We start from the raw sequence: 144,179 nt of genomic DNA on the forward strand, positions 1-144,179 counted from the left end.
TGTAGCCAGAGACAAAGATGCCTGAACATGCCTTCAGTTGGCAATCTGGGACACTTCCTCTAGCAGAAGACTCCAGCTTCTTGCCAGTTTTGGAAGAATTCCAGGAATTACAGAGTTGTTGGTTATCCTTAAACCATCACAGGTTGAGACTTCCCTTTTCAGGTTGAAGTTTTACCTTTTATGTGGGGTGAGACCTCCCTTTTATGGTTGAAGGTTTCCCTCTTTAAAACAATAGGATCACTTCCTCTAGCAGAAAACTTCAGTTTCTTGCCAGTTTTGGAAGAGTTCCGGGAACTGCACTAAGCGTTCCAGTGTTGGTGGTCATCCTTAAACCACCGCCCTTTTTTTTTACCAACATTTCATAGAGCACATTCAGCCTAGTGCTGCCATGCATTTTTTGCACATTTTGTATTACAACTCTCTTCTTGGACTGATACATAACCCTTCGGATTAAGGGGGGGAATGTTGGACACCTAATCCTAAAGGGTTAGTGTGGAAGCCGAAAAGACTAAGCAGTCCAAGAGACCTTGGGATCTGAATCCCAAGAGTCACGTATTGTACTATAAATATGTATCTTATGTTAATAAAAAATGTACTCAATGATTTATCCTTCACATTTGTTTTGTTGTCCATGTGAGTTTAACAGAGTTATTTCTCCATTTAGCATGAGAGGAGAAAGCAATGGGGTTGCCTTTAAATGCAGGCATTTCCTGTTCTTCCATCCTCGTCTCTTCTTGAATGCATCTCACCATTAATTCCTCAAATCCTAGAATTACATTATTGTTGAGAAGAGTGGTTCTAAATACATACCATTCGAATGGAGCCCTCCAAGAGTTGTGATAGTCAGTTCCCTGTTAGGAATGACTTCCCCAATCAATAGGAGATCATTCTTGATCTCAGTGATCCTTAAGAAGTAGGACTGCATATCGTCATCTTTGCCCTTCTTAATTTCCTTCAGCTTATTTTTTAGGAACAAAACTTGATTTGCATCACTAACTTTGAACAAGCTTACCAGTCTATCGTAGATTTCCTTGGAGGTGTTCTGCTCGGAAACGTAAGCCACCAGGGACTTGTCGATAGAGTATGGAATGATCTTATTTGCTTTGACTTCACCCTTAGTCCACTTGTTCCTTGTAGCAACCGGTGCATTTGATGGAGGCTCAGTAATTTTGCCTCTCACATAGTCCAACACTTCTTGCTCTTCCAATGTCAGATCGAGAGACATCTTCCATCCGTGATAGTCAAACTTCTCACGGAGCTTGTTTTCGGCGGGGAAGTGTGATGAGGAACCCATAAAATTTTAAGAATTTTTTCCAACAGTCTTCAGTGATTGCTCTTGCTCTTGCTCTTGCTTGGGCTTTGTCTTCACCTCAGCTCTAATGCCATGTTAAGTTATGGTATGTTCTATGCTTAGTGCAATTTACTTCAATTTCTTCTTATTAGCCCAATGTCAATTTCACTGTTTAGCAATCACATTCACATAAAGTAAAACGCTTATAGAACATAAATAAATCAATAGAAGACAAGTCAAGACAAGAGACACCAGATGTGGCAACTAGCTAGGGACAAACCCTAATGTGGGGAAACCCTTTGATCAGTTCTTTTATAATCTTCAATAATTCAGCAGAGAGAGAGAGATAGTACAATTTCATAGCTCTGTAATTTTATGACAGCAGTAATAGAGCCCTAACTAACAACTTCAAAGCTGGTAAAACAGCCCATAAATGACCTCAAATCAGCGTTGGTCACCTCAGCCTCCAACAGCAATGGTGGTCAATCCAAAACAGTCCAAGAGAGATGGTCAAACAGTGGTCAACACATATGCAGCCCTGCAGTCAACCCTAACCAGTCAATGCTGGTCAAATCCTTGGTCAAATCAGGTCAACATTTTGCTGTCCAGATCTGCAGCTTGCTTGACAGAGGCTTGTCACACTAGACCAAAGTCAAACTGACCTCCTCACTGGTCAATGCAGTCAAACCCAGCCCGCTGCTCCTTGGTCAACCTCAGTCAACGCTGCTGAAACAGTCCTGCGTTCTTTCTGCGTCCTCCTTCTTGTGTCCTCCTTCTTCCCACCTGAGAGAGATGTTGCTCCTTGTGTGTACCCAATCAACAGATGTGAGATGAGATGAGCTGAGTGAATACTGCCACAAGGTGTCTTCTACTTATATGAATCGTTGAGGATGTGTGCCACACATTTTGTTGCTGGCCGACCTTGACAAATTGTCAAGTAAATACAAATAAATTCATATCTCCATAAATACATGTCGGAATCGTATGATCGTTAGATCAATCCTACACCTCTCGATGAGAGGAATCCAAGAAAAATATCAGCTGCCATAAATAAGATGACCCACATGGAGTTTGGCCCTAGTTGCCAATTTTAACAAATTCAAAAATAAAAGAGAACAAATAAACCATTTCTCATTTCTCACACAGGGTCTACTTTTCAAGCATATTGTTTTCTATTTTTATTTTCCAAGCATTCTCACTGTCAGAAAAAAAAACAAATGTAAACAGTAAGAACAGAACAGTGCTGACTTCTGGTATTTGTGTGACTTCACAATTACCAAGACATTGTGAATATCTCAAGCTTTGGAGTAAAACAGATTTGATGATATTGTTAAAGTGAATTTGTCAGACAAGGCTACCTATGCTGTATTCCCGCAGATAAAGGATGATAAGTTGTGTTTCAACTTTCAATATCTTCCGTTAGTCAATGATATTTCAGTCTACTGATCGGTATTTTATGGTGATTCTAGAGTAAATGCTACATATTATCTTCATTATTTACACCAGTGGGAATTTTAAATAGTAGTGTCCAGATTAAATTTTTTATCATCTCCATAATACATGCAGCTCAGTCACGGTCTCAGGATGTATCATTCCAGAATTATCCTGCCTTCCCTGTAGTATGGGTTCACTCAATTGGGTGGGCAAGGAACATGTCAATTTGCCAAGACAAAAATATCTCAGCTGAGGTGGTTATATCTGTGATCGAGTCTCAGGTGAATGTGCAAAAAGAGATTCCCAAAACAGAAACCAATAACTCCTTCCATGCCTCCACTGAAGGAAGATATGGCCTAGGGCTACTTTGATAGAGCTAGCCAGTGTGATCCTCCATTATGTGGCTTGGCTGCTATTCTCTATATAAACAGTCATCTCATTAAACATATTCGCTATTGTCCAGCAAGTGGTTCAAACACAAAGGAAAAACTTTCCGCACTCTGGGCACTGCTATATGTGGCTAGCTATTTTAAGGTGCCAAAACTTCAGATTTTTGGTGACTCCTAGATAGCCATAGACTGGATAACCAATAGGATTGTGATAACAGGTCCCCATCTATATCACATCCTAGGAGAAATTGAAATTGAGGCTAACAAGCTGGAGCAGTTCAAAGCAAAAGACATTGGGAATTGAACACTACTGCAGATCGCCTCTCCAAACATTACAGGTCTGACTGGGAGCTCTTAAGATCATCATATTTCTTGATGATCAAGCACTGGAAGGTATAGTCATAGAGTTTCAGGCATAAAGTAGAATTATCGGATGCATAGCTCAGATGATGGACAGATGTTACTTTTGACCAATAAAGATAGATAAATGTAAAGAGAAACTAAAGGGTTGTGGATATTGATTACCTGAAACATGTGTCTTTTTTGGACAGAAGTTTTAAGATCGGACCTTTAAGGTCTTCACGATGTGTATTTTCACTCAGGAAATATAAAAAAAAATTGTGCTGAAAAAAAAATATTCAGCTCAATCAAGAATTTTACAAATCTCTGTTGCTTATAGAAAATTTATAACAGAACTTACACAGCGAGACTTTGGCTTGCTTCAACATCATAACCAGGCCTTCTAATTAGAACTCTTCAATGAAGAATCATTCAACAAGAAAGAGGAAATTTTGACCTTAATCCTAGCAGCATTCCATTCAAATTGCATAATAAGCATATCTTAAATAATATTTCAAGAAATACAAGTAATTTCCAGTCAAAGTTAATGAAATATTTACAACAAAATGATATCAGAATAACATAGCAAGACAATTATACAAATAATTTAAACAGTAGATACCACATGACCTGGGCTTTTTATTATGACAAAAAATTTAACTTGACGTTAATCCAAGGAATATTCCATTCAAGTTACATGGATAACATATCCTACATGACATATAAAACATACAAACAATTGATGCCTCTGAATCCTAAAGGCCTAAATAGATATTGACAATTGATGCCACTATGAATCCTAAAGGCCTTAATAGATATTGATATAGATGGACCTCAAAATAATGGTCATATTTAATAGTTAACGAAACACAATACCAACAGCCTAGTACCCGCCAGTGAAAATATGCTCCCAAACGTGACTGTAACACAGTTTTAGCCAAGAAACCAAACTTAAAACTACTCGGACAACACACACGTAGACATCAAAAAAATCAATAACACCTTCAGGAAAATTCAGTTACTTTAGTCTCAACAATGTGCCAATCTCAGTCCCAGTCATCATACTGATCCTGTCCAACAAGGATCAATTGCTACATGGTAATTCACCTCCTTTGTCTCTTTGTCTTTCCCTGCCAATTAAGATAATACACATTGTTAATAAATATCTTCATGAAAGGAATTGACCTTTAAAATATGTTAAGTTAATAGGGAACATTTGTAACACACATCTGCTTGCTTATATGAACAGTATAGTACAGCGGTTTAATAATGTCTTTTCAACACACTGTTGATGCCAAATTTTATGTCGCATGACGTTGTGCTTTCTGACTTTGGTACTTTAGCACTGTTTTCAAAATGCATCTGATGTCTATGCTAGGTCAAGGATGTCTAAAAGTTGCTCAAGATTGACTAAATTTATAATCAATTTTAATTTCTTCCAGATGAAAAAGTTCCGCCGAAATAATCCTAGGCTCATCCACTCTGAATTCCCACTAAGATGGCATTTCAAGAAGGATAAATGCCTCCCTACCACCTTACTGCAAGTTACAAGGCTATGCAAGGTCATTGTTAAATAATTAAGTTTCCAAGTAGTGTTATCATGGTAACACTCAATATTGAGTAAAGATTTTCTAGGAGTCCTATTGCTAAATACAATTTTCTTAGAAGTCCTAATGCTAGGAGGGTCATAACACCCATATTAAATATAGATTAGTTATATAAAAAGTTAGATTACTTGTTTCAAAATGTATAAAAAATGCGTTGTTATGTATCCAGTGACCCCATTATCAGCAGTGGTATCGGAGCTATAATGAAACCATAGCTATATTCAAGAAGGCTGAGGAAAGAGTCATTTTTGTTAAACACACATGGATAGCAAGACAATAGGAAGATAAATCAGTGACTGCGATTTTTATTAACAATAGATGTACATTTATAGTACAATAGGTGACTCTTGGGATTCAGATCCCAAGGTCTCTTGGACTGCTTTGTCCATTCAACTTCCACGCTAACCCTTTAGGATTAGGTGTCCAACATTCCCCCCCTTAATCCGAAGGGTTATGTATGAGTCCAAGAAGAGAGCTGTAATACAAAATGTGCAAAAAATGCATGGCAGCACTAGGCTGAATGTGCTCTATGAAATGTTGGTAAAAAAGGGCGGTGGTTTAAGGATGACCACCAACACTGGAACGCTTAGTGCAGTTCCTGGAACTCTTCCAAAACTGGCAAGAAATTGAAGTTTTCTGCTAGAGGAAGTGATCCTATTGTTTTAAAGAGGGAAACCTTCAACCATAAAAGGGAGGTCTCACCCCGCATAAAAGGTAAAACTTCAACCTAAAAAGGGAAGTCTCAACCTGTGATGGTTTAAGGATAACCAACAACTCTGGAATGCTTAATGCAATTCCTGGAACTCTTCCAAAACTGGCAAGAAGCTGGTGCCTTCTGCTAGAGGAAGTGTTCTCAATCTGTGATCACGGGCATCTTTGTCTCTGGCTGCAACTCTGAAACTGGTGTGGCAGGTTGTGGCTCAGGCTCGCTTGATGTGACTTTGAAGCTTGTAGATGACCATCATTTCCCCCCCTGTCAGATACAAGGTGAGAAGATGGAGAAAACTCAACTGCAAGACTGTTCAGTACTCTGGAACAAGTTCTGACATGTGTTTGGAATATCTTCTTGGCTGTTGATGCCCATTGCCAAGAAGCGATCCATCCAAGATGAATCTTTGTTCTTGCAGGACGTTTGTTTTTGAAGCATCTGTTTGAAGAATGGCTGGTTTTATGACAGTGCTTACATGGATGAAGATCAAAACAATGATCTTTCAGATGGCCAACTCGATCACAGTGTTGGCATTTCACGATCTGTTGTTTTTGTTGTTGTTGTTGCTGTGGAAGAGGGGCAGAATCTGGAACAGCTGAAGCTGAACTGTCATGAGGAACAGGTGAACTGTCATGGATGAAACCAGCACTTTGAAACTGAATGGGCTTGGCATAGTCTGGAATATGAAAGGACAAGTCCTTGTCATATCCAAGACCGGTTCTGTGCTTGTTGTGGACAAGCTGTTCCCAAGGTCTGATGATGGGCTTGGGAAGTGCAGATTGAACCTCTGCATCTGCATGTAACTTTGCTGCTTTATCTGACTGAACTGTAACATTATTGACTTGCTGTTTATGGGAGTCTGCTTCATTGTTCTGAACAGAAACAGGTTCAGAATGATGACTCCACTGGTGTAATTCTTCCTGCTGTAGCTTTGTTTCAAGCTGCAAAAACTCAATATTCTCATGTGCAGTTTGCAGAGAGGTTTGGATGTCAAAGAGAGTTTCTTTGTTAACTTTGACCATCTCATCAACAGTGGAATGAATTAGGATATTCAATAACTTTAATGCATCTTCAAGTCTGGCCATTTTTCTTCAATGTCACTTAAAAACACAACTGAGGCAACAGCAACAGAAAAATAATATTGTACTCTTACTACAAGATATTGTAAGGGCTTATCAAGTGGCAACAATGTCGCGAAAATGGTTGATGGAGCAGGACCTGAGTAAGCTGGATGTTACCAAGTTAAGCTACAATAAACATTTCTCGTCAAGCTACAATAAACACTGGTACAATCGTTTCAAGAATGAACTGGAGCATAACATCACCAATGCAAAAAAAAATATATAAATGTGAAGATGAGCGCTGTCCTCAACTTCAAACTTCAGAGCATCTAGCTGCTATGGAAATCATGCAAAATCTCTACAAGAAACTTCAAAAAATGTCTTCAAAAATGCTTCAAATTCACTTCACAATGCTGACGAATCACTTCACTTAGAGGTTGTTTCAAATTGTTCCATGGACAACACCAAATCTGCTTCCTCAAAAATTTCAACCAATATCGATCAATTCAAGCACAGAACTACCAAATATATTGCCGGTCGATATATATATATATATATGCAGTGTTCAATCCTTCAAAACGTTCAAGCGCTGAGCGGAGAGGGCATCCAATTGTCTTCTGTGTATCTTTACCTGTCACATCTGTGAAATACGTAGAGGCTTCGGAGAACAGGGCCCGTAAGCAGCCTTATATATAAATGTCTGCAAATAATACGACTTTCTCTCTTTGATTTCTTCACAACGGCAAAGGGAGCATCGCATCAGTCTTTGCAGGGTGCGTTCTTCCTTTGGCAGCCGAACTTTGTCTCTACAAGGTGCGTTCTTCCTTTGGCAGCCGAACTTTTAATCAGACTCTTTTTCCTTACACGCAGAGAACTTGGTTACACGATGAGATGGATACAACATATAAGTATATTCACTCTCATAGCATCGACACTGAGACTGAGACTTTGAATTCGACAAAGATATTTACACTGCAATAGCCATTGCCGCCGTTTCAGTAATTTTAATGATCGGTATTACCAGCACAGTTTTGAAACCCCACATGGCTTGCCACACTGTTATCCATAATATCAGATTATCATTGCTTCTGCAATGTCGTTAGCGTGCTCTTTTCAAACCTGTAGACGTCATGGCATGCAAATTCATATTGTTACGCGCTTATTTCATCATCTTAAGCAACACTACCCACAAAAATTGAGAACAAAGCCGATGAATCGAACACGACACAGAGGCATTAATGTGGATTCCAACGCTGCAGTCTATGCTTCTGTGTTAGAAATTTATACAAATATCGAAGCAGTGGGGCAAGTTCATGCCCGTATGATCACAGATGGATTTGAAAAAGATACATTTTTAGGTTCCAAACTTGTTGACGTGTACTCCACGCGAAGAACTGTCGAGAATGCGCGCCAAGTGTTTGATAGAATACCCCAACGTATGCTGATGTCCTCTGGACAACGAATTCTGAAAACTTTTGGTCGTTATATGTAATCTCTCCACTTGTCGAGAGTGACAAATCGGAAGTAAAGATTCATATATGTTGGTTTATGGAGGGAGGACACTCGACAACATAACACACAATATAGTGAAAATCGAAATCACTTAGAAGATTCGAGAAGAACCCAAAACACAACATGGGGAAATTCGAAATGACTTGGAGATTCGCCCGGATCTGCAGCTTCCGTCTCTAGGCCTGGTCCTGAGCGTCCTAGAACACAGGTAAACACTTTATTTTCAGAGGCAAGCCCAGTAATTGTTTGACGAGAGTATTCTGATGAATGAGGACCGGCTCAGGATATTATCCCATTCTCTCCCCAAGCCGAGCTTGAATTTTTTTGCTACCGATATTTACCTTTGACGAAGGTGAAATGGAACCAGCGTGTAGGGGAATCAGCTTTTTTTACAAGTGCAAGATTTAGCCCCGTCAATTCAATGACCTCAGAAAGGGGTCTCTGAATGATGGCAATACTGAAATCGCATCTTCTGAACCCCAAGGTAAAAGTAGAGCTGCGTTTTTCTGATCTGCCACAGCCACTGTATCGGACGAGGTCTTCAGCATATACCAATTAAAATTGGGAGCGGATATATTCACCATATACGCACCATACACAGTCAACATATACCACCAATATATTCACCATATACGCAACACAGTCAACATATCAATCTATAAAAAAATGCAGTCTTCAAATCCACGGTCACAGGCTCACAGCACTACGCAGTCACCATTTCAATCTATAAAAAACGCAGTCTACAGCACGTGTATATACCATTCAAAACTGCGCACTGAATGAACCATATCAGTCTTCAATAAAAAAAACGCAGAGAACTTAAGGCCTCTTTAAAAACTGAGGGAAACCACGAGATGTTTTCAAGATGTGAGTGTTCCGGCTTCTATACAAACAGGTTATGATATTTACCTTCGCCTCAATAGTTCTTACAATAAAACGATACCGTGCTCAAAGACCGTGCTCAGAGACCGTGCTCAAAAGACTGTGCTCTTCATATCAGAAATCAAAAGAATCAGAAGACCGGGGCGGTGAATGCAGCGGCAGGGTCTGCTTATGCTGAATTCGGTAATACAAAGGTCATTGTATCAGTATTTGGTCCACAGTGCTCGCGGATTGTCTACACTTAAGTAATACATGCAAGCAAGATGAGGCCGATTTTGATCACACTCCCACTGATTTTCTGGTGCGAAGGATCACACGCCCACCGATTGGTATGGACACAACGGAGAGCGCCTTGGGACCTATCTAGGACACAACGGTGCTGTCTGGTGCTGTGATGTCTCAAGGGACTCTGCGTGATTGCAGCAGATACTCGAATGTCCACTGGCTACAGCATTCAACTCTTCATGAATAACGCAGAAGGGAATGAAAGCGAGTGCAGGCCGTAGGGCAATCAGTGATAGAAACGCTCAGGTGTTCAATATCAACAAAAAAAACGCTCACATTCAGCAGCCCATTCCACGCTCACCGCACATAGGCGCTCAGGTATGTCAGAGGCAGCGCAGAGAGGGGCAGCGAATTGCCTGAATAAAACGCATGACAGAGGCAGCCTATTCAGGTCAGAGAGCGCAGAGGCAGAGAGGACAGAGGGCACAGTCTACAGCAGAGCAGCGCTCAAGACAGAGGGCGATAGACTCAGCCGTGGCAGCGCTATGTCAGGCATATGCGCAGAGAATATTGTGGACAGATGAGTTTATGCAGACAAAGGGCCAGGACTGCCATGCATATAACAGGCCACAAAAACACAAGTGGCTCCGATACCATGTTAAACACACATGGATAGCAAGACAATAGGAAGATAAATCAGTGACTGCGATTTTTATTAACAATAGATGTACATTTATAGTACAATAGGTGACTCTTGGGATTCAGATCCCAAGGTCTCTTGGACTGCTTTGTCCATTCAACTTCCACGCTAACCCTTTAGGATTAGGTGTCCAACAATTTTCCAAGGTGATCCTGTCAGGCAAAAGTTCAAAGAAAGTCCAAGATGCAAGTTACTAGAGATAATAACGTTTTAAAACCTTAGCCTTTTAAATTTATAAAGCTATTACTGGAAGCATTTTCTAATATTGGGGCAAGGGCTTTGCGAGCACATTGAAAAGAAACCAAATATCAGAATTGATATATATATATATATATATATATATATATATATATATATATATATATATATAAGTCAAAGTAAGATGATGCCTAATGAGAGGAAAATCCACTGCAAAAAACTGAAAGGAGGAAGATTAGACTTCAAAAAATTTGCAGACTAGAATGAAGAAGAGCTTGTGATGAGACACAGACCACCTGCACTTTGGATGCACAAAAAAGGCTCAGAAAAACTAAAGTAGAGCATGTGCACAAAAGATGCAGACCATTTGCATTCAAACCTTAAACATAAAACACTCACCCACATACCCATGCAGAAGGTGCTGATTTCATGCAAACCCAGAACATAGAGCAAATGGTTTTTGCATGAAAATCAGACACTTACATTGGACTTAAACTCAAAATAACAGGTGTTCACAGAGAGAACAGATTTTTGAAGTGAAGCATTGCCAGAAATACTTGAAGAGAAATATGGCATGCAAAAGAAGAGCAAGAGCTTACCAGAAATATTTACAAACATACCCAACCTTCAAATTGTATCAGCCACATAGAGAATGAAGCGATGACTGAAATTTTCACCATTTCTCAGTTCCCTACAACATCAATCTATTTTCAAACACACATAGACAAAGGAACCTTTTCCAAAAGTTTAATAGGAATTTTGCTGATCTGTAAATTGTTGTCATGCATATTCCTCTAGAATATTTCATCACACCAGATTTTACAATAGTATGCAAAGTGCTTTACATGTTATCCATGTATATACATGGATAACTCTAGGAGCTCTAGGAGAAAACTTTTCTCCTACATTTTGTTGTTGCCTCAAATCTAGCAGGTCTTGTAGATGGGTACCCTACAAGGCAAGCACTAGACTAAGTGACAATAATGAGGTGTGGTCATTGTCATCACAGCCACTACCCCCTGCTGTTTATGGACTTTCACCAATGGGAGGCTTTCTGTTAGATAGATCACCTACGAGATACTCTAGGTTCAAGGTTCAATGTCACACTAGAGGCTTATAGAGGATGACTCTTCTTAAGTAAAAGGCTTGATCAAGGAAAGGGGGGCAACTCACATCCTCTAATAAGGCCAAATTAAGGCACAATTGACTTAGGGCTTGACGTATAGCAAGCCAAATGAGATAACCTAGAGTCAATAAGCCAAGAAAAGGTTTCCACCAATGAATATTAGTAAACAAATGGTGCACAAAACTTTCAAAAAGTCCTCAAGTTGAATCTTTACACAAATGGGGGCTTTCCTAAGGCAAATCTACCTAGGGCAAGAGGATTAGGGCTTAAAATGGAGAGATTAGCCACTAAGGAAGGTTGATTTTGAGGCAACCAAGTCTTCCCTCAATGTTGAATCCTTCTACAAGCTTAAATTCTCCTTCTAGGTCACACCAAGCCCTAGCTTGGCCGCTTGTCCTTGAGAGGGCCAAAATTAGGAAAGAGAGTGAAATTTAGATTTGGGGTGAAATTGTGTGTGATCACCAAATAAACAAGGCCAATGCCTGTGAAAATTCCTCAACCAGAATCCCTACTGTAGCAACTGATGATATTACTCCTATTTGTTAAATTCCTTTAAACAAATTACTTGCAAATTCCTATGACAAATATCGTAATACATACACTGCAGCCTTCACTTAGTTAAATTATATGCGAAAACAAGAGAATGAGCAAGAAAGAAAATGCAACACAAATGACACTGTTATTTTTGGACAAATGTCCCTGAAAAAACCCAATGCGGGAGAATTGGTGCAACAGATTTGAGGGTTTATTATTAGTAAGCAGTAGAAAATTTTGAATACATCTCTGAATACCTCAAGGGTTATTCAATTGCATAGAGAGAAATATTGGCAGAATGATTTGTGAGATTACCTCACACAATCATTGAGAAAAATCCTGGCTGATCCAGACACTGGATGAAGTGCCTCTAGCAGGCCCTACGCTGCCTCTACGCGGTCCTCACGCAATCCCTGTATCAACCTCTCTAGGCACTGCATCACCCAGCCAGCTGATCGATTTGCTGCCCGTAGTCATTGCTCTCAACCTCCCAGTCTCACACCCCGACTCCTAGCTTCTGAAACTAACTCTACCCAGCAAAATCTCAGACTCTCTCTCACCCTCTGCGCTACCTCTGTGTGGCCCTGCGTCAGCCTCTGTGTGAGAGATGTTGGATCACTCTCTGCGTCTCTCTGTTGATGATTCTCTGGCTGAGAAAATCTCTCTCTCTCTGGATGCTATCCCTGACCCTCAACTGTAAAAAATATCCTCGATCAGAACTTCCTCCTAAGAACTTCTCACTTCAGAAATTCGTTCTCTCTATCTTTCAGTGTGTTTTCCAAATGACCCTCAAGCTTCCTTAAATAATCTTCTTGTTGACATTCAACGACCCAGATTAAAAGTTAATCAATGGCTAAGATCATTTTAAGCTTGATCATTGTCTTCTTCTAGAAGTTACACCCACAATTAGATTAATACCCATTAATATTTTTAATTTCCTAAGTTTAGAATTAGGGGCCCATTATAAAATATTTATGATTTTAATAAAATTGTTTCTAGGTGGAATTTCCCAAAACGCTTTCTGAGTTCTTTGGAATACATGTGCCCAAGCCTCCCTGCAAAATTTGAGGCCTAGAGCACATCCAATGCTACCCCAAATCAACAATGCCTAGTCCTTGGGAAGACGGAATTATCTTTGTGAGTGATCAATGTCACTTGGGAGAGATATTACAAAGGTTCACCAAGGGGATTGTCATTCACAATTTCAAACATGAGTAATGCATACAATGATGATATATATATTCTATACAATAGATCTTTAATAATAAAAGCACAATAAAAAACCCTAGTTTATCAATTCATTCCATACATTAGTGTTATAGACATTTTTGTGCCTTACAGCATAGAGCATGAAATGTCAATAATCTGAGGGATCCAAAGTCCCTAAACATGTTGTTCTTACCCTTAGAGGAACAAGGTCAGCAAACCACAACACTACAAATCAGTTCTCCACTGAAAAACACTCAAAAACAGGTCAGTTTTGGATCATTGCAGCTGCTCCACTAGGCATCTGCGCTGCATAGCAGGTACAACAAAGGCTACCTGCGTTGCATAGCAAGTAGAACAAAGGCTACCTGCGTTGAGCGTACTTGGACATGTGGAGGAATCTTTTCTCAATGTGCCAGTGCCCAGGAAGCTTCTAAAATGACACTTGGATCAGAAGATTCGCCTAATGATGAGTTAAGAGGTTCTAAAACTCCAAGTGGAAGGCAGAAACTCTGAGTGAAGGACTAAAGAACAACTGGAGTTGAAGAGGACAACAAGTCACACATCAAGCTGACTTATCTTCACTCCAAAACTCTATATAAGGATCTCATCCCATGGGATCTGGAGGCCGGAATTTTGTGCAGAGAATTGCTGTTGGTTTACAGTTGAGAGTATTGGGTGATTGCTTGAGGGAGGTGAAGAAGAGATTTCTCTCCGTCGGGAAGGTGATGCTGGATTGGACCTCTCATGGTTGTATCACCGCCTGAACCTTACTTCCATATATTAATAAAGCATTTGAGGTTCTTCTATTCGCATGTGTTTCAATGGTGTATTGTCTTACTTGCGTCTTTGATTTATGCTAATCCTTGAATCAGTTATGCATGCATGCTTCTTGTAGTTTCCTTTCTTTGTCTTGTTTGCAGGATCTCGTGTAGCTGGGCCCGTGAAAAGACTTGGAGCTGGGAGCAAGCGGCAATCAAAGGAGATTGGATTGACCATTTGCGCAAGACATCGGTAAGTGGATCTCTTCCTTTTATCTCTTGCATGTCATAAAGAAGAAACTTTAGATAGCTTTGCTTTCAGCTGTTGCTAAGGAACTGTCACCCTTAGAGTGGGTTAGGGTCATTCCGAGTTGGATACTTTCCCCCACAACAATTAGACATAAAATTAAAGATTTATCAAGTACAAGGTTCACTTACAAGACAAAATGCATGACGTTATGTGAAAAATAATCTATAAATATTAGTTAACTAGGGTTGTATTTAAGCCAGGGCCTCTCTCCCTATAAATCATTCATTCATTCATTATTAATCAAATATTTACAATTGCTAATAATTGTTGAGTTTATGTGCTTCATGTGGTATTAGAGCTAGTTCGATCTTCGGAGCGCTTCTTGGCTGCCCAATGTTGTTCCATTGTTTCCGTTCTTCATCCACCCATTCACCATGCCTTCCGCCCAATGTTCGCTTCTTCCGCCTTTGTCCGCTGCCCCTGTAGAGCCTCTAACTTGCACCTAATCATCCATTATTACCTACAGCTTTTCCTCACTTATCTCTCTCTTTTGCCTTATTTTCCTTATAAACCTACCCAGATCATTACATTTGATGTCTTTAAGCATGATTTGTGAACTTTGCTAATGTTTGACTGTTCGATTAGAATTTTGGAACATATACAGCAATTCCGCAGCTATTCAGAGATTCCGCAGCCTTTTTGTTGTTTGATATACTCCACGTGTCTTCTCAAGGAACGGGCCACATGGGCATGTTGGGGTGGACGTACACATGGATCGTATGCTATTGGTTGAGCCAAACCAGTCACGTATGCCCTTGGTCAACGCAGGTGTTCTCTCGGTCAAACGGTCAAGTTCTAAACGGTGGCACAGGAGCCGTGAGCAGCTGGGACACGGAACTATAGCTGGCACTTCCTCCACGCCACGAAGACAGCTAAAGACAGGATCCAAACATAGATTTACCTCCCATGATGACCGTTTCCTCCAAAAGTGCACGAAGTTGCCTGCGTGTTGCTGCACAAGTTAATTAGTTAAGACTGCGTGTTACTGCGTAGTTAATAAGTTAGGCTATAGTTGCTTAGTTCACGCAGAGGGTAGTTTGCCTCTGTGCTTATAAATAAAGCGTGTGCCAACGCTTATAGATTAGCTTTTTGAATATTGTAATTGCTGTGCTGATTTTGTTATCAAAACTCTGTTTTAGAAGGCTGTTTCTACAACACTTTTTCACTGTATTTTGACATGCTGGTTTTATAAAAAGAAGACTGTTTCTGTTCACCTTTTGTAGCTGATCTTTTAGTTGGTTGCGTGGATGGAGGGCCCCCATCTATGACAGCCCGTGTACATAGTGTTTGATTCCATTTTCTTGCCGTCAGCAATTTTTATTTCTTTCATCATGTATAATAGTGTACCATTTGATTTCATGTCATTTCATTTCCAGCTTTTATTTTACACTGATCAGTATTGTTTTCTGCAGGTTTTTAGCCCAGGATTGTGTGTTTTGTGTATTTGCTTTATATCTGATGGTATTTTCAGTTGTCATATTCATAGTTGCTGCCTTTACTTTGATTTTCTAGCTTAACTTCTAGCTTAGTTCCTCAAGCTGTATGCTAACACATTGATGTTCTCTTTATCATAAGTTGTTCATCTTTAAGAGATCAGAATACTAATAAATTACAGCTTGCTTTGAGTAGCTTTTGGCTTATATCACTAACTCTTTCTTCACTTGTTACACATAACAATGTATGTTGGAAGCAGAATGCTGAAGAAAGGCACAGTGGTGTTATAATTTGTCATTTAGAGCTTTATCACTTTTTAGACTTATCTCTAACTACTTCCTAATCGTGTTTTACATAGTACTATATGTTAGAAGCAGAGAGTTAGGAAGAGATGAACATTATCATTGGTTTTTAAAGTGATTTTCTTATCCTTTTATTTGCAGCAGCATGAGTAGTGAATAGTGCCATTAGAAAGTGGTTCTTTGCTTTCAGTTCATTTCAAGTTATTTATTTCTTTCAATCTCTTTCTTTGCAAGTTTAGAAGGTAGTTAGAAACCACCAGTCGCACACACTCACTCATCTAGAATTCACCTTACACACACTATCACTCATCTGTTTATAAAACTCCATTCCATCTTAGGAAGATAAATTAACCACAAACAACACCCCAAACGACAAAAAGATCTAAGAGGTTGCTTAAGTACATATAGTACACCTTCACTTCATCAGCTTACGAGCTCCTGGTTGACAATTTATGATAGCAATTTAGACAACACTAAATTGACTAAACATTTTGGCGCCGTTGCCGGGGAAGTGAAATTAAGTAGCCATATTCTTAGAGAAAAAAAAAACATAAAATTTCAAGGAAAGAAGTTGATAACCTATCAAAGCATGCTCTCCTCTTGCACTTCAAAGTGATCTGGAGGATCAGAAAGGAGAAAGTTATTGATTTAGTAGTTTCTTGAGTATGCTCTCTTCTTGCACCTAGAGTGACCTGGAAGATCAGAAAAAGAACTATTAACTTGACTTGAAGAAAAATAATAAAAAAAAATGACATGCATAGAGCTAGAGATTCTAGGGGAAGGTTTTTAGCTAGAGCTCGAAGTTCAATTTTTACAAGTCCATCTGCTTCAAGGGATAGACAAGAGACACCTCCCTTATCTCCAACCGACACTCCTAGTCCTAGAATTCCTGGAATTCAAGAGCCAAGAGTTGACTCTCCCACACCTTCTATTGAATTTGAACCAGGAAGAGACTCTTCTCTTTCTCCTACAGAAAGACCAATTGTAATTGAGGAAGTAGAATCACCTGAAGAAGAAGGAGAAATCTCTTCTCATTCACCCTTTGTAGAGGAACCAGAAGATTTTGAAATCCCTAGGAGAACCATCATGGCAGAGGAAGAAGGAGGTGGTAGAGGTAGAGGTAGAGGAGGAGGAGGAAATAACAATAATAACGGAGGAGGTAGAGGTCCCCTTGGAGGAGGAAATAGAGATGGGGATAATTCATTTGGGTTTCCCATTGTTAATGAGGATTCCCGAGCCACTATGAAAAATATATCACCATCTGTCCTCCCAAACTTCCATGGGTTAAGAACTGAGGACCCTGAAACATTTTTATTTGAATTTGAAGTTGTGTGTCGAACTTATGACTATCTGGATGATACTCAGAAACTCAAATTGTTCCCCTCAACATTAAAAGATCAAGCTTTGAAATGGTTCATGGGGTTACTCACTCAATCCATTAGGTCTTGGGATGAAATGAAACAAACCTTTTTGGATAGGTATCAGGACTATTGTATGCCTACTAATCACAAGGACGAGGTATTTAAAATGATACAAAGAGAAGATGAGAGCTTGGAAGATTTACTTGAAAGATTTCAATATAACTTGAAAAGAGCAAAAATGAGTAGCTTGGATGAAGAGACCTTAAAAGCCCTCTTATTAAAAGCCATTAGGGATGAATGGATAGATATCTTAAACATGATGGGGAAAGGGGATATTTCTCAACTTTCACTCAATGATATAGCAAAACTCTGTATCCATCTCTCAAGGGGCAAATCGAAAACTCAAAAAGGGCCTAGAGATCCTTCTCTCCTTAGAGCAAATAAATCTGCAACAGGATCAGTAAGTAGGGCTGAAATCGGCAATATGCTTGATGAATTCAAAACTGACATCTTAGGGAGTCTTAGTGAACAACTAGATACCCTTAAGATTCACAATAAACAAAAAGCAGAAGCTGAGGCTTTGGCCATCTTTTGCCCGAAATGTAGAAAGAAACATGCTTTAAGGGAATGTCCCTTGGATGCACACGTTGTAGAAACATGCGTAGTTTGCTCAGAAACTCATGAGACCAAGGATTGTCCTTCAATTCCTGGCCTCAAAGCAGTCTTTCAAGAGGATCCAAACACACTTGAATCTCTCTGTTTTGTTGCAAGGAGACCTTGGCAAGGGCAACAAAATCAAGGGTTTAACAACTCTATGAATTTTCAACCCCAACCAAATTGGAATCCTTGGCAACAACCTTGGCCTCAACCTCAAAATGCTTTTCAAGCATGGATACAAAGCATGCAAAATCCTTATGGGAGACTTGCTCAATTTTATCAATATCCTCCATCATTTCAGAATCAGCAAGCTCCACAACTTCCAAATCAAGGTCAACAACTATCATTGCCATACCCTCAACAACAACAACCTCCTCCACAAAATCAAAATTCTCAACTCTCGCTTCAATCCCAGCAGAAGTCAAATCAACTTCCCTCTCAGCCATTACCAAATCCAAATAATAGGAACCCTCAAAATGCTTACATGATGGAAGGTCAACCATTCCCTACCTATATGGTTGTTCCTCTCAATGAAGTACAACTCAGATCAGGTAGGATCCTAGATCAACCTTCTACAAGTGTTCAACAACCAAGCATTTCTGAGGAAGAATCTCTCAAAGTCAATAAGGGTTCTGAAGTATCACTTCAAGACCAAAATATCCAAAAAGAAAAAGAAAAAGAATCAACCTCTACAACTCCCATAGTTGAGCAACCTACATCTTTAGCTACACCTCCTTTTCCTGAAAGATTACAAATTGACAAAGGAGTGGAAAAGCAAATTTGGTTGCCTGACTATAGTTTTCTAGATGAATTGAAGAATGTCTGTATCAAGATCCCCTTGTTACAAGCCATTAAGGAAATTCCCATTCTAGCAAAGACAATGAAGGAGTTGAGTTTGAAGAAAACAGTAAAAAGAACCAGAGATACCAAAAGGATACATCTAGTTGGAAAAATTGCAGACATTATGATGGGTAAGATTACCATGCAAAAGTATGTGGATCCTGGTAGTCCTATTGTCAAAACTCATATTAATGGGGTTGAAATCCCAAATACTTTGATTGACTTAGGAGCCGCTATCAACATCATGAGTAGACAGACCATGGATCAGTTAAAGCTTCCTAACCTTCTCTTTACACCTACTTTACTGCAACTTGCAGATCGATCAATCATTAAACCTGATGGTGTATTGGAAGACATTCCAGTCTCCCTAGACTCTTGGGAATATCCAGTTGATTTTATGATTCTAACTCCCAAGAACAATCTAGGAGGACATCCTCTTATCTTAGGAAGACCTTGGCTAGCAACAGCTGATGCTTTCATCAGTTGTAGGTCTGGGGACATGTATATATCAGATGGTAATTCCACCAAGAAATTCAACTTGTATCCCCCAGCAAGAGCAATTACAGAAATAGGAGAAGATGAGTGGGTCGCTGATGAGGATACTATTCAACCTGTTCTAACCATCTCTGAGATTAGTGAAGACAGTCAAATTCTAAATACATTAGAAAATTTTGAAATACCTTTAGAATATGACTCTACACAGTTTCAGTTAGAAGCAGACATTGAATATCTCTCCTCTAGACAGATGTCTCTCTTCTCAATGGAAGAGTTTGGTAGTTCTACAGTTGAAATCCTTCCAGGAAAAACATTGAACATTAACAGAAACTTGGAAAGACCACAACAAGAAGAATTAACCAAACTTTTGCAAAAACATTCCACTGCATTTGCATGGGAATACACTGACATGAAAGGAATCGATCCTAAGACTTGTATTCATCACATCTATATTGAAGAAAACAGCAGACCTATTAGGCAACCACAAAGAAGGATGAATCCAAACCTTAGGGAAATCGTGAAAGAAGAACTCCAGAAATTGCTCAAGGTAAACTTCATTTACCCCATTTCAGATAGCCAATGGGTTTCTCCCTTGGTTATAGTTCCCAAAAAGAATGGTAAATGGAGAGTTTGCATTGATTATCGAGAATTAAACAAGGCAACCTTAAAGGATCATTTCCCTCTACCTTTTATTGATCAAGTACTAGACACTTTAGCAGGTAAAAAGTATTTCTCATTCGTGGATGGTTTTAGTGGGTATAATCAGATTCAGGTAGCACCTGAAGATCAAGACAAAACCACATTTACTTGTCCTTGGGGAACTTTTGCCTACCGAGTACTCCCTTTTGGATTATGCAATGCACCTGCTACTTTTCAAAGGGCTGTATTAGGAATCTTTTCAGATCTAATTCATGATTGTGTAGAGGTCTACATGGACGATTTCACAGTTTATGGTAATACATTTGAAGAAGCTTTGGAAAATTTGGAAAAAGTACTGATAAGATGTAAGGAAACAAATCTTTCTTTAAGTCATGAAAAGTGTTTTATGATGTTTACTGAAGGGATTGTTTTAGGACATCATATTTCAAGAGATGGGATTAAGGTTGATAGATCCAAAGTTGAAGTCATCTCTAAGTTACCTATTCGAAATTGCCAGAAAGATGTTAGAAGTTTTCTTGGGTTCACTGGATATTACAGAAGATTTATTGAAAACTTCACTAAGATAGCATCTCCTCTTTTCAAATTGCTTACCAAAGACTGTGAGTTCAAATGGGATCCTGAGTGTCAATATGCTTTTGAAGCTTTAAAAACTAGAATATCTGAAGCACCCATCTTAAGGGGGCCAAACTGGAAACTCCCTTTCCACATTTCTACTGATGCTTCAGATATAGCTCTAGGAGCTGTTTTGGGACAAAAAGACTTGATCCCTTATGCCATTTATTACACCAGTAAAACTTTGACTCCCACTGAGTTAAATTATACTGTTACAGAAAAAGAGTTCTTAGCTGTGGTACATGCGATTAATAAATTTAGACACTACATAACCGGCTATGAAACCTTTGTCCATACTGATCACTCTGCCATAAGATATTTAATGAACAAACCTGTTACTAATGGCAGAGTTACAAGATGGCTTTTACTTTTACAAGAATTCAACATTACTGTGTTAGATAGACCTGGAAAACAAAACACAGTAGCTGATTTCTTGTCTAGAATCCAAAACACTAATGAAGATTCTCCAGTAGAAGATAAGTTTCCAGATGAATACTTGTTTGCAGTAACTACCAAGACTCCTTGGTATGCAGATATGGCTAATTATCTAGTTACAGGGAAGCTACCTCTACACTTATTTCCTAATGAGAAAAGGAAAATCATTCAGGAGAGTTCACATTATTCTTGGATTTCTAATGAATTGTTCAAAACAGGGCCAGATTGTATAATCAGAAGGTGCGTTCGGGAAGATGAAATGCCTGACATCCTTAAGGCATGTCATGATGAACCATGCGGCGGGCACTTTGCTGACAAGAGGACATCCTATAAAATCCTTTCTCTAGGATATTATTGGCCTTCTCTCTTTAAAGATGCAAAGCAGTATGTTAAAAGGTGTGACAGCTGCCAAAGAGTTGGGAGACCAACTCCTTCAAATGAAATGCCACTACAGCCTCAGGTATGCATCGAACCCTTTGAGAAATGGGCTCTAGATTTCGTTGGACCAATTAATCCACCATCAAAGCAAAAGAAGTATACACTGGTTTGTACTGATTATGTTACTAAGTGGGTAGAAGCGAAAGCATTGCCTTCTGCCACTGAAAATTCAGTTGTTCAATTTCTTTTTGAGGATATTTTCACTCGTTTTGGTGTCCCAAGGGAAATTGTGACAGATCAGGGCAGCCAATTTACATCTAAATTGATGGAGAAGCTGATGGAGGAATATAAGATCAAACACAGAACATCTACTCCATACCATCCGCAATCAAATGGCCAAGTGGAATCTACCAATAAAGTTCTTGAAGGCATTATCACCAAGACTGTTCATCTTCATAGAAGAGATTGAGCGGAAAGGCTTCCTGAAGCCTTATGGGCCTATAGAACTACATGGAAGAACACAACAAGACATTCTCCCTATGAACTTGTTTATGGGAAGGAAGTCCTGCTCCCCATTGAGTTCCAAATCAAGACCTTCAAGATGGCAGTCCAATTGGGAATGAGCCTCTCAGAAGCCCAAAAACACAGAATGGACCAGCTAAATGAGCTAGATGAAATAAGACAAGATGCAATTCTAAGAACCGACCTAGTTCAGCACCAAAGATCTAAATGGCATGATCGTCATATCAAAGAAAGAAAGTTTCAGAAAGGAGATTGGGCTCTATTGTTTGATTCAAAGTTCAAAGACTTCAAAGGAAAGTTTCAAACTCATTGGCTTGGGCCATATGAGATTGATGAAGTCTTTAGCAATGGAGCAGTTCGAGTGAAAACTATTGATGAATTTCATACTCCTCTTATTGTGAATGGCCATCGCTTGAAGATTTACCAAAAGCCACTCTCAAAAGAGGAGTTTGTCAAGTTGTTTAAAGAAGATTCTGCAATCAGGTTGGTGGAGAAGGATTCTTCTCCTCCATCAGCGTAATCTTTGGTATTTGAAAAAAAATAAAATAAAAAATAAAAAAAAAATAATAATAAATGTATAGGCCTGAAAACCAGTCTCTGATTGGCAGCCCTATGCAGGAAATCTGAGGTGAAAATCAGGGTCACCTGACACCTCATATTTCTAAAAAAATCTCTTTTTCCTCCTTATTCCATCTCATTTCATCATTACATCCACTTCATTCACCATCTCATTCATCCAATTACTCTCACTTCACCTCATTTTTTTCCATCCATCCATTCATTACATTCCATTCCACCAATAAAGTCATTTTTCAGATTTACTTCACATAGCTAAAGTTGTTTTGTGCAGCCAGAGGGTATCACTGCAGTTTCCGCCAGTGTTGTTAAAATCGCGATAAAATCGCGATTTTATCGAAAAAGCGCGATTTTTTCATTTACCCGATTCAAATCGCGATTTTTATGCATAAAAATCGCCACTTTTTTTTATAACGATTTTTATCGAAAAAATCGCGAGTTTTTGAAAATATCTTTCAAGGAAAAAATCGCAGGCCGTCGGGGCAGCGGGCTTTTTATATGCAAAATCGATTTTTTTTATGTCATTTTGCTGTTTGCGCGCGGAGGAGGAGGAGAAGAGGTGAGGGAGAGGAGCTGAAGGGTTTCCGTCGGATTTGGGAGCGAATCGAAGCGTTTTTAAGAGGAATCCAAGCCTAGATCACCAATTTGTCCATAAAAGAGGTATGTAGATTAATTTTTTTTGGTTTTGCTTCTATAAAAACTTTGGTTTTCATTGTTTTTAAAGAATTTTTTGAAATTTTTCATTGATTTGGGATGGGTAATTTGTTATGACTATGAGAACCAATTTGTTATTTTTATTTTCTCATTTTTTTTTAAACATTGTTTATTTTTTTTGAATTTTCATTGTTTTTTGGCATTTGGTTGGGTAACTTGGGTTTAGAAATTGGGATTTTGGAAATAATTAGCTTGTAATTTTGCAAATGCTAAATTGTAATTTGTATTATCATTTATGTAATCCTAAATTCCTATTTCCTAATCCTTATTTTTCCATAGGTTTGCAAATTCAAAATTCAAAAACAAACATGCCAAGGAAATTGGATCCTTTCTGGGAATATGGTGACCCTAAAACTCCGAATGATAGACAAAACTTGTATTGCAAGTTGTGTGGAAAGGAAATATTCGGGGGGGTGTACAGGTTGAAGTTCCACCTTGCACAAATCCCTGGACGTGATGTGGGGCCCTGTCTAAAGACAAATGCTGAAATTATCCAAAAAGCCATGAGAGCATTGGGAGAATTAGAGCACACTAGAGACGCCAAAGAAGAACTCAAAAGGCAACTAAAAAGGTCAGCTGAAGGAAGTGGGCCAAGTGGCACAGGTTCTACTGCAGCGTCAGTCAATCCGGTAGCTGCATCATCATATTTTGTTCCTCGAACCACACCTGGTTCACAACCAACTATTGGTTCAATGCTAAAAAGAACTGAAAAAGAAAAAGCTGACAAGTTGATGACAAAATTTCTCCTCTGGAGTGATATTCCTTTCAGCATTATAAGGAATAATCCATTTTTCCAACCTACTGTTGATGCTATTGCCAGTGTTGGCCCGGGGTACAAACTCCCTTCTCTTCATGATTTCAGAGGCCGGCTTCTTCAAGATGAAAAGCGTGACTGCACCCAAAGATTGGAGGATTTTAGGGCATCATGGGCACAAACAGGATGCACTGTTATGTCAGATGGTTGGACTGACCAAAAGGGGAGAACCCTTATAAACTTCTTGGTTAGTTGTCCCAAGGGGACTATGTTTATCAAATCTGTTGATGCAACTCATCAAATCAAAGATGCAAGAACTTTATGTGATTTGCTGGATGTGTTTATTTTGGAGGTGGGTGCAGAAAATGTTGTCCAAGTCATAACGGACAATGCTGCAAATTATGTTGCTGCTGGTAGAATGCTTATGGACAGGCATCCTGCTTTATTTTGGACACCTTGTGCTGCCCATTGTATTGATTTGATGTTAGAGGACATTGGGAAAATTCCCTTTGTCAAAGAGGTTGTTGACTCATCAAAAAGCATCACAAAATTTATTTACAATCACACATCTGTGCTTAGCTTGATGAGAAGATTCACCAACAACAAAGAGTTGGTGCGCCCCGCCATTACACGGTTTGCGACGAGTTTCATATCTCTTCAATCCCTCGTGAATTCTATGTGGGATTTGAAGAGAATGTTTCTTTCAGAGGAGTGGCGTGCTTCGTCAATGAGCCGCAAACCAGAAGCAGAGGCCGTCTGCAGACTAGTTTCATACCAGGAAGACTTCTGGGCGGGAGTGCAGGAGGTGTGCGCTGTTACAGAACCTTTGGTAAAGGTTCTTCGGTTGGTTGATGGTGAGAAGCCCGCAATGGGCTATTTGTATGAAGCCATGGACAGGGCCAAAGAAGCCATTCGGTCCTACTATGATGACAAGGGAGATGATGGGTTCCAGAGACAACTCCTTCTATGGAAGGTCATTGATGAGCGATGGAACAACACACTCCATCGTCCAATTCATGCTGCGGGGCTTTTCCTGAACCCTGCATTTTCTTATGCATGTGGGTTTAATTTTGATGTTGAGGTCGTGGAAGGATTATTAACCTGTGTCCAGAAGATGGTGAGATCTTCAGAAGAACGTATGGAGATCTCTAGACAAATTGAGCAATATAAGTTGTCAGGTGGCACATTTGGCTTTGAGATGGCTGTCATTGATAGGACGGTTAAAATGCCAGGTATTTTTTAGTTTGTACTTTGTAACTTTGTTTCAAATTTCATTGTTTCTTCAAATTCCATTTTTTTCTTATGTTTATTTAAAATTTTATTTGTAATTTTGTTGTAGACGCATGGTGGAAGATGTATGGTGGCAGAGTACCCCTTTTGCAAAATCTTGCCGTACGCATCCTCAGCCAAACATGCAGCTCCTCGGGATGTGAGCGCAATTGGAGTGTATTTGAAAAAATACACAACAAGAAGCGCAATAGGTTAACACTTAAACATTTAAAATATTGCAAATTTCCAAATAAATTTTTGAATTCATTAAAGTTTTAAACAATATTTTTTTTATAATATTAATTATTAATTATTAATTTATTATTTCATGAACTTTGTACAGGTTGGAGTCCCATAAACTTAATGACATGGTCTATGTCTACTACAATCTTCGATTGTGGGTGAAACAACTAGAGAAGACACCTGATACGGAAGCCATCTCATTGGATGGGATTGACACCACTGCTGAATGGAGGGTTGAGACCGAGAGGCCTCTCATGGATCCCACTGAGGATTGGTTAGTGCAGGATGAGGGGGAGGAGGAGGGGGAGGAGGAGGAGGAGGAGCAGGAGCAGGAGGAGGAGGAGTTGGAGGAGCAGGAGGAGGAGGTGACACCGCCTACCCGGGCTACCACTACCAGAGGACGTGGTCTCCGTCCACCTCGGCCTCCTGTAGCTGCTACTACTAGTTCTTCAGCTTCTAGAGCACGTCAGACTCCACTGCCATTTCCACCACCACAGGCACCAGCTTCTACATCTAGAGGGAAAGAGAAAGTTGTGCCATTTTCTCGCAAGAGGGGCAGAGGAAATCAATAGGATTAGACTTTCATTTTATTGTATATGACATTATGACATGATGAGATACATTATCATATTTTTTGTTGATATTTTGAGGCTGAGTTGGACTTGGGACTCAGGACTTACTATTCAGGACATGATTCAATGTTATGTGTGATTTTAGCGCTAGAAATGATATTAAACATCTTATATATTAGTTTTTTTATCATATTTATGTGTCAATGTATTTATTTTATGTTGTAGATGGTTTAGATATTAAAAAAATTGAAAAAAAATGAATATTTTTGTGCCAAACGATTTTTTCCCGCTTTTTTCCGATTTTTTCCCGATTTTAACGATTTTTTCCGCTTTTTTCCCGGCGCCGATTAAATCCCGATCGCGATGTGTGCAACACTGGTTTCCGCAGCTGAGGAGCAATTCCGCAACCATTCAGCAATTCCGCAGCTCTCTGCACCTGCATAAAAGAAACACAGTCTGTTTAAGAAGAAATTGCAGTTCAGAAGTCATCAACAATAATTGGAAAAGAGTCATGCAGCAGTAATAAAACAATGAAGGGTTAATGGCAAATGATCAAAAGCAATCCAAGCGCGGATATGAGGTATGATCTAAATTCTAAACCTACGGTTATAACATTTAGCATAGTTTTCGGATTGTGTTTTTAGCCATTTAATGTAATGATTACCAGTCCTTCCCATCATGCGACCAAAAATCCACGTATCCCTCAAACTTACCGGTCCCTGTTCATCACGATTTTGAAACTCAATCACGGCTGCTCTTCCATTAAAGTTTTTGTACCTGAGTGACGTAGACTATTGTACTACGGCTCTCTGCGTCATAATTCCGCAGCCAAGTGTATACTCATGACCGATGCCTAAGGACCTAACCGTTTCTACCCATCATTCATAACCCTCCTACGCTTGTATAACCTCATTCACGCTGGTTCATTTCCGCATTTCCATTATTCCGCTGTATCCACTACGCTGCCACCGTAACCATACTCTGTTTCACTCTTTCCTCTCTGCTAAACTTTGATTACTGTTGAGAGTGTATTACGGCTGTTACATTAGAGCCGTAAATCTACTGTGTTAAGACCACTGTTGAAGCCGTGTAACCCTTTCTCCAAAAGTTTTAAAACGAAGCCATAGAACTAATGGGTAAACTCTTAAGGGCAGAGCCAGAGGGCTCCAAATTTCTGGAAGGATATCCTCAAGTTAAAGACGCTTTGCAGAAAGCAAATTGGCTCCAGTGCATCCAAAAATTCAAGGGCTACCACAGAGAGGTTACGAAGGCTTTTGCACGTTCTTTCAGAGACAAAGACAATCAAGTGGAGATAGGGGATCTGAAGTTTACAGTCACTGAAAGCAGTCTAGCACAGGCCACCTCACTACCACAAACTGGAGAAAGATGGTTCAAAAACCGATCAGTACAAGACCAGCAATGGAAGCAAATTCTAAAGAATCCAGGTATGGACACCAGCATTTTTACAAAAGGGATTCCTGTTAGTTTTGTCAAAGAAGAATGGACAGCTTTACTTCTACTAGTACAAAAATTCTTTACCTGTGAGGGAAGGTTTGGAATTCTATATGTTTACCATGCCAAAGTCATGATGTATTTCTTAGGAGATGACATTAACCTTCCATATTTTCTACTCTCAAGCCTTAGAAAAATGTGCTCAATAGTCCAAAGGAACCCAAGAAACATTGAGCCACATCTGTATCATCATGGTCTTGTTAAAATGCTAGTTGAAGAACAGTTGAAAGCAAAAGGAGATACATGGGAGAGATTTCTTATAAGAAATCATTTCCAAGAGATAGGGGAAGCCTCTGGTGGTTCACCTCAAGTGCCTAAAAAGAGTAGAAGGAAAAGAGGAGAGGAAATTACCCCAGAAATTGTTGCCCAAGTAGAAACTACTGTCCCTAAAACTGCTGTCCTTGAAACTGTCCAAGAACAGATTGAAGAAGAAATTGATGCACATCATTCTGAACAAGAAATTGACCCTGGGCTTACTGAAGTTATTGACCAAACAGCCCAAGGAATCATTACAGAAACCCTTTCAGAACTTGTCCAAGAAGCTGCTCAAAAGAGAAAGGAGAATAGGAAGAGACAAAAGAAAGATAAAGGCAAAGCTATAGCTCAAGAAATCTACCTTACTCCTGAAAATTCCAGTGAAGAGGACACTCAGCCATTAGCACATAGATTGGCCCAACTCCATGAGGCTGCCCTTTCCAAGAAGATGCAAAAACAAAAGCAAAAACCACAAAAGGAAAAACAGAGCATCACCACCGTGAGAAGGAGCAGAAGGCTACAAGACAAAGTGGGGACCACAAAGGGTAAGGAGTCACTCATTATTGACTTGAGCACACCTGAAAAGGTTGCTACAAGACTTGACTTTGAGAAAAGCCCTCCACATGTTGAGTATGTTGAGACTAGTCCTCCACGTGAGGAAAGTCCTTTTGAGCATGAACCTGAATATGAACATGGATCCGAATTTGAGCATGAGCCTAGTCCAAAGAAGTCACCAGAGATTGACCCAGATCAGCAAAAAGTTTATAATTACCTGGAGACGTTAGAACAAGCTGCTGCTGGTCCAAGCATTGTTCTACCTTTGGAGCAGCAAGTTCATTCACTCAAACAGGAAATTTTTGAGCTTGAAGTTTTAAATCGCCATATCATACAAGAGAATGAAAAATTGAAGGAGCAAACTAAAGTGGATAAGATGGTTCACGATAATACCATGCTTCATCTGGGCCTGTGGCAAAGGAAAAACAAAAAGCTAAAGAAGAAATGCAGAAAGCTAAATAGAGCCTTGGTCAATCTAAAGTTCAGATGCTTGGTGAGGAAACCAAGAGTCAATGTGGCCACACAGAGGAAGAAGAGAAGACTAGATGTCTTAGCAGAGGCATCTCAGCAGGTGGATTAGACAGTGTTTTTGATTGCATGAGGACATGCAATACCCTCGTAGTGGGGGTATGTAGAGCCTCTAACTTGCACCTAATCATCCATTATTACCTACAGCTTTTCCTCACTTATCTCTCTCTTTTGCCTTATTTTCCTTATAAACCTACCCAGATCATTACATTTGATGTCTTTAAGCATGATTTGTGAACTTTGCTAATGTTTGACTGTTCGATTAGAATTTTGGAACATATACAGCAATTCCGCAGCTATTCAGAGATTCCGCAGCCTTTTTGTTGTTTGATATACTCCACGTGTCTTCTCAAGGAACGGGCCACATGGGCATGTTGGGGTGGACGTACACATGGATCGTATGCTATTGGTTGAGCCAAACCAGTCACGTATGCCCTTGGTCAACGCAGGTGTTCTCTCGGTCAAACGATCAAGTTCTAAACGGTGGCACAGGAGCCGTGAGCAACTGGGACACGGAACTATAGCTGGCACTTCCTCCACGCCACGAAGACAGCTAAAGACAGGATCCAAACATAGATTTACCTCCCATGATGACCGTTTCCTCCAAAAGTGCACGAAGTTGCCTGCGTGTTGCTGCATAAGTTAATTAGTTAAGACTGCGTGTTGCTGCGTAGTTAATAAGTTAGGCTGTAGTTGCTTAGTTCACGCAGAGGGTAGTTTGCCTCTGTGCTTATAAATAAAGCGTGTGCCAACGCTTATAGATTAGCTTTTTGAATATTGTAATTGCTGCGCTGATTTTGTTATCAAAACTCTGTTTTAGAACGCTGTTTCTACAGCACTTTTTCACTGTATTTTGACATGCTGGTTTTATAAAAAGAAGACTGTTTCTGTTCACCTTTTCGTAGCTGATCTTTTAGCTGGTTGCATGGATGGAGGGCCCCCATCTATGACAGCCCATGTACATAGTGTTTGATTCCATTTTCTTGCCTTCAGCAATTTTTATTTCTTTCATCATGTATAATAGTGTACCATTTGATTTCATGTCATTTCATTTCCAGCTTTTATTTTAAACTAATCAGTATTGTTTTCTGCAGGTTTTTAGCCCAGGATTGTGTGTTTTGTGTATTTTCTTTATATCTGATGGTATTTTCAGTTGTCATATTCATAGTTGCTGCCTTTACTTTGATTTTCTAGCTTAACTTCTAGCTTAGTTCCTCAAGTTGTATGCTAACACATTGATGTTCTCTTTATCATAAGTTGTTCATCTTTAAGAGATCAGAATACTAATAAATTACAGCTTGCTTTGAGTAACTTTTGGCTTATATCACTAACTCTTTCTTCACTTGTTACACATAACAATGTATGTTGGAAGCAGAATGCTGAAAAAAGGCACAGTGGTGTTATAATTTGTCATTTAGAGCTTTATCACTTTTTAGACTTATCTCTAACTACTTCCTAATCGTGTTTTACATAGTACTATATGTTAGAAGTAGAGAGTTAGGAAGAGATGAACATTATCATTGGTTTTTAAAGTGATTTTCTTATCATTTTATTTGCAGCAGCATGAGTAGTGACTAGTGCCATTAGAAAGTGGTTCTTTGCTTTCAGTTCATTTCAAGTTATTTATTTCTTTCAATCTCTTTCTTTGCAAGTTTAGAAGGTAGTTAGAAACCACCAGTCGCACACACTCACTCATCTAGAATTCACCTTACACACACTATCACTCATCTGTTTATAAAACTCCATTCCATCTTAGGAAGATAAATTAACCACAAACAACACCCCAAACGACAAAAAGATCTAAGAGGTTGCTTAAGTACATATAGTACACCTTCACTTCATCAGCTTACGAGCTCCTGGTTGACAATTTATGATAGCAATTTAGACAACACTAAATTGACTAAACAGCCCCTGTCACCATTCTGATGATGCGTTGTTTTTTCGTTGTTCCTTTGTTCCGTTGTTAACATCGCTCATTCACCCATTCTCCACCCACTGATTTGTCTCCCTCCCCGCCGCCATTCTTCCTGATAGCCTGCTAGCCAATGCGTGTTTGCTCTGCGACTATTTCTGACTTCCTGATAATCCAGTTTGCTATCCGCTCCGCCCTGTTGCTAAATTCACATTTTTGTCTTGCAACGTTATATATATATATATATATATATATATATATATATATATATATATATATATATATATATATATATATCTAGTTATAATAATTATATATTTGATATATAATTAATATATATTTAAAAAAATTATTGTTATTTAAATAAATAAATAAGTATTTAAAGAAAAAATTAGGGTCAAGTAAAAAAAAAAGTTAAGTTGGATAAATATACACCACCGCATACCCGTTCAATGTCGTCATCTATGACAATCGCAAACTTTAGTAAAAAGTTGATAGATCTGGAGGCTAAGGTGACCTTACATGGCGAAAAAATTGAAGCGCCCCAAGACACAACAAAGAGAATAGAGAGTCAGCTCGAGCAGAACAAGAATAAATTTAAAAAAATCAGACAGACCTTTCAGTTAAGGTGGATCAAGCGATGGTGATGTTGACTTGTATTTGTAACAATATGGAGATTACGCTTGATCAAATATCCCAGAATAATGAGGCCACTCAACATCTCAATTCTCCATATTCGTCAAACTCGTCAGACTCACATGAGAAGCCCGAGTCTCCAAAGACATCTTCCACACCTAATCAAGAAAATAGTAACATGAATTTTCAAAATAGGCAGCTCTGGAATCCATACACCAATATGTCGTTTTCAAATCAATACCCCTTCTTCGCTCTGCCAATAGCGACATATCAACAAAGAGCAAAACTTGAGCTATCCAAATTTGACGGTAACAAAAAATGCAGCATTGCTTGGTTCAATAAAGCAGAAGAATATTTCGAGATTTACAGTATTGACAATGATGACGAAAAGATCAGGCATGCTTCCATGAAAATGGAAGGCGAAGCATATAATTGGTATATGTGGTGGAAAAAGATGACACTTGCTATCAGTTGGAGGAAATTCAAAAATACATTCTTTAAAAGGTTCCAAGGTATCAAGGAAGAAGAGTTCTTCTCAGCACTCACCAGGTTGCAACAAAAAGGAGATGTGGACGAATCAATGTTGCAGGAAGCGTCCCCTCCCCCCCCCCGGTTCTAAGGCTCGAAGCGCGTCCCGTACAGATTCGTACAGGAAGCATCCCCAGAAGCACGACTCCAAAATTCGGAAGCGCGGTTCCGCCTGTTTTGGACGCTTCCTGGAAATTTCTGAAGCTTTCCTCCGAAGCACGCTACGTACGGCGCTTCGGCCGTTAAGCATCGTACGAAGTGTGTCACTTCAGAGGGCAAAGCATACGCTTCCCATATGGTTCCGTACGATTCGGGAAAATGCCGCACGAAGGGAAGAAATACGATTTTTTTTTTTTTAATTTTCGCTGACTTGGCATAAAGCAGGGGGGTCCACCTTGGTTTAGGGTGACGTTAGGGTGAGGAATGATGGGAATAAATCCCCCATTCATTCCTCATTTTCTCACTTTGAGTTTATGAGAGTTGGAGAAGAGAAGAGAGGAAAGGAGAGGAAAAGAGAGTAAAGCTTGGAGGAGTGAAGGAGGAGGAGCTAGGAAAAGGAGGAGAAGCTTGGAGCAAAAGCTTGGGGGACTTCATCTACAAGAGCTAAAGAGGTAAGTTCAAACCCCAAACTCCCTTATTTTTTTGACATTTTTTTTATTTTTCTCCTCCCTCTCCTACTCTTTCCCATTGTTTCTACTTGCTCCTTTACTTGCAGGTTGTCCACCACCTATATCCATATTCCAAGATGGTGTTCTTTTGGCTTCTATGTATCATTCCACTCTTGGTTTTAATGACGGCAAGGGGGAATAGGAATAGAAGGGAAGAAGCACAAGAGGACACTGGTCCCAATATGAGTGACCCAATGTATGATGAGGAAGGGTTTGAAGAGGAAGGGGATGAACCTGAAGAGGAAACTGAAACACTAGAGGGGAAATCTGCATTAACACCCTTGTGGAACTATGTGACCAAACTTGATGGGGGAAAGGGTGGTGGAACTTACAAACTTGTGTGCCCTCATGGTTGTCATGGAGAAAAACCATATTGTGGTTCATATACCTTGTGAGGAGGCATCTTTGTGGGGTGCTGGATAGTGATGATAAAAAAGGTCCTGTGGGAATACAAATTTGCCCAAACATTTCATCTGAACAAAGAAGAAAATACATCCAAATAGAGGAGGTTGCACAACAAAAAAACAAGAAACAATAAACTCATTCTGAATCAAGTGCAACCTCTAAATTTGGTAGCTCATCTCCTCATGGTACTTCTGCAAGCTCTGGAGGTAAAAGAACAATAAGGGATTTCCTTAATGTTGTTGGGAGGGATGATGTGGATGGAAAGATAGTCCGTTTTCTTTGTGCTTACGGTGTACCATTCAATGTGTTTCGCTCTCCCTATTGGCATGAAATGGTAAAGGCCATCAATGAAGCCCCAAAAGGATACAAGGCCCCCAACTATGAGAAAGCTAGAACAGTGTTATTAGAAAGAGAAAAAGCTAAGGTTCAAAGAGCTTTGACATGTTTTACAAATGAGTGGGTAGATTCTGGGGTATCCATTGTATCAGATGGGTGGACAAATATTAGAAACCAACATTTGATAAATGTTCTTGGTGTTTCTTCCAGTGGTGCAGTATTATTACATGTCATGACTCCTCCTCCATCAGTGCATCTACACAAAACATTGCAGATCTCCTATTGCAATCAATCAAAGGTGTTGGTCCAAATAATGTGGTTCAAGTGATCACAGATAATGCAGCAAATTGTAAGGCAACAGGAAAAATTATTGAACGTACTCATCCACACATCTTTTGGTCTGGGTGCCTGGTTCACACATTGAACCTTTTGATGCTTGATAATGTGAAGCACAAAGAATGTGGATGGATTACTGAGCTTCACAGGAAAGGGAAGCAACTCATTAAATTCATCACAAGGCATACAAGGGTAAACTACTTCTATGGCACTTACTCCAAGTTGTAGTTGCTTAAACTTGCAAAGACAAGATTTGCCAGTTATTACCTCACCTTTAAGCGGCTAGTGAAGGTGAGACAAGCTTTAACTAATCTGGTGTGTGCTAAATCATGGGATGAAATTAACACTGACAGAGATGGTGCTAATGCAATCAAGGACACTGTTCTTGACATTTACTTTTGGTCACAGGTTAAATATGTTTTGCAATTCACCAAACCAGTTTATTACATGATCAAGTTTGGAGATTCAAATCGACCAGTAATTGGGGAGGTATATGAGCAAATGGATAGCATGTTGAGGCAGATTAAAAAAAAAATTGAGCCTAGAGATATCAACTTGTACAATTATATTCGTGCAAAGGTGGAAAACTGATGGGAAATGCTAAATGTTCCATTGCATGCATTAGCATATGTTTTAACACCTAAATACTATCATCCATCATGGCTTTCAACACCAGCGCCTGGGGGGGAAGCAAGAGAAAACCACACCAAGATCAAGAGGTTCACAAAAAATATATGGTTGCATTGAGTAAATTAATCCCTGATGAGGAGGAGGCTGCATTGGTACGGAGACAGTTGAGCAACTATACGCTTAACACTGGTCCATTTGGGATCATGCATGCAATTAGAGATCGAGAGACTTTTTCTTCTCTTGAGTGGTGGAACATGCATGGAGGAGCTACTCCACTTCTACAGACTTTGGCATTGTGGGTGCTATCACAGGTGGTAAACACTTCTTTTGCAGAGAGGTGTTGGAGCTATTATTCTTTCATCCACAGTGTTAAAAGGAACAGGTTCTGGTTTAGACCGGGCAGAGAGCTTGGTTTATGTTCATTACAACTTGCTATTGTTGTCCCATTACTGTGAAGATGCAAATCCTAATAAAGACTTGTTGATTTGGGACAAGAATCCAGAGGAGCCCAATTTGGAGGACGGAGTGTTGCGATTAGAGCAATTAGAGGATGCTCTTATCCAGGTATGTCCATTGTGGTATGAATTTTCCTTATAAAGCATTTCTCTAATTCATGTTTTTAATTTTTTTGTTAACTAGTGTTTTTTTTTTGCATGAATTTTTTGAGCGATTCCAGGATGATGATGATCGTGTTGATATGCCACCCCCACCCCCATCTGGTCCCTTGGTTCCTAGGTTCCATGGTTCAACACCAACAGCAGGGGGTTCTTCTTCATCAGTTACAGTGCCACTGCCACAACTTCCACAGGCACCATCTTCTTCATTGCCACCACGTGGAGGCCCGCCGCCACGTTCTCTTCGTGGTGGAAGGAGGAGAGATTAGTAGATATATTCACAATTTACTACTTTTGTCATAGATTACTCATTAGACTTGTAGGCTTGTGAATTTGAATTTTGAACCTTTTTTGTCTTGGCGGTGACCAAGTGACATATTTTGTAAACATTATTATTTGAATTTTGGACATGACAAATGTTGACAGTTGCTCACTTGCTAGATAAATCATAATATGCTCTATGTTTTATGTTTTATAATATGCTTAAATGTTTTATGTTTTATAATATGCTTAAAAATTTGATGTATGTTTGTAATCGCTAGAATAGAAATGGTTGATGTACATACTAGTAACTACAATGGAATCATGGATGCCATACCTATCTTGATTTATGCAAAAATATGCATGTTTTCATGTCTTCTACAACTAATTTGGTATTTGGGATGTTTGTTTTGAGTATAAATGCAAAAAAATATAAAATATATATATATATATATATAGCAGACGCTTCGCTTCCTAGATTTTTGGAAAATGACGCTTTCACGTCCCCGCTTCCAAAAAACGTCCCCGCTTCGTGCAACATTGGGACGAATACACTCGAGAATGGGAAACTTTGGCCACACGAGTACCTGGATTATCAGAAACTCGTATGATTCAGTCATACATCACGGGACTTAAACCCTATATCCAGGTTGAGCTTGAGCTTCATGACATCACTTCTATAGAGGTAGCCAAACAAAAGGCAAAAGCTGCTGAAAAGAAACACGAAAAAATGCAGTGGCCGAAGGTTGAAAGAGTATATTCAAGACGAAGATTTTCCCAAGCCGCGAACACGGATAACACAAAATATGTTCCACCACATCTTTGTGAAGGAGAAAAAACTAACGTGGAAATGCAAAGAATGAAAGAGGGCAAGTGCAAACATTGTGGCGAAAAATGGGACCCTAAACAAAGGTGTGCTAAAGGAAAAGAGACCACGAACCTGTATAAATGTGAAGCAACTAATGATTCAGACAATGATGAATCAAACGTAGAAGAAATCGAAGATTCCCTAGAATTCTCTCCAAAACTAGATGATGAGAGCATTCTGCAAGTATCATTATTGGCTATATCATAGCCCCAAACATTAAAATTAAAAGGGCATATAAAAAAGAATAATGTAATGGTTCAGATCGATACCGATAGCACCCATAAGTTTTTGGACTCAACCATGGGGAAGAGACTCAACATTTTCACATTTCCCATGCCCAACATGAAGGTTATGGTCGTTGGCGGTAAGAAAATTGAAAAGGTATGGAAATGCCACAAAGTCAAATTGTAGATTCAAGATTTTAATTTAGAATCCCCGTTCTACACTGTACCATTATGTGGAGTGGATGTGGTCTTAGGTATCCAATGGCTACAAACCCTCGGTACTTACTCTACCAACCATCAAAGACAATTTATAAAATTTAAATGGGAAGGGCAGAAGTACAACTTATATGGGTTCCAGCCACCTGAGAACCAAATTGTATCATCATCCCAGATGATGAAAATGAATTGAAAGGGAGTGCCAACTTATGTAGTACAGTGTCATCAATTAGAAATGTTAACTTTGAATCTGGTCAACGAAGAAGCACCAGAAGTCCAAGAGCTAATTCAAAAGCATGAAAAAGTATTCCAAGACCTTCCGATGAAGATGCCTCCTAAAAGAGAAATCGAGCATACAATAGAAGTCAAAGCAGGATCAAATCCCATCAACATCAAACCATATCGATATCCACATCATCAAAAAACTGAAATTGAGAGATTAGTCCAAGATCTTTTAAAGTGTGGCATCATCACAAAAAGTAAAAGTCCGATGTTGCTCCAGTTGTATTAGTTCGAAAGAAAGATGGATCGTTCAGATTATGCGTCAATTATTGAGGACTAAACAAAATAACAATTAAAAACAAGTTTCCAATTCCTTTTATCGATGAAATGTTGGATGAACTACATGGCGCTAAATACTTCTCAAAATTGGACTTAAGGTCAGGGTATTACCAAATCATAATAAGGTTGGAAGACGTAGCAAAAACTGTATTCCGAACACATGAAGGTCATTACGAGTTTAAAGTAATGCCCTTCGGTTTAACCAATGCAACGACAACATTCCAAGCTACTATGAACGAGCTATTCCATCCATATAAGGAAGTTTGTGTTAGTGTTTTTTTACGACATTCTAATTTACAGTAAAACATGAAAGGAGCACCTACAACATTTGGAACAAGTTCTTACTGTATTAGAAAAACATCAATTCTATGCCAAAAAGTCCAAATGCACTTTTGGGAAGGAAGAAGTAGAATATCTTGGACATAACAATATCCAAAGGACTAAAAGTAGGTCCTAATAAGATCAAGAAAATAAGGGAATGGCCAAAACCAGTTAATATCTCTAAGCTAAGAGGATTCTTAGGATTGATCAGGTATTATCAAAGAATTATTAAAAACTATGCCCATATAACCACGCCCTTATCGAACCTTCTAAAGAAGAACCCATTTCGATGGAATGATGAAGCAAAAAAGTGTTTTGAAGACTTGAAGGAAGTTATGTCTAATGCCCCTGTATTGGCAACTCCATACTTCTCAAAACCATTTGTAATTGAATGTGATGCTATGGGTTTTGGCATAGGGTCGGTACTAATGCAAGATGGTCACCCAATTGCGTTTGAAAGCAGAAAGCTCAATAAGCACGAACGTCTCAAGTCTACATACAACAAGGAAATGCTTGCTATTATGCACGCATTAGCCAAATGGAGACAATATCTCTTGGGAAGTAAGTTCTTAATATGAACAGATCATAATAGTCTTCAACATCTCCTCCAGCAAAAAACACTATCTACAGAACAACAAAAATGGATAGAAAAAATCGCTACCTTCGACATGGATATATTACATAAGAAAGGGAAAGATAATGTAGTAGTTGATGCCTTGTCAAGGAAAGATGAAGAACCATCATTACTTGCAGTTTCAGTTGTTGTTCCCGAATGGCTTAATGAGATTTGAAGTGAATATGCAAAAGATCTGGAAACAAGTGCTATAATCAATAACTTGCCTCAGAATTCAAAATTTGAATGGAAGAACGATATTCTATGGTACAAGGGAAGAATTTATCTGAATTCAAATTCCAAATTTAAAGACAAGATTCTCAAAGAGTCGCATGATTCACTGTTAGCCGAACATGTAGGATTCTTTAAAACCTATTATAATGCATGCTAGTCATTTTTTTGAAAGGGAATGAGTGATGATATTCAAAAACATGTAGTGGAATGCGCTAAATGCCAAAGGAATAAAAATGAAAATATTATGACACCCAGACTACTTCATCCCTTAAACATCCCGAATAAAAAATGGGAGGAAATATCAATGGACCTTATTGAAGGTTTACCCGTGTCTGATGGTAAGGATAAATTCTTGTAGTCGATAGACTCATCAAGCATGCTCACTTTATTGCAATGAGGAAATCAGACTCTGCAAAACAAATCGCTAATATATTTTGCAAAAAATGTTTACAAATTACATGGATTTCCCAAGGTCATTGTGAGCAATACAGATGCCAAATTTAAGGGCAATATTTGGAAGGAATTATGCAAACATATAGGAACCTACCTCAACATGAGTTCATCTTACCATCCTCAGACGAATGGCCAAACAGGGGTTGTCAATAAATGTTTAGAAGCCTAAATATATGGTTACGCCACAGACAAACAAAATAAGTGGGTTTAGTGGTTACATCTTGCTGAACGGTGGTACAATTCCACTTACCACACGTCAACAAAAATGACTCCATTTCAAGCTGTGTACAGTTACGAACCTTCGAAATGGAAGGACTTTGCAATCATCGAGACGAAGCTTCCAGTCGTTAAAACCCAGTTAGAAGAAACCCAGAAAGTCATCTAAACTCTAAAACAAAATCTAAATAATGCAAGGAATCGTATGAAGTAGCAAGATGACCGAAATAGAACCGAGAGAGAATTTGAAGTTGGAGATTGGGTATTTGTTAAACTCCAGCCTTACAAGCAGTTGTCCTTAAAACAAAGGGGGAAAAACAAATTGGCACCAACGTTTTATGGACCTTACCATATCAACAAAAAGATCGGCCAAGTAGCATACAATTTAAGCCTTCCCGATAAAAGTCGTGTTCACAACGTTTTCCATGTATCCTGCCTTAAAAGGGCACTTGGTGAACATCAATCAATGCAGACAACACTTCTGACTTTAGATGACGAAGGAAGGATTATTCTAGAACCAGAAGGTATCATCTCCATCAGGGAAAAGAAGTTGCGATCCCAAGTAATCAAGGAATACCTGATCAAGTGGAAGGACTTACCAGAGGAAGAAGCTTCTTGGGAGACTGAAGTGTTTCGTCAACAACATCCGTTGTTACATATGCTTTGAGGACAAAGCATCTTTCAGGAAGAAGGCAATGTTATATAAAAAATAATCCATAACTATTAGTTAATTAGGCAAAAGGGCATGATATTTTATTCACCAAGGGGCATGTAGGGTTGTATTTAAGCCAGGGCCTCTCTCATTGTAAATCATTCATTCATTCATTATTAATAAAATATATACAATTGCTGATAATTGTTGAGTTTATGTGCTTCACATCAACAATCCTTTATTGATCCAAGATAACTTCTCCAATGCCAAGAAATAGCCCCAATAGACAAAAATGTTCCATAGAATCACATCTCTCCAAGGAATAAGAAGGTTGAAATCTGTAAGAGGTCGAATTCCAGAATCCAAACACAAGTGATGATGATTGAAAAGAATGATCCTCTCCTCTATTTATATAAGTGCTAATTAGCCTAAAGGCCCCTAAAAAACAAGTTTGATCACAACACAACCTTGGGTTAAAAGCCAACCCACTAGCTTAATTATAAAATGCCCTAATCAGCCTATGCATGTGAGCCACTAGCTCTCTATGGTTGACGTCATGCAAGAAATGAGCTCCAAATGGCATGCCCAACTGAAATGAGGTGTCCAAGATGGTGTAGAAATATGTAAACATCAGGATTTAAGGGTTGGACCTCATATTAACCTCATTTCCTCTTGCAGGGTCCCAAGATCTAGCTGGGGCACCACAAAGGGGTCTCCATGGGTCTGCAACTACTCAAGGTAGCCTCCTTTGTTCCGACATTAAGGGCTTCTCAGGTGCAACTAGCCCTCCCTAGTCTCTAAAGGTGAGAAAATCCTTATCTAGGCCCTAAATAAGATGCCATCCATCAATTGGTGTCTAGGACAGCTTGGGAGCATGTTGGGTCTAGGTATGTCATCCTAAGGAATCATCAAATCAAGTACAAAGTGATCCAACATTTTGGGAGCATGAGGTGTCGTGGAACATGTGTCATCTGTTGTTGTTGCTAGGAAGCCCAAGAGCCTCAATGCTTCACTTTTTTGTTCCATTATACTTCTCTAAGGGCATGGGCAGCTGTGGAGAGGGTGCCCAAGACCTAGGCTATTGAACCACCTAGCAATCACAACAAAGATTCTAGTGAAAGCAACAAGCCATTAGAGAAAGAGCATTATTGCATCTAAGTGAACCAAATTTGGATGCCATGGGCTATTTAATACTTCAAATAATGATCCCCTTCCAAAATTGAGACCTTGATCTCGCAATGGTGTTTTCTCCCTAGATAGGAGTGGCTAAAGGTCAATCCTATTGGTTGTTTCCTTGGTCCACCCTTCAATTGATAGGTTTCAGTGAATAATAATGATGACAACGAAGGGGATAAGACTTCATGGCCAAGTGCCATGGTCAAAGGGACCAACTAATGGGGGTGTCCATGTCCTGAGTGTATAGATGTGAGGGAGCATTCGTGGATGCATGAATTACCAACTCAGCCTTTGTTTTTCCACCCCTCTTGTGCACCTTTTACTTCTTGATTTTTCTTTGCAATATTGCTCATAGCTCAATGGTTAGAGCTTACTTTGAATGATATAGCAATTGTATTACACCTTAATTGATGAGTCATATTATCACTCATCAAGGTTGGGACATGCAAGGGTCCCTCCTTTTGATGTAATGGAGCAACATGTGCTCAAGAACCGAGTAATGGCCATATTGAGTGACGTAAAGCTCATGCTATGTTTTTACCCACATGCTAACCTATATGTCCCTGACAATCTTATGCATTTTTATTTTTCTTTCTTTAATTTTGTTGTGGCCATAATATGCTTTTTCTATTTCTTTTAGTTGCATCAACCTACTAGGGCAAAGTTTTAGGTCCTACCCAAGTATGTGGACATATGGGTGCCAACTCCCAATGAACTCATGACAGGTTGAACCTGAAGAATGGAGGTGAGATAGGGGATTATAATGTAAGATGGAAAGCGTTAAGTATGGTATATGGGAAGATGGAAGTACACTATCTCAATAAGGGCTTCCTATGTAGTGTCCCCCCTATACCCATTGGACCATATAAGGGAGGCCCCACTGGACTAGAATTAACCCCCAATTTAAGGTGAGATAACAAAATCATGATCAAAGCTCATCATTATTCTAGATCACCCCATAATACATATCAAATTCCCAAAAGCAAACAAGTTATAAGTACCCTATTACAAAATGACCAAAGTACCTTTTGAGTGGAGGCCCACCTTTGTCTTCGTGCTCATGCCAAATGGGTGAGAAGCAAATGGTTAATGCATGTGGAAGAGATATAATGGCATATCATCAACTAGTGGTGGTTGTCAGGGGATGCTGGCTATGTGGTTGACTGGCTCGCTATCAAGAATAGGGAATTTTTTTCTCTTATAGGGTTACCCATTTTAGTGGGTAACACATTCGACAGCCAATAGCCCTTGTCAACCACCATTAGTCGATGATATACTATGTTCCTCCGCCACTTGCAATAGCCATGTGCTTCTCACCCATGTGGCATTAGCAATTGGATAAAGATGGGCTACTATTCAAAAGGTACTTTGATCATTTTTCAATCGGGTGCTTGTACTTGTTTGTTCTTGGGCATTTAGTATGGAATATATGGATTATGGAGTAATATGGAAGATTGATAGACCTTAACCATATTCTTGTTTTCTCACCTCAATTAAGGGGTTAATATTTGACTCTAGTCTAGTGGGACCTCACTTAAAGATCTTGGGTTATAGGAGGGGCACTAGCTAGAGAGCCTTTATTGAGATAACGTAGTTCCATTTTCCCCATATCATAATTAACACTTTCCATCTTACATTATATGCCCTAAATCTCACCACCATTCTTCGGGTACAACATGGCATTGGTTCTTGGGGATTCGACACACATATGTCCACATACCTTGAGCAAGGCTAGGAAACTTTTCCCTGGGAGGTTGATGTAGCTAAAAGAAACACAAAAAACATATCATGACCACAATGAAATAAAAGAAATAAAAATCAAAATGCAAAAGATGGTCAGGGATATAAAGGTTAGCACGTGGGCAAAAAGCCTAGCATGAGCTCTACCTCACTCATATGGCCATCACCTAGTTCTTGAGCACATATTGCACCATTACATCAAAAGAAAGAACCCTTGCATATCCCAACCCTGATGAGCAATAAACCAAATCATGTTAAAGGGGTGATAAAACTACTATATAATACGAAGCAAACTCTAACCCTTGAGCTATAAGTAGTGATACAAGGAATATCCATGAAGAAGTGAAAAGTGCACAAGAGAGGTAAAAATAAACCAAGGTTGAGTTGGTAACTCATGCACCCATGAATGCTTTCTCCTCACATTTATACACTCAGGATGTGGACACACCCATCAGTTTGTCCCTTTGACCGCGGCACTCGACCATGGAGTATTCTCCCTTCCATTACTACATTATTATTCACTACACCTATCAATTGAAGGTTGTACCAGAGAGCTATTACTTCCCCTAAGGGGCTAAAAGCACCTAATAGGGTTGGCCTTTAGCCACCCCTACCTATGGAGAATACACCTTTGCAAGATCAAGGTCTTGATTTTGGAAAGGGATCTTTGTTTGAAGTTTTAAATTTCCCTTAACATTCAAGTTTGGTTCATTAGATGCATTATTGATCTTGGTCCTAGAGGACTAGTTGCTTGCACTAGAGTCCATGTTGTTCTTGTCAGGTGGTTCAACAGCCCAGGCCTTGGGAACCCACTCCATAGGTACCCAGATACTTCAGAGGAGCACATTGGCCCAAACAAAAATCATAGGTTTATGGGAAATTGGCCAAAGCTACTTGAAAACCCTTGATTACACCCTCGACTTCAATCTTTTTGAATCCATAGAGAGATTATTATGATAAGGCCTTGAAATCACCAAGTTCAATTGATCCAAGACCTTCTTAGTCATGACATTAGTTGAGGCTCTGAAATCCAACATATAATTGTGAAGTAGGCGATCGTTAATTTCTAAAGCCAGGAAGAAAGGTTGATGATCTTCATTTGTCATGTAGCAATTTAAATCCTTTAACTTAATTTCTTCATCTTTATGGTGCACATCAGTCTTATCTTGTTGAGATATGCCTAAGGCCTTCATAAATGCAACTCTCTAATACAGAATCTTTAGGAGCTCCAAGGCTAAGATAGATATTTTAGCATTGTTTATCCATGAAACCCAATCAATCTTTAGCCCTAATTGACAAGTCTTAGACGCAGTTTGTTGCTTGTCCTAATTCTGATCTTTACCTTTCTTTTGATAAGTGTACCCTTTACTTCTAGCAAGATCCTTCTAGCGGCGGCACATGAACTTTCATCATGGAATCCTTCACAAGGTCTCTCGAAAGGCACATGATGATCAACAACATTGGTGGATTCAAGCGAATTTGGTGGTCTCTACTCATTTGGGGTATTTCTCCTTGGCCATGCACTGTTATTACCTTTGTAATTATTATTATTCCTAGGCTGCATATTTTGAGGTTGATTTCTTTCCATTTTGACTAGCCTAACCTGCATGGCTTTCATTTCTCTAGCACGCTCAATTCTCATTTCCTTATCATTTGAGTTAACTCTTTAATTGGATCATGATCTTACTTCTTTAACCTTTTTTCCCTTAGCTTTATTCGGACCTCTTTCAAAACCAGGAATTTCAGACTTTCCTGATGCTTTCTTATCCTTTTCCAATTCTTCAGCTAAGGCTTGAGTAACAACTAGATTATTTGGCTTAGAACGTCTCAACTCATAAGAAGTATCAAGAAAAAATGCATCAAGACATTGTTCTAACAAAGATTATCAGTTGGCTTGTAGTCTTGATGCATTTCCCTCACAATGCCATTGAACCTTTTATTGAATTCCTCAATCGTCTCATTTTCATTCTTCTTAATGGTGTTGATAGCTTTAAGCAAATATCTTCCTTCCCTCTTATCCCCATACCTATCTTTAAATTCATTGATGATATCTTGCAAGGAGTCAAAAGAATCATTAGGCTTGTCCAAGTACCAATGCATTGCATCTTTTTCTAGAGAAAGAACAAAGAGCCTCATCTTAACATCTTCATGATTATGTGCAACTCTATTACAATGTTTGGCCAAGAAGGTTGTAAATACTATAAGATGGGCTTCAACCCGTGATTGCATTATTCCCTTGAAACATAGGTATCTTGTCCAAACCAGAATTTGGAAGTTCATGACACTGACCCTGACTGTTGGCAAAGTTGCAAGGAGCAAACAGATCCATGATGTCTTGCTTTATGGTGTCAAGAAAAAGCAAGTGGATATCAGGGAGGTCTTCCTGTCTGAGAAATATTAAATGCTAACTAGAATGTAATTTGTTTAACCGAGCTCTAAGAGCCTTTTCAGGATCATAAGTGGGGTTAGCCAAGCTACCGAGACTTCTTCTAGTATAAGCTCTTGTAAATGGATGAATAAGTGGAGTCGCCACTCAAACAAGAAACTAACCCGAATGTCCAGGAACTAAATGTGTAGAAAAAAACTAGAAAATGTGCAAAAAGAAAAGATAGGAAGGTGCCAAAAAATGTTGGCGATGGTGGATGTTGATTTGGGGTAGCATCAGATGTGATCTAGCCAGGAAATTTGGTGGAAAGGTTGGGGCACATGAGATCTCCAATACCCAGAAAGGGTTTGGGCAGATTCTAAAGAGTTCAGAAGATATTAAAATAATTAATATTTTTAATGGAGTCCCTAAGTCAAAACTTAGGGAAAATAAAATATTAATGTGTATTAATATGAAACTATGTTAGAATGGTCCAAAAGACATGGATCAAGCCAGATCTAATCTTAGCCGTTGATTAGAGACTTAATCTCAGCCATTGATATGTCAACAGGAAAACTATAAGAGGAGGCTTGAGGGTCACTTGGAGAACACACCAGAGTGATCAGTCATTCTATTCTCTAGAGCGGGGTTTGCTAAGAGATAGAATTAGTGATCGGGAGTTGCAGCTAAGGGGCATTGAGTACAGAGAGACAGGGAGGCAGAGATAGGGCCGAGAGAGCAACGCAGTAGCTGGGAAGAGTGATGCAGAGCCAGCCAGGGATCACGCAGAGGCAGCCAGGAGTTGTGCAGAGCCTCAGAGAGGCGAGCGTTGCTGACGCAGAGGGCCAGAGGGCTGATGCAGGGCCTCCTAAGGCTGACGCAGACCCATCTGGGGTGATGCAGGGCCAGCACTGGGCAGAGAGGGGCTGATGCAGTCCAAAGAGAGGCTAATGCTGGGGTTTTTGGGGCAAATTAGTGTTGAGGAGCTGTTGGAAGGATTATCCGGGGTTTCAGCCAGGAGATTTGTCAGAAACTGAGAGGTATTACTACCAAGGAAATTCTCTGTTGGGTAGGCCAGTTTCAACACCGAGATTGTACTCTGATATTGCTTAATAAGAAAACCCTCAGTTAGCTACACCGGTTTTCCCACATCGGGTTTTTCCGGGGACATTGGCCCAAAAATAATGGTGTCATATGGTGTGATTGTTTCTGTTTCCTTTAGTTGTTGATCTGTAATATATTGAGCATGCACTAGTGTTTATCTTCAGTATCTACATTGTAAATAACTTGTTATGCGAAATAACAAGTAGGTAGGAATAAATCAGAGAAAGTGCATGGAGGGTTTCTAACTAAGTAGACTTAGAAACTTCAACAGTGGACAAGGTGATGAACGAATGAGAAGATTGAAAAGAAATATGTCATGAGAGCAAAGGATAGAAAAAACTCTATCCCCGACAGCGGTGCCAGAAAATGTTGTGTTGCTTGATGGGTTAAAGAAACGATGAAGAGAAGAATAAATGTTGTGAAAATCGGGAACATAAAAATCTATCCTCAACAACGGCACCAAAAAATGTTGTCGCTCAAATTGTACATGTGAATGCAACAACACTACGTGCAAGGACTGTCACTTTGATCCCACCCTCTTCGTTTAAGTTGTCTCCCTATAGCAAGCTAAGTGGGGTAGTCCCTATGGATGAAACGATAAGTTCGGGATATACAATTGAATGGCCTAGCAACTTGGTTAAAATAATTGGCAAGTTTAATTATTTAGCACAACTTGATTAAATTTATTGAAGCTATCAATCAAATACCAGTGCCTTAGGAGTCAATTTACTTGCACAATGAAGATTAAATTCCAAGTTACAGGATGAACAATTGCTGCTAGGATGAAGACTATCCTATATGAGATGCAACACCTAGAACTAAGTGGAATGCAAACTCTTGGTTAATTTTAAATTAAATGCCTATTCTAAGTAAGTCCTTTCTCTCAACCTTTTTGAAACTAGTCTCAAGTGTAGGTTGTGGAGAGAAACCCAGGGGAAGAAGGTTATGGCCTTATTAACAACAACACCCACCCTCGAGTTCTAGCCACCTGAGTGCATCCAGTGTTGCACGAACTATGGCCCTGACGACTGCAAGGTCACTATGTTAACCACAAGTGAGGGTCTAAACTTCACACGCTGGTTAAGAAAGGTGGTCCTATCTTCTTTCATCCACACTTATGCTTGGAGGTAAATTTATTAATGCACAATGTTGTCACCCTGATTGTCCAAGCAATGTAACAATGCTCAGGGCAAGGGTTTTCACTTTGATCCCTGCCCACTCCATTCTAGTTGTCTCCCGAGTCCCAACAACATACTATGGGGGGGTAGTCCCTATGAAATGAGGTGAACAGAAACAAGTTGGAAACCAACTTGTTTGGGAGACACTGATGAGAGGCCTAGCCAATTGGTTAACTTCAAGCAAGATTATTAATTAGATTAAATTTTAAAGTATGAGACCAGTGCCTTAATGGAGTCACCAATTCTTGCTTATAGTAAATTGGAACCAAATGACCGAATGGACACCCGTTGCTTGAGATGATTGACTAACTTGAATGATATGCAAACCTATGACCTATGTGTGATGCAGAGATCTTGGTTATTTTTAGTTAAATGCCTAATCTAGATGTAACCTTCCTTTAACTATTTTGAAGCTAGGCTCCAAGGTAGGTTGTTGGAAGGAGACCAACAAGAAGCAAGCTAGGGCATAATTAACGATACCTTATGTTGTGCTCCTATCACCTGACACCTCCAGCGCTGCAGAGACTGTGGCTCTAACGACTGCAAGGTCAACATGTTAACCACCGAAGAGTTGTCAAGGCCCCTCAAGCTAAGTGAGAAGGGTTGCCTTATATCTGTATCAACCTAGCTTATGATAGGAGGTAAATTATTAATGCAATCTAAATCTAATATGCTTATGCAAGAGATTACGGGTGAGATTATCTTGAGTTAAAATTGCTTAAGTTACTTAAGTACTTATGTGAAATTTATCTAGAGTACTTAACAATGTTGTGATACAATCTTAAACAAGATGAGTGCTAAGAGATACAAGTGTATATTTCAAGTAAACAACTTATCCACCAATGACTATTAACACAAAATATTATGTCAATCAACAAGATCAATGTCAAATTATGAGTGCAGAGATGAGATAAGCTAATTTCAGATCTATGACAATTTATATCAGCAGTAAAAATTCAGAAAATTCAGACTTTATCAATGTTATAACAATAGTGAGGAAACCACTTCAAATCATGAAATTTGTCTTACACATAAAACATAAAAATTCTTAATGACCAGCAAATATAAATTAACTTGTTTAGCCCACTTTGTGATGATGTATTCAGTGATATTTCAGATCTGATTGTTTAGTTTACAGCAGTAAACAACCACAGATCAACAAGCTAAAGATGCCAAAAATAGATGGTCAATATGCCCAAAAATAGTAAAAATGCACTAGAACTCAAAAATTTCAATTTTTAGAGTTTTTAGGAAGTGTAATTCAACAAATTTCAGAACTGATATGTTTATTACAACAGTGAAACAGTGACAGATCAACAAGCTAGAAATGCTAGAGATAATGCCCAAAATGCTTTAAAATAGTAAAAATTTGCGAGAAACTAAAAATTCAAATTTTTTTATTCTTATTAAGTATATGTTTCAAAAATATTTCAGACCTGAATTTTACAGTTATGCAGTAAATTCCAGCAAGCTAAAAAGTTAGATCTACGTCAAATTAGAGATGCCAAAGTGGCCAAAACTTTTGAAATTTTAGATTTTACAATTCTAATTGATTTTGACCATTTAAAATGTGATTTTAGGGGTTAAAGATTATTGATTTGATTGTTGTAGTAACACTAAAGCAAAACAAGGGTTTAGAGGTCAAACCCTAGGCCCAAGGCCTTGAAGATCCCGTGGTTGAAATTTGTTGAAATTTTGGGATCATGTTGCCACTTGAAAAATATGAATTTTGAGACCTTAAGCTTGCAAAACCGCCAAGTATTTAGCCTTAAAACTTCATATTAGGGTTTCAGGTCAATTTAGGGCAAAAGAGGCCAAGAAAATGGAGAACAAGGCTAAGGGAGACAAATTTGCGGGGATAAAAGGGCTAGGATGATAGATCGGGACCCAAGGATGAAGGATAAGACTTCAAAGAGACAACATTATGCCTAATGATGCTAGCGTTGGGGATGAAGAGGGTTTAGAGACCTAGGGCCTAAAGGCCAAGAAAGGGGATCTACAAGCCGTTAGAGGGTTTCGACCAAGACAGTGTTGCGAGGGAGCGCCCCCCCTGCCCCCCCGATCCCTCTCCCAATCCACGCTCCGGGCAAGAGCGACTTGGGAGCGGGTCGAGAGCGCACTCCCTAACCAAAATTTTTGCTCCCTGGTTTTTGCCAAGTCGAAGTAGGGAGCGTCAAAACCCGTCGCTCTGGGAGCGATTTTTCCAACCCGAGAGCGATCGCTCCCGTCCGGCGGAGTGCGATGCCTGCGCGGGAGGGAGAGGCGACGACGTGGAAAAAAAGGGAGGGAGGGAGGGAGGGAAGGGAGGGGAGGGGGGTAATATAAATAAACCCTCTCCCTCATTATTCATTTCATTCTACATTTCTAAGAGTGAGAGCGAGCAAGAGAGAGTTTGGAGCAAGGAAAGGCATCCAAGGGGAGATTGAAAAGCTTGCAAGGGGAGATTGGAGGCCAAAGAGGTAGGATCTACACTTTGTTCTAGCAAATTTTTTTTATGTTCATTCCTAAATAAATAAATAATTTTTTTTCTCTATTTCCCATTCCATTTTTTTGCATATTCAAAACTTCAAATTTCAAACATCATGGTTATATTTCTTGGCATTTTCTTCTTCTTGGTTCCTTTTTTGGTTATTATGGTGTTGGAGAGTAGAAAAAGGAAGGTTGAAAATGAAGAAGGGGATGAAGAAGTGGGTTATAGTGGATTTGATGAAAACCCTAGAGAGGAGTACCTTGGTGAGGAGGAGCTGGAGGAGAGTGAACATGAGTCAGCTAAAAAAACTAAACAAGACCAAACCCCATTGTGGAAATATGTTAATAACTTAATAGGCCTGAAGCAAGGAAAGGGGGTGGAACCACTAAATTTCATTGCCCCCATTGCAACAATAATTACACAGGTTCATACACCCATGCTAGAAAGCACCTCTGTGGGAAAAGGCCATGGGATGGAGATAAACAAATAGGAATCAAAACTTGTATAGGTGTGTCAGTAGCCGATAGAGCCAAATACATAAGGGAAGAGGAGGAAGCCCAATACAAATCTAAAAAATCAAAGTGTTTCTTTGAACCAAGCTCACAATCACATGCACAAAGAACTCCTTTAGCATCCTCCCATGGCAGTGGATATGGAGGCACAGGGTCACCAAACATCTCTTTAAGGCGTAGAACCATATCAGATTTCCTTGATGAAGGGTGTAGGATTGATGTGGATTCAAAAGTTTATAGGTTTCTCTATGCATGTGGGATACCATTCAATGTTCTTCGCTCACCTTATTGGCATGAAATGGTTTCTGCCATAAATGATGCCCCTAAAGGATACAAGAGCCCTGGGTATGACAAGGCTAGAACCGTTGGACTTATCATGAAAAAGCAAAAATATCACATCCTTTGAGTAGAATGACAAGTTCTTTGACTGACCATGGGGTGTCCATTGTATCTGATGGATGGACAAATGTAAAAGGTAAGCCATTGATAAGTGTTCTTGTTGTGTTTGTTAGTGGTGCCATCTTTCTTTCAGCATATGATTACTTGACAAGTTCAAGACCGACATCAACATTGCAAAACCATTACTTGAAACAATTGACTGTATTGGGCCATACAATGTCATCCAAGTCATCACTGATAATGGTCCTAATTGTAAGGCAACATGAGCAATTATTGAGGATAGATAATCCAACATATTTTGGCCTGGGTGTTTGGTTCACACAATGAACCTTTTGAAGCATGATATTATTAAGAACAAAAACCAACAATACAAATGGATTGGTGATTTGTACAAGAGAGGCAAAGAAATGATAAAATTTATTACAAATAATAGCAACACCCATGGCCTTTTCCACAATCACTCAAGATTGGAGTTGTTGAAGATTGCGAAGACTAGATTTGGTAGCTATTACCTCACCTTCATGCGCCTTTTGAAGGTAAGAGAGTCATTGGCTAGCATGGTATCAAGTCCACACTGACAGGTATTAAAGGAAAGGGCTCAGCTGACAGGCAAGGTTTTGAATAGGTGGAGGAGACCGCTCTTGATGGTATGTTTTGGGCACGTGTGAGGCAAGTATTGGAATTCACCAAGCCCATTTATCACATGATTCAATTTGCAAATACAGATAAACCAGTGATTTGGGAACTGTATGAGCAGAGATGGATACCATGTTGGGGCAAATAAAAGATATTGATAAGAAAGATGATCCCAGCTTGTATACACTGATTCATAATCGTGTGTCTACACGGTGGGATAAACTTAATGTTCTACTACATGCCTTGGCATATATCCTTACGCCAAAATACTACTCTGCATCTTGGTTGGGCCAACCTGCACTAGGGGGTGGGGTTAGGGTCAAACCCCATATAGATGAAGAGGTATCTACAAGATATTTGTAAGCATTAGACAAGTTGATACTTGATAAGGAGGAATTTGCTAGTCTGCATCTTGAATTAGGCAGATACTTCAGTTGCACTGGTTTGTTTGGTTCCTTCCATGCAATGGAAGATAGAGACAGATTTGATGCTCTCACATGGTGGGAAGCATATGGCAGCCAAGGACTTTTGCCAAAATTGGCAAAAAAAGTTCTCTCACAAGTTTTAAATACTTCTTTTGTAGAGAGGTGTTGGAGCACCTACAGCTTCATACACAATGGGAGAAGAAACCGACTCAATGAAAGTCGGGCAGAAAGCTTGGTTTATGTGCACTACAACTTGAGGTTGTTGAGTCGTTACTGTGATCGTGTTTATGAAGATCCAACATATAAAATTTGGGACAACCACCCAGACGATGATAATTTGGAGGATGGCACTATACATCTTGAAGAATTGGAAGCAAAACTTATGAGAGAGGAAGATGAAGAAACAACCATGCCACCTCCACCATCCAATAGCAGTGCTCGAGTTGCAAGTCTTGTTCCTTTGATATCGCTGCCTCCATGAACATCCTCACGTGGAGGGCATGTGCCTTCTGGTTCTGGTCGTGGGTCTGTGCGGGAGGAGACTCCTAGAAGACCACCATGACCTGCTCAAAAATTAGACATTATTCATGGTGGCAAGACAAAGATGTATAGGATAGATTTACTTGTCTTTTCTAGTTTCTAATAGTTTTTATAATTGTTGACTCTTTCATATTTATTATGATATTTTTGTAAACAATATATGACAATTTAAGTTTGAAGTTTGAAGTTGGCAATTATAACTCATTGGTAATGAATTAACATTTTATTTCATTTTATAACATTTCATTTCATGTTAGCTATTATTTGTTGTAATGGTTAAACTTAGCTTACAAGTACAACTTTGGTGATCAATGATGATAAATGTTATATATTGAATTTTCAATTTTGAAAGCTTGAAGTTGAAACATTAAGATTGATGAATCATGATTCATGAGACTCAATATGTTGTATGTTACTAACTTGTGGGTGTGGTTGATGAAGATTATAACTTCTAGATGATTGTTATTATATGGTTCAATGATCAATCTATGTTTTTTTACGTTTTTTATATCTAATTCATCATTCTACATGTTTTTGTTGACATATATGTATGAAAATATAAAATATATATATATATATATATATAAAAACGCTCCAGGATTCGCTCCCAAACCGGGAGCTTCTGAAAATGTCGCTCCCGCTCCCAAGTAACACTGGACCAAGGGAAGGAGAGAAAGGAAGGAGAGGAGAGGGAGAGGAGGTTGGACAGAAGGCTCAGGAGGGGGCGAAGTGTCGAGGAGGCCACACGGAGGAGGATGGAGGGCTGAGGAGGCCACACGGAGGAAGGCAAAAGGCCGAAGAGGGAGACCCAAGGGCTCTAGGGCCTGCGACAAGGGAAACGAGGGGAGGTCGTAGCCTCTAACGCCCATGGCTAAGACGCTGGAGGCCAGAGAGGAGACACTAGGGGTTTGGAGGAGAAAACCAAGGCTTAGAGCCCTGAAAACCTTGAAACCCTTGCTCAATTTTTTTTTATGCTTCAGCTCCTTGATTTTTTTGAAAATTTTTCCATGGAAACCCTGCAAAAATTCCAAGAGACTGGATCTTACCCTCAAGGTCCTAGATTTAGCTCTTCTTCCACTTGACTCCTTGATCTAACCTACAAAAATAGAATTTACAACACCCAAAGCCCAAATATATACAAAATGAATCTAATAACCCCAACCCAAGTTAGAAAAATAATTTACAATCAATATTACAATAATATTTTACAAAATATACATGGATTTTAATATAGATTTTGAGAAAATAATTTTTTACGATATTTTTTCCTTGAAAGAATGGCTAAAACACTTCAGAAAATTTATGCTCACTAAAACCCTAGCGAAAATTCAATCCACCATATAAAAACCAAAGATCCAAGCAAAGTAACCATTTCCCACAATCTTTGAACTTGGAAACCAAGGATTGAGTACCTACAAACACTATGTATTATCTCAAAATAATAATATAAAGCACCACATAGGAAGCCTCTAGTCAATACATACCACAGATCAACGAACAAGAACACCTTGAGTTGCACCCTAAAGTCTTTTATTATAGTGGAAAAAATAGTTCCCAACGAGGCAATAGTTTACAAAATGCTTCAGCAACAATTCTAGCCAGAGATCAAGATGACTAGAGACTCAACTGACTCTCTAATTTATAGATGAATCCTCCAAATGGAAAAATAACAGCTAGTTTCTTTGATCCTTGTCAAAATAATCTTGGTCGTTGATAAACACTTCAAGATCTTTGAATCTTGGCCCTTGATTTTATTTTTTTCTAAGTTTAGCAGGACTACATCTTTAACATGTCTAATATTCACCCCCATCGGGGTGGGGAATTGAACCGGTGACTTCACATCAAGAAGTGCTTTAACAGAGCACATGATCACCGTCGATCCAAGACCCGTAAACCTCGGCCCTTGATTTTTTATTTTTGGGGAATTTTCGAATTTATCAGTTAATTATATTTTGTTCAAAGTTAATTACTTTGAGCTAATTTCCTCAAAAAGTTGACTTTGACTTAACCACCAAGGTCCAAGGGTCCAAATTTTCTTGAAATATATAATATTCCCTTAGTGGAGGACCCTTAAAAATTGACTCTTTTAAGACCCCCAATTTTTTCCATTTGGAGAATTTATGTTCCTAAGACAACTTAATTCAACTCTAATTAATTAATTTTCTAGCTTAGGATTTAATCTTATTTTGCCAAAAAAATTAATTAATTTACACATGGGGGGATTTAATTATTTTTCTAACCCTTTAATACATAATATTTTCGTTTACAAGACTCAAAGAGGGAATACATATTTGGCTTAGACCCTCAAGGCACATAACCCATCTGCGACACAATATGATCTATTAAACCAAGTGATTTGTAATAAAATAGTTTAACCAATTAGCTTAAATTATTCCCAAACCACTTTTACATCAAACTCGACTAAAAACACTAGGACTCACCTAATAATTCGACAATAAATTTCACCCTAGCTTTGGGGTTTAAGCTGGAGAGAAAAAACTCCTCTGATTAGCCGTGTCGAAAAACACAGGTAATCAACGATGTTAAAAAACCTCCTTGGATGGAATTTGTCATCAAATTATAGACTTACCTAGGTTGTTACATAGACTCGGGGTTTTACTAAGATCATTTACAATATATAACTTTCAAAATGGGATGACCATGACACACAGACTATTGATATGTGATCCGATCCCTGTCGAAAAAGTTGGTACTTTCGCTTCCCTGGAACTTTGACAATTTGAGTGCAACACACAACTAATCCTAGGATGAAGTGCAAGTTATGAGTGATGCCTTATTAGATGATTTCTAAGTACTTTAAATTGAATTTCAACGCCTATGATATTCAATACAAGAGCACAAATAAGTACTTAAAGAGAGCAATTATAGAAACAATCTCAATTAAGACAATGTGCCAATGAAACAAGATCTCTAGAGTGACCAAATATAAATCACTTGATTAGAAATCTCAGCATAACAAGTGCTCAAATTAATTCTTTAACAATTTGATATGCAAATTGGAAACCAAAGGATTAGCAACACCAATGGGATAAGATGATTTCGAAACACAATTAGCAATCGCCAATATCAAGATAGGATTACTCAATTTTGATCACAATGTTATTCAAAGAAGATGATATCACAAGATTATTACAAGATCACAACATTGTTAAACAATATGATGCTCTTATCCAATTAGCAACCAATTCTTCATGTCACTTATCAATTAGAAGCAGTAGGTTGCAAAAAGTATTCTAATTACTTTACAAGAGCATTAGCAAACAAGTGATATCAATAGCATTAGCTTTCACAATGAACCAATACAATGCCAATGTCAAGTTAATTAGAGCACAATCTTCTTTGAGATGAGATTACTAACAGTGACTTATTCAAGTGAAATGCTCTATGCAATGATGCAAGATGAACAATGATCTTTTATGTTTATTAATCAGTCCAATATAAAACACCAAAACTATAAGTGAAGCCCCCTTATCATTTGCAAATGAGGACAAAATGAAAGATAGGAACACCTTAAGCTATGAAAATGAATTCTTATGACCTTTTAGCGCTTTTTAAGGTATTTCCTTACTGCTGTAGCATGTATATCAAACTCAGAACATGTATATCAGACTCAAAAGATCATATATCAGTCCTCCAAAACACTGTTCACACCTAATCTTCAACGGTTGGGTAAACAGGAACGTGAACAGTCATCCGGAAGATGAACTGATCCGTCCATTTTATGTATATAAACAATAGTTATCTAATGAAATAATCAGTCAGTTTTCTTCTGCCCATTTTGGAGTTACCCTGGCCTGACATGGTATCAGAGCGCAGGTCCCAGATTCCTTGTAACTCCCTTATCTCTGTCCTGAGCGCTCCTCTGTCCTGAGCGCTGCTCTGTCATGAGCGCTGCCTCTGTCCTGCGTGTCATTAATTCTCTGAGCATCGGTTAACAGTCATTGATTGTCCTGCGTTTCATCCGTTTCGCTGCCTCTCCACCGCTGCCTCTCATTGATTGTCCTGCGCATCTGCTGGGTAAACGTTTCCAAGCATCCCGCTACCATAGTATCTAAATACATCGACTGTGTGAAATTCCGTCTTTTCCAGTCTCCTGTGGATTATGTGCAGAACCTGTTAGGATCACGGAATTCTGGTTAGGAGCATGGCCTGATCATGTGTTCGTTCATGGCCGCATGCCTTTTTCTCTGTAATTCCGAAATAGCTCTTCGTTTTTCTGCCTCCTGGTCTTAGTTTTCTCTTTCTGTTTCAAGAGAAAGTTATCTAATGTGCTTTTCATGAATTGTATGCGGTCCTCGACTCTGCACTGCAAATATATTCTCCTTTTGCAGCAAAGGCGAACATATAAAAACTCTCAAAGTTTAATATTTGTTTCAGTTAGGTTTTCCGCACTAATCCTGATAAAACCTGAATACCATTTGGGGCGACATGGTAATATTGATGCACAAAGGCGTTTTCAACCGCTGAGTCAGGAGGGACAGCGACAACTGCTGCAGGGTTCACTTGCTGGGTCGTCATGTTTCTGAGCCGATCTGTTGAAGCAACTTTTGGACGCATTTAGTCAATACATTATCTTCAGTTTGGAGATCTTTGAAACCATCTTTTTGCATGCACTCTTGGCGTTGTTGGAGCCGACTTGTCGCGGAAACTTGATACCATCTTTGGAGCGGTATTAAGAGAGCACGTTGGAGCAGTTTTTGAATCATTGTTTGGTATTGTTTTAGTGCCTAATGTAACGAATCTATGGCTATTTTTTTATAAGCTTCAGTGGTGGTAGTTGCCTGATTTGATGCGATCCCCAGCCAGAGACTCAAGAGACTCAATGTGCTGTAACAGTGAAGACTGTGAAGATTAAAACGCGCAGTATCATTCAAAAGTTTTATATATTGCGCTGCTTTCATAATAGTTTTGCATTGATATATATTGAAGTAATATATCCCTTATGCGTTTTGCATTGATATATATATTGAAGTGATATTTCAATTGCATATATATTGATATATTAATAGAATGAAGTGATATATTGAAGTGATCCATTGCGCATTTTTCAAAACATAGTAATATTGCAGTGATATAAGAAATGTTGATGCTTCTATCAAACGTTAAAAGAAAATAAAGTGCATAAGGCTGTGGCATAAGGATTTTTTCAACAGAAGTTTTTTTTATCAACAGAAGTTTTTTTTAGCAGAGACATTCTTTTACAGAATGCATTCAATCATTTCTATGGTAGGAATAGTTCTCACTGGCAAGGAGAACTATCCTGAATGGTCCCGGATGGTAAAACACACCCTCATCTACAATGAGTTGTGGAAGGGAGTGTGTGTCGGAGAAGAAGACAAAGACCCTGTGCAGCCTACATCAGATAAAGAACTTGTCATTTGGGAAAACAAGAACAGCAAAGCCTATGCATTGATCGCAGCATCTGTAAATGAAGAAGTAAGTCGTCATATTTCATCCTATTCCACTGCCTTCGAAGCTTTACAAAAGCTGAAAGAACTCTATGATTCACATTCTGCACTTGAAGTTGTTCAGCTCATGATTAAACTCTTCACTCTTGAACTGAAAAATAATGATCCTCTTGCTCTTGCATCTGAAATAAAGTCTATAATGCATGATATTAAATCCACTAAGGTTGAGCTGGATATCTCTCTTATTGCCTTTCTCAAAGCACTCTATCCTACCTACTCCAATTATCTTGAGTCACTACAAGCAAATGGAAATCTTAAAGATATAACCTTTGACTCTCTTGTGAAAAAGTTTGCTGAAAGAGAGAAAGCCTTTGGAAAGAAGACAGTCCCTGAATCTTCTGAAGAGACTGTTTGCCTTGCTCATAAAGAAAAGCATCCTGCTCAAGATCCTACAAGAGGAAGAGGTGGACGAAGAGGAAGAGGAAGATACTTCAGAGGCAGGGGGGGCAGACATTCTCAAGGAGAAAAGGCAGATCTGCATTGCATTCGCTGCAAACGAAATGGATCACATGATGCTTCTACATGCAAGCTACCATGGGACAAAATTGAGCAGAGAAGAAACCAGCAGAAAGGTAAAACTGATGACACAGACAAAAGTAAAGCACCTGAATCCGCTCACTATATTGAGGCACAATGTAACATTGGAGTAAATGAAGATTTGTTTAATGCTTCACTTGCTTCTTCGAAAAATGATTGGTTGCTTGATTCAGGAGCAACCTGTCATATGACTCATAGGAAAGATTTTTTTGAAGATTTCACTGACAATGTTGATGGAGCAGTATACTTTGCAGATCAGTCAAAAATCAAGCCATCAGGGCTTGGCACAATCAGGCTTAAACTGCCTGGTCTTCCAGACTTTCTTCTGGATCATGTTCTATATCTCCCACAGCTCAAGAGAAACTTGATGTCCCTGGTCCACATCCGCCAGCAAGGTCACTCCATTCATATGTTTGATGGAAAGCTTGAGGTAAGAAAGGCATCTGACCACTCACTTGTCATGAGGGGTATAGAAGAAGAAAGACTTCTTAAACTGCAAGGAACCTCTGCTCATGCACAACATTTCTCATATATTTCTCATCATGAAGAAGGTACACTTCCGTCAAGTTTATTATGGCATGCTAGATTTGGACATTTAAACTATGATAGTCTCCGCTTGTTGAAGAAAAATGGTGTTGCTGGTTTGCCTACAATTCCTAGAAAACATAAGCAATGTGATGCTTGCATTCTAGGAAAGCATAGCAAACAGTCTTTTCATGATTCACATTCAAGAGCACATAGGAAGCTTGAACTCATTCATTCAGATTTATGTGGTCCAACGCCTGTTCCTTCTGCAAATGGAAATAAATATATCATGACATTTATTGATGATTACACCAGAATGTGTTGGGTTTATTTATTGAAGAACAAATCTGATGCTTTTCAAACATTCAAGAATTTTCATAAGTGGATTGAAAATGATGCACAATCTCATATTGGGTCTATTCGCACTGATAATGGAAAAGAATATACATCAAATGAATTTGAAAACTATCTTCGCCAACATGGGATCAAACATCAAACAACTGTACCTTATAATCCCCAACAGAATGGTGTAGCAGAAAGAATAAATAGAACAATTTTGAATATGGTACGATCCATGCTTTTCTTCAAAAATGTAAAGATAATGTTTTGGGCTGATGCTGTTCTATGTGCTGCATATATAAAGAATAGATGTCCATCTAGTACTATAAGAAACAAGACTCCTTATGAATTGTGGTATGGACATGTTCCTTCGGTAAAACATCTCAGGATTTTTGGTTCCACCTGTTATGCTTTAATACCAAAGGTACATAGAAACAAACTTGGTGCTAGAAGTCGTAAGTGTATCTTCTTGGGGTATTCAAACACCTCTAAAGCATACCGTCTCTATGATGAAGTAAATAAAAAGTTTGTTGTATCTAGAGATGTCATTTTTCTTGAATCATCCAAATCTGACAATGTTATTGAGCGGCAACTTGATCGCTTGGATAGATTCACAAAAACGAAATCATTTCAAGAGTTTGAAAATCAGATTCCACATCTTGAAGGGGGGATTCCTATACTAGATCAACATGTGGAATCTTCTTCTGATGAACAATCTCCCTTGCATGAAACTCCAACACTGGATGATCCTTTAAGTGATGTAATTGATAGAATTGGGAGACTCAATCTTGATTCAGTCCCAACTCAATCAACAGAGCAGCCTGGACCATCTCAGAAAGGTCCCCCAAAGTGGCTGACAAAGACACTTGAAAGTGTTCATCCTGATGAAATTGGAAAAACAAGAACCAGAAATACAAACCGACAAGATGGAGGTGATAACTCTAATTCACCTGTTGATATGGATGTTACTTATGATTGTGAATTGAACTTGTCTACAGATTTTGAACCAACTTCCTTCAAAGAAGCTGCTTCTCATGATGAATGGAAAGAAGCGATGCAGAAGGAGTATGATGCCCTCATAAAGAATGGCACTTGGAAGCTGGTTGATCCTCCATTTGGAATCAAACCAATTGGCTGCAAGTGGGTCTACAAGAACAAGTACAAAGCTGATGGCTCACTTGACAAGCACAAAGCTAGGCTTGTGGCAAAAGGTTTTGCACAGAAGGAAGGGGTCGATTATGAGGAAACTTTTGCCCCCACAGCAAAATGGACCACCATCCGGACACTCTTTGCACTAGCTGCTCAGAACGGTTGGAAAGTCCATCAAATGGATGTAAAAACTGCATTCTCGAATGGAGATCTAAAAGAGAATGTTTTTATGTCCCAGCCTAAAGGATTTGCTGTGAAAGGACATGAACACAAAGTATGCAAACTTGTGAAGTCCTTGTATGGCCTCAAACAAGCACCATGAGCCTGGTATGAAAAACTAACTGAGCATCTTCTGAAACTCAACTTCAAACATTTTGATCTTGATGATGCAACTTTATTTGTCAAGAAAGTTGGCAAAACAGTTGTATATCTTGTGGTATATGTAGATGATCTTTTAATGACAGGGAACAATGAAAGCTATATTGCATCCATAAAGAAAGAATTAGGAAAAAGTTTTGAAATGACTGATTTGGGCTATGTTCATTACTATCTTGGCATTGAAGTAACCCAACATCCAAAATCCATATTTCTTTCTCAAAAGAAATACATTGGAGATTTGTTAAACAGATTTGGCATGACAGAGTGCAATCCTCTTTCTACTCCAATGGAACAAAACTTGAAGCTCACATCTATTGAAGGAAAGGAATTTGAAGATGCAACAAAGTATAGACAGCTTGTAGGAAGTCTCATGTACCTCACTACTACCAGACCAGACATTTCATTTGCTGTTGGAATCCTCTCCAGGTTTATGCAAAAGCCTTGTGAGGGACATTGGTCTGCCGCAAAAAGAGTTCTAAGGTACTTGAAGGGAACTCAAGACCTTGGAATCAAGTATACACAGGTGGACGACTTCAGCTTGATTGGATTCTCTGATTCAGACTTCGATGGAGACAAAGAAACTGGGGTATCTACTTCAGGATATGCTATGAGTCTTGGATCAGGAGCTATCTCCTGGAGATCACGCAAACAATCAGTTCCAGCAGATTCCACAACAGAAGCAGAATACGTGGCAGCAGCTAAAGCAACGAAAGAAATTGTGTGGCTCAGGAAAATTCTTGAAGATTTGCAGGTAAAACAAGTACAATCAACTCCACTCATGATTGATAACACCTCTGCAATAAAGTTGGCCAAGAACCCAAAGTTCCATGATCGTACTAAGCACATCAATACTAAATATCATCTGATCCGACATCATGTTGAGGCCAAAACAATCCATCTCCGTCATTGTTCCACAAATGAGCAAATTGCAGACATCTTCACCAAAGCGCTTGGAAGAGAAAAGCTTGAAAGATTCAGAACGATGCTTGGACTCACCAACATCCCTTCAGATTAAGGGGGGGAATGTTCACACCTAATCTTCAACGGTTGGGTAAACAGGAACGTGAACAGTCATCCGGAAGATGAACTGATCTGTCCATTTTATGTATATAAACAATAGTTATCTAATGAAATAATCAGTCAGTTTTCTTCTGCCCATTTTGGAGTTACCCTGGCCTGACAAACACTATAGCAATCAATAATACAAGAGCACAAATATTGATTTATCAATTGAGATTAAATGTGCAATGATTATAGGTTTATGTGAGGGTGATTTAGGGCTTCTTTAGGATGTTTAGATCAGATTTATGCTACTGTAAGTTGTTGATTTCTGGTAGCATCGGATGTGCTCTAAGCCTCAAAATTTGTAGGGAGGCTAGGACACATGTATTAAAGAATACCCAGAAATCGTTTTGGGAAATTCCCCCTGGAGATAGTTTTATTAAAATAATTAATTAATGGATGCCTACGTATAAACTTAAGAAATTAAAATAATTAAAGGCTATTAATAAAACTGGGTGTGAATCTTCTAGAAGAAAACGAGATCAAATCAATATGATATGAGCCATTGATTAGAATTTAATTTTGGCCGTTGATTACTCAACGAGAAGATTATAAGGACTTTGATGGGCATTTGGAGAGATCATCGAAGAGATTCTTGTAGTGAGGGGCAGGGATAGCTTTTCAGAGGAAGTTTTTTTGATCCGGTGAGTGCAAGGCAGAGAAGGCAAAGAGTAGTCCAGAGAGGCAATGCAATGCCACGCAAAGGCAGCATAGAGCTTCAGAGGGAGTTCGTGTTTCCGTTGGGGAACAGTCGATATCTAGTGCCAAAGTCGGGGTGTGAGACCGGGAGGAAGAGGGCCGAAGTTTGTAGCTAGTTGGAGATCAAGAGGAGGTGCAACGCAATCCCAGCAGCAATGACACAGTAACTGCATAGGTGTGACGCAGTGCTGTGCAGAGACAGCGTAGAGGCTCATCTCCAATTCAAATCAGTGTCTGATTTTCTAGTGACATGGTAGGATCATCTCACTATCTTTTGTATAGTTGGATCTCTGTATAGGATTTCCAATTTGGGCATCCGAAGAATTGTATTCAGAAACTACTACATAATAATACAAACCCTCAGCTGTTGCACCGGTTTTCCCGCATTGGGTTTTTCTGGGGACATTTGTCCAAAAACAACGGTGTCACTTGTGTGTGTGTTATTTCTTCTTGCTCAGTTCTTGTTTCTGCATACAATTTATTTAGTGAAGGCTGCAATCTTATTTACTTCGATATTTATAGTGTAACACAATAAATAACTTGCATGAATTAACAAGTAGGAGAAGTAATATCAGTTGTTGCAGTAGCGGATTTGGGTCTCCAAATTTTCACATGAGTATGATTCTTCAGATCTGATTGAAAAACAGTGAGGAGAAAAAGAGTACACGAGCCAAACTCTTAGGCCTATAGGCCTAGTTTGAGGACTAGTTGACTTTCCGATGGATTAGAACTTCTTCAAACACCTACAACACAATTTTTTAGCTTGAAATATGATAGATCAACCCTCTTATGACAATGGTTAGGGCTTCTAGGGCTGGTTGATGGATTGTTGAGCTACTTTAGGCCTTGAAACCCTTGTCAAAGAGGCTAGCAAGTCTGCAAAACAAATAGTTAGCAAGGAAAACCCAATATTTATGGCTCAAAATGATAGAAATCAATTACAAACAATTGCCAAACTTACCCAAGGCCTGCAACCACAAAGATTAGTGTCAATATCAAGTGCCAAACTCATAGAATAGCCCAAAAATGATAGAGATGAAGGGATGAAGGCCCAAAGAGGCTAGCGGCTAAGGTGAGAAGGCCTAATAGGCTTGCAGCAGGGCTATAAGCCCTTCTAGGCCTGTGGCTGCCTGAGGCAAGCCTCTAAGAGGCTGCGACAAGGAAAGAGGAGGCATCTAAGGCCTACCACAAGCCTAATTAGGGCTGCAACTTGATGGGAGAAGGCCCTTAGACCTACATTCAAGGCCCAAAGGGTTGCCGCTAGGGGAAAGAGTCCATGGAGGGCCTGCGGCTAGGCGCCAAGGGTTGCCTCTGGGGAAAAGCCCCCCAACTAGGGTTGTGACTAGCCTCCAAGAGGCTAAAAACCCTCACGACACCCAAAAATGACTTTGTCCCCCTGCAAACACCAATTTTACCTTAAAAAATCACTACAAAAGGCCAAAACTGGGTAGCAGCTTCCCTCTTCAGCTGGACGTTGAGTTGTTGGGAGCTGGAAAGGCTAGACCTTACCGTCTAGGGCCTAGATCAACCTTCTGCTCTTGGATGAATAGCTCAAAAATTAATTTTTGCTTCAAACTCTTAAGCTATCACCTGCACAAATGAAAAAATAGAGAGCCCAAATACCCAATATATACAAAAATTAAAACCCAAAACCCCAAAAGCTATACAAAATTTAAAATGGGTTAGAATTAAAATACAAGGGTTAGATTCAAAATTATTTACAAATATTTACACTATTTACAAAATAAAATTTGCCCTTGTTAACATGTAAATTTCATTATAGCACAAGAGAGATTAAATTTTTGAGAGATTTTAAAATAAATGATGTATGTAAATGGATCAACAACCAAAACCCTCCCGCAAAGTACCCTACAAAATTAAAATTCAGAATCCAAACACGGTTGATTCTTCTCCACAATCTGTGAACTTGGAGACCAAGGACTAGCGTACCTGTAGATCTCTATTTAAACTTAAAAGATGAATTGTTAGATCATGAGAGATCTAGATCTACGGGTGTAGATTAAAGTTAAACCCAACACCTAAAGCAAGATACCTGTTCCAATAGATGTTTCGTCTTGCAGCAAATGTAATAACAATTTATGAAACGCATATAACATAGAGTATGAAAAATCACTAGCACAAACCACAAATCCGCCGATAGAAGAACAACATGAATTGAAACCCCAAAGTCTTTCGATTATGACAAATACAATTCCAGTAGAGCAAGGCTTAGTACATGTGTTACAAATTACATCATCCAAAGATTATAAGGTCATATGAGGAGCTTCATAGCTTCCTTATATAGAAAATGAGAGAAGTAAACCCCTCCAAGTGGAAATAACGGTTAGTTGGCTTGATCCTCGTCAAAATAATCCCATATGTTGATCTTTCTTTGAAAATAACTTGATCTCCACCGTTGACTTTTTATTTTTGAGGAAAAAATCGAATTTCTCTTAAAACCCCTTTTTTATTAATCCAAAAAATAATATTTTGGACTAATATCTTCAAAACTAACCACCAAAGTCCAAGGGGTCAAATTTTCTTAAAAAATCCATTTTTCCCTTGGTGGAGGACCTCCAAAAATTAATTCTTTTTTGACCCACGAACTTTTGATTATTTTCCATTTAAGAGAGAATTTATTTTCTCTCAAATTATTTCTTGACCCAAATTTAATTAATTTTCTTGCTAATTATTTTATTTTTTATTTTTGCCAGAAAAATTAATTAAATGATTAGAGGGGATTAATTATTTTTTCCACCCTCAAATATTTTAGCCATGGTGTCTAACTATGAGTAACCATGCACTAAAATATTTTTACATCAAGATATTACAAATTAATTCAACCCTTAGAAGGGGAAATACACATTTAGACATAGACCCTCAAGACACTACCCAATTCTGCGACACAATATGATCTAGTATGAAAAATACATAGACTCAATAAACACTAGGACTCACCTAAGACCTTGTCAACGAATTCCACCCTAGCTTTGGGGTATATCTGGGAGAAAAACTTTGTCGATTATGCGTGTTTACAAACACACATAATTCGAGGAGGTTAAAAAACTCCCTAGGATGAAATCCTTTGACAAAAATCATAGGCTTACCTAGGTGTTGTTACATGGCTTCATAGTCATACTAGAATCATTTACAATAATTTTGCAGAACTTGGGTTTACAATGACAAAATTTAAGTTGAATGATGACTTTGATCTCTGAAAAAATTTGTCCACTGCTTTGTACTATGCTTCTTGGACTATTGTCAAAGTGCGGCCAACAGTTCCATAATAGAGAAAAATAGATGAGAGTGGATAAAGAGAGGGTTTAGGTTCTGTAGCATCCCACGAGCCACAAGTCTCACTCCTTTGTATTTGCATGATTTCCGTTAAAAGAAAGAGAGACCAGAGCAACCTCACCTTCTAGCTCAATTTTCTCCTAAAAGGGTTTCCCATGTAATATCTTGTGTTATTGTGGTTTTGTGACATAGTTTTTTATTTTTTCTCTATTTTTCACATTTATATATTACACGCATAAACATAAACAATAATTTAATAAAGCTAGAAAGTCTAAGGAAAATTAATCCTCATACCATAGATTTTTGGATTTCAGTAAATTTGAATCACATATATTGTGATGAATAGTCCAATGGAATATCCATGGCAATTTACGAATCATAATAGCATAAGAGCGAGTTTCTTTGCATATATTGTGAGTTGTTGGGGATCCAGATCAGTTTTAGGTAGAAAGTCACAAAACCCCAGCCATGGTCGATGAATATGTTAATAACCCCCAAGATCTGACAAAGGAGAGATTCGAAAGGCTAAAAGAGCAAATCGTAGATATTAGCTGTAATATGAATCTCCTCATGGCAACTCTAACAAATAAGCTTGGACTTAATGAAAATGGAGGTTCCAACTTCGAAGTCATATCAGAAAGAAAATTGGGGGATTGAAAAGAACTAGAGAAGGAATCTAAGAAAGAATCCAAAAAATAATGACCTAGTTTGAGTTTCATGAACCATGTACAGTCCCTATTTAAGATGGAAGTGAAGGTCAACATCAAGCTTTATCAAGGTGAGGTTGATGCTTTGAAATTAAATCACTAGTTGTTGTTGGAAAATTTAGAGACTTGTAGATTATAACTTATTTTCCTTATCTTCATAATTACTTGTGATGTTAGTTGGCCTTTTATTACTACTTCAATTATGTTCATCAAGCAATTACCAAAAACAATGAAGATCACAAAGAGACAAAATACACAAGATATAGGCTCCAAGCCAAGGGAAACCCCAAAAAAACACTTCTATTCTTATATAGAATCTACTTACAAAGAGACTTCCAAGACCCAAAGAACAAAGCCAACAAATCCTCCAAGCGCCACACTAACCCCCAGCAAGATCTTCTTTAAGGCAACTTCCAGAACATCAATGTTGCTACTCTGATGTTGCAATTTCGACCCCCTGCAACTGCTTCACAAAATTTCAACCTCTTGCAAGAGAAATTTGGCTCCTTTGCAACTGGCAGCTTCACAAACCCTAGAAACGAGACAAGAGAAGACTATCTTGGACAAACTTCGACTTCTGCTCCTTTTCTTTGTCCACCCAGCTACTCTCCTTCACCTTCGCTATTGCAGATCGAACTTGCTTGAGTGAGTAACCAAATGAGTCAAACTTCTCTCCTTTATATAGCCTCTCTTGAGTGTCGAATTACCCTCCTTTAGGCCAACTTGATCTTGCTCTTGGGCTGACTTGGTCTTGGGCTAATATATGGCTTTTTGTTGATAAGATAAATATTTTTCTTTATTACAAAGAGTCCAAATGGGACTATGACACATGACAAAATTTATTCTTTATCCTAGAAAGACCTAGAATACCTAAAAGCACGAAGAAAATGCTTTTGACTCAATAATAATAATAATAATAATATCCATTCTTAAGGTCACAACCAAGCCAGACACCAAATTGGTGTATGAGACCCCCTTGTTTGTGGGACAAGGGACCCACCTCCGCGCAGCGATTTGACTGCTAAGTCTACGAAGGCATACATACTCTACCCCCCTCTGGTTTTGAACCTGTGGCCTCTCAGGAGGAAACACATGCTCTTAACCATTAGGCCCACTCAAGTTGTATGAGTATGAAACCCATACTCCAAAAATAAATATAACTTATTTTTCTTTCTTTATAAAGAATATGCAATGTCATGATTACAATTAGGTCATTACGAAGACCGACCTAGTTACAATTTCCAACAATTGTAATAGTTAGAGGTTTATATTTAGTGTTCATCACATACAGGAGGAACAACAAATGTTGTTTGTCCATTTAAAACTGCACTAACCTAGTGGGAAAGCCATATGAAAACTCTAAGGTTGGAATGGAATCCTTTAGTGACTAAGTCCCAGTTCTACCCTTGTGGGTATGTCGAAGACTAGTGGATACAATGGCATTACTTTAGGCAGATACAGGGGCAAAGTGTATAGGAGTACACCACATCGTTTAGGAAGATGCCAATAATGTTTGGTATCTCTCCCAAGAACCGAACAATGTCACCTGGTTCGGGTTCGAGTTAGAATTCGATAATGATTAAATTCGGTTCAAATTCGAATATATATATATATAGTTTATAATACAAATGAAGTTGCCTCTTAAACTTTTATATATCTAATCATAAGACAATTTAATATATAACTTAGTATAATTTTAATGTATGATTTTTTAATATATATAAAACAATATATATTGTATATTATTTATAAAGCTATTTCAACAAAATCAAATTAAAAAGTGATCAATTTAATTAAATTAAATTTATAATTTATTATAATATTAACATATTACTTTTCTTTAATATATATATATATATATATATATATATATATATATATATGCAACAACAAATTATAAATCTATCTTAATGTGATTCAAATTAAAAAGAATAAATTGTATTGCCTAATCTGCGAAAGCGTCATTCCTTCAAAGTTGGATAGTCATATTTTCCATCTTAAGTGGGATAAAAGTCTTGTAATTGATTCTATTTTCCAAGTCCTATAGCTAATTGTATTTTTTTATGGTTGGAATATGTAGATATATATACTTCCCATCTTGTGTATTTAAATTTGTACTGCATATAAGGTGTACTATGCTAGCCCCTCCTGCTTGTAGCATGATTCCACAATCAATAAACTTAGTTTTATAGAATCCAAGTAAATGTAAAACAATCGTTCGTGATTCGAATTGGATCGTCATATTGTTTGTCATCCATCTTGATGCATTCAGAGTGGAAAATGTGAAGGAATCAACTCACGTGACCGTTTTTACTGGTGGGACCCAGTTTGGCAAAACAGGGTCTGAAACCTTTCGACGTGTTTTGACTCTTGAGGTATCAAACGACTTTTTTGGAGGTAAAACTTCGCCGCTTTAGAGCTGCACCTTTTCATGCTATTCTACACATAGAGATCTTTCCAACGTCGCAAGAAGTGCGTCAATCGGAGTCCAGATGCAAAAGTTATGCCACTCAAAAGTTGACCTTCCTATTTCCACACCTATAGTTCAGGGGGATGTCGCATTAACCCCCATTATTCATGGAAAAGGGGCTAGCCACGTGTTTTTGATGTAAAAGACTCTAGAAGAGTCTATATTATAACTCTATCTAAGAGTTGATGTAGTCAAACTTAACCACTAATAGACTATCAGGCTGTGTTATAACCGGACCACTAAGAGGAAGAAGAATTCCATTCTTTCGAGAGAATTTTGTTCCATAGTTGAGCAAAGATAGTCGGGAGAGATAGGAGGTAGAGCAAACAGATAGGATCTGTGCACTATAGCAGCCCCCGAGCTACAGGCATTACTTCTTTGTACCTGCAACCTTATTTTCCAGACAGAGAATGAGAGCAAAGTGGCCTCACCTTCCAGCTAGATTTTGTCTCGAAAGGGTTTCCCAAAGCATATCTTGTGTCTTATGTATGTGTGTGAGATTATTTTGTCATTCTCTAATTTTCTGCACAATTTCCATTTACATGCATGCACTAATTACAGTTAATTTTACAGATCTAGAAGTTTAATAAAATTGTAATAGTGTAAAAATTCAGAATTTTAATATATTATTATCAGATTTGTTGTGACGAACTATCCAGTGGAAAATCCACAGCAATTTATGGATCAGTTCAACAACATATGATTTTCACGTAAAGAGCGCCAGGAGTCAGAAACAAGGGGAAGGCCGCCTATGAGTGCAACTTCGTCGATGGTCTCTAAGCACACAATTTACATACAATTGTTGGCTTTTGGAAACACGATAGCCCTCATACTGGAATTATGTGTCTATTTTCATTAGAATGTACAATGATAAAATTTAAACAATCATATCGACTGCCATAGAAACCCTTCAACCGCATGTCTGAGAGCCTAAACCGATTTAATAGAGTAAATTAAATTCGAACTTCAAAACTAAAATATTGTGGATTCTATAACATAAGGTAAACGAAAAGGCAAATATGAGTCAAGCATTATTTAACCCTACCTGAATCTGACCTGAATTTCAAAATATTTTTGAGGTTCGCCGAATTTCGAACCTTAAAGTTCAAGCTCAGCGAACCCTGTGTCACTGGAACCCAAAAGTACTCCTCAAGTATTTGGGGGACTGCACAATCATCTGTAGAAGTAAATGATGTTGTTTAAACCTAGAATGATAGATTGGGCTTGCGTACAAGCACAATACCTGGAAAGCATAGGCTAGAAGAAAGTAAAATCAAGTGGCAAAGCAAAAGGAAAATTAAAGAAGCTTCCAAAGAAGGGAAGAAAAAATGGAAAGGGGAGAAGGAAAAGATAACAACTACATCACACCAATGCAAAGATCCCAAAAACCATAGTGTCGAGTCACTAATTTGGCTTCTTTCTCACCATCCAAAACAACCATTTTCTGTCATTTCATCTCACTCATTTCTCTATCTATTGCTAGTCTTAGTGCATTTCTTTGTAGATATACCATGACTCGATTACAAATGTTAACGTAGCTAATTGCCATTATTATCCTTTATTTTTAACGAATTAGAAAGTATTATGCTTGATTTTACTAATAACGGTTTTTGCTAGTTTTGTTTCCATAACTCCTATGTAGTCCTGTAGCCGACCTCCGAGTTGGCATATATACACAACTCCAAGTCAAATTTCGAAACATCTTTTTTGTTCCTAGAGTTGATGACATGGTTTCATGTTATCTAGATTGTACCTACGTTAACTATACAAGGCTCCAACTCATTGATTAAAAATTCAGAAAACTTGTGCCAAGCAGAATTAAGTGACTAAATTTGGGTGTGATTCACGAGGAAATGAAGAAGAATATAAAATTTATTTAATTAAGGCTTCTCTGATCCATATCAAGTTTTTGAGACATGTTTTCGGTGATAATCACATCAAAATTAATTTGTCGACACGTTTCAAACCAACAAGTGTGGTTCATCATCAGGACAAGCTTTACGTGACATGGGTTTTGTTCAGAACATCCCCAATTAGGTGACCTACGAGTGGTTTCCCCAAAAAATATGTGGATTGGGAGATACACACAGTTCTTTCAAGGGTATCTTTCTGGTTGCAGTCGTTGTCATTCTGCGTTCCAAACAAAGCAATCAGCCAGCAAGGAGCCAACTCCAGCCTATTCTCAAATGATTGTATGTTAAATAAGTCATATGTAATAATATCTTTGGTTTTCCTTCAACAAAATCAACCAAGAATGCATAAAGACAATATCATACAATCTTCCCATGATTTGGCAGTCCAAACTTGGAAGAATTGGTTCCAATTCAAGCCCCTCTCTTTTGTATAAATGTATGTGCAGAGAGCAGGTTGGGGGAGTTCTCTGGTTGTAATGGTTGTAGTGAGGATACTTATAGATCTATAGTAGAGCAGATTGTAGAGAGAAGGCTGCCAAATCTTTGTAGTTCAAAGTCTGATCATTGGGAAAATGTTGACGACAAATATGTAACCCTGAAATCATTGTTAGATTAATGCAAATGTTTATTTCTGGTGTTGAGATCATTGGTGGTGTAAATCGACTTTGATTCTGTAGCCTCAAGACAGACTTTCCAAAAATACTTGGCTTCTTCAAGTCTCTTTAATGGCTGCTCTTTCACCTAGGCTTTGATACCATGTTGATTTTTCATGGAGAAATCTAATAATTACTTTCTATGATTTCTTAATCAAGTTGTTTAAGTCACATGTATCATTAACCAATTATACATAGAAAATCTCAAAAGTAATGCAATAATGATAGTAGGATCATAAAGAGACAGCCAAGCACAAAAGAGACACTAATTTTTCACCTGTGAAACCCTACCTTGGGAAAAAAACCCAACAATCTTTGCTAGGAGAAAATTCTTCAATTCAAATAAAGTTACAGTCTGAGTTTTATAAGTTAGCCTAAGAACTCCTAGGGCTAGATCATCCCTTTTCTCATGAACAATAGTCTCTCAAGATCTCATCCCTGCCCTTATATCAACCAGAGATTACAAGGTCTCCTTCTAGGGCTTTGGCCCTCCCAAAAAAGCTCCTGTACAGACCTGTGGCCTTTAGTCCTTTTACTGCTGGCAGACTTGAGGTCTTTGGGTGAGGGCTTCGGTCCTCTTTCTCAATACAGAACAGACCCCGAACTTCAGTGGCTTATTATCTCCTTCCGTGGCCTAAATAGGGGACCATCCAGCCCTCTTCTAGGGCTTGGATCTCTCTTACAGAGACTGTAATATGAACAGAACTTCAGCCTCCTTGAAAACACAAGACAGATAAGTTTAGCCTCTTTCCTTCCTCCAATACACAGGTAAGTAATTCGGCCTCTTCTTCTAGATGAGAAAACACACAACAGACTATTTCTTGATGCTACTTGACATTCCTTGTTGCTCTGCGGCTTATTCCTTCTTCACAAGACGATCCAAATTGTTGCCAAATGGAGGAGGTCAACTATCCTTTTTATAGTGATCTGAGGTGCCCCAAGTGGTGTGTCTTTATGACTGGGCCGACCTGATCATTTGGGGCTGACTTGAGTATTTTGGAGGCAAATTAAATTCAAAATTTAAATATTAAATTTCTTCGTTTTAATTCCTTATGAGGGCCGACTAAGGTAGCTGGGAATACTGACTGCAGGTACCCAAACAATCAACAGTCTAAACGTACTAGGAAAGCTAAGTTATACATAGATGTGAAAACCATATAGGATGTTATTTTTGACACTTTTAAGTGTGAAGCTAATCCAAAATGTTTAAAGATTGTGATATTGTATCCATTTGTAAATTTTTTCAGGAGTACTAGTATATTCTTCGTCAGATTATTCTATGAAGACGTGCATTAGATGTTTCTAATAAATTCTCGTGTACTTTTGTCATGTGGTAGTAATCCTGGAATATCCTGGAAATGGATGCACTGATGTCTCCTTTGCTTTTTCCAATTTCATTTACATGGAATATTTAAATTGGCATTTCATAAAGAAGAAAATCACAGTTTCCTTATGCTTTTCACCTAACAACAATTTTTTCCGATTGTAAATTGCCATGAAAATATTTATCCTTAACCTGTAAAGTGAAATGAAGATTCTAATTCAGAAACATAAAATATGCAATGAACATTTTTTTAGATTCTTGTAGACAACTCTATTAAACCATTATGATATTATATAACAGATAAGAGAGAGATCCTCACCCTTTTTGGAGGAACAGAATCATTTACAGAGATTCCTGGATTATTGTTATTGTTTTCTGTGCATTCGAAGCAAAGGAAATCTCTCATGGCTTTTGCTTCTTCTATAGTGACATCTATGCACTCTGGATGAAACCTAGAGACAATTTATACAAATCATCATAACAGAAAGAAAAGCCGGAATCAAATTCATATACACATATATACAATGGCATAGTAAACAGATTATAGTAAGCTACACTTGCCAAGCTACAATGTTAACATGGAAACTATAAAGAACGTAAGACTTTAGTTAAAAAAAAGACACACCTCAATGAACAAGCACCTTGTGACACCCTATTTTCTGTGTTTATTCAATTGCATGTGAATGATATGAAAAAGTTAAAAACTGATGAGTAAGAAACCAAAATGTACGACTGTATTAAAGTTAGATTATTATGATAAGAAGATGTTAATTATAGTTCTACTTCAAGTTTAAATCATTGACTTATTTCAAGTTACATGTCATATTCATCTTACCTTAACATTTAATTATTTCTGAGTATGGAAATATAAACAATCACTGACTTGAATATAGCGACAAGCCTGAAACAAACCACAGAATTTATATGCACTTATAGCACTGTTATAGTCACAATTTGGAACTCAAAATGTCAGAATGTGGCATTGTAACAGTCAAAATCTGGTGCTGTAACAAACAGGGCCAAATAGGCACTCATCCCATGACATCCAGATTCCAGACATCTTGATACACAGAGGGCAAACAGAAGACTGTATAGAACTGTATGAAATCATATGGAAAAGTCCCAAAACAAGACAGGACAGGCACACAACCTGAGGCAGACTTTAGAAATTCATAAAACAAAAATTGTGAATAGAAATTAGGGTGTTGTTGAACAGATTTCATGGTGCACTCAGAACATGAACAATCATCTACATGCAGCAGATAATTTTCTCAACTCAAAGATAGAGATCACTACAAATCTCCAAGACAAGGAAGAGAAGTATGGATGACCTAGAATGTGCAGATATGCAGTAGTATAGGCAGAATAGAAGCCTGAGGTTTAGAAGCCCAAAATATCTAGAATTTGTAGGAAAATACCTGACTGTGAATGCACATGAGCAAAAAATAAATTTGCTAGAAAGGCATGCACAAACAAAAAGTTCTCAAGGGACTACACAGAAATGACCCTATTTCCACTTTTGAGTGTAACCATATGCACAGTAGAAGTGTATAGGAGACCCAGGACTTAAGAGAGCAAAGGCAACCCAACAATATCCCAAGACACTAACTTTAAACTTACTGCAATGAGTTTTCTAATTGAATTTGATTCTACAGTGTGCACAGGTTGCAATAGATTTTCTGGGCAGAGGATTTTTGGGTAACGTTGGATCTTGGAAATTAACCTTTTAATTGTGTATAGACAATAGTGGTTGGCAAGTTGAGGTGATGAGTTGGTGGTTATAAAATTCTGAAGTGATTCCTTTGGGTGGAAAACATATATGCAAAAGTGTGATGGTGTATTGGAGATATGGTCAAATATCCATGAGAATCTTGGAAGAAGGATGACAATTTTTGGTTGTACTGTTGTAGAGAAGCCTGAAAGGAGTGCTAGGAGCAACAAGATGTGTCTGGCAGTGATGTTTCATGGCAGGAAGAAGCCGGATGATTGGAGAAGAGGAGATTAGGTGTCTACAACCAAATTTGTTGTTTGAAGCAAAGTTTCTAAAATGAATAGAATTAGAATTTTGGTTGTTGCCTACGTAGAGAAAATCTGGGAAGCACATATTGGTGCTTAGCAGAGCAGCATCCATTAAGCTCTGAGACCAAAGAACAAGAGGAGCACTGGCAATGAAAGGATGTGTTTTTGCTAGAAGGCTGGGAAAGAATAGTTGTTTAGGAAACCATATGACTAGAAAAATATAATGTTTTCTGTTGGCGGGAAGATAATGCCTGAGACAAATCAGAGCTGGAAGTCAGAGAAAGTTCTAGGAGGCAGCCAAAATGATGGTCATTTTCTTTAAAAAGACGATAAGTTCTTGCTTTGGGATTCAATTGTTACTTTTGGGATTCTTGTTGAAGTTTGCTAACCTACAAAGTTCATATTCACATAACTATGGCCAATAGAGACATGTCAATGTTTCTAGAAGTGGGATGAATTATGATAGTTGATATTTTGACATAGGCGTCACATAGCATATGATGAATAGAAAGGACTGATATATTTTCTTTGTTGAAACTAAGTCCACTATAGAGACATGTCTACAAGGAAAAACTGTAATATTCTAACTAGAAAATTTACAGTGAAATACCAAAACATGCACTAGCTATTGCACAAGTGACAACCATAACATGAAAAATCTGAACACAATGCATGCAGTAACAAATTAGAACTCCACAGGGCAGCAACAACAATTTTGAGCCATTTTATTAATAATTATGGGAATCTGAGTACAAGAGGAGATGTCTGGGCTTGCTACAGTAAGCAAGCAAATACCCAGGTGAAAATAACTGAAAGACTCCACCCAAAATGGCTTCTCCAAGCTGTGCGTTCAACCCAGAAATTTCTACAAATGCTGCTGTAGGTGAACTGAGGTTTGAGGGCCTGAAACTCCTCCAAAATTCTGCAAAATTAGGAGCAAGCTCCTTGATGCTAGTCCAACAGAACACAGAAATATTTTGTACTAATTCCGACCTCCCGGAATTATTACCCAATTTTGGTGCTACGCCCTCTTTCACTGGTTCTGTGTTCCCCATAAATCATTGCTGTTGCCTTAGCTTCAAATCCCTCCTCAAATGGCTATAGAAACTCCCCGCAATTTCTCCCGGAAGATAAGAGTGAAATATCTCCTCAACTCCAGCACAAAACAAGCTAGAATCTGCCCCACGAATTCTTCCCAGCAAAGCTTCTGCGCATGCCCTGGAAATGAGGAGTTTGGTTCTCACTGGAGCAGCAATCTCCAACCCTGCAACTCTCCACAAAATCTGGTCTACCCCTAAAGGATTTTCTCCTAAATTCTCTAGCCAGAATTCTGTTTGTAGATCCCTCAACTTAGTGGAACGAGTTCTGTCAATGCGTCCTCCTGGAAGCTTGAACTGGCTATAGCAATAGCTGAAAAGACCCATGAACTCCAGCAATCCCTTCTCCACTAAGCTCTGAAAATTCTCTTCTATGGTGGCACTCTAAGTCCACCAAAGAGAGTTGGGAATTTCTCCTTGGAAACCCCTGTGTTCAATGCACCAGTTGACTTGGCTAAACAACTCAAGCAAACTCTCAAGTTAGATGCACAAACAAATAACCCCAAAAATGAGTTTGCTCTTGCCTTTTATATTTGCTTCCCTTTCATATCCTTGTGGCCCCCACTAGTTCGAATCCCCTTGTGTGTTTCCCTCCATAGGGTTCAAATTCCTCATTGTTTTCACACTCATTCATACCCCCCACCCAATAAGTAACTAAAGGAGTTTCTGAGAATACAACTGCGATGGTCTTTTAGACCCCCCACCAAAATACAAAGCTTTTAGCACTGGAAGAAAAGCACCTTTTGTGTGGCCCCCACAACCCACCAACTCTTTAATTTAGCTAATTCTCCTAAGTTGGCTCCTTTTTCCTTTAGCAAAAATTTAATTCCAGTCTCTTAATCATTCTCCTAATTCCAATCCCCAAAAATATGTATGAGATAACAAAACTGCAAAATTGGGAATTTACCTTAGTCAATTTATTTGTTGGGGTTATGATAGTCCTCCCCTCCCAAATGTTGCTTGTCCTCAAGCAACTGAAGTGTCCAACGCTGCAAAATCTGCTCTCCTTCCCACGTGGCATCCTCTTCCGGTAGGTCCTTCCATCTCACCAGGTATTCTCTAATAGTTTTGCTCCTGAGTTTCCTTTCCCTCTCCTTCAAGATGGCCTTCAATGTCAAAACTAAGTGCCCCTCATCATCTAGAGGCAGTAGCTCCATAGTAGTTGTCACCTGCTGCCCCAAAGCCTTCTTCAGGGAAGAAACATGAAAGACGTCGTGTACCTTGCTTTTGGGTGGAAGCTCCAACTCGTACGCTACCTCTCCTATCCTCCTCGTCACCCTATATGGTCCATAGAAAAAAGGTTTTAGCTTTTCAGCTCCCTTCTATTTTAACGTGGACTGCTTATATGGCTGAAGTCTCAGGAATACTAAGTCCCACACCTCAAACTACCTCTCTACTCTTCACCATTGTTTTAAAAAACGGTCAAGTCAGACTGAGCCAATGCCTGGCCAAGTCGACTCGGTGGCTGAAACAGAACGGTTGGTCGGGTTGCTACCGAGCCAGTCATTCACTTAGTCGACTCAGTAACAACTCGGCCAACTCGGTAATGACTCGGCCGGCTCAGTAACAACTTGGCCGACTCGGCTCTTTGACAAAAATCCTGAAGCACATTTGTCAAAAATTGTCCCGCTTCCTACATATCAATGGTTAGGTTGTTGTTTATTGCATATTTATAGCCCTAAAGTAATCTATCACTGTGATAAAGTTTTGAAAATTGCAAGGACGAAGTATGGTTATCCTAGTGGCATGAATTAGAAAACTAAAACAATGCATTGAGCCATGCAATGTTTTTAAAAAGGCAAACGTTCTGGCAATGGACTAATAAATACATATTTACCTCTGATTGTTTTGGAGCTTGACTAGAATTAAATCAAGGATTTTGAGACTTCATTAGGGGCAAAGAATTGGTATTCTTGTTGTTGTAGTCTAGTGATTGTCCTTAGGCTGAGGCAAAAAAGAATCCTGGCATTGGTGGCTAAGTATGAACTTTGTATTGGACAGTGCATTGGGTGCCATTTTGATATAATGGATATATTCATGAGCCTACTTTGATCATATGTTGTCTTCTCTCTATATTCTAAAGCTTTGTGTTTGGAAACATGAATGAAAATCTTTAAAATTATGTTTTTTATAAAAAAATAAATATTTAATGTATTTTTTACAACGACCGAGTCATTGAAATCAAATCGGCCGAGTCGATACCGAGTCGGAGTTGGAGTCGGAGCCGACCCTTAGCCGGTTTCGAACTGGAGCCAGAGTTTTAAAACATTGCTCTTCACCTGTCTACATATAACTTTTGATGGTTTTGGGCAGTCTGCAAGTTATCCTTGAGAGCTCTAAGGATATCCTAGATCTCCTGTATCTAATCCTTTGCCCCTGGGGCCCGGTTGCCTCCAAAGATCACATCAACAAAAGTTAGCGCATCATAACCATAAAGAGCACAAAAGGGTGTCATACCTATGGACATATGGTATGTGGTGTTGTAGTAGTACTCCCCAAGGTACAACCATTTCACCCACGCTCTTTGTTTCCTAATCACATAGTTGCACAGGAAGGACTCCAACCACTGTTCACGATCTTTGTCTTGCCGTCTATCTGAGGATGGTAACTCGCATTGGGTGTAAGCTTGGTGCACACAAGATGGAACAACTCCTGCCAAAATCCACGCATGAATATATTGTCCCTTTCGTTGACAATAGTTTTAGGCAGCCCATGTAGCCTGGACACCTCCCTAAAGAATAGCTCGGCTACCTAAGAGGCTAAGTACTTGGCTAGAATAACAAAGAAATGAGCGAACTTCATCAACCTGTCCACTACCATGAAAATGAAATTTTGCCCCTAAACCGCTGGCAATCCTGTGATAAAATCCATCAATATACTCTCCCATTTCTGTTCGGGAATAGGAAGAGGCTACAAAAGTCCCACAGGGTGAGTGTGTTCCCCTTTGTTTCTCTGGCAAGCATTGCACTCTCATACATGCCTCAAGACGTCCTCCTTGAGCCCTTGCCAAGTGAAGTGCTCTTTAATAGTCCTGTACGTCTTAAGGAACCCTTGGTGCCCTGCCAATGGTGAATCATGAGTAGCTCGCAAGATCTTCTCCCTCAATTGTGAGCCTAGCACTAAATAGATCTTGTCCTTGTAGTAGATGACCTCATCCATCACCCTGTATCTGTCATCTCCATGAGTACCATCCAAGATCTTGCATGTATTTTGATTCTTGGAGTACTCCACCAACAGCTGTGCCCTCCAATCCTGTGTAATGTCCATCAGAGAGAGTGTTGCGGGCCTCTGTGAAAGTGCATTAGCCACTACATTCTATTTTCTCTTGACATACTCAATCTTGAAGCCATATGCCTGGATCTTACTAACCCATTTTTGTTGCCTCTCTAGCAAAGTCTATTGCTCTAGAAAGAAACAGAGACTGTTGTGGTCAGTATTCACCTTGAACCAATTGCCCACTAGGTACTGCATGAACTTGGCCAACGCATGCATCACAACCAGCATCTCCTTATCATAAATAGAGTATAATCGCTCATGGGGTAGTAGTTTCTTGCTCTTGAATGTTATAGGATGGCCTCCCTGTGTCAATACAGCTCCAACCCCTTGGCCAGAGGCATCACAGTCTAGCACAAAAGGCCATGTGAAATCCGACAAAGCCAAAATGGGGCAGTTGCTCATCACCCTCTTGAGGTGTTCAAATGCCTCCTATGCAACCTCTGTCCACTCAAATGCAACTTTCTTCATCAAATCTATGAGGGGTGCTAGTAGCTATGAGAACCCCTTCATGAACCTCTTGTAATACCTACAAAGACCCAAGAATCCCCTCATCTCGGTCACATTTTTCGGTGTAGGTCAGTCCAAGATGGCCCTGATCTTCTCTTGGTGTACCTTTACTCCATCCTCCCCAATCATGTGCCCAAGGTACAACATTTTTGTTTGTCCAAACTCACATTTGGACATCCTCACATACAATTGTTCCTCCTCTAGTATGCGCAGTGCCTCCTCCAGATGTTGGAGGTGCTCCTCCCAAGTCCGATTACATATCAGAATGTCATCGAAGAAGACAAGGACATATTGTCATAATTGCTTGCGGAACACATGGTTCATGCAAGACTAGAATGTGGCCAATGCGTTGGTTAGCCTAAAGGGCATCACCAAGAACTCGAAGTGCCCATAGTGGCAACAGAAAGTGGTCTTGGGAATATCCTGCTCCCTCACCCAGATCTGGTGATATCCTAAGCACAGGTCTATCTAGAGAAGTACTTAGCTCCTCTAAGCTCATCCATCAGCTCATTAATGTATGGGATGGGGTACCTGTTCTTCAGCATGTAATCTATGCACATGCAGAGGGTCCCGTCCTTCTTCTTCACCAACACCACAAAAGAAGCGAAGGGACTCGAGCTAGGCTAATGTGCCCCAATCTTAGTAGTTCTTGTATCGCCCTCTCAATCTCATCCTGCTATGCCTTGGGATGCCTATAAGGAGTGGTAATGATTGCATGTACTCCCTCCTCCAGCTCAATGGTATGCTTGAACCCTCTGTCTGGTGGTCTACCTGGAGGAATCTCTCCAAACACTGCCTGGTGCCTCTCTAGGAGAGCCAGTATGTATGGATGTGTTTGTTGCTTCTACCCCCCTGTCTCTAAAATCCTCAACTCAACTGCCCAAGCAATGTCCCCGTGTCTCAAGTTTGCCTCCATCCTGTGTGCTGACACTGTCTAGGGTGGATACAAGTGCATACCCCTTAAAACCACCAACTTCCCATCTAGGCCAATGAACTCCATCTCCAACTTCTTCCAATCTGTGGTGACTCGTCCCAAGGAATACAACCAGTGAACCCCCATCACTACATTGGTGTCTAGAACGTCCACCACAAAAAAGTGATCTGTCATCGAGTAGTTCCCCATAGTCACTGTCATGCAGGAAACATACCTCGTGCACTGCATAGTCCTATCACCAGGCACCAAAACTAAGAACCCCTCAAAAGTCTCTGTATGAATGCCTCGCCTCTCCACCAACTATGCATCAATGAAATTATGGGTAGCCCCACTGTCCATCAGCACTAACACTCTATGCCCATGTACAATGCCTCGAATCTACAAGATCAAATACTTCGTAACTCCCCGAAGTGAAGCAATAACCCCTCTACGGGTAGAAATGCCCCTCCAGCAGACAAGGGTGGTGGGCCACCTTCACTCATGCCCTGAGGTCTGCTACCTCCTGTGTATGGATCTTGCTCCATCTCCTCCTCCTCAACACACTATCTGAAAACACCTTCATGTAGTAAGCCTTGCCCTTGGCACACCGATGCCCTAGTGTGCACGACTCCTAACATGTACAACACATCTTCCTCCTGCTGAGGTCCCTCCTAGTCTCGTCATCCAGCTGTGCTCTCCCTGTCCACTCCTTTTGTTGAGACTTGGTGTCCTTCCCCTTCTGCGAGAAAGTTGATCTAGTGGGCATAAGTGCTCGTCTTCGGAACAACGTTTAGAATGTCCCAGGCTCTGCTGATGATATCCTGCAATGAAATCAGTCGATATGCATGCACACATCCCCTCAATGGCTCAACCAACCCCTCTATGAATAACATGATCAATCTCGCCTTCGATATGTCAGAGACCATCATTGCAAGACTTTGGAACTCTGTTATAAAGGCCTCTGCACTACCAGGCTGCTTTACATTCGCCAACTCCTTGAAGTGTAGCTCCGGGTCTTTCCGGTCAAATATTTCCACCAGTCGTCTAGTGAACTCAACGTAAGAAGTAATGGAAGCATGCCTGAGTGTGACCAACCCGTGGTACCACCACTCCTATGCGTCTCCCTCCAAATGGAGCATGGAAAATATGATGGCATCTGTCTCCCTCATTGGGTTCAGGGTAAGATATGTGTCTAGCTTTTGAACCCAAGCCCTCGTTGAACTCCTAGATGACCCATCATAGCTAGGTAAGGTCACCTTCCCAACCACTCTCTAGTTATCCCAATTCTGATTATATTTCCCTCCCCTGAATGAAGGCCCAACTCCTCTATATTTCATTTGGTCACCTTCCCGGTCACTCTCTAGCTATCCCAATTCTGATTATGTTTCCCTCCCCTTAATGAAGGCCCAACTCCTCTATATTTCTCCTTCAAATGGCAATAGTCTGCAAAGGAGAGAGTCCTCCTGATCCTGGGGTCCAAGGCCTCATACTCGTCAATCCCATCAGTGAACGATCTAATCAACTCCGTGAAAGCATCAACCCCTCTCTCATGCTCTGGCTCCTCTGTGAAGCATGGCATAGTGGGTCTAGGGGTTTGGCCATATGTGTGGATGGTACAAGGATGTGCTTGACTCCCCTCTCCTGTGTGTGAGCCCCCTTCTCCATGATTGTTTCCTCCCCCTCCACCTTGAGGTCTTCCCTGCATATTTTGCCTTTATAGGGCCATCATTTGCCTCATCATCTCCATCATCTACTAGTTCGTTCTGGCCAACTCCTCTAGTGGTGGGTCACGCCCACCCTGCCTAGGCTGATCCTCCCCATTGCCCTCCATGTAATCTCAGGCATTCTCAAACTCTGCATCAGAGAGGTGCTTTGTCTCACCCTCTATCACAACCTCTTCCTTTGCCTCTGCCTCTGCCTCTACCTGTAGGACGATAAACTGCTAACTAAATGGTCCAGTCATGACATGCTCCTAAGCCCACAGCTAGCGAAGAACATGCTCTGATATCACCATAATATTATAACTAGAAAATTTACAGTGAAATACTGAAACATGCACTAGCTACAACACAACCATAACATGAAAAATTTGAACGCAATGCATGCAGGAACAAATTAGAACTCCACAAGGAAACAACAACAATTCTGAGACATTTTATTAATAGTTATGGGAATCTGAGTACAAGTGGAGATGTAAAGTGTGCACCTGGGCTTGATACCATAAGCAAGCAAACACTCAGGTGAAAATAACTGAAGGACTCCACCCAAAATGGCTTCTCCAAGTTGTGTGTTCAACCAAGAAATTTCTGTTGTAGCTGAACTAAGGTTTGAGGGCCTAAAACTCTTCCAAAAATTTTGCAAAATTAAGAGCAAGCTTCTTGATGCTAGATTAGCAAAACCCAGAAATATTTTGGGTTAATTCTGACCTCCCGGAATTACCCAATTTTGGTGCTATGCTCTCTTTTACTAGTTTTGCGTTCCCCACAAATCATTGTTGTTGATTTTGCTTCAAATCCCTCCCCAAATCATTGTAGAAACTCCCTGCAATTTCTCCCGGAAGATAAGAGTGGAATTCATCCTCAACTCCAGCACAAACCAAGCTAGAATCTGCCCAACACAGCTCCCATGCAGGCCCTAGAAATGAGGAATTTGGTTCTCACTGGAGCAACAATCTCCAGACTTGCAAATCTCCACAAAATTTGGTCTACTCCTAAAGGATTTTCTCCTAGATTCTCTTGCCGAATTCTCCTTGTAGACCCCTCGACTAAGTGGAGCTAGTTCTGTCAATGTGTCCTCCTGGAAGCTTGAACTAGCTCTGTAGCAATAGTTGAATAGACCCACGAACTCCAGCAATCTCTTCTCCACTAATCTTTGAAAATTCTCTCCTAGAGTGGCATTCTAAGTCCACCAAAAGAGATTTGAGAATTTCTCCTTGGAAACCCCTATGCTCAATGCACCAGTTGTTAGGATATTCCGACACATAGGAAATAGTTAAGTATAACTTGGTCTAGTGTAGAGTTAGGTAAAGTGTGTTTCTTTACTATGTACTTTTGTAACTTACAATCCGACGGTCACGATATGTAATGATCTGATGGTTCATTCTCTCCTCAGTATTATCGACACTTGATCCGTGGCTTAACACCCAATTGGTCCATGATCTCTATTTAAAGAGCATGGAGGGTCATTTGTAGGATAATCGTTCATGAGAGAAGCTTATGTAAATTTTCATTCTTTTATTAATAAATTGCCTCAAGTGGTCGCATTGGCTCGGGCCGTGGACTGTTTCCCTCTTTGAGGGTTTTAACCATGTCAACAACACTGGTGTATTGATCTATGATCTGTTTGTGAGCGGTGTCCTTTGGTGTTCTGTCTGAGGAACTTACCTTGTAAATTCCTACATGGTATCAGAGCTATTTGAGGGCTGCATCCATTGGTGATCCAAATCTGAAGCCGGTAGAACTGCATCCGACTGTCGTTTCCTAGATCTATTGTCACTAACTGCTTTTGGGCCAAGATGACTGCTCTATTGTGTTAGGAGCATCTGTTCCAGTGAAGAAGCCCTTTCATTTAACGCGAAAAGGTTTCCGGTAGCCATTTTTAAGATCTGGAGGTATACATTGTTTATTTGCAGTTTTTAGTTATTTTCTCTCTATTTATTTCGGTTTATTTAGCACTTTATTTTTTTATTACCGGATCTATACCTTTCATTTCTGCGTATGCGCTTTACCCCGCGACTCTGTGCGATCTGGGCAAATCAGAAACAGAAAGGAAGGATCTTTCTCATGCGTATGCTCTTTTCCACTGCGTCTTAGTGTGATCTCGGAAAATCAGAAACATTGAGGAAAATATTTAGTTTTTGGCTAAAGCTAACTTCAAGCCGTAAGGTTTGATTTTTTTTGTATGTCCGTGTTGGCTTTTGTGTTTTTTGTTTTGTAGGCAAAAAAGAGCTTTCTCAAGTAAGCATGCACCCCAAAGCTTCAGTGACTAGAAGAAAGTAGAAAAAAATAAATAAATAAAAAAACCCCCTTCCTCTTTTCCAAATATTACTAACCTTTTAATCTAGCTCACTTGGTCCAAAGCTACTTTATGAGAATAGAGGTCTTGAGTTCAAGTCTTTCTTTTTGTTGAGCTAATTAGATTAAGTTTGGAAAGGGGGTGGATTTTTTTAAATATAACATTATCATTCATTTCCGCACATTCCCGCACTTCGTCGGCATCTTCAACAACTTTTCTTCAAAAAACCATAACTTCTTCATCCGGAAGCCGTTTTTAGAGCCGGTTTTTTTAATCAGCCTAATTTTTCAAGATCTTTCCATTGGAACACTTAGTTTCAACATCTATAGCTTCAGTTTCTGTTAAAATGGAAAGTCCATGCCAAGTTATTCTTGACAGCACCAACTACTTCCAATGGTGGTCCTACATTGTAGATTTACTTAGAAGTAAAGGTCTTTACAGAATAGCCTTAGGCCAAGAAACCAAATCGAAAGATGAAGATAAGGCGGCCAAATGGGAAAATAGGCAAGATCAAGCACGTGGGTTGATAGGGATGTCTATTTCTCCAGACCTTAGATTCCATATCGCAGAACTTGATACTCCTAATGAAGCAATGAAATAGATTACTAAAGTTTTTGGAATTAAAAATGAACTTAGAGCCCATCAACTCGAAAATGAGTTGCTTACAGTGGACCCCAATAATTTTTCTTCCATTGAAGAGTTTTTGTCCAAGTTCAAGACCCTTAGACTTCTCTTGGAAGGTGTTAAAGTTAAGAAAGAAGATGGTAAGCTTATCTATTCCATTCTTACTAAGTTGGGACCAGCCTACTCTGTGTTTGTTTCCACCTTCCATTCTACAATAGAAGCCTTCATTTCTCAAGGACAAGACTACAAGTCCCCTTCCTTTGATGCCTTTTATGATTCTTTAATAAGAGAACAAGAAAAAATCTTACATCTTGGTCTTCTTAATCTTGGAAACTCTTCTATGAAAGCCTTATCCGCCTAGCAACAACTAAATTCAAAGAATCCTAAGAAGCCATATCCTAAAAAGAATGGTCGTAAACCAAACAAGGGTCCTAAGCCATTTCTGTCTCAAAATGAAAAATCATTTCAACAAAATGATAAGGCGAATAAAAACAAATGGAAGAAGATTGATAGACATTGCCACTTTTGTAATCGAGATGGCCACTTAAAATCCAAATGCTTTAAGAAGATGGAAGCCTTGGAAGCAACAATGAAAATGCATAACATCCATTTGGAGCACTCAACAACTTCAACTTCATCTTCAGGAATAGCACTTTCTGCATGTGGTTGTCAAGCATCTCGGTCTGGATATGCACTAAATGTATCTTCCTCTTTCCATTCTCATGAGTGGCTCATTGATTCTGGAGCTTCTTATCACGTGGCCAAAAACAAAGCCATGTTTTCTTCTTTAAATGATTGTAACACCAAAAATATATATGTTGGTGATGATAGATCTCTTAGTGTTGTCGGGACTGAAATTGTTCATATAGACAATGGTCAATTCAATGATGTATTATGTGTTCCAACCTTATCCTGCAACCTTCTATTTGTATATCAGATAACTCATTCAGGTGAAGGTAAAATCGTTGAATTTTCACCTCACGATGTTGTAATTAAGGACCTAAGAGATCCTACACAGAATTTAGCTATTAGCATTGCTGATGATTCTACAATGTTGTATAAGTTTAACAACTTTGGGTCATCAAATCTTCCCTCGGTATTTGTTGCTCATAATGATGAAGTGAGCAAACTTTGGCATGAGCGATTTGGTCACTTAAACTATCGCTCCCTTCAAAATCTATGTAAAGAAAATATGGTGGCAGGTCTTCCAATGGTATCTTGCAGAGATGGTGTTTGTTCCAGATGTGTACTCGAAAAACATCATTGGGATAGTTTTGAAAAACGTGCCTCTTGGCACGCCTCAGCCCCTTTACAGCTTGTGCATAGTGATTTATGTGGTCCACTTCCAGTTGTTTCATTCTCTGGCTACAAGTATTTCTTAACTTTCATTAATGATTTTTCCAGACACACTTGGGTATACTTCTTAAAACTCAAGAGTGAAGTATTTAACATGTTCTTGGCCTTTAAGGCCTTTGTTGAAAAACAATCTGAACATCAAATTCTTAAGCTAAGATTTAATAATGGCGGAGAATATGTTAACAACAAATTCATCAACTTTTGCACTGAGAATGGAATTCAAATGCAACATATTGTTCCATATACTCCACAACAAAATGGTGTAGTTGAAAGGAATAATCGCACCTTAAAGGAAATGGCTAATTGTATGCTTCAATCTAAAGGACTTAGTCTTAATTTTTGGGCAGAAGCAATTAACTGTGCAAATTACATAATAAATCGAACTCCTACTAAGGTTTTAAAGAATATCACTCCAGAAGAAGCATGGAGCTCAATTAAACCAGATGTAAGTCACTTTCGTGTTTTTGGAAGTGAAACATGGGACCATATTCCAAATGAGAAACATAAAGCTTTAAAACCTAAGAGCGAAAAATGTATTTTTGTTGGATATTCTGAAGATGTCAGCATGGAGCTCAATTAAACCAGATGTAAGTCACTTTTGTGTTTTTGGAAGTGAAGCATAGGACCATATTCCAAATGAGAAACATAAAGCTTTAAAACCTAAGAGCGAAAAATGTATTTTTGTTGGATATTCTGAAGATGTCAAAAGATACAAACTTATTCCACTTAAGTCCAAAAATGTTATCATTAGAAGAGATGTAAAGTTTGCTGAAAATATATCGGCCTATGAGCCTAGTTCGGCGGATGTGCCACCTATCTCTATCCCTTTTACTTCTTCTTCAGATGATGACAGCGAGGATGACAATCCTCCCCCACCTTCTCAGGATCCTCCTTCAGCTCCTCAGCTTCCAAAATGGGTCCGTGCTACTCGGGATGTAGCAGGTGCTCTTGCCGGTGATCCTACAGATCAGCGACGTACACGTTCTGAGTTCGATAGAGCCTCTTCTTTACTAGGTCAAGCTTCAGCTAATTATGATCCTGACACCTTTGCAAATGCTTCAGGCCATCCGGATTGGGACGCAGCTATGAATGAAGAATATCGTTCATTATTGGCAAATGATACACGGGATCTTGCTCCCCTTCCAAAGGGACGAAAACTTGTTAGATGCAAATGGGTTTACAAAACCAAGTATGGATCAGATGGAAAAGTTGATAAACATAAGGCTCGTCTTGTTGCTAACGGTTTTTCACAAGTTGAAGGCATTGACTATACTGAACCCTTCTCCCTTGTTGCCAAAATGAACTCTATCCGCCTTGTTCTTTCCCTCGCTGCCTCTTTCAAATGGGAAGTCCATCAGATGGATGTTAAATCTACCTTCTTGCATGGGGACTTACATGAAGAAATCTTAATGGAACAACCTACTGGCTTTATACAAACAAACTCCAGCCTTGTATGTCGGCTTAAGAAATCCCTTTATGGTCTCAAGCAAACCCCTCAGGCTTGGTATGCCAAAATGGATAGCTTTCTTTTAGAAACTGGATTTTCTAGGTGTCATTCTGACAACACTGTCTACACCAAGAAAGTGCGCAAGTCTCTTATCATTCTTGTTTTTATGTTGATTATCTTATCCTTACTGGCAGTGATCCCAACCTTATAAACCATGTGAAGTCCAGCCTTAAAAAGAAGTTTGAAATGACAAACCTAGGACACTTGCATTATTTTCTTAGTCTTCAAGTCTTGCAATCCAAGGAAGGTATTTCCCTTTCCCAATCCAAGTATGCATGTGATCTTCTACGCCATTTTCCATGGAAGACTATAAGTCAGCCCCTTCTCCCTTTTAGTCTGGAGCCAAACTTTTAGTCACTTGTACTTCCCCTGAAGTTGATGCTACCTTATACCATCAACTTGTAGGAAAACTTTTGTATCTGACCCATACTCGTCCTAACCTTTCCTTTGTTGTTGGCCTTATTGCTCAGTTTATGCAAAACCCACATGAAAGTCATCGAAAAGCAGCTAAAAGAATACTTTGTTATGTTCAAGGTACAGCTCAGTTTGGGATTCATTACAATGCAGAAGCATCTACTCTATTGGTTGGTTTCACTAATTTTGATTGGGTTGGTGACCCTAATGATCGGAAGTCTACTGTAGGTTATGTGTTCACTCTTGGTTTAGGACCTATTACATGGGCTTGCAAGATACAAAGTGCCATTTCTCTTTCTTCAGCAGAAGCAGAGTATCGTGGTGTCGTAGAAGCTAGTAAGGAAGCCATGTGGCTTTGTCAAATCTTGTCAGAGTTTGGCTTTCAACAACAACATCCGACTACACTTTGGTGTGATAATCAAAGTGCCATTCAACTATGCAAAGATCCAGTCCAACATCAGCGCAGCAAACACATTGAACTGCACATGCACTTCATCAAAAAGCTCATTCACGACCATGTTCTTGAAGTGCAATATTGTTCAACAAATGATCAAGTTGCAGACATCTTTACAAAGGTTCTCATAGAGGCGAAGTTTACTAAACTTCAATTTATGGTTGGAGTTCAGGAAGTTGTCACTAAGGGGGGATAGGCTCTAATGCCTCCTTCCTTCTCCTATTGTGTCATATTTGTACATCCTTCAATCCTATCCCAAGTTGTTCTTAAGGGGGGATGTTAGGATATTCCAACACATAGGAAATAGTTAAGTATAACTTGGTCTAGTGTAGAGTTAGGTAAAGTGTGTTTCTTTACTATGTACTTTTGTAACTTACAATCAGACAGTCACGATATGTAGTGATCCGACGGTTCATTCTCTCCTCGGTATTACCGACACTTACCGTGGCTTAACACCCGATTGGTCCATGATCTCTATTTAAAGAGCATGGAGGGTTATTTGTAGGGTAACCGTTCATCGGAGAAGCTTATGTAAATTTTCATTCTTTTATTAATAAATTGCCTGAAGTGGCCACGTTGGCTCAGGCCGTGGACTGTTTCCCTCTTTAAGCGTTTTAACCACGTCAACAATACTGGTGTATTGATCTGTGATCTGTTTGTGAGCGGTGTCCTTTAGTGTTTAGTCTGAGGAACTTACCCTGTAAATTCCTACACCAGTTGACTTGGCTAAACAACGCAAGCAAACTCTTAAGTTAGATGAACAAACAAATAACCCCAAAAATGAGTTTGCTCTTGCCTTTTATAGTTGCTTCCTTTTGTCATCCTTGTGGTCCCAACTAGTTTGAATCCCCTTGTGCATTTTCCTCCTTGTGGGTCGAATTTCCTCCATGGGGTTCGAATTCCCTTTTTTGTGGCCCCCGCAACCCACCAACTCTTTAATTTATCTAATTCTCCTAAGTTGGCTCCCTTTTCCTTTAGCAAAAATTTAATTCCAGTCTCCTAACTCACTCTCCTAAGTCCAATCGGCAAAAATATTTATTAGATAACAAAACTACAAAATTCGGAATTTACTATAGTCAATTTATTTGTTGGGGATATGACAAAATCTCATTCCATGTGGTTGAAGGGCATAGGATGTGAAAATAAGCAGAGATTTGTTTTGTGTTAACCAGATTGTACAACTAAGTTTGCAATTAGAAGGTTTTTTCACAAGAATAGAAAAGTTATTAGAATGGAACCTGTTACCCACCAAAAGGGGTAACCCTAGAGGAAACGTTTTTCCTCCATTTGACATCCATTCAGACATATAGCTAGCCAGCAACCCCTGTTAGCCACTATTTGATGATGATATGCCACGTGCCTCCATCATTTGCATCAGCCATGTGCCTCTCGCCATCTGGCATTTGCAGTTGAACAAAGGTGGATTGCTATTCAAAAGGCACTTTAATCATTTTGAAATTGGGTGCTTATACTTGTTTTTTTTGGGTGTATAATATGGATAAAGCGGTGATCCGGAATATTGACCACTCTTGATTGTAATTTTGTTCTCTCACATCACCAAGGGGGTTAATTTTTAGCCCTAGTCCATGGGACCTCCCTTGAGGCCTTAGGGTTATAAGAGGGGCACTACTTGGAAAACCATGATTGAGATAACATGTCCATCTTCCTCTATACCATACTCATCACTTTCCATGACACATTACAAGTCCCATATCTCACTTCCATTCTTTGGGTTCAACTTGTCATTGGTTCTTTAGGATTTGGCAGTCATATGTTCACATACCTTGACTAGGGCTGGAAACATTGCCCAGGATGTTGATGCAGCCAAAAGAAATGAAAAAGTGTATCATGCCCACAACAAAACAAAAGAAAGAAGATTAGAATGCAAAAGATGGTTTGGACATAAAGAGTAGCTACATGGGCAAAAGCCTAGACTACCTCATATGGCCATCACCTGGTTCTTGAGCAAATGATGCTCCATTACATCAAAAAGGAACACTTGCATGTCTAGACCTTGATGAGCGATAGAGTGACTCATCTTAAGGGATATCAAACTGTTAATATTATAAAGAGAAAGCTCTAACTTTTGAGCTATAAGCGATAATACAAGGAATAATCAATAAGAAGTAAAAGGCACACAAGAGGGGTGGAAAAATTAGGCCGAGCTGGTAACTCATGCATCCACGAATGCTCCCTCCTTAGATCCATACACTCAAGATGTGGACACTCCCATCAATTGGTCCCTTTGACTATGGCACTTTACCTTGAAACCTTCTCCCCTTCATTCCCACATTATCTTCACCAACAACTATCGATTGAGGGGTTGACCTTGCAACTATCACTTCCCCATTAGGGTTGGAAACACCTAATAGGGTTGGCTATTATTATCCACGTCTACCAAGGTAGGGAGCACCTTTATGGACCCGATCTAGGTAGATTGGAAGGTCATCCTTTCTGAAGCATTAACATGCCCTTAACATGCAAGTTTGGTCCACTTAGTTGCATTATTGATCTTGGTCTTTGATGAATGGTTGTTTCCAATCGAGTTCAAGTTGTTCTTGTCAGGTGGTCCACACTAGCCCAAGCCTTTAGAGCAACCACTCCATAAGTACCCGGGCCTTTCAAAGAAGTATATGGCCTTAACAGATGAAACGTTCAGAGACTACAACCACTTAATGATACATGTCCCAAACTACTTCCACAACCTAAGATGTTGGTCAACTTTGACCTGGCTTTAAGCATTCTTCAGGATGACACAATTGGACCCAGTATGCCCCTAAGCTGTCCTTGACACAACTTGATGGGAAGGAGCTAATTTAGAGCCCAGATGAGGATGGTCACCCATTGAGAGACTAGGAAGGGCTTGTTGCACTAGAGGAAGCCCTAACATTGGAGAGAAGGAGGCCTTATCTGACAGTTGGAGACACATGGAGGCCACTTAATGGTGCCCAACTGCACTTGGGACCCCAGAGGAGGATTTGAGGACCATCCCTCAAATGTTGGATCATCCAAGCATCTTCACACATTTTGGCACCTCAACACACCCTAACATGGCATTTGGAGCCCTAATTGGGCATGATGTTAGCATTTAGAGAGGCTATGAGTCATAATTATATGATAATTTAGTCTATTTTGTCATTAGCTAATGGGTTGGATTGTAACCCAAGTTCATTTATTGTCAAACTTGTTTTTAGAGACTTCATTAGGGTAAACTAGGTGAACTAAACCTCATATAATTAAAGGTTAGACGTATTTCATTTGGATCATCACTTGTGGATCAATTCGACCCTCTTAGAGATTCTGCACTAGCTGAAATTTGTCTTGTATCTTGTGGAGATGAGATCTATTGCAGATTTTTTATTATGGAGCTATTCTTTGGTATTGGAGATGTCATTTTGGAGCAATAAAGGATTGATTCATGCATCTATCTTGTAAGTTTTTTTATGTTGGAATTTATTGTATAACTATTTCATGGAATGGTTATTGTCTAGGGTTTCTATCTGCTAGTAATTATTTGAAGATTTTTCTATGGAATCTTAGCAATGGTATTGTATGCATTACTCATGTTAGAATTTGTATGACAATCCCATGAGTGAATCATTAGACTAGCTCTCTTCAATGGCTTTGCTTGCTCACAAAAATGATAGCCAAGATTTCACATTAAGTTAATCCTTGCTAGGGTTTAGTATTTTCTCCTAAGTAGGCATCCCATAGACTCCATCATCCAAGGTCTAGGAATTGTCCTTATTTACATTGATGATAACACCAAAAAACTCTCTTGAATTTACACTTTTCTTCCCCAAACCTGAATTTCGACCTCCTAAGGAAATTGCTAGCTAGAGTAAGGGCATTTATCCCTAGTTGTGAGGTATTTGCCTCAAAATCAACCATTTCCCATGGCTAATTTCTTCATTTTAGGGCAAATATCCTTTGCCCTAGTGAAGCCCTAGTTTTCCCTAGGTTTCAACTTGAGGCTTGCTAAAGGCTTGTTGTGCCTTGAATTGATCATACCTATTTATTTCAAGCATTTTCATGGCCTTATGACCCTAGATAAGCATGTTGAGTTTACTTATTCTTGAACCCTAGGTCACATTGTGCCCTAAACAGGCCCCTTAGAGGATGCACATTGCATTATTATGCTAGCTAATCCTTGTTCCTGAGAGAAGCTTCCCTCCTTGGCCTATCTTGTCACCTATATCCATTGAAATTGATGTACCCTTTAGCTGATCTAATATTGGGAAGCCTCTCTTGTGGTGCAAGTGCACTAAAGAGAAAGAGGTAGTGGTTGTGTTGACAATGGGCCACACTTCATAGTGTTGTCTCTTAGTCTAGTCCTTGTCTTTTGAGCTACCCTCAAAAGACCTGCTACATTTTGACGCGTCATCTTTTGGCACCATTGCCAGGGAGAATTTATGTCAACCTCCTCAATATTTGAAGATTAAACTTCACCCCTTTTGAAGAGAACATTTAAGACGACAAATAGGGTTACCCACCACCACTGAGTGACCCCTATAGGAGAAATTTTCTACTTGATTTGTCCTCAGCTTACAACCAACAACCACCAGATAACTCGATGTGCCACCATTCTCCACCACCCGAGCCAGCCACAATGTGCTCTCGACCATCAGTTATGATTGTATGCTTGAAGGTGGGCCTTCCAACCTCGAAGGTATGACTTTTCATTATGTAGTTACGATTTTATGCTTGCTTTTCTTGGGCAGATTTGGACATGGATTTGAGGGTGGATTCGGCGGAAAGAATGGGCTTGGATTGTACTCTTGTTCCCTTGCCTCAACTTGGTGGTTAATCTTGTATCCTAGTCCCATGGGATCTCCTTTATGGGATGTTAGCTTTTAAAGTGACACTGGATGGGAAACCCTGATTTTGGTTGGATGGTCCCGCTTCCCAACACCATATATCTAACTCTCCTCCACTCATTATGATCCCTTTTCACACTTATCCCATCGAGGTCCACATTTGTCCATTGGGTCCACAAGTTGTTAGCCACCCCACCCCCTTGTCCACACTTTAGGTTGGGCCTGAAATGATGCCCCAGAGGTTGATGCAGCTAAAACAAAAGTTAAAAGAATAATTTGGCCACTTATACACGAAATATACCGCAAAATGCAAACGATGGTCAGGACATAAAAATTTAGCATATGGGCAAAATCCAAACATGAGCTCTACCCCCTATCATTGTGCCCATCACGCTGGTTCCTAGGACCCCTATGAGTGCCCTTGTATCATTAAGGAACCCATGATTGTCCCAACCCCTGGTGGGCGATGAACTGCCCAACTTTAGGGGGGTGATCACTGCTACATCATACACATCATGCTCTCATCCCCTAGATCCCTGAGCAGTAAAAGAAAGAAAAAAACAATAAAAGGCATATGAAGAAAGGTGGAAAAACAAAGGTTGGGGTAACTCATGTACCACGATTGCTCCCTCCTACATTCATACACCCAATGTGTGGGCTTCCCTCGTCATAGCTACCCTTGTACCATGGCATGTGGGTTGGAGCCTCCCCTCTTACCCTACTATGTTCCATCATTATTTCACATGACACGTGCCATTTGATGGATGTACCATGGACCTGTCACTCCCTTAGAGTTGAAACCACCTAATAGGGTCCTTGACTAACCTCTCTTGTCAAGCAAAGTAAATCCTGTACTTTCTAAAGCCCATTTGGAAGGGCATGCCACTATGAAGTGTCCATATTTTCCCCTGATCGACAAGCTTATTTACTCAATTGCACTAATGGATTGTTGTACTAGAAAGTGAGCAGACGCATTGGATCTTATACAAGATTGCAAGTAAGTCTTCATCTTGGACTTGGCCTCCCTATACGTGATCTAAGCCCTCTAGAGGGTCATAATGGTACTTGTAGGGTGAGCGTTGAGAGCCATGGGACTCCACCTCAGCAAACCATTGATCGCCACACCATGGGCTTCTTTAGAACCACATATTACTTATTCGTGCCCCAACCATATAGAGATGATGATGCACTTTGACCATGTTTTGTCTCATTCGAAGAGACACGAGAGGGCATGCATCATCTTCTAGCCCTCACCGATGGAGCATCGACTTGTTATTGGACCACTGGAGACCCATGATCTCATTGATTGTGCCCCACAGCCACTTGGGAGCACCACAGGAATTTTTCCTTGGAATCAAGGGGCCACCCCCTTGATCATCATTTTGGAGCCCTCCTCTTCATCATGGTACTAAGAGGACTCATTCAAGCCTTCCAATGGCCCAAACTGCACGCAACAGGCCATGATTGATCATATCATGGACACACAGATCAAGAACACTCGAAAACAGAGGACCCAGCTATATCAAGATGTCAAAGCAGGCCAACTCCTTCACCAGGGCAAGTGGTTCACCGGGAACTAGGTTCAACAGAGATTTCCTCACCTCATGGAGGCTCTACACGCAATGGGGATCATTTCTTCATTAGGAGGGAGGACTGATCCAAGTGGATATTGGTGGCCACTCGCCTATTCCACCTAGAACTCCAATTGGGGTCATTTGTTTCCTTATTTATTGCAGCATTTACTATTTTAGCAGTTTTTCTGGTCCTGAACTTCTGGAGCAGTTTTGACCCCCTAAATGGCGTTTTTATGAGGTCCGCAGCAAGTCATAGCCATAGACATAGGCCCCACCGCAAATCTTTTAGTACTCGGTGAGACCTTTCCAACAAGGTATCGTACGTGCCAAACGAAGATAATATGACCAAGTTACGACCACGGGAAGTTGGCTGCCCAACTAACCCCAACGGGGCCCGCAAATTCTTGGCATTCTATCTCCTAGGGTTAGCGTTTCCCTTGTTCAATAATAAATAGGCCCTTGAGCCTCATTATAACACAGTTCAGAGGCATGTAGCTGCCACATCTCTTCTCAGAGATAAGCTACCATCGCCCGCGCTAGTTTATTTCCATTTTGTTTGTAAGCATATTTCAGTATTTGATATTAATGAAATGAAGTGTTATTTATGTTGCATCTCTGTATTTATGGTTATATCTATAATTTGTTGTGTTCTAGTTTAAGTTCAGATCAAAATCTCCCCTTCTTTGGGACGAAGAAAAAATTGAGGGTGGGGAGATGGCAGAAGGGCCATTCGACATAATCTACTAGCCTTGCTAAGTTGACATATCCGATCTATTTTTTGTCTGTATTGTAAGTCAAACGACTCCCTATCAAGTTGGCTAACTGAATCAGTTAGTTGGTATAACTATTGTAACTATCTGAAGGAAGTATAAATATGCATGTATTCACTGTTATGAGGTTGTTGGTTGTGAATATATAATATATAAGGGTTCTTTTGCTAGACCTCCACTACTTCTATTATCTCTTTCCCCCTTTTGTTCATGTACCACGATTGCTCCCACCTACACATTACATACCCAGGTGTGGGCTTCCCCTTATCTAGCTACCCCTATGCCCCAATATGTGGCCCAAGATTTCCCCTCTCATTCTTTACTCCATTCCACTTATTTATCACTTGCCACCCCCATTAAAGGGATGTACCTTGGACATACTATCCCTTTTAAGGGTTGAAACCACCTAATAAGGTATTTGGTTAACCCCCTTTGGAGCTTGGAAACACTAGCACATGCCAAAGCCCACTACGAAAGGGCATGCCATTATGAAGTGCCCACTTTGTTATCCATGATTTGTAAACTCTTTTACCCAATTATTTTAATGACTGGTTCTATTGGAAGCCTAGGGGACGCATTGGACCTTATGCAGGATTACAGGTGGTTTCCATTTGGGTTTGGTCTCCCTATACAGGATCCTAACCCCTAGAGGTCTACATTGGCACATATAGGGTGTGCATCAAGAGCCATTGACCTCCATAGCAGCGAACAACACTCCACTGATTTTCATCGATGCTCAGAGACTACTAGCGATCCACTTTTGGGATGATGGTGGTATGCTTGGTACATTATGCCCAACAGGAGTCCCGCACACTTGGCAGGTGTCCCAGGACTTGTACGATGTCATGACAGCATTCACTCCACCACTTGAACCCTTGCAGAGGATATACAAGCATCTCTGATTCATATGGAGACCCATGGGGTCATTTATGTGCCCTCAGACCCACTGGGAGCACCACAGGTCTACTAATTTGAAAACGAGGGGCCACCCCCTTATACATCATATTCCAAGGAATTTATTCCTCAATATGGCACCTCAAGACAATATTAAGCCTTTGGAGGGCCCCACAACATGTACCTATTATTATTTGGCCCCTTATGAGGCTTATTTTTACACTTGTGAGCTAGTTTGGTGGGCTTGTCAGCAATAGGGGTTTTATTTCCACATTATTTTACCATTAGGGGCTAATGTAGGCCCATAGGCTAATTCAAACTCCTTAGGAGGGCTATATATTGATGTTATATACATTCATTTGGATCATCACTTGACTTGGGATCTCTCTAATCATAGAGAACTTCACAATTTTTTTCCTTACAGGATATTTTTTTGGAGATGGATGAATTTTGAAATATGGATTTGGGCTATTTTTCTTGTCTTGGAGCTTCGCCTTGCAAACAAAATGTTGGTTGGATATATTCTATAATGTTGTAAGTAAATTTTGATGTTGTTATTCTTGTTGCGCCATAATTGAAATGTGGAATTAAGCATGTTTTAGCTAATTTAATGTATGGGCCAATGCTATATGAATGAAATGTCCTAGAGATTATTTATCTCGATAATCTTGCATCATTTTCTTTGAAGTATAAATGCTTGAAGGTCACTTTTATTTTCTTTCTTTCAACATTGGATAAAGTTGATTTTCCAAGAGTCCTTGATCAAGAAGCCAAGTTCTTACACATCATAATCATTGACTCCAGATCCCCAAGTGAATTAGGCACTGATCCCTCAAAAAGGGTGATCATTTTAACCCTTTTTTTACCCTTTTCCCCTTTCCCCTAGGTCTAGCCCCATTAGGTCACCTGGGGCATCAATTTCTCGGGAATTGACCCAAGGAAAAATTTCGATCTCCTACAAGCTACTATGTTGGTGGGTCCCCTCCCTCTCCTCCAAATTTGAGGCAATTCTAACGGTGGAATCTCCAGGAATCCCAAGCCCTAGCTCTAGGATCGAATTTTGCCTAGGCATCCCCAAGGCTAGACCTCAACAGGATCAATTCAACCTTTTGAAGTAAATATTCTTGTTTGGTCCTTTCCTTTCACCTTGTCTAAGATAAGAACATCATTGGTTGCTACATTCCATCCCTAAACCTGGACTGGGTCCACTTGGCCCTATGTTGTCCCACTTCTCAATAAAGATTATTTGTCAAGGACCATTTGGGAATCCAAGTTTCCCAAGGATTATAGGGATTGAACACCTCGTCTATAAGCCTATTCCTTCTCCCTCAACCCTCCAATCTTCACCCCTTACCCCTGGAGGACCAAGTACCTTGCTTAAAGAGCAAGCAAGTTCCATTCTTCACTCCAACCTTGTGAAATGGTTTCTAGGGTCACTTTCCACCTATTCATTGACATATACTTTGCAGGTGATCCCTACACTATCGAGACTCCTCCCATCGATGAAAGTCCGTAAAGAGCAGGGAGACTTAGTTGTGGTGACAGTGGGCTGAGCCTCCACCGTTTCCCTTAACCTAGCAGTTGCCCTCTTAGGAACCCCTTTTAGGTCCCCTGTTGGTTTGAGTGTTAATATTTCTGGCACCATTGTCAGGGACACAAAACGTGTGTTTTGTTCCCTATACAACATATTGACATATCATTATTGGCGACTCCATTGGAAGAACAAAGCCCTAGTTCTTCATTGAAAATTAAAGTCAATGCTTGTAGGGTGAAGCAAGCATTTGTCAAGGCAATTTTATTCACCGTGGCAACTCCCATGTCATTAAGGACCGAGCAACATGTTGACCACATATTTTCCCACCATAGATATGATAGGGACTCCAAGATGCCCTTCATCGAAATCCATGAAGAATATGCCAACGTTCGATGGGGATCCACATTCCACAGCCAACCATGTGGTAAGGTTCTTAAGGCACCTTTCAAAACAAAATATAACTCAACCTTGTGACCAAATGGAATTGTTTGTCCTATCCATTACCCCAAATACTGACTGGCTTGAATCATGTAAACCTAAAATTATTCCTTCTCTTCCAATGTTGATTACGCAGTTCTTGTTGCATGAAAGGTCGAGTTTCCAATCTCATGAAGACATATCCCAAATGTTAGATATGGCCCTTTGAGAGGAGGAAGTTATTGAATATGGTTTTATGTTTGAAGAAGGGCCTCTTATTGATGCATACTTTAATAATAATGCCAAGAGAGAGACTCATGAATTGGAAAGCATATCCTCTAAAGATGATGAGGAAGATCTCAACCCCGAGAGCCCTTAGACATTGTAAGAATGGATGATGGAATATGAAAAGTCTTGTAGGAAACTGATGGCCACATATGACTCTCAAGAGATTTTCTCCCACTATTGTGAGCAATCAAAAAGGCTCTATAACACGAAGAGTATATATAAAGAGAATCCTACCAATGACCTTCTTCTTGAGGCATTTATTCGAAATCATGTAGTAAATACCTTGGAGATCATTCTTCAAGAACGAATGGAGGAAAAATATACCTTCGAGATCATTCTTCGAGAACGAATGAAGGAGGAAAAATCCTCCCTATCTAAAGAAGGGAATGAATGGCATTCTAACCAACACCAAATATATAGTGAAGAATTTGAGGATTCTGAGGAAGATCATGATAGTCAAATAAATAGAGAATCTATGAGTGACTTTGGGGCTGTTGATTGGGGAATTAGGTATGATTATAGAAATGAAGACCCCATGGTTCCTCAAGACATAAGAATGAGCGTAAGGAAGAAGAAAATGCTCTGCCACTTCCAAATAACAATGTTGGTCCTTGTGAAGCCCTTCCTAGTGATTAGAAAGGTCTTTTCTTTATGTTCCAGGATGATTCAATAAAAGAAGAGCCTTCCAAGATTGTGGGAAATTATGTTGACTCTAATATAGCAGAAATTGAAGAAGATTCTTCCCTAAGCCATGCCATCGATAAAAGGTTTTTCTCCATGTTTGAGTGCCCTTCCCCTACCCTGGAAATAGATGTTTGTGATGATGTCCATTCCCCTAGTCTTGATGAAGAGTTATTTTCCCCTATGAAGAACTAGGAATCATGGTTTTTCCCCAGGTACAATGATGAGTCCACTTCTTGTTTTCCCAACGACCAAAATAGTATCATCCTAAATATGTCTGAATCTTTCACTCCTTCTTACCCTAAGGATGATAGGTCTGAGATAACTCTTCATCAAAGATTCATGTACATGATCGTTGACATTTCTATCTCCTGGTTAGAAGACCAAATTCAATCTTCTCGGTTGATATCTTTCCCTTTTTCTAGGGTTCCTTTCTCTATAATATGGGTTTCCTATTTTCCCTCTTCTAGCCCCCATAACTCCTCACATCATTATTCCCATTTATATTGTCAAGTCCATTGAAAAATTAATCATGGAAGCATGCAATCTTGTATTGATTTATTGGCATGTTGGTTGCATTGGGTCTATGATTATACCTATGACATTGTATCATATGTATGGTAGAGTAGGGTGCATCGCATGTTGATTTTGCATTACAGATAACATCATATGATTTTTCTCATGGTAGATAGATGCATATTTACATATTTTATTTTCTTGTTGGTTTATGGGCTATCATTAAGCATGGGTGATCATAAGACACCGTGAAAAACATGTTGCCTCGTGGCTTTGATCTTTGACATGTGCAGATAACAAGTCTACAGTGACCAAGAGATTGTCGAAGTTCTCGTGACCTCCCATTCGAGCAGCCTCGTCCACTTCTTCGAGAGATCACGTCCCAGTTGGAGCCAGATGTTACCCACCACTTCGTGGGTGATATCCCCAGGAGAAATTTTCTCCATGATGAACTTTAGTCGGCAGCCAGCAGCCCCTTGCAGCCTCCTACTAGCTCATTGTGCAATTTCTCTGCCCCCTGAGGTAGCCATGTTGTCCCTCACCCACCTGTATTGATCGTATGTTTGAAGGTGGGCCTCCCGAATCTAAAGGTATGTCTTGTCATTTGGAAATTGAATATTGGGTTTACTTATCATGGATACTTCTAGGTATGGATTGATGGGGGGATTTAGCAGAAAGGGTGGGCTTAGTTTGAGATCATGTCCCCTTGATCTCTTTCGAATGTTACCCTTGGATCTTAGTCCTGTGCGATCTTCTTTATTGACCATTTGGTTCTAGGATGGTACTACTTGGGAAACCCTGACTATGGTTGTGTGGTCTCGCTCCTTTATCCGCATATATTACTCCCTTTCCACTCACTATACCCCAATTCATCATTTCTCCCACTTGAGTCCACATTTCCATTTTGGGTCCACATAGGGCCAGTCTCCCTATCCCATTAGCCCACCTTGGGCCAGGCCTGGAATGAGGCCTCGGAGGTTGAAGCAACTAAAAGAAAAAAGCATAATTGGCCACATTTAACAGGAAATTGTACCACAAAATGCAAAAGATGGCTAGGACAAAATAATTAGCACATGAGCAAAAAGCCAATAGATGAGCTATACCCCAATCCATGGCCATCACCCTAGTTCCATAGGCCCTAGATGATCCTCCTTTATCATTCAAGAACCCATGATTGTCCCAACCCCTGGAGGGAAATGAACCACCCTACCTAAAAGGGGGTAATCACTGCTATATCTTACACATCATGCTCTTGTCCTTTGATCCCCGAGCAGTTAATTAAAGAAAATTCATAAAAAGGAAAAAGGCATATAAAGAAGGGTGGAAAAATCAAGGTCGGGGCACCTCATGTACCACGATTGCTCCCTCCTACATATTACAAAACCAGGTGTGTTCTTCCCCTTATCTAGCTACCCCTATGCCCCAATATGTGGCCCAGGATTGCCCCTCTCATTCCCTACTCCATTCCACTTATTTATCACTTGCCACCCACATTAGAGGGATGTACCTTGGACATAATATCCCTTTTAATGGTTGAAACCACCTAATAAAGTACTTGGTTAACCCCCTTTGGAGCTTGGAGACACTAGCACATGCCAAAGCCCACTATGGAAGGGCATGCCATTATGAAGTGCCCACTTTGTTATCCATGATTTGTAAACTCTTTTACCCAATTATTCTAATGATTGGTTGTACTGGAAGCCTAGGGGGCACATTGTATCTTATGCAGGATTACAGGTGGTTTCCATTTGGGTTTGGTCTCCCTATATGGGATCCTAACCCCCAGATGTCTACATTGGCACGTATAGGGTGTGCATCAAGAGCCATTGGCCTCCACAACAACGAACAACACTCCACAGATCTTCATCGATGCTCAGAGACTACTAGCGATCCACTTTTGGGATGATGGTGATATGCTTGGTACATTATGCCCAGTAGGCCCCCACAGGAGCCCCACACACTTTCGAGGTGTCCCAGGACTTGTATGATGTCATGACAACATTCATTCCACCACTCGAACCCTTGTAGAGGATATGCAGGCATCTCTGATTCATATGGAGACCCATGGGGTCATTTATGTGCCCTCAAACCCACTGGGAGCACCACAGGTCTACTACTTGGAGAACTAGGGGCCACCCCCTTGTCCATCATATTCCGAGGAATTTAATCATCAGTATGGCGCTTCAATACATTATTATGCCTTTAGAGGGCCCCACAACATGTACCTATTATTATTTGGCCACTTGTGAGGCTTATTTTTACACTTGTGAGCTAGTTTGGTGGGCTTGTCACCAATATGGGTTTTATTTGCACATTATTTTATCACTAGGGGCTAATGTAGGCCCATAGACTAATTCGAACTCCTTATGAGGCTATATATTGATGTTATATACATTCATTTGGATCATCACTTGACTTAGGAGTCTCTAATCATAGAGAACTTCGCATTTTTTCTTTGGAGGATATTTTTTTGGAGATGGATGAATTTTGACGTATGGATTTGGGCTATTTTCCTTGTCTTGGAGATTTGCCTTGCAAACAAAATGTTGGTTGGATATATTCTATAATGTTGTAAGTAAATTTTGATGTTTTTATTCTTGTTGTTGCATACTACTAGAATTAGGGCTAGTTGCTGCATAATGGAAATTTGGAATTAAGCATGTTTTAGCTAATTGAATGTATGGGCCAATGTTATATGAATGAAATGTCCTAGAGATTATTTGTCTCGATAAGCTTGCGTCATTTTCTTTGAAGTATAAATGCTTGAAAGTCACATTTCTTTTCTTTCTCTCAACATTGGATGAAGTTGACTTTTCGGGCCTCCTTGATCAAGAAACCAAGTTCTTACTCATCATCATCCTTGACTCCATAACCCCAAGTGAATTAGGCACTGATCCCTCAAAAAAGGTGATCACTTTAACCCTCTTTTTATCCGTTTCACCTTTCCCCTAGGTCTAGCCCCATTAGGTCACCTAGGGCATCAATTTCCCGGGAATTGACCCAAGGAAAATTTTCGATCTCCTACAGGCTACTACGTTAGTGGGTCCCCTCCCTCTCCTCCAAATTTGATGCTATTCTATCGATGGAATCTCCGGGAATCCCAAGCCCTAGCTCTAGGATCGAATTTTGCCTAGGCATCCCCAAGGCTAGACCTTAACAGGATCAATTCAACCTTTTGAAGTAAATATTCTTGTTTGGTGCTTTCCTTTCACCTTGTCTAGGATAAGAACATCATTGGTTGTTACATTCCATCCTCGAACCTGGACTGGGTCCACTTGGCCCCGTGTGGTCCCACTTCTCAATAAAGATTATTTGTCAAGGACCATTTGGGAATCTGAGTTTGCCAAGGATTATAGGGATTGAGAAAATTGTCTATAAGCCTATTCCTTCTCCCTCAACCCTCCAATCCTCACCCCTTACCCTTGGAGGACCAAGTCCCTTGCTTAAAAGAGCAAGCAAGTTCCATTCTTCACTCCATCCTTGGGAAAGGGTTTCTAGGGTCGCTTTCCACCTATCTATTGACATATACTTTACAAGTGATCCCTACACTACCGAGACTCCTCCCATTGGTGAAAGTCTGTAAAGAGTAGGGAGACTTAGTTGTGCTGACAGTGGGCTAAGCCTCCACCATTGCCCTTAACCTAGCAGTTGCCCTCTTCGGAACCCCTTTTAGGTCCCCTGCTGGTTTGAGTGGTAACAGTCCCTATAAAATTAACCAAGGATTATTATGTAATTTGATTATAATCTAATTTGTCCTCCAACCTGAGTTCAAGGGGGGATGTTAGAGCCTATGGTTCTTGGTGTAAGCTCACCTTGCCAAAAAGAGTAACCTAACATGAGGAAAGAGTTTACTGTTAAGGGCGTTGATCGAGGAGTACATCCAACTAGGAAAATGGAGTTGACATTGTACAACTTCATCACATAGATCCATACTATATCAGTAGTTATGGGATGTGGTCCCATATATGGGAGTGTCCTAACAGAAGGGATACACCTTGTGATGATGACAACCACAACAACAACAATTTCAGGGGCAACAACAATCAAAGGAATGGCAGATTCAACAACCAAGGAAAAAGGAATGATCCCACTTCTCTTCAAGGAAATGGTCGCCCTCCCAAGAGATCAAGAAACACCACGTATGATGAATCTAATGTTGTTGATAACAAGCAAAAAGAATTATATCTTATATCTGCCCTTTCTACTACATCTCCTCCGAACACTTTGGGAAATTAGTTGATTGATAGTGGTGCCTCAAGGCACTTCACCAGGTATAAGGAATCTCTTTCAAATCTAATTGGGAATGTTACTCTTCAATTAAATCAGGGTAACACCATTCATCTACAAGAAGTACTATATGTACCCGATCTAAAGAAGAACTTTGTATCTATCTCGACGATGGAAGACAAAGGATTCAAGGTGGCATTCATTAATGGAAAGGTACATGTGTGGAATAAAAATTTCAAAGACGCATTTACATTTGGCTTCAGGGTTGATAGCCTATATCAAGTTGGAGGAAGCCCATTGGGAGCTATGTCTTGCAACACATCACTTCAATCCGAATTATGGCACTGGAGGTTTGCTCATCTACATTATAAGGCTATACTCTATGCGAAGAAGATGGTGACAGGTATGCCCGAATTTAAAGTAGAACATGAAGGTGTTTGTCAGGGGTGTGCCGAAGAAAGCATACAAGGGGACCATTCCCCTCAAGTGATAGCAAGACTATTGACATATTGCAATTGATTCATCTTGATCTATCTGGTGCAATGCCCATGAACTCATTAGGAGGATATTTATATTATGCCATCTTTATGGATGATTTCTCTCGCAAAACTTGGATATATTTCTTGAAGAAGAAGGCCGAAGTATTCTCATCGTTTCGTTCTTTCAAAGCTTTGGTCGAAAATCAAACCAGGAAGAAGATCAAAATATTGATGATTGATAATGGAACCCAATATGAATCAAATGAGTTCAAAGATTATTGTAGAGAAGTTGGCATTATGAGGGAGACTATTACCGCATATACGCCTAAGCAAAATGGTGTTGCTGAAAGGAATAATTGTTCTATTGTAGAAGCCACTCGTTCCATGCTTCATGATCAAAGCCTTCTGAAGTTCTTATGGGCCGACGCTGCAAACATCATTGTGTATGTTCAAAATAGATGCCCTCATCAAGCGTTGGACTCCAAAACTCCCGAAGAAGTTTTCACCAGGAAGAAACCTGATGTTTCTCACTTTAGAATTTTTTGTAGCCCGGTATATTTTCATGTGCCGAAAGAAAAGAGAAGCAAATTGGATGCTTTTGGGAAGAAAGGAACATTTGTGGGATATAGTGAAACTTCTAAGGCATATAGAATCTATGTGCATGGTCAAAGAGAAGTGGAGATAAGTCACGATATCACTTTCGATGAGGATGAAGCCCTTGGGAAGATTAGTAACCTTCCTCTTCCAAGGAAGGACAAAGAAGCAGATTCCGGAAAGCAGGTAGAACCGCAAGATGAGCAGATGCCTGATGCTTAAGGACCAATGGATCCCATTGATCCACCCCCTCATGAGCCCTCCTCCTCGAAAAGGAGACCCTCATGGCTTAGGGAGACTCTCGAAGATGCCGAGAGACATGTTGCAACTAGGGGGCATTTCGTGAAAGCAAGAAGCCGAATAGGTAGCAAGGGTACTTAACTGCTATGAGCACCATTGTTCAATCTGAGCCTTGCACATTCGAAGAAGCTACCAAACACCAAGTTTGGAAGGATGCAATGAACGAAGAGTATGAGTCAATTATGAAGAATGATGTTTGGGATGTGGTCCCTAGACCCAAGGACAAATCCGTTGTCACCTCGAAATGGCTCTTCAAGATCAAGCATGGAGCCGATAGAAGTGCTGAAAAGTTCAAGGCCAAATTCATTGCTCGAGGCTTCTCTCAAAAGGAAGGTGTAGATTATGATGAGATATTTGCACCGGTTGCCCGCTACACCACCATTCGTTCGATTATAGCCCTTGCTACCTCGCAAGGATGAAATCTTTATCAGATGGATGTCAAGACTGTCTTCTTGCATGGTTCACTTAAGGAGGAAGTCTATGTAGAACAACCTAAGGGGTTTGAAGTTCAAGATCGTCAAACACATGTATGCAGGTTGAAGAGAGACCTCTATGGGTTGAAGCAAGCACCCCGGGCTTGGTATGAGAGGATCGATAGCTATCTAATGAAGCTGGAATTTACAAGAAGTGAAGTTGATCCGAACCTTCACTTTAAGGTTGAGAATGATAGACCTTTCATCTTGGTACTTTATGTGGACAATCTCTTTCTGAGAGGTACAGACCCTCTTATTCATCAATGTAAGAGGAGGTTGGCTTCCGAATTCGAGATGAAATACCTATGATTGATGCAATACTTCCTAGGGTTGGAGGTCTCGCAAAAGTTGAGCGAGATTTTCCTTTCTCAAGGAAAATATATTGTGAAGATACTTGAAAGATTTCGGATGGTGGACTGCAAGTTCGTGACTACTCCGCTAGAACTTAACTTCAAGAAGTTATGCGGAAGTGTTGTTGGGCCCGATTTGGGAAATCCTTCTGAGTATCATCAACTCGTGGGGGGCCTGATGTTCTTGGTGAACTCCCATCCGGACATATGTTTTGCAGCGAATACATTGAGATAGTTTATGGTCGAGCCTCATCACATACATTGGATTACTGCCAAGAATCTCTTGAGATATCTTCAGGGCACAATCACTTATGGACTGAGATACACTGCTGAGAATGTGAGGCTCCATGGTTACTTTGATGCAGACTAGGCTGGCAATGTGGTGGATCGTAAAAGCACATCTGGATGTTGCTTCTCTCTAGGTTTTGTTTCGATATCATGGATGAGCTCAGTTGCCTTGAGCATCACCAAGGCTGAATAAGTTGCTGCTAGTTTGCCCTCTTGTGAAGTTGTTTGGTTGCGGACGCTCTTCAGCGAGTTGTTTGGACATGTGCTAGATACCATCGTGATCTTCTGCGAAAACCAAAGTGGTATTCGTCTTTCAGAGAATCCTATGTTTCATGACCGCTCCAAGCATATTGATATCAGGTACCACTTTATCCAGGATATGGTACAACGAGGAGCAATAAGGTTCCAACACATTGGGATTGATGATCAAGTAGCCGATATTCTTACGAGGCCCCTGTGGAAGGTCAAATTCTTAAGCTTCCGTGAACGACTTGGAGTCGTGGAGAGACCCTCTTATGATGGTCCCGTATGAGTTAGATGTTGAGCTCTAGGCGCTCGAGGGGGCTTGGGGTACTTCTTGGAGCGATGAGCGACCATAGAGTGAGTGGTTCACCTTTCCCTAATGGTGCACGATGTACAGGGTGACTGGTTCACCTTCCCCTGTGATACCCCATGGGTGACATGCATAGGTTGAGTGGTTCACCTTCTCCTATGGCATATGAGCAGGATGAGTGGTTCACCTTCTCCTGCCAGCACATCCTACCCATGCAGTCCGGGACTCATGGGAAGTACCTCTCATCTAGCCAATGAGTAGGGAAATGAGGATAGGGACCATAGTACTACCAATGGACGCATCATGTACTACCGTACTCCCTATGCTAGGATGTTGATATTGATCTGGGATCAATGGAAACTGACTTCGGGTCGGTTAAGAGTGGTATGACACACTCTCTATTATTGGAGACTGACTTCGGGTCAGTGGAGAATGGTATGATACATTCTCGATCATTTCTTCTTTCTTCATAGTTGAATAAAGCAAAGACAGTGATGGTATAGATTGTCAGACAGTTTGGCAGGTGAAGTTCTCCCTAGTTGAGAGGGAGTGTTAATTTTGGCAACTAGGGCCAAACTTCACATTGGACAGCTCATATGAGGCAGCTCATATTTTTCTTGGATTCCTCTCTCCAAGAGGTGTAGGATTGATCTAAAGATCATCCCATTCTGACATGTACAAATGGAATTATGAATTTATTTTGATTATGGACAAATTGTCAAGGTCGGCCAGCAAACTCATGTAGGCTCAAAAGCCCAACAGTCATGTCTATTCATCCTCAACGTTTGCATATAAATACATGATGCCTCCTCCTCATTTTGGACACTTCACTCACTCACATCTTCTCTCTCCTTCATTGATTGGGTACGAAATTTAGAGGTTGCTCTCCACACGTGCAAAGGAAAGGAAGGGTTTTTTGTTCCAGTCGTTGACCAGAGTTGAGTGAAATTGTAGAGGTTGTTTTGACTTGCATTGACCAAGCCTTGACTTGTTTTGGTGTGGTTTTGGGTGGAGTATTTCTGTGTGAGCAGGTCGCAGTTTTGGGCACGAAATCTGAAGCAACTTTGACTCCTGTTTGACTAGCGTTGACTTGTTTTGGTGCAGTTCTGGGTGGAGAATTTCTGTGTTAGCAGGTTGCAATTTTGGGCACAAAATCTTAGGCAACTTTGACTCCTGTTTGACCAGCGTTGACTGTGCTAGGGCTAGCTACAACATTGACCTTTGTTGACCAGGTTTGACTAGACTTTTTCAGACTGTTTTTGGGCTGATTAGACTTGTTGTTGGAGGCCGAAGTTGACTGGGTTTGACCGAGCTAAATTGAGGAAGAATTCTGCCCTATTGACCAGCGTTGACTTTCTAGTTAGGGCTTTTTGTTTCTATTGTTTGACTAATCAAATTTTCACTATAATTGGACAAGTGAATATTATACATTGTACTCTCTCTCTCTCTGCTGAACTTTTGAAGAATTATAAGAAGAATTGATCAAGGGTTTCCCCACATTGGGGTTTGTCCCTGGTTGGTGCCATATCTTGTGTCCTCTTGTCTTGGTTAGTCTTCTACTATTATTGTTTATGTTCTATCTGCATTTTACTATCATGTTGATGTGATTGCTAAACTGGATATTGATATTGGGCTAATAAAGAAATTGAAGAAAAATTGCTCTAAGCTTAGAACATACCATTATTATCCCAAAATTAACAATTAATCTATCATATTATCTTCTATGGTTCTATCCGTCATATGCTTAAGTGTTAACTATGTCTATTGGCACCATCATTACTCTCAAATTATCTGTTATTCAATTTTATTGGTTTTTTTCCTATTCCAACATGATTTGGGAGGGAAGGAATTGTTTCACAAGCTTCTTGCATTGCACTATTGTATCTCATTCCAAAAAAGCATCATTAGTGAGAGAAACCATTATATACACCATATAGAAATGAAACAATATATATGTTAATGTCCACTAAAGACCACATTATGTTATAGGGACTAGAGATAGCGCCAATAATGAGAAGCCCATACAAAAATATGGGGGTACAATAGGCCCCTAATATGGAAGAAAGGAGAAATGAGTGCACCAACAACAACGAATGAAACAACATAACTTGTGTGTAGAAATAAGTTATTATGAGGGGGGACCCCTTGAAAGTCTCCAGGCAAGATGACGTGTCCAAACAATTTCCCACAGGGAGATAAACACATTTAATGTGGTTATGAAAGATATAATAGTTTTGAAAATGGTGTAATATATTCCAAAATGCATGAGCTTAAACTGACAATATATATTGAATTTGATTATGAAAAAGTAACATTTTGTCCCTTGGAGATGTCTGAGGACGTCATCAATGAAAGGGATGGGTAAAATCACAAATCATTACCTTATTAAGTGTGCAAAAATCCATAAATAATCAAAGGAGATCTTTTCATTGCATAAGGGCAATCCCATTCACTTTCCTAGATAACGAAAATGTCTTTAGTGAATAACAATTTGTCAAATTTAGCTAGTAGTTGAATGAGATCATCCTTCAGATGCTTAAGGAGAACCCCATTCAGATTTCAGATGATACATACAGAGAAGAAAAATGTTTCCGCTGCCCTAGCCGTCGTTGTCTCTGCTAACCTAGCCGTCGCTGCCCATGCAGATCCTTCCCTCGGCAGCCTCCTGCTACTGAGGCCAACCAAACCATGCAGCCCTCTAAGGAGGGAAATCCCCACTCTTCCACATAGCCAGAGGTTGAAGAAAATGCAAAAGCTTTCGCATCTTTGATCGCAGAGAATGGAGCTCCAAGGAATAGGCCATCAGTCAATAAATTTGTAAAGAAACTCGAAAGTATCCCAGAGATTTCTCTCCCTGCAGCACTTCCAAGGAGAGCAACCATCTCTTTGGCGGAATGCGGACTTGTTGGAATTCACAGGGCTATGGCCTTCACCCAAATCAGTGTAAAAATGGGTGGAAAAGAACTGGAACGCAACCACACAGGGGAAGATAGCAATTCGTTTCTGCAGAAGGGGATACTACACCTTTCTCCTTGAATCAAAGGAGGACAGAGATCTGATATTTAGAAACGGACCTTACTTCATGGACTCCAGAGGTTTATACCTAAACAGATGGACGCCAGACTTTGATCCAGAGATGGATGTCCCAAACGTTGTGCCGGTGTGGGTCAAGTTCCCGCATCTTCCTCTCCACTGCTGGGGAGACGAATCTGTGAAGGCTATAGGAAATGCAGTGGGCAAATATATTAACATATGTGAGCCAAAAGACAACATGCACGCGTGCGCAAGAATATGTGTGGAAGTAGATCTCAAAAAAGGCCTCCCAAAAGCAATAAAGATCAAGGTCGACCAGTGGACACACATTCAGCAGCTGGACTACGAGCAAATACCATTTAAATGCAAGGTATGTCACGAGTATGGTCATTTTGCAAATAGGTGTCTTAAAAAAGTAGAGCATGAAAATGTAGAAGAGCAAGAACCTACATGGGAACAAGTGAAAAGGAAAAAACCTACCAACAAGCAGATAACATCAAATATGTATCAGTCCCAAGAAGCAAATGAAACAACCTCTCAGCCTCCAGCGAAGGTTACTCCTCCTGATCACACAACTCTGAATCCTTTTGAGCCACTAGAAGACTCCTTTGATCCACCCTCTCCCAGATCCCCTCCCTCAAACCCTACCTCTTTAGCTCTCATATCCACCCCCAACCCTATATCCTCCCCACCTCCACCCTCAGTGGACCACATCCTCACTAGAAACAAAGCCAAAGAAATTCCCCAAGCCTGGGATTAGCAAAAAAAAGTGGGAAGGAAATCCAATAAAGAAATCAGAGATGAGGCAACAGCTAAAGAAATGGCCCTAGGAACGCAACAGCCAATGGACTCATTCCTTGGGAAACAAACAAGAAGTCATGAAAAAATTCAGCAAAGAGGAAAGGGAGGATCACACCAACACAATAGTAAATAATGATAGTGGTCTCTTGGAATTGTCGCGGCTTTGGCACCTCCTTCAAAGTCAATGCAGCTAGAGACATTTTAGTCAAGGAACAACCAGACATATATATGATCCAAGAGACCAAACTAAACAAGCAAGAAAATCAAAAAATGATTCAAAAACTAAAAAATTATGAAGAAGTAGCATTAGAAGCCATAGGATCATCAGGAGGAATCAGCATTATTTGTAATAAAAGAAAATGGGAACTAATGACCCAAAAAATCAGCAGACACTGGATTAGAACAGAGTTGAGGAATCTCAAAACAAAAGAATAGTATAGCATTTTAAATGTGTATTCTCCAAATCACTATAGAGAGAAAGAACAATGTTGGAAATCAGTTAAAGAAGAAATAGCAGAAAGACAAAGTGGGCACTTAATCCTGGGAGGAGACTTAAATCTAATAAGGAATACAGAAGAAAAATTTGGCGGAATCTTCCACAATGATCCGTCAAGAGAAGCTCTTGAAGGAATAATAGAAGAACACAAATTAATAGACATTCCGCCAAGCAATGGAAAATACACTTGGAACAACAAAAGAATTGGAAAAAACAACATAAAAGAAAGGTTGGACAAAATTCTTATCCATGAAAGCATAGCAGCTGCTTACACCCTTGTGAAAAGTAAAATTGTTCACAACTCAGCTTCAGATCATAAGCCGGTGGTGTTAACCTTGGGGAAACTGGAAAATCAAGGACCCCTTCCCTTCAGATATAATTCAATTTGGGACAGTAAGGAAGATTTTGACAAACAAATAAAGGACAACTAGAAACAAAGTGTCACAAGATCTCCACAGTATGTTTGGGAAACTAAGCTAAAGAACCTAAGGATACACCTAAAAAATTGGGCAAGAGAAAATGATCTCTGGGACAAAGCCAGGAAAATCGAATTGCAAAAAAAAATGGATAATCTTTGCAAGGAAAAAGAGAACAAGGAAGAAAGCCAGCAAGATCATATACAAGAAAAGGAAATATATCTGGAAATATATAAGCAAAATAGGCAAGAAGAAGAGGAGAGCAAACTGAAATCAAGATGCCTCTGGCTAAAATCTGTAGACAAAAATACAGCCTTCTTTCATAATACAATGAAAATAAGGAGGTCAAAAAATCAGATTGAATGGATGCAAGTAAATGGTCAAGAAATAAAAGGGGTTGAAGCAGTAAAAAACACAGCCCATAAACACCTTAAAGAACTCCTCTCAACAAGTGACCAACGGGCAACTAATGAAGAAATTTTGCAGCATATAACAAAAAAATAAGCGACCAGCAAAACAAGGAATTAGACAAAGAAATTACTGAGGAAGAAGTCAAAGAAGCTGTGTGGAATCTCCACCCTGATAAGGCACCAGGTCCAGATGGGTTTACAATGGCCTTTTACAGACAACATTGGGAAATTATCAAAAAAAACCTAATGAGAATGCTCAAAAATGCTTTCCAGAAAAAAAAGATTGGAGGAAATACTAAATCCTCCTTCTTAGCCCTCATTCCCAAAGAACTCAATCCTACAACTTTTAGCAGATATAGGCCAATCTCCCTATGCAACTCGTCTTATAAGATACTTACCAAAATCTTAGCAAACAGAATGAAAAAATTACTCTCGGAAATAATTTCAAAGAATCAAGGAGGATTTGTCCCTAAGAGGCAAATCACAGACAATGTGATAATTGTACAGGAGGCTATCCACAGCAGTATCCAAAGAAAGGAAAGAGGAATGATTGTGAAGTTAGATATGGCTAATGCCTTTGATAGAGTTAATCATAACTTTCTTGCAGCAGCTCTCAAAAGGTTTGGCTTTTCAACAAATTTCATAGAGATTATCCAAGCATGTATATCCAATCCTTGGATAGCTCCTTTAATCAATGGTCAGCCCAGTAAATTCTTCCAAAGCACACGAGGGTTAAGGCAAGGTTGTCCGCTTTCTCCTTTCTTGTACATCATCATGGCTGAATCGCTGAGTGCTATGCTAGAAAATCAGAGAAAAGAGAAAAAAATAACAGGGATCCACATTTCGAGAGGAGTCAAAGATATAAACCACTCTCTCTTTGCAGATGATACCCTTCTCATAGGTGGGGCATCCTGCATTATTGCAAAACGTTTCAAAAAAGTCTTGGATGAATTTCTACTAGCCTCAGGAGGAACTTTAAATAACCTCAAATGCAGAATTTATTGCTAGAACACTCCAACAACAACAATGCAACGTATCTCACAAATTCTGGAAATACCCCTACAAATAAATTGGACCCACTTCACTTATCTTGGGCTGCCCTTAGCAAAGGAAGTGGTAAAATCAGAAGTCTGGAATAGGCAAGTGGAGAAAATGAGGGGAAAAATTCAGAACTGGGGAGTGATGTGGCTCAACCTGGCAGGAAGAGTGACACTGATTAAAGCACTTCTCTCGGCCTTGCCTATATATCAGTATGCAATCATTATGGCTTTGGCAAGCGCCCACAAGCAAATGGAATTGATAATTAGAAGCTTCCTCTGGCAAGGAGGAAAACAAGATAATAAAAAATTTAGCCTTGTTAAATGGGAGCAAGTTACTCTTCCCTATGAAAAAGAAGGTATAGCAATAAGGCTGCCAAGACTAATGAACATTGCCCTAGGGACAAAAATTATCTGGAGAATGATAAACAGGAATGACCACTGGTGGGAAAAAGTGCTAACTATGAAATACTTGAATGGTCATAGAACAAAGTTGCTCACTGATACTATTCCAGATAGGCCATGCACCCAAATCTGGAAATTGATTAAAAGGATAATCCCTCTTATTAGAGATCAAATATCCAAAAATCCAGGGAATGGCAAAACAATTTCTATCTAGGAGGATAGAATAATGGGGGAAAGCCCCTTAAATCAGCAACAAAATTTAAGGGTCCTTCAGAGATGGATGGAAGAGCAAAGTTTTAACACACTTTATTCTATTTCGGATTGGGATCAAAATAACTGGGTTAGATGGAAAAAGTTGGCCACTCCATCAAGACATAAAAGTCAGTGGGAAATTTTAAAAGTCCATTTGGCTGGGGCTGCGCCCATCAACATAGAAGAGCAGGATGACTTTGTATGGGACCCAAATGGAGGGGATTACACAGTGAAATCAGGGTACAACCTCCTCCAAAATCTTCACAACCAAAATTACTAGAGTCTTTGGAAGGTAGCATGGAATTCAGAGAGTCTGCCCAAAATTAAATTCTTCACCTGGACCCTTCTCAAAGGTAAAATTCTTACCTCTGAAAATTAAAAAAAAAAGGAATACAAGGGCCCTCAAAATGTGTCATGTGTCAAAAGGAGGAAGAAACTATCCAACACCTCTTCGTTCACTGTATGGTGGCGAGAGAGTGCTGGAATCAGGCAACAAGTCCATTGGAAATAAACATAAATCCAACAATCCAGTTGACAACTCTTCATAAAAACTGGGATAAAAGCTACAGATATAAAATGAAAAAAAGGCAATAATAAAAAGGATATGGAAATGTCTCCCTTCAATCCTATGTTGGCAAATTTGGTTAGCCCGAAACAAATGCATTTTCAAAGAACAAAAGCCAAATCTAGGCAAGATCTTAGCAAAAACTTGGAGCCAAGTTGCCGAGATAATCAGTACAAATGGAATCTCAAAAATGGACCAGAATAATTTACAACAAGAAGAAAAAGACTGGTACAGTAGAGCAATGTTAGAAAACAAAGCAAAAGCAGCAGTTACAACAAATAATAAAGAATCACACACAAACAAGAATTGGAAATTAAGATTGGAGGACAAAGAATTTTCAAAATGGACAAAAGAACAAAAGAGACATTCTCTTTTTTGACGGAGCTGCAAAAATATCCCAGGCAAAGCAGGGGCAAGAGGAATTATGCTAGACCCAAATGGACAGAAAATAATAACCTATGAATGGAGCCTAGGAGAAATGACAAACAACAAGGCTGAAACATACAGCTTTCTCCTAGACACAAAGCTTTTAAACAAAAACGCATTCAAAAACCCTATAATAATTGGGGACTCTGCTATCATAATAGCCACTCTGGATGCCAATAGGGACTTCAAAAGCATAGCTATCAATAAAATCTATCAAAGGATCAGAGCAAGTTTCGAAAGTCTAGGAAATATAGCCTTAAAGCACATCTTGAGAAACCAAAATAAGGATGCGGATAGCCATGCCAACAAAGCAATTGACAGACCAGTGGGCATAGTCAAAGAGAACAATGAAGTTTATGAAGAAAGTATCCCTTGACCCCCTCTCCCAATATAAAAAACGAGAATGTACACCATGATCCACATGTATCAGTGCAGGCTTCCAGGCGACCCGAGACAGTTTGGCAATCAACAACAGCAGGTTTCTTCACAACAGAGACCAATAATTCAGGACCAGAAACCACAAATCAATGAAGAAAGGCCGCAAAGTAAGAGTGCATACACTAATGAAGAATCATCGCACAGGTATCGTGGGATTCTGGAGATCAATGGCCGAGGTCTGACTTCAGTTGCAACGGAAGAGGATCTTGGAAATTCCGTCACAGTCGTCGAGGGTGGCAGATCAACGGCCATCAGGCACTTTCTTGCACGAGAGTTAGACAACAAGAAAAGGAGGGATTGTAAACCGGAATGGTATATCGGCAGAGTTTCAGCAGTAAGTGGTTTAGGGAGGGAACCACCCGGTTCCACTCAATGATGGTCACGTATCATGAGGGCGGTGTGAGATTACCACCTTTTCGGGTGGGTACTCTTCACGCGATTTTCCCGCCCGATATTCTTGCCAACTGTTGGATCTATCGTGTGTGGATCGACGGCGGAAGTGGGATGTGCAAGTTGTTTGACCGGTCAGATCTGACGAAGGATTTTCTACGGTGGAGATCGAGTCTTATAAAGGTAAGCTTTGAAGATCGCGCCAAGGCTACGGAAAAGCGGAATTCATTAATTACCGTGTATTGTGTATATGTCGATTTTCCGAGGATAATGGTCTTTGACTTTATCCGCCTTTTCAAAAGTTAAGTCATTTTTTGGAGTTCAAGTCATCTTTTGGAAAGTTATCCCACATCTCAGAACCATGAAACCAGCTCATTTGTTTTGAAGTTTATGGATTCTGGGCGGAAAAAGTAGTTGCGGGGACTGCGCTCCCATTTACGCACTACTTTTGAACCTGCCCTCCCTTGATTGTACAAGGAACTAGCTTCCTTTCCCTCTTTTTTGCAATATATAAAAAGTAACCGACTGTGTTAAAAAAAAAAGGAGAACCCCATTCACTTTATAAGATAGGGAAAATGTATGTTGTTGCTAGCGATTTTTCAATTTCAACTTTTACGAGATTTTGAAGATGGCAAGGGATTGAAGGTGTGCATTACTAAACTAGTTTAGCATCATCTAGTAATCAAATTTGCATGACACCAATGCCTTCTAGAATATCCTTTAAATTCTTCTAGCTCCAAGCTAATACATATGCATAATCAATGAGTAGTGGCTTGCTAATACAAACATGGGTATTATCCTTACTAGTATGTTTGTTTCATCCTTACTAAACAAACGTGGGCATCCTTGCTAAAAAAACGTGGGCATCCTTACTAAACAAACATGGGCTCCTTTTCCATCACCGACTTCACCATTGGCGCGATTCGATCCCCAAGCTCCAAAAGCCCCAAACATTCTGAAAACACAACACAGTTTTTGGGCCTATTGCAGGGACAATTTTCGTTGTCCTTCACATGATCATGATTGAAGGTGGGCATTACTAAACTAGTTTAGCATCATCTAGTAATCAAATTTGCATGACACCGATGCCTTCTAGAATATCCTTAAAATTCTTCTAGCTCCAAGCTAATACATATGCATACTCAATGAGTAGTGGCTAGCTTTAGCAAAAAACATCCTTGTGCTAAGAAGGTGGGGATTGTATTGTGTTCTGAAAACTTCAACAAGAATTCAGATCACTCATTATGTACGATGCTTTTATATGAGAAAATGGGGAGACCTAATTAAATGCCAAACAATGGAATGCATATTGACATTAAGGGTGAGAAGTGAATTTGACTATTGTAATTCTAGAAACAGATGTAGTGCAACAATCAAGGAATTTTTCTATGCAAAAGAAGTTATCTCGTGGATATAAGTGTTCGGCATAGCAGAGGTCACTAGCCATGATGACACTAAACCATAGGATCCTGACATGAATTGCATCAGACAAGGATTCATAAGTGAATAAATTTCAATCTACAAGTGGTCAAGGTTAAGGATTGAAATTTCGAGCTTATCAGTAATGACTTTTACTTTCAACACCTTTTCCATGTTTATGCCAGCATGCATGACTTAAATCCAATAGAACTTTGTATCCATCAAAAACCATAACCTTGAACAAAATCACCAATCTAAATAATAACATTCTTCAAAATACCTTGCACCATATCTACACCTTATTGGCATGTGATGAAAAACAATATGGATGATGACAACGCATTCTATAGATACAAGCAAGCAAAGTTGTCAAGTCCATGCTATAATTTCAAAAACTCACTTTCAAATTGAAGTAAAATTATAAGTTCTATCTAATAAATAATTTTTATTTTGGTTGTAGTAAGCAAACTCTTGCATTATTTTCTGTACTTTTGTACTAGCTAAATAAATAAAACAGTTTTCTGACTTAGAAACAGGAAAATATACTCTCCTGTAGAAAATCACCATTGTTTCAATTCCTAAAAAATACAGTCCTTACATATCACTATGGGTAGAGATAGTTGCAAAAGTAAACAAAATAGATACACTTCCATGAAATGGGATAGACAAAAACATAAATGCTTACTTCCACTCTTGAGGAAGTGCAAAATAATTAAGCAAAATATTAAATTAGTTGAATAACATAAACCGTCTAGTTCTCAATATTAAATCAGTTGAATAACATAAACACTCCAGTTGTCAATATTCTAAGGTTTTATATATAATCATGACTCAGCATTTCACATTTTAATATTACGTAATGTAATTTCTAGAAATTAAATTCTTTTGGAAAGCATAAACCCTTTACCTTTATGTATTCTGAAAAGTTGCATGTTCATATTCACGTATATGTAATGGAACTTCGTATTCCCATATGCTCTATAAAGTCTTATGTACCTTAAGGTATAATTCCTATCAAAGAGCATATATGCTAAAAGTTTTGTGGAATCAAAGCAAAGTTCAACCTTTCAGGGTCTATTAAAATGTATGTATTATAAGATTAAGCAGATATGTATCCAACAACACTTCAACCTATGCCCAACTGAAGTAGAAACCATCTGAAACCATATGCACAATTGAAGTAGCTAGAACCATTCAGTGTGAACTATAGGCTAGGTAATGCAGGTAAAATTTCTAAGCTCAATTGAAGTGGAATCCATTGGAAAATATATGAATCAGTAACATAGCTAAAAATTTTAAATGTGAACTGTGTCCCAGGTAATGGGGCTAAAATTACTAAGAGTGATCTGCGTGCCACGTAATGTAACCAAGCAGTGTGTGATAATGACTCATTCACTTGGCCTATGCAACGTCGTATAGACACACAGAGAGACGCTATGTAAGTTACATACACAGGTGAAAGTCAGACATGTATAGGGTTTGTTGCCAAGATAAATGGGAGAACCTTTTCTTCAAAGTTTACAAAATGAACAAAATCGAAAAAGTTCTACTCACCATTGTTTGCATGCCTCACACTGCACCATTAGATCATCTGGATTATAAGGCATTTCACAAGTGCAATACCTGGAAGCAAAATAAGGTGAAAACAACAAAATAAGTTGAATTAAAAAAAGATGTGACGAGGCTAAAGGTCAGAGTTTCGAAACACAAGGTGTACTCAAATATAGATTACGAGGCCGTAAGGTCGGAGATTCGACGCACATGACCGACGAAATGAGACAAAATGACTCAACGTAAAAACCACAGGTAAAGAGGCCGAGAGGTCTCGGGTTCGAGACCAAATGAAGAAGGAAAACTAAAAGTATTGAGTCTTACACAGGCACCCGTTGTGGATTGAAGGCGCCGGTGGTGGCCATGTATTCGAAGCGACAAAAATAATCTTTGGAGGTCACGCTTTCGAGCTTCGAATAATTATTGAAGCTGTGGACTACGCACGTATCCTCAATGGTTTCCACGCTCTGGGTGTCGTAGTGATCGGACAAGAATAGCTCCTTGGCGCCATGGAACTGGCGCCGCCCACCTTTTGAGTCCTCCGGCCTATAGTACCACCTGACTCTAACCTTCATATTCTTTCTCGGGCCGCTTTCAATCTTCTCCACCCGGGCTACGTAAGGCGGCTGGTTCCGATGCTGAGCGCGCATCAGCACTGAGTCCCCCACTATTAAAAAAAAGGATTTTAGTTTAGGGTAAATTATACCTGAAAGCATACTTTTACAGAAAATCATCTTTATTTTTTAGCTACTGCATACCTTTAATGACCTTGCCGTTACTTTTAAGGGTGCAGCATTGCAACGGCTCCTTTGCCATCACGGACTTCACCATTGGCTCGATTCGATCCCCAACCTCCGAAAGCCCTAAACACTCTGAAACACAGTTTTTGGACCTATTGCAGGGATAATTTTCACTGTCCTTCACATGAGATCATGCTAGTACGTTTGTTTCATCCTTTTCACCCCAGGCTGGCTATAATCCAAACCATATGCTTTTCCTCTTTTTTGGTTCCTCCCTACTCGGCAGATAAGTATAATTCTATTTTAATACAAAATATGATTATAATTTAAATTTTTAAAAATATATAATTAAAGGTGAATTAATGATTTTTTATTTTAAAAAAACCTATTATATACAAATATTTTTTTTTAATTTTATTTACTATAAATATATTTTTTCATTTACATTTTACAAAGTATAAAGAATTGATTTATCTAATATTCAATAATATAAACTATATAATAAGTTTAAGTGATAATTGTATATATATATATATATTTAATGACTAAATTGAGTTCGTATTTATGTTGAGTAGCATCATTTAGTCTAGCTTAGTATGGTAGAGATATTGTAATGTCTTATGAACATTTTGAATCCATCAAAATAAAATATATTCAAACTAAAATAATAAAAATAAAAATTATACGTTATTATATTAATTTTTCTTTGGTAGTTAGTTAAGATAAACTTGACTTAGTCAAATTCCAAGTGGTTTTTGAGCTCCAGGTTTATAAGAATCTATGTTACTTACCCGTGGTATTCATATGGAATATGGTCTATTTAAAAGGGGAAATTAAATCTACCAAAAAAATTAAATGTTTTTCCTTCTGAAAAAAGTTTGCATTTCAAGATATTTGATCTCTCTAGACCCTTAGTAGATAGAACTAAAATGCTTACTTAACATAAATCCATTTTAACTATTATCATTATAATCTCCAAACATATTAGTATGGTCCTAGTATAACTTATAAGAGTAATAGGGGATTTGAACCAACCACTTAACTCATTTATATATAGTTAAATTAATTTAAAATATTATATTTATATTATTTTACAATTTAAATATTAAAATAAATTATTGATATTTTATCACAAAAAAGTATTATATAAAAATTTTTCATTTAACTATTTTTTATTTTTAATATGATGATGAAGAGGAATATATCTCACCTTAAGAAAGTACAATATTAATTGAGATTCTTTAACATTTTATTTCGATAATTGAAAAGAAGAGAGAACCTAGATTATTGTAGTTTTGCTAACTTAACTAGTCAAGAAGGTTGGTAATGTGACAAAGATTTTGAAAATGAAAATGGATATGAGGAAGCCTTGGGCAACCCAAGAATAAGTACTTTTCATCTTCCAACCAATTTTTATTAAATATTTTTTTATTTTTTCAATAAATATTTATATATTCTTTTTAAAATCACAATAAATCAACACATACTTGAGTATTTCAGTGCTAAATTATATACATTTTACTTTTTATATAATCAATATTGAATTAAACAATAGTTATATAGATAATAAATATGATGATGATGATTAACGTCCACTAAGACGGATAAGAAATAAGCCGTTAATTGGGATTATTTAAAATTTTATTTTTATGATCAAAAAGGAGATAAAGAAGCATTTACTTTTTATATAATCCATATTGTATTAAACAATAGTTATATAGATAATAAATATGATGATGATGATTAACGTCCACTAAGACCAATATGGTCTATCAGACCTTAAGAAATAAGGAGTTAATTGGGATTATTTAAAATTTTATTTCTATGACCGAAAAGGAGGTAAAGAAGCATTCCAAGGTCACTGTAGTTTTGCTGACTGAACAAGTCGAGGAGGTTGGTGGTGGGGAAAATTATTGGAAATGAGAGCGGATGTGAGTAAGGGCCGAATAATCCAAGAGGAAATATTTTTCATCTTCAACACTCTTAGTATCACAAAGGAGGCATATTCTCTCGTCACAAGGTATCTTGGGAATAGACCAACATCCGGTCTCACTTTGGAGATCATGAGAATTAGCTCTAATCCTTGCAATATCCATTCTCTTCTTAGCACTAGTTAAGATAGAAAAGTAATTTTGGTTAGCAAGCATGGGGTTGGTGACCTCCTTATAGTATCTTAACTTTCTTTTCCCAACTCCTTATTACTCCACAACTTATCCTTAAATTTAGAAGTAATGACATTTTTAATGTTATCCTTATTCCTCAATATGATTTCCTCCTTTATCTCCCAATGATCGAGCTAGGACTTGGCATCCTTATGCAACCCTCACTTGAGTCAAAGATGCTTTTGACTAGAGTTAGAACCAGTTTTCTCCCAATGATTGAGCCAGGACTTGGCATCCTTATGCCACCCTCACTTGAGTCAAAGGTGGGACTTGACATCCTTATGCCACCCTCACTTGAGTCAAAGGCGGGACTTGGCATCCTTATGCCACCCTCACTTGAGTCAAAGGTGGTTTTGACTAGAGTTAGAACCAAGTTTTGGGAGTCTCTTGGCTTCCATGTTGTACAACTTCTTCTTATACATCAAATACCTAAACATAATAGTGCATTCAATGGGGGAAAGGCTAGGCTCAATTAAATGAATAGGGTATGCAGTATTACCTTTAATCTTGAGGTTGTAGGTTATGAGTTGCTTCTGGATCATTTCAATCTTTCTCCATGACTTTCTAGATAGACTGCAACCCCACACCTCACATCCATATAAAATAATAGGGGTGACAAGAATCTCGAAGAGGAAATTTTTTTTACAAACCCAAAGATCAGTCATCTTATAATTGTTTTCAAACTCATAGTAAGCTTTCCAACCTCCTAAAATCATTTTCTCAATGTTATAGTTCGAGTTGAGCTGATGGTGGATGTCAATACCTAAATATTTGTAAGAAAAAACATTCTCTGAGTAATTTTTACATTAAATGAAATTATCATAATAGGTCTTTTTGGATTTAATAATCATAACTTTAGTCTTGTAAGGGTTTTAAGCTCTCCTTATTGAGATTGTCCACTTTTGGTAAGAAAAATGATATTATCAGCATAAAGGAGAAGAGTAATGACTATGCCATTATGTATATAAGATTAAAAACTACAATTAAACTAGTTCTTAATTTAAGGAAAATAATATATATATATATATAGAGAGAGAGAGAGGGAGAGAGAGAGAGAGATAAATTAATTAAAAATAAATCTTTTAATTTAAAGAAAGAGATAAATTAATAATAGAAATCTAAAATATTATATAATTTAAATTTTTTTCCAATAAAGAAAGTAAAATCTATAACAATATAATGTTTAACCATATTGCATTTTTAATAATAAAACAAAACAATTTTTTTTTAAAACCAAAATAAAATATATTGAAATTTTTAAATATTATAAAATAAAACTATTTTATATCTTAAAAAATTGAAAATATAGTTGTAAGTTGTTTATATTCTTTATGAATCATGATAAATAATATTAATTAAATTAGAGTTATCTAATTTTGTAATATAATTTTCCATCTAGTTAAATGAAAAAACAATAGCTAGAGAGTCTAATGCTCCATTGCCTTCACCCAAGTTTTGTCTTTTAGAAACATATTAGGAAATGTGGTAAAAAATTGAACATGATTGAAAATCCTATTAAATTACTACTCGGCCCATTATCATTAAAAATATATATATTTTTTCTAATGACAAACACTTTTCCACTAAAATTGAATTTTTAAGTAAATTTTACTCTAACAAATCAAAGAATACAAGAAATCAAAAATTTCATTGACAAAATTTGAATTAATTTAAAAGTATGTAAACTTAATTCCAACCTATATAAAAATAAATCATCTTGAAATTATAATTGTACTCGATGTTTATTAAACTTTTAATATATTTATAAGTAAAATAAATCATTTTATTACAAAATTAACTTCTCTAATTTTTAAAATATATTATCTATTCACATTTTGTTTAATAATAATGATAATTTGTATTAATTAAAATTTTGGCTCAGAGAAAGTATATATGAGTAACTAAGCACATCTCAATGACTATTACAAAGAAATTTTCTTCCATGAATCTAAAAGGAAATGAACTAAAAAAATTCCTCATCCTAAAAACTAAGGGGGGACAAAGATACAATACTAGACCTTCTAAAGCTTCCTAAGAGCATGAGTAGATTCTTACAAATTGCTTACACAACATGATGCAAAAATAGATCATTTCTAAGATTTGAGAGAAATTGACCCATTGCTAGACCCACAGGAGGCAAGAGAATTCTCGACACCAGATTTTTGAGTTTTTTTCTTGGACCTTTCCTACTTCGTGTTAAAGGAGGGGAAGAACTTGGATTATTTTTTAGCACATCTAACTAGGAAAGAGAAAAAGAGGGGGATTTGATCTCCTCCTCATCCTCAATTTTGTCTTTTTCTTCTTTCTTTTCTGTAAGAGGGATTTTGTCAATATCCTTGGACAATAATTTTTCTCAATGAATGAATTAATTGGCTAATGAACTTGGGCCTCATTTCCCATATCTCATGCCTCTAAGAGCTTCAAAACATCATATCTATAACTAGAGGGACAATGTTGATGAGATTCAAGTTTACTAACATACATCATCTTAGTTAAATGTTTTTTGTGCTTCCTTGTAATTGGTTTGAATGCTCTTTTCTCATCATTACTATGAGAAAATGAGAGGATTAGATGAAAAATGAGAAAGAGGATTATATATATATAGATATATATATATATATATATATAGTCTAACTTCTCTAGATTTTGAAGTGAGTAAGGTGATTAATTTCATTGCTTAAATCTAATGTTTCCATGTATAAATTATATAAAAATTCACTCAATCTATGTGTTGTTTTATCGAACAATTGCCTTGGGGCTATTATCTACGCATCTATAATTAGTGTTTATTCACACATTGCTATTTACTTGTATAAGAAGAAAAGTAGGATCATGTCCAAGTATTCTTGCATCTTTGCATTTTATTCCTCTTTAATTTCCTGAATAAAAACATCATTTGTTGTAGTTGAAAACAATTTTTCAAATTATTCTAAATCAATTAATCCTTAAAACATTTCTTTAAGAACAATAACTTTACTCGTTACTTATTTAATTTCCAAATATTTGAAAACAATATATAATAAAACTATCACCCTTTTTCTTTTTTCTTTTTCAATCTTAAAAAAAAATTAACTTCTCTAATTCAATGAACCACCTCATCCAAATGACCCTACAATAACTTAAAAAAACCTACTCCAACACATTGATACTTCTATAATTACTTAAACCTTTTTTCCATTAAGAAAATGACCTTGCAATAAATAAAACACCTACTCCAAACACTTTGATAATAAAAAACCAAACTCCAAACACTTTGATAATTAGAAAACCAAACTTCAAGAGATGGACTTGCCCACCGTAAAATTCCATCTCTCCTCAACCTAAAACGTAGGTTCCAAAACTTTGGTAAAAACCAATCGCATTGCATTAGCTGTAAACGTACACCTTACCGAAGCTCAAATGACTTTTTATGTATATGCTTTATGTTTTTATCATTATTTTCATTTTTTTATTAAAAAAATAAATATATGAGGAATTTGAGAGAGTTATCAATGCCGATTGGTTTTCTAGAGCTATCTGTCATATGCCTCTAAACTAATCCCTCTATATGCAACCGTCAACCATAAAAATGCTTAAGGTGAATGGAGTTAGGCGAACCAAGGAAGTGAGTGAGATGATCAATTTCATTGTTTAAATCTAATGTTTTTATGTATAAATCATATAAGAATCTATTTAATTTGTGTTTTTTTATTAACCAATTTTTTGAGGTTATTATCCATTTATTTATAATCAATGTTTCTTATGTTTTTTTTTAAATTATATAAAATCCCATTCAATTCATATGTCTTTTTATTTACTTTATGTTTTTATGTATAAATTATATAAAATTCCACTCAATTTATATGTTTTTTATCAACCAATTTCTTTGAAGCTATTACTAATTTATAGTTAACGTTTTCTCACACATTGTCATCTATTTGTATAAAAAGAAAAGTAGGATCATATCCAAGTATTTTTTCATTTTTAAAAATCATTTGTAGTCTTTTATATGGAAATATCTTTTTTTCTTTTTATTCTTAAATTGTTCAAAGTGAATTAATTTTTAATATTTTTTGAGAATAATAATTTTGTCCATTACTTATTTAATTTTTAAATATTTAAAAATATATATTTAATTAAATTATAATTTTTTCCCTAATCTAAAAAATCAAAAAATAAATTTAACTTCTCTACTCTAAGCATAATAACAAATTTTAATTACTCAAACCTCTCTTTTTCCATTGTAAAATAATCTTACAATAACTCAAAAAAACCTACTCCAACACTTTGATAGTTCTATAATTATTGAACTTTTTTCCCATTTTTACAATAACCTACTCCAACACTTTGATAGTTCTATAATTATTGAACCTTTTTTCCCATTTTTACAATAACCTTTGTATAATTATGGAAACCTTTTTTCTCTTTTTACAGTAGCCTTAATACTTTTTTCCCATTGTTACAATAGTCTTGCAATAAATAAAACACGTACTCCAAAGTCTTTGATCATAAGAAAACCAAACTTCAATAGATCGCACTGGCCCACCATACAATTTCCTCTCCCCTATACCTAAAATGTAGGTTCTAAACTTCTGGTAAACCATATATTTTGGTGATGGATGCATGGTAGTGCGAACCCGTGTAGAGTAGCATTCTGGGCCAAATACACATGCAGAAAAAATATCCAGCTCGATCTTCCCCAAAAAGGACGTGCTTTTGGTTTCTTAATAAAAAAAATAGCATTCCACAAGCTGTAAACGTACGTGCTTTTGGTTTCTTAATAAAAAAAAATAGCATTCCACAAGCTGTAAACGTACAGCTTAAGGAAGCTCATATGATTTTCAGGTATATACTTCATGTTTTTAACGTATCGTATTGTATTATATTATATCACATTATATATATAATGGATTTGAGAGAGTTATCCATGACCATGGGTTTTCCAAAGGAATCTGTCATTGTGGCTATAAATGGAAGAGATTTTACTTAAAACAAACAATTATTAAATAGTGTTTACCTAACATGGATCTGTTACATGCCATGATATCCTAATTATGAAGCTTGGAGACCAGGTGTTGCTTAAAATTGTTTTATGTTTACCAAGTCAAAAAGTGGATCTGAATTGCTTAATGCTCGCAGCCCGATAATTATGGGCTTTCAGCTTTGCTATTAATTCGGCTTACCAGGCGGAGGAGTTGTTTGGAAAGTTATGGAAATTGCAGTTATATTTAGAGAAAATCCGGCAAAGATTTTTGTAAATCTAAGTTATAGTTGTTACTCCAAAGGTGTCCTAGACATTTCTGATGGTATTTTAGGTGTTCTAGACATGGTGTTGAATCCATTTCACCATCAAAAACATGATTCAAACACTGCCTCTACAAAAAATTTTGAATTTTTTTCCCAGATTCCAACCACTTTTGGCCATTTAGACAATTCCTCTGCCTTATTAGACAACTCCTATTAATTCACTGCATGTGACTTTCGAATGGAACTGGAATGAATATCTGTGTGATCAAATGCACCACCAACTTTTGACTGTCAAAAAATATGGTGTATGGAAATTCTCTTACTACTCGCTACTAGGATATTCATTTTATCTTGGTCAGTTACTAACAGCTGTGGTGCAAAATATGGGGTTTGTGAGATCTCGCTAAACTGGCTATGTATCATAGAACTACTTAGTATGAACTAGTTGCTGGTATTGCCAAAAACAATATCGTGATCATATGAAAAGAATGTGCATGTTGTATAGATGTTTTTTGTGCCAAAATGTGTCTATGTTTTATAGACACAATAGATAGAAGAATCAGAAAGAAAATCTACTCACCAGTCTTGGCAGCCTTCGCATTGAATCATGAAACGGTCCGGATTATAAGGCTGTTGGCATTTACAGAATCTGACAGAAAAAAGATGAAAATAAAAATGTTGGCCTCCAGGGATTTTGAAATTTCAAAAGTAGAGCAAAAAGAAAAGCCTGCAGATTAGGGTTTCGAAAGAGAAATAAAGAAATAAAAGAAGCGTAAAGGTCGTGTTTATAGTGTTCGTTACATGGGGAGTGAGTCGGGTTTGAACTTTGGAAATCCCGCGGGGCTGTATTCCAGGCGGCAGTAGTAATCTCCGTAACCCACAGCGTCAAGCTCCGTATACTCCTCCAAGGTGTGGACGACACATTTCTCCTCCACAGTTTCCAGTCTTTGCATGTCGTAGTGATCTGAAAGCAATAACTCCTTCCTACCGTAAAAAGGTTGCCTCCCACGTTCACATTCCTCTGGTCTATAATACCACCTTACTAACAGCTTAATTCTATTTCGCCCGTACGTCTGGATTTTCTCCACCTGAGCTACGTAAAGTGGTATTCCCGGACTTGGGCTTCGCATCAATACCGTATCTCCCACTGCAAAACCACCATTAGGTTTTCAGGTTTTCACAGATGATATGATCATAATGGTATGATTTAACTGGAAAAGAAAATAGTGGTTTAAGGCTACTGCTTACCTTTGATTACTTTGTCTCTCTTTTTTATTATGCACGATTCCAATGTTTTATGCTTCTTGCGTACCATCCTTGCTAGGAAGAGAAACACGAGGAAATACCGCTTTTCTGCGTCTGCAGGGATAATTTTCTACAGTCTTCACAAATTGCTCACTTCGACTGTGACGCTGTGTTCTTGATATCAAACAGTTACCTCTCTACGCTTATATCCCAGGGCATTATATTCTTATTTCTTCCAGCCGTTGGACATTTGAATTTAGAGTGAAATAATGAGCGGTTTTACATATATCTCACCATTTTAAGATTACTGGTTTCTATAAATTTTATTATTATAATACAGTTCGCATAATATAATTATGAAATCTTTTAGTTTAGATTCAAATTTAAATTAAAGTGAAATAATGGGTATTTTTGTGGTTAATATTCACATATATGAATCTTGATATGGCTCAGAATAAGTGTGATTTCTGTGTTTATTTATTCTAAAATGTAAGCTAAAATGTCTAAAGCAGAAGTTTGTTTTAAGAAAGACCAACTTACTTTCTTTTATATATATATATATATATAATTTTGAACTATGGAATGCTCTCAATAAATGGGTGAGATTCATTTTGATTATTTAAATACTTGGAACCCTTAAACATATACTAATTAACAAAATAATAATAATAAATAATTTATTTCTTATTAAATTTTATATTATTTAATTAAAATATATGATATATATTTAAAAACATGTATTTTTTTAAAATTAAATTATTAGTATTAATAGCTTAAGGTCTCAAAGGTTCCAAATGTTGTAATGTTTAACATTTTGATTTAATCAAAATAAAATAAAAACAGAAAATCAATAATTATAATTAATAATTAAACTAGTCTAAATCTATTTTAACTATGAATCTACTAAGCTCTACCAAGCTCTAAGAGGGATCAAATTTTTTGAAATGATAAAGCTACTAGTTATGAAATATATTTTTTATTATTTATTTTAATTTAATTACTAAAATAAAAAATAAAGACTTTATAGTAATTTTTTTTTTCAATTTAGTACTTAAAATTGTTAAAAAAAACTATTAAGAATATTTATAATAAATTCTTAAAATCTTATAAAATAAATAAATACACAACTTTAGTTAAAAAAAAGCACATTACATAAATAAAAAATAAGAAAAACTTTCACATTTATTTAAGTTAAATTCTAATCATTTTTGGACTCATAAAACTAAAAAAGATAATATGATTTTCTAGAAGGATTGGAATTTTTATTTTAAAAATCCTCTAATGTCATGGACAATATTTCAAAAAATTTCACATATGAAGAAGTATTTTAATAAAAAATTTAGAGTTCCCCGCTAAGAAAGTAGCGAAAAGAAAAATAGAGGAGGAAACAACATCTAAAGATACCAACCTAGATCTTAAAAATTGAAGTGCATATCCTCATTCCTCACTTACTCAAGCTTTTCTTCTTAGCATCAACCTTTCAAAAACCCTCGAGTTGAAGCCCCATTTTATGGGGATAAAAGTAGTCCCTCTAATTAAGGGCCCATTATATAATTAACCCCATTTTAGCCAACTTGTATGGAAGTATTTTAGGAAAAAAATATATTATAGGGTTAGAACTTTATGGAAAAAGAGTTAAGTCTCACATGTGGTTTAGAGGTTATCAATAAACTATGGACCACTTTGTTTTGTTTAATATCTCCTTTGTTGTTTCATTGATTTTGAATTTTTTTGGATAAATTGCTTAAGACTAATTTTTCAAAAAGTTTAGAAGAGCTATGAGTTCCTTTCTAGTTGAGGGTTATCATAATAATATTGTATGAGAATGTCACTGTTAAGTTATAGTGAGATTTGTTAGGAAGAAACTAACTATAATATAAGAGTTAAGAAAAGTTTTTCCTTGTCCTCTACCCTTTTTGGCATATACATTCACAAGTTAGAAGAATGTTTGGAAGATACAAGTTGTGTTAGCCCAACTTTTGATGGTATACTATTTATCCTTCTTCTTTGCACTAATAATATTATTTTTATGGAAATGAGTCCCTATGAATTAGGTAATCAATCGATAATTCTCAAGGACTTCTACTCTAATATGGAGTACGGTGGTGAACATTGACAAATGAAGGCTATGATAATTAAATCCAGAAATACCACCTTTGATATTTTTTTGTACAAAAATGTTCTTTATAGTCCAATATGGTGGAGATGTCATAGTGATTACAAGTAAGTATAAATATTTAAATATTGTCTCAATAAAACCAACATAAATGCATCTTAACTCCAAATCTATCAAGTGTTGAGAGTGATCAAATCTCTCAAGATGCAAATCTCTTTTTGAGTGCAAAACTTGAGGAAATGTTTGCACCTTGAGAAATTCGATTCCTCACAACCCTTGTTAGATCTAGAGTTAATTTCTATTGATGCTTGGTAGATCTAGAGTTAATATGGATATTATATGATATAGATAGATAAATAAATTATGAATTTATTTTATTGTAAATATGAAATTATATATGCTTATTAATTAAATTTAAATATGAAGTTGTAATAGTTATGAATATAAATTATTATTTTAATTTATATTATTAAATATATCTTAATTTATGTTCCATTTCTCTAGTAGTTTTATCTCCCCCTCTGCCCCACCCCCCTTGCAATCTTTCCACCCCTTATCTTATTATTCTCTCCCTTCTCTCATTCTTCTCCCCAGATTTCGCCTTTTAACCCTTTTCTTTTCTTTTCATTTTTTTTACTTAATTATTTACCTTCCATTTAACCTCCTTTTCCTTTCCTTTTTAATTCACATCTTTATTTTTAATTATTTTCCTTTTTCAATGTCTCCTTTAGTTCTCCTTCCCCTTTTTCCTCACACCTTTCAATTTATCCTAGTTATTATCTCAATATAGCTTTATTCTTTTATTTCCTTCATTCAACAACTATATTTTCCTTTTTTCCTTCTTATCCCTCTCACCCTTTAAATTCAAACCCAAACACTCTTTTCTAGCATCTTTATTCTACTTCTCACATCCTTGATGATGGGTGGAGTGTCCAACTGAAACATTTTATACTCCTCTACACAATTTATCTCCATAACAATTGATGTTGCGTGTGTATCACATTTTTATTATTAGAAATATTTTTATTTGTAATTATATATTTATCAATTAAATTTCTTAAGTTGTCATATGTTTATTAAGACATATATTATGGAAGGAAAATTACTAGAAGATGATTTGTAGCTCTTAGGTGAGACAATGCTCACATTGGACACACTTACATACATCAAGACAACCATACATATATAGGATTACAATATAGTTGAACAAAATCCTAGAATATAGAATTTGAAAACTAAAAAGTGCTAATAAGGACAATAAGTCCTAACAAAACTCTAACAACTCATAACAAACTTTAATAATAGGATATTATGGAATTCTCGAATATTCTAACTCTTCCTTTCCAAGAGGTTTTGTAAATATGTTAGCCACATTTTCGTTGGTATTACAATAAAATAAATCAATTTCCTTTACAAGATGATAATGAGTCTCAATGTGTTTTGATCATGCATGATATACATGATTGTTGGTCAGTTTGATGGAGCTTTGATTATCAACTTTGATAAATGTTAGTATTTTATGTTCTTCTCCCACTTCTTCAAGGACTAACCTCAACCAAATTGCTTCACAAGTAGCACTGCACAAACCTTTGTACTCAATTTAAGTTGATGACAAAGAAAAAATTGGTTGTTTTTTGTTTCTCCATGCCACAATCTTGGATCTAAAGCTAAATGCATATCTTGACATTGAGCTTATGTCATCAGGATTTTCAACCCAATATGAATCAGAATAACATGCCAAGTTAACATCAAAATCATCAGTATATTTAATATCAAAATTAAAATTCCCTTCAAATACTGAAGGACTCTCTTTGTTTCTTTCCAATGGCTTTCAAGAATCTTTCCCATGAACTAAATTAGGATGTCAGTTGTGGAATATACTATGTTTGGCCTAGTTGTAATAAGATAGTCTAGACTTCCCACCAATTGACAATAAAATGTACCTTTCACCTCTCTTATCCCCTCATAATTATAGAGTTTGGCATTCTATTCTTAAGATATTGATATTGCCATACATTGATCCATTTTGAACCTTTTGAGTATCTCTCTTATATATTTTCTCTCTGCAACCAATGTGTGACCAACTTCTCTCCATATTTCAAGACCTAAGCAATAATGTAATTCACCAAGGCCTTTCATTTCAAAAACCTATGGAAATTGTCTTTTAACTTCATGAATTAACTTAGAAGTGTTGATTATTATAATAAGATCATCAACATACAAGGAAATCATAACAATATGCCTTTTTTTATCTAACTTGATATTCATATTAGGATCACTTTTGCTTTTCATAAAACCTTTTTGAAGAAACAAAGAGTCAACCTTCACATACCAATATATTGGTGTTTGTTTTAATTCACATAAAGCTTTCTTTAATTTTAAAACAAGATGCTCTTGACCCTTCTTTATGAATCCTTCTGGATTAAGAAGATATACTTCTTCTTTTAGTTACCCATTCAAAAAAGAATATTTACCTTCTAGTTGATGTAGTTTCCATTTATATTTTGTAGATAATGCAATCATTATTCTAATTGTGTTTAGCTTTGCTACATGTGAAAAAGTTTATTTATAGTCAATTCCCTCTTTCTATGAGTAATCTTTTTGCAACCAACTTTTCTTTATATTTATCTATACTTCCATCAACATTAAATATGGGTATGAACAACCATTTGGATGTTATGGGTACTTTATTTTCAAGAAATTCTATTAATACCCAAGTATCATTTTTCGTTATGGACTCGTATTCTTCCTTCATTGCATCTCTCCATTCTTTCTGCTCATTATCTTATTTGAAATTTAAAGGTTTTATGGCATTCATTACTTCAATCATCAAGGCATAACCTTTAAATCTTACTAGTGGTTGAGTTTGACATGATAACCTCCTTGGTGCTTCATTATGTTCATCTCTTCTCCTGCTTTGTGCTGAATCATCTTCTCCTCGGTGTGTTGTGGATGTTAGAGGTGTTCATGTCACTCAATTCTTCCTCCTCTTTCTATTCTTGATTATCATCTACTTCTTCGTTAACAACAACATAATCATAAGGAATAAGCCGCACATCATAAGCTTCATTTGTATGCTCATGAAATGACACATCTCTACTTGCAAAAACTTTATTTGTGTAGGGATCAAACAACTTATATGCTTTATGATCATAATAGTAACCAATGAAAATACACTTAATAACTTTTGAATCAAGTTTTCTACTATCTTCTTTCAGAATATGAGAAAATTGTTTTCTTCCAAATATTCTTAAATAGCTCATTGTTGGTTTAGAACCATAAACAACTTCAAAAGGAGTCTTATGATCTAAATTTTAGTTGGACTTCTATTTTTCATGTAAACAATAATTCGAACAACTTCAACCCATAAGGCATTGGTAAGGTCTTATTATTTAACATGATTTGTTCACATTCTACTAGGGTTATGTTCTTCCTTTCAATAACTACATCCTGTTGTGGAGTATGTGGTACCATTCATTATTTTACAATTCCATGGGCTTTGTGGTACTTGATGAATTCAGTTTAAGTATATTCTCCAACTTGATTTGATCGAAGGATCCTGATGTATTTTCTTGATTGCTTCTCCACTTGATTTGTGAAAGCTTTAGAATATTAAGATAAATCACTTTTCTTTCTCATGAAATAAACCCACTTATATTTTTTATAATCCTCAATAATGATCAAGAAATAATATGCTCCACTTATGGTCTTGTCTGCTGATGCAAGAGCATCCGACACTCTTTAATCAAAAGAGGAATCCAAAGCGTAGAACGAGAGGATGTGGACCATCGGAGCTGAACAAGGGACAAATCTGTTTAAAACAGAGTAAATGATGGAATGGATAAAGTCCCTCGAAGACTTTATTAAATGTAATCTACCACATATGTATGCATGTAGAGAGAATTAGGGACAGTTGAGTGATTCATGGAGAGGATTTGATTGGATCCTTTCAGTGATCCGATCCAATATTTCTTATATATGATGAACTTGCGTGTTCAATGAAAGGAGAGAGTGAGAAAAGAGTAAATTTGTGAGAACAGAGTGATCAAAATGTAATCGATAGGGAACTTGTTCCTAAGGCTGAAATGCCTTAGATCTGTAACTATTCCATGTATAATATAAAGTGTGTTTAAGTGTTGAATTATGCGTTTTTGTGTTGTTCATAGATAGTCTGAATATTCCGTGTTGCAGGTTTGATCTATCATCGATCACTGTAAGGATAGATGGTGATCTGTTTAAGTGTTGAATTATGCGTTTTTGTGTTGTTCATAGATAGTCTGAATATTCCGTGTTGCAGGTTTGATCTATCATCGATCACTGTAAGGATAGATGGTGATCCAATGATTGTATGGTGTGTCGTGTGTAGACAGAGTTTGCTAGTGGAACTGTGTTTTAAGCGTAGAATCCATCAAATGGCAAACGAATGAGAGAATGCACAGGATCCGTTGGATTTCATAGATCAATGGATAGTAATGGTGGAAAGTGAAGAGAACTTGAAGTATATCTGAGTCGTCGGACCTCATAGGTTAACGGTCATTGCGAAGCTTAGATGCATAAGCATTAATTCGCGAGGAAAGTGGTTTCATAAACAAGAAGTGGTATTTTGGGTGGCCTTAAACCCATAAGTGGTATTGAAGGGTGAGCACCTGATTCCACTCATCAAGCGACACGTAGTGGCGAGGAGGAGAGAGGAAACCGCTTTTTGGGTAGTTAATCCTCGTGCTTGTTGCCTACCCAAAATTGTTGTGGAGCATTGGATCAAATGAGGGTTGGATATACGACACAGGGTCAATGATTAATTTCGTTGATTGGATGTAACGACAACCATCAGATCGAGCAATCGATCAATGGTCCTGATTTGATCGGTGATCGACGATTGGGGAATGCGAAGGACAATGCAGCAGAAAGGCGATGGACGAGAGAGCGGACCCACCGATAATTATGAACGCGGGTGTAAAATATTTGAAGTCCAGTAATGCTTTTGACTGTGTGTTTTCTGTGTGTTTCCCGTGTAGTTTATGTGTAATCCAATAGAGTGAATGGTCTCGGGTTCTGAGGCTTAAGCACATATTTAATGCTTCTGATAGGTTTTGTGGGCCATAAACCACAGGCCTTAGGTTTGAATTCTCTAAATGAAAGGGGAAATTGGTATACCCCAAAATCACCTTCCATCATTTGGTATCAGAGAAGGGAAAGGATTTCCTGCGAGAAGGAAGAAGAGTGCAAGCAAAAGGAAAAGAGGTATAGTTTTGTTGAAGACTCGAGAGTTATGGTCTTTACTGTCGTGCAGCAAACGACAACGGAAGGTGAGAAGACTTGCAGCAACCTAGAGCAAGGAGTGCTCAATTGGTTCTAGAGGAGAGAACCAGAAGGATGCCAAAAGACTAAGCTCAAAGGAGAAAGCTTGGTGAGGTATCGTGTAGAAGAGGAAGACTGTTACTATAGAGGTTGGTTGCAGCTCACAGAAGATCATGAAGGAAGTTCCACTGAGAAGTGGGTAGAATTGCTAACGATAACGAGAAGCATATGACCAGGAGGTCATCAATTTTTGTGCCTCAGGAGTTTGATGCAGGAGCATCTGACACTCTTTAATCAAAATATGAATCCAAAGCGGAGAACGAGAGGACGTGGACCATCGGAGCTGAACAAGGGACAAATCTGTTTAAAACAGAGTAAATGATGGAATGGATAAAGTATCTCAAAGACTTTATTAAATGTAATTTTCCACATAAGTATGCATGTAGAGAGAATTAGGGATAGTTGAGTGATTCAGGGAGAGGATTTGATTAGATCCTTTTAGTGATCCGTTCCAATATTTATTATATATGATGAACCTGTGTGTTCAATGGAAGGAGAGAGTGAGAACGGAGTAAATTTGTGAAAACAGAGTGATCAAAATGTAATCGATAGGGAACTTGTTCCTAAGGCTGAAATGCCTTAGATCTGTAACTATGTTGTGTATAATATAAAGTGTGTTTTAGTGTTGAATTGTGCGTTTGTGTGTTGTTCATAGATAGTCTGAATATTTCGTGTTGCAAGTTTGATCGACCATCGATCACTGTAAGGATCGATGGTGATCCAATGATTTTATGGTGTTTCATGTGTAGACAGAGTTTGGTGGTAGAATTGTGTTTTAAGCGCATAATCCATCAAATGTCGGACGAATGATATAATGCAGAGGATCCGTTGGATTTCATAAATCAATAGATAGTAATGGCAGAAAGTGAAGAGAACTGGAAGTAGATCTGAGCCGTCGAACCTCATAGATCAACAATCATCGCGAAGCTTAAATGCGTAAGCGTTAATTTGCGAGGAAAGTGGTTTTGTAAACGAGAAGTGGTATTTCAGGCGGCCTCAAACCCATAAGTGGCATTGAAGGGTGAGCACCCGATTCCACTCATCAAGCGACATGTAGTAGCGAGGAGGAGAGAGGAAACCGCTTTTCGGGCGGTTAATCATCGTTCTTGTTGCCTACCTGAAATTGTTGTGGAACCTTGAATCAAATGAGGGTTGGATCTACGGCACAGGGTCAACGATTAGTTTCGTTGATCGGATGTAACGACAACCATCGGATTGAGCGGTCGATCAACGGTCCTGATTTGATCGGTGATTGGCAATTGGGGAATGCGAAGGACGGTGTAGTGGAAAGGCGATGGACGAGAGAGCGGACCCGTCGATAATTATAAATGCGGGTGTAAAATATTTGAAGTCCGACAATGCTTTCGACTGTGTGTTTTCCGCGTGTTTTCCGTGTGTTTCCCGTGTAGTTCCTGCGTAATCTGATACAGTGAATGGTCCTGGGTTCTGAGGCTTAAGCACATATTTAACGCTTCCGATAGGTTTTGTGGGCCATAAACCATAGGCCTCAGGTTTGAATTCTCTAAATGAAAGGGGAAATTGGTATACCCCAAAATCACCTTTCATCATCGACATAGTGTTGAAGAAATGTAACTAGTGTCGGCCATCATAATTGTATGTGAGTCATGATGTAATATATTTGTCAAAAGAAATTTATTATTATTAATTTGACTTATTAAAGCATGGGTTTCATGCTTGGGTCAATAGTCATAGGTCAAGCCTCCATTGTAGGCTTCTAGGATTTTTCTATTGAGTCAAAAAATTTGATGTAACAAACCCTTCTTGGGAACATGATAGAAAAGAATATTTAAGTGTCACCTCTCCTCCATCAAGTCGGCCTTTGTCACCTTCCAAGTCAAACTTAAATCAAACTCATTTAAATGCAACAACAAGTATAAATAGCCATGTGTAACTGGATCAGTTGAAGGAACATATATAATAGTCCAAAGAAATCACAAAAGCATAGTGAAGTTGCATAGGTCCAAAATATTTACAGACTGAGGTATAAACGAAGGGACCAAGCTCCTATACAAAAAGCTGAATTTTTGCAAGAAGATAAAATCTCTATTGTTGTAGGAAGTCGAAGTCTTCATAATTACAGGAAGTTGAAGTCTCTGAGACTATAGGATTTCAAGAAGTATGCAGATGTTAAGAAGGATAAAATTTTGAAGATTTGTTCTGAAATAAGAATACATGAAAGGATGACTTGATGGATGGAGATAAGTTTAGGTTAAGGTCTTAGTTGTCTCACTGTCATATGAATCTATGGAAGGAAGATTTCTTGATTGGGTTTTCCCCTACCTAAGGGATTTTCCTTGGTTGTGTGCCTACATCTCATGTCCAATTTTCATTCATTGCTTAGAATTTATCTCGATGAAAGAAAAATATAAATAAGAACTAACAAACATATAATAATTTTCACAAGTAAATGTCAAAGATCTAAGAGAAATTTTATGCCCTAAATTTTTCAACATTGTATCAGAGCTAGGACTTTGATCTATGGGAAGAAAGTGGATCATTCTTAACTTCATGTCAAGATAAGGAATACATCTACCTAGGACCAAACCTCTAAAAGCAAGGAAGAAAATTTTATGGGCTCCCTCATTAGCCCTAGTCATTGTGATAAAACCAGAGACCTATAAGGAATGAACTAAGATTTTTATTGAAACCTTCGTCCACCTCAAAAAAACTTTAATGCAAATGTTAGGTGATTAACAATCTATTTTGAAGAATAATATTACAGGTCTAAATTTTTTAGAAAAGGTTATTACAAGTCTAAGGGTAATACAGGGTTTAGGTCCTTCAACGGGACTATAACTTTGAATAAAGAACTATATGATTTGCAGTTTAATTGCAAGGCATCATTCCAAATATCATGGTGTAGATCCATTCAAATTATTTTCTATACAAAACCTCTTACGGTCTACACACCCCTTGGTCCTAAAAGCATAAAATTTGGAAGGCATTATCATTCTTGGTCTTGTCGTAGCTACACCTGTAGTTAGAACCTTGTTACAAGACCAACGAAGAAGAGGTAAAGGATCAAACAAGTGAGGTTGGACTTAAACAACTATAAGATGAGTGAGGCCTTATCTTGCTACAATTTGTTGTTGATTAAGTCTACTATCATTCCAGTCCTTGGTTGATGACAAAGTTTGATGGACAAGTAAAAGAACATAAGGAAAATACACAAGGCACAAGCTCATTTTAGGTGGAAGAAGGCCCAAGAGTATATGACTTATGTTAGGATATTCCGACACATAGGAAATAGTTAAGTATAACTTGGTCTAGTGTAGAGTTAGGTAAAGTGTGTTTCTTTACTATGTACTTTTGTAACTTACAATCCGACAGTCACGATATGTTCTAGACATGAAGTGATTCAATGGTTCATTCTCTCCTCGGTATTACCGACACTTGATTCGTGGCTTAACACCCGATTGGTCCATGATCTCTATTTAAAGCGCATGGAGGGTCATTTGTAGGGTAATCATTTATGATAGAAGCTTACGTAAATTTTCATTCTTTTATTAATAAATTGCCTGAAGTGGCCATGTTGGCTCAGGTCGTGGATTGTTTCCCTCTTTGAGGGTTTTAACCACATCAAGAATATTGGTGTACTGATCTGTGATCTGTTTGTGAGCGGTGTCCTTTGGTGTTCTGTCTGAGGAACTTACCCTGTAAATTCCTACATGGTATCATAGCTATTTGAGGGCCGCATCCATTGGTGATCCAAATCTGAAGCCGGTACAACTACATCTAACTGTCGTTTCCTAGATCTATTATTTATGATTACTTTCGGGCCAAGAGGACTACTCTATTATGTTAGGAGCATCTATTCCAGCGAGGAAACCCTTTTGTTTCACGCGAAAAGGTTTCTCGTAGCCCTAGCTATATCATTTTAAAGATCTGGAGGTATACATTTTATTTGCAGTTCTAGATATTCATCTCTCTGTTTATTTCAGTTTATTTAGCTCTCTGTTTTTTATTACCGGATATATACCTTTCATTTATGTTTATGCTCTTTGCCTCGAGACTCTGTACGATCTAGGCAAATCAGAAATAAAAAGGAATGATTTTTCTCATGCGTATGCTCCTTTCCGCCATGCCTTAGTGTGATCTCGAAAAATCAGAAACATTGAGGAAAATATTTAGTTTCCGGCTAAAGCTAACTTCAAGCCGTAAGGTTTTTTTTTTTGTATGTCCATGTTGGGTTTTGTGGTTTTTGTTTTGTAGGCAAAAAATAGCTTTCTCAAGTAAGCACACACCCCAAAGCTTCAGTGACTAAAACAAAACAAAAAAAACCCTTTCCTCTTTTCCAAAAATTACCAACCTTTTAAACTACCTCACTTGGTGCAGAGTTATTTTATGAGAATAGAGGTCTTGAGTTCAAGTCTTTCTTTTTGTTGAGTTACTTTTTCAAAAAACACATTTAACTTATTTTTTAAAGTTACTTTATGTAAAATTGTTCTCACCCATTATAAAAAGTGAGTCACTTATAATTATAAAGTCTCTTTATCTTTTATTTAAGTTACAATTTAGTGGGTAGCTCATAAAGTACCATTGTAAAAGTGACTTTCACTTATTTATAAAAGTGAGTCACATAAAATCTTTTTTTTTTTAAAGTGAGCTAATTAGATTAAGTTTGGAGGGCGGGGGGGATTTTTTTAAAATATAACATTATCATTCATTTCCGCACATTCACGCACTTCATCAGCATCTTTAACAACTTTTATTCAAAAAGCCATAACTTCTTCATCCGGAAGTCGTTTCCAGAGCTGTTTTTTTTTTTTATCAACCTAATTTTTCTAAATCTTTCCATTGGAACACTTAGTTTCAGCATCTATAGCTTTAGTTTATGTTAAAATTGAAAGTCCATGCCAAGTTATTCTTGATAGCACCAACTAATTCTAATGGTGGTCCTACATTGTGGATTTACTTAGAAGTAAAGGTATTTACAGAATAGCCTTGGGCCAAGAAACCAAACCTCAAGATGAAGATAAGGTAGCCAAATGGGAAAATAGGCCAGATCAAGCACGTGGGTCGATAGGGATGTCTATTTCTCCAGACCTTAGATTCCATATCGCAAAACTCGATACTCCTAATGAAGTAATGAAACATCTCACTAAAGTTTTTGGAATTAAAAATGAAATTAGAGCCCATCAAATCGAAAATGAGTTTCTTACATTGGACCCCAATAATTTTTCTTCCATTGAAGATTTTTTGTCCAAGTTCAAGACCCTTAGACTTCTCTTGGAAGGTGTTAAGGTTAAGAAGGAAGATGGTAGCCTTATCTATTCCATTCTTACTAATTTGGGACCAACCTACTCTGTGTTTGTTTCCACCTTCCATTCTACTAGAGAAACCTTTATTTCTCAAGGGCAAGACTACAAGTCCCCCTCTTTTGATTCCTTTTGTGATTCTTTAATAAGAGAACAAAAAAAGCTCTTATATGTTGGTCTTATTAATCTTGGAAACTCTTCTAAGAAAGCCTTAGCCACCCAGAAGTAACCAAATTCAAAGAATCCTAAGAAGCAGTATCCTAAAAGAATGGTCCTAAACCAAACAAGGGTCCTAAGCAATTTCAGTCTCAAAATGAAAAATCATTTCAACAAAATGATAAGCCAAATAAAAACAAAGGGAAGAAGACTTATAGACATTGCCACTTTTGTAATCAAGATGGCCACTTAGAATCCAAATGCTTTAAGAAGATGGAAGCCTTGGAAGCATCAATGTAGAAGCATAACATCCATTTGGAGCACTCTTCAACTTCAACTTCATCTTCAGGAATAACACTTTCTGCATGTGGTTGTCAAGCATATCGGTCTGGTTATGCACTAAATGTATCTTCTTCTTCTCATTCTCATGAGTGGCTCATTGATTTTGGAGCTTCTTATCACATGGAAAAAAACAAAGCCATGTTTTCTTATTTAAATGATTATAACACCAAAAATATATATGTTGGTGATGATAGATCTCTTAGTGTTGTAGGGACTGGAACTGTTCATCTAGACAATGGTCAATTTAATGATATATTATGTGTTTCAACCTTATCTTGCAACCTTTTATCTGTATATCAGACAACTCATTCAAGTGAAGGTAAAATCGTTGAATTTTCATCTCACGATGTTGTAATTAAGGACCTAAGAGATCCTAGATAGATTTTAGCTATTGGCATTACTGATGATTCTACAAGGTTGTATAAGTTTAACAACTTTGGGTCATAAAATCTTCCCTCGGTATTTGTTGCTCATAATGATGAAGTGAGCAAACTTTGGCATGAGTGATTTAGTCACTTAAACTATCACTCCCTTTAGAATCTATGTAAAGAAAATATGGTGACAGGTCTTCTAATGGTATTTTGTAGAGATGGTGTTAGAATGTATGTAAAGAAAATATGGTGACAGGTCTACCAATGGTATTTTGCAGAGATGGTGTTTGTTCCGGATGTGTGCTCAGAAAACATCATCAAGATAGTTTTGAAAAACGTGCCTCTTGGCACGCCTCGGCCCCTTTATAGTTTGTGCATAGTGATTTATGTGGTCCACTTCTAGTTGTTTCATTATTTGGCTACAAGTATTTCTTAACTTTGATTGATTATTTCTCCAGACGCACTTGGGTATACTTTTTAAAACTCAAGAGTGAAGTATTTAATGTGTTCTTGGCCTTTAAGGCCTTTGTTGAAAAACAATCTAGACATCAAATTCTTAAGCTAAGATCTGATAATGGCGGAGAATATGTTAACAACAAATTCATCAACTTTTGCACTAAGAATGGAATTCAAATGCAACATATTGTTCCATTTACTCCACAACAAAATGGTGTAGCTGAAACGAAGAATTGCACCTTAAAGGAAATGGCTAATTGTATGCTACAATCTAAAGGACTTAGTCTTAATTTTTGGGCAGAAGAAATTAATTGTGAAAATTACATAGTAAATTGCAATCCTAATAAAGTTTTAAAGAATATCACTCCAGAGGAAGCATGGAGCTCAATTAAACCAGATGTAAGTCACTTTCGCATTTTTGGAAGTGAAGCATGGGCCCATATTCCAGATGAGAAACATAAAGCTTTAGAACCTAAGAGTGAAAAATGTATTTTTGTTGGATATTATGAAGGTTTCAAAGGATATAGACTTATTCCACTTAAGTCCAAAAATGTTATCATTAGAAGCGATGTAAAGTTTGTTGAAAATATATCGGCCTATGAGCCTAGTTTGGCGGATGTGCCACCTCTCTATATCCCTTCTACTTCTGAAAATATTTCTTCTTTAGAGGATGATAATGAGGATGACAATCGTCCCCCACCTTCTCAGGATCCTCCTTCAGCTCCTTAGCTTCCAAAATGGGTCCGGGCTACTCGGGATGTAGCAGGTGCTCTTGCCAGTGATCCTACAAATCAGTGATGTACACGTTCTCAATTCGATAGAGCCTCTTCTTTATTGGCTTAAGCTCCAGTGAATTATGATCCTGACACCTTTGCAGAAGCTTCAGGCCATCCAGATTGGGATGCAGCTACGAATGAAGAATATCATTCATTATTGGAAAATGATACATGGGATCTTGTTCCTCTTCCAAAGGGATGAAAACTTGTTAGATGCAAATGGGTTTACAGAACTAAGTATGGACCAGATGGAAAAGTTGATAAACATAAAGCTTGTCTTGTTGCTAAGAGTTTTTCACAAGTTGAGGACATTGACTATACTGAAACCTTCTCCCCTCTTTCCAAAATGAACTCCATCCGCCTTGTTCTTTCCCTTGCTGCCTCTTTTAAATGGGAAGTCCATCAGATGGATGTTAAATTTGCCTCCTTGCATGGGGACTTGCATGAAGAAATATATATGGAACAACCTACTAGATTTAAACAAACAGACTCCAGCCTTGTATGTCGGCTTAATAAATCCCTTTATGGTCTCAAGCAAGCCCCTCGGGCTTGGTATGCCAAAATGGATAGCTTTCTTTTAGAAACTAGCTTTTCTAGGTGTCATTCTGACAATATTGTCTACACCAAGAAAGTGGGCAAGTCTCTTATCAT

At 38.4% G+C, this 144,179-nt stretch overlaps 1 protein-coding gene and 1 pseudogene across 2 annotated transcripts; both read right to left on the reverse strand.

The window, feature by feature from the left end:
* Positions 1–4,056: 4,056 nt before the first annotated feature.
* LOC149146382 (chromatin remodeling protein EBS-like) lies at positions 4,057–120,307 on the reverse strand. 2 transcript variants are annotated; one of them, XM_089446578.1, is made up of 5 exons: positions 120,060–120,306; positions 119,626–119,968; positions 119,305–119,373; positions 73,046–73,178; positions 4,057–4,583 (listed from the first exon to the last, which is right to left on the reverse strand). In XM_089446578.1, the coding sequence occupies exons 1-5, from the start codon at positions 120,130–120,132 to the stop codon at positions 4,557–4,559; spliced, it is 645 nt and encodes a 214-aa protein (XP_089302704.1). In that variant the 5' UTR covers positions 120,133–120,306; the 3' UTR covers positions 4,057–4,556. The 2 variants fall into 2 exon arrangements, with proteins under 2 accessions (XP_089302704.1, XP_089302705.1); XM_089446579.1 differs by lacking the exon at positions 73,046–73,178 and having other exon boundaries at positions 120,060–120,307.
* A 7,698-nt stretch (positions 120,308–128,005) lies between these two features.
* On the reverse strand, positions 128,006–128,744 carry LOC149146383 (chromatin remodeling protein EBS pseudogene; annotated as a pseudogene).
* Positions 128,745–144,179: the final 15,435 nt, after the last annotated feature.

Source organism: Pinus tabuliformis, chromosome X (assembly GCF_031772625.1).
Source record: "Pinus tabuliformis cultivar Carrire ecotype Pingquan chromosome X, CPIR1, whole genome shotgun sequence".
NCBI classification, from domain to species: domain Eukaryota; kingdom Viridiplantae; phylum Streptophyta; class Pinopsida; order Pinales; family Pinaceae; genus Pinus; species Pinus tabuliformis.

What these genes read in the sequence shown, in the direction of transcription:
- LOC149146382 (XM_089446578.1), bottom strand. Translation starts at nt 120,132, where the DNA reads ATGGTGAAGTCCGTGATGGCAAAGGAGCCGTTGCAATGCTGCACCCTT. An exon ending in TGTGAGGCATGCAAACAATG is followed by an intron (nt 73,179 to 119,304) that starts GTGAGTAGAACT and finishes AATTGTCTCTAG; the next exon opens with GTTTCATCCAGAGTGCATAG. An exon ending in ATTCTGTTCCTCCAAAAAGG is followed by an intron (nt 4,584 to 73,045) that starts GTGAGGATCTCT and finishes CTTAATTGGCAG; the next exon opens with GGAAAGACAAAGAGACAAAG.